Here is a 108845-nt window from a genome sequence, read left to right on the forward strand (position 1 = left end):
ACCATTACATCGAGGGTGTTGCAGGAAGCAAAAAATAGGAAGTCAACATGATCATTACATATATATATCCTAGGATATTATATTTGAGTATGAGACACATTGAGTGTGTATCACGTCTCCATTCATTCCATTTGTAATTATTCCCCACACACTTTAAGTCCAATCTATTGTTTCTAACTTTGTCCTCATCTTCTGCAGATGTGCCTAAGGTGTTCAGGTATTATTTTCTTCTTTCCTAGGAAATAAAATGTTGTCCTCTTAAGGAAATCAGCATCCACACATACCTCTAATCATGCCACAAATGCCATTACTTTTAGCAATATTGGAAGTGAAGAGCAGGTACATTATCCATAGCTGAAGTAGGAAACGCTGGTTAAAGTTTATTGCAAACTTGTTATTTTTCTGTTTTCAACATGTCAGTTCCATTTTCTTTGCAATAATAGGAAGAACAGGAATACATATAAAGTAGTTCTACAACAAACAAGCCAAAATAAATGGCATAATGCAAAAGAAGTTTGCACATGGATACAGTTAGAGCATTGGTCCATGCCTCATTGCATATTGAAGAAAACTGGATATCTGAAGTGCCAAGAGACTTCTTAATTTTATATTTATATAGGTTATTGAGAAAGGTTCTTTATTATCAGCTGCAAACAATAATGGTTGATTATCTAAAAAACCAACCAAATTAAAATTATATATCCTAATAAAGGTAAGAAAAAGAAAAAAAATCAGATCCCAGGTACAGAGGTGATGTGGTTAGAAATATGGAAATCTGCCTTGGCAAATCATCATCCTGGAACATGTTAGAGAACTGATTTCTTCATAAGCAGCCTTTTGAATAAATCAATCACTTTTCACCAAATGGATCTGTAGAAAGCTGCTTTTAGTGGGAATGAGTCGCTTGTTTACTGCTTATAGGATCCAGGGCTTCATCATTGCAGGACCTATAGATCACTACATGCAAGGGTTCCTTGAAATGTCGCTGTTTCTGTCTTCCAACAAAAAAGTAAACAATAGGATTGAGGCTGCTGTTGGTTATATTAAGCAAGGAAAAGCTATGAATGATGTCCCAATTTATGTCCACTGTTGGCTGCATATATTCCATCAGAGAAAGGATCTTGTGAGGCACAGCAAAGATAAGAAACAGAATGACTGTGATAATAACAGTACGATAAAAGTGAGCTGGAGATTTTGACTTTGGGTATCTAGATATTTTGATAAACAGACTGAAGCTACAAAAGACCATAACTGGCAAAAATAGCATGAGAACAGTAGCAACGACTATATTTGCAGGATAAATACCTGTGGAATTCTGGTATTCCTTCCAACATATATAATCTAGTCCAATCATGATACAGGAGAGGGCCCACAGGACAGCACACATTATGGTAGAAAGATGCTTTGGCTGTTTAAAATGATAGCACAGGGGGAAAAATGTCCCCACATACCTCTCCACACTAATTGCTGTCAATAGGAAAAAACTGGTATTGTATCCAAAACATGCCAAAATATAAATTGCTAAATAGAAATTCAACTTCCAATCATAGTCCTCCCATGCAACTAGACTGTTAAAAAAAAGTATGGTGTGACTGAAGAGGAGAGTGAAATCAGCAATAGCTAAATTCAGTACATATACTGTGTATTTAGTCTTTTTGATTCTACAGCAGAGAAACCAGAAAACAGCTCCATTGCTGAAAAGTCCAAAAACAAGGAAAGGTAGAGTAATATAAAACAATATTAGCAGAGTCTTCTCTTCTTGGAACGAATCTTGGGTCTCATTTCTCTTGGCTGCAGGGGCAGTAGGAACGGTCTCTGTGATCAAGTCATGTATGGAATGGCCAGTATTATTCTCTTCCCTGTAAAAATAGAAAGAACCCAGCCATTATTAAGACTGTTGCATTTTGTATTGCAGGGGTGTCAAACTCAAGGCCCACAGGCCAGATCTGGCCCGCGGGGTGGTTCTGGAAACAGTGAAGGACCAGCCCACGGTGCCTCTGCCAGAGAAAATGGAGCTGGGGGGGGGGGAATGCCCGGACTACCACAGGTGACCCAAACATAAATGACATTGAGCTGGACAAAGCTCTTGGCCATACCCAACCCCAGCCCACTGATGCAGCCCTAAATGAAATCGAGTTTGGCACACCTGTTGTATAGTAACTAAAAGGATTTGGAAAGAGCCATATAACAAGACAGACTTCTCTCCTTGATTCCCTACAACATTCCTGTCAGCACCACATGAGTAGATATAGTGAAATACTTCCATGCTTTAGCAAATAAATTGTGAAGTTTTTAGTCAAGCAGTCTTTTTTCCTTAATATTTGCAGCATGTGCATTCACTCCATCTATCTGCTCTTTTCTTCTTTTTGCTTTCCAAATTTTAACAAGTTCTGTGAAATGTAATGGTTCAACCATGAGCCAATTTAAAGCTCTGCAGAAAGAAAGATGGCCTTATTTGTATTTCTACCAAACTGTACTACCTCCTCTGTATTTGGATGCAGCTATTTGCAGCGGGCAGCTGAACAAAGGAAGGGTCACTCTGTCAAAACAACCTGCAAGCTGACTAGCCCCACTGTTCCTGGAGTTTGCCTGCCTAGCTAAGTCACTGGCATGGCTCCATCCAGCCTGTGCTGGCTGTGGTCTAGTTAGCTTCCCCCACCCCCATCCCTGGCTTCACCTTGCTGGCTAAGTTACCAGCATGGCTCCATCCCACAAGGTGGTGCTGGCTGTGGCCTCGCTAGCTTCACCCCCCTTGCCTCACCCCCCTTGCCTTGGACTGGTTGGAGAATGCGCCATTCCCCAGCTCCAGCCTTGACCCAGAGCCTCTGCCTGTTCACTGTTCACCTCAGCTGGCTCAGGGAATATGCTGTTCCCCAGCTCCAGCCATGCCTCAGACCTCTGTCTACATGCTGCCCACTCCCCCTCTGCCTCACTCACCTACCCTCCAAAGGACCGCCTTGGTGGGGGGGGGTGGCACTTTCACAAGAGCCTCCAGCTGCTGGTAGTTTTTGGCTGCCTTCTGGGCAGCTCCACTGTGACACCATCCCTCCAGTGCAGCAGGCTATTCTCCTGGCTGGGTCTGGCCGCAAGCAGCACCAGCTGGCAATGGGCAGTGATGGGATGTCAGGCCTCTTTTTTGGCCTGTAGTTATCTGTAGTTTTTGGTGCAATAAATCTGTAGCCACCTCCTCTTTGTTAGCCAGAACCAATCCAGCAGCAGCAGCTGGAGGTGTTTTGCACCAAAAAAGAGGCAGTGGCTGCAGTCTTCTTGCCCCAAACACCACCATAAACGATAGGCTGAAAAAGTGGCCTGAAGTAGTCCTGTGACCGTCACTACTATCCCCGCCCTGTTCTTTGCGCTGGCCATGCACACACATCACATTGCCTGCTAGTGCCGCTTGCAGCCAGACCTGGTGAGGAGAACGTCCGGCCACCGGAGGAACAGTGTCGCAGCGGTGCTGCTCAGAAGGCAGCCACCACAATCTGTTAAGGGGGGAAGGGGGAGACTATAAAGGGATAGCCACAGGAGCTGCCTTCTGAGCAGCTCCGCTGTGAAGGGAGACTGAAAACTTCGGCTTCTCTCTGCCACAGCATTCAACCTGGCTGCTTCTCTCTTCCTTCTTGGCCTCATACCCACAGAGCAAATATGAAAAGGAGGAGAGAAGCATCCAGGCTGAATGCTGTGGCTGCCCCACCTTGCCATGACTGACATCAAGTTGGTCATGCCCACTCAGTCACATGACCCCCCCACCGAACAAAGCTACGTCCACCAATCCACGCTCACAGAACTGGTAGTAAAAAATTTGAATATCACCACTGGCTACAGCACAATACTCTTGTCACCTAAATGTGTGTGTTTCTCTTTCCTCCCTATTCCCTTTTTGTTCTTTCTTACACTGTTAGCCAATGTGTGTGGAATATCTTGTCCTTTGTTTTGTTAACAACTCTCATCTTAGTTGCATTATTTTTTTTTCTGAAATACACATGGGACAGAAAAATTCCCATGCATTTTCTTCTTTGAGATCTCATTCTGTCTTACAGCTAATCTTTCAAGCAAGAAGAAAGTTTCAAACAATTCTCATGAGCACAGTGAGATGTTCTTAAACTGGTTACTTGTGTTTGCAAGACACAACTGCTTCAGCTTGCTGTCAGCTGAAGTAAATAGACCAAGACCAGGAAGCAGATGGCCTTGGGTGTGCCACTTAAAACAAAGAGTTCTTTGCAGAAAGGTAGATGGTAACCTGAGACTTCCTGTACTACCTGAAACAAAAATCCCATAACCCAACTGGTTCAGAGGCACGTTAAAACTATTGAAGGTGAATCTTCTCTGAAATCTTTGCAGGATCTGCCTGATCATGGAAGGCTAGTTCAGCCCAACACAAATCTAGTGTTGTTTGATGTAACCCTAACACAAATTCCACATCTGGTTGGATGTAGGTGATTCCAGTAGACACTATCCCCCCCCAACTCAGTTGTGACATTCAAATATGGCTAGTTATTATTAAGTAGTCAACAACATGGTTGTATGTCCTGTTTTGCATTGTACATCATCTTTCTAGAAATCTATAGTCTTCCAGATTTACTAGGTTTCAACTAAATGCCAAAAGAAGGCAACATGAAGGAATACATTCTATTTTTTAAAAAAAATTATTGTGCCATTATTGTAACCTGAAAATGTTGTAAAAAATTTCTCCTTCTCTAGAAATCTGATGGCAAGGGCATTTCAGTCCAGCTCTTGCTGAAATATTTGCCTGATCTTCAAGGCCCAAATAGCAATCCCATCTGTTATAACAATTAATGTGGTCTACTGAAACGTACATTATATCTCCCAATAGGGGAGAGCCCTGGGTTTGATGGCAGGCATATGTGCCTTTGCTGTTCAGCCCAAAAAAGGGAAGATTCTTCTATTTTTTTTTCAAAACCTTAACTGAGAAATGTTTTTAAGATGAGAAACCCATGACCCCAAAATGAAGAGCAATAGTCAAAGATTCTGGAGAGATGCTGACAACCCTCAATTTGGGAATCTCCTTATCACAGGGGACTAATCTCTAAATTTGGAGTGACACTGGGAATTTTAATAGAAGGAGTAAAAACATTTGAGGAGGAAAAAAAATGAAGAAAACATATTTAGGGAACATACTTGGTAGAATAATAATGTCTACATCTGCAGCGAACCTATTTCTTTATATTCCTAAACACAGCCTTTTAATTTCTAAACTTAGTATGCAAATCAATATCCATAATTCTAAGGTAATTCTGTTGGTAAATTAGACTAAAATTACATTGAGTCATACAGGTGGGGCAAATCGCCTTTATGCAAATGGTCATCATTTGATTACTTATGGTAACTCTGAAATTCAGAGACAGAGCGTGCCTAGAATCTCTGAACAGGGCTGAGAAAGACCCTCACTAAGTTTCTCAAGAACTGCTGCCAGGAACTTTGGAATATCAAAGGCACTGAAACCAAGACTGGCTGTATCCTGGAGTCAACTCCAGCGGTAATATTCCAAAAATTTTACTACTGGTTCTGTGGGTGTGGCTTGGTGGGCATGGCAGGGGAAGGATACTGTAAAATCTCCATTCCCTCCCCACTCCAGGGAAAGGATATTGCAAAATCTCCATCTCCTCCCGATCAGCTGGAACTGGAGAGGCAGAGAATAGATGGGGGCAGGGCCAGTCAGAGGTGGTATTTACCGGTTTTCCAAACTACTCAAAATTTCCGCTACTGCTTCTCCAGAACTGGTCAGAACCTGCTGAATACCACCTCTGGTCAACTCCAGTTTCTTCCTTGACTGTTTTTACTAGCTAGGTGGGGCAGGTCTCCAATGGTTGGACTTGTGTAATTTCTAATGGCAGAATTGGGGCTGATTTCCATAATAGATATAATGGGTGGAACAATGGGGAAAGGATAGGCATGTAAGCAGACACATACTTGCAACTATTTCTATGAACTAAACTACTTCTACAAACTAAAATTATGATTATAGTTACAGTGTTTTTCATGAAAATAATTAATGCTTAATTATACTATACACTATATTATAATTATACTATATAGTATACATTATACTATATAGTTAAACAAGCCAGTAGATATCTATATAGATACATTTATAAACAGAGGGGTTTTTGAAACAGCTCTTAACCATATTACTTGTTCCCTCTCTTTAATCATTGTTTTGGTATGCTAGCTCTTTATCGAGTGTTCTGACTTTGGCATTGGCTTTTAGGTGACAAAAGAGCAGGGAAAGAGGAAAAAAATAACTTTTTCCTAAGCTTCTTAGAATTCTAGCGTCTTGGTTCAAGCATTTTTCTTGCTGATTCCTGGTGTGGCCTTTCTAAATTAGCTTTCTGTTGAAAAGAATCACCAAACCAGGAATTGGTTGAAGGACTTGGGGGTTTCCGCTTCAAGATTTTCCACTTGTGACTCATTGGAAGCCAGGGGACTAATCTGTCCCTTTCTCAGCCTCACCTCATCTCACAAATAGCTGTGAGAATGAAATGTAGGAAGCCTCATGTATGAGCTGTGATGCTCATAACAAAAGGCAGTACATTTTATATTTGATTTGATTTATTTAGTTTGTCACTCATGTACAAGATAACAGAAATAAGAATAAACATAAGAACACAGGAAATGGGTACAAATAAATGGTGACATTAGGACAGGGACATTAGGCATGCTGGTGCACTTCTGCACACCCCTCCTGCAATAAATAACTAATGCATTTATTTGGGATGCGAATGCATGCACATGCAGATTTCTGAAGTGCAATTTAAGAAAAGTGAAAGAAATGAAATAACATTTTTAAAAAAGGTAAAGGGCTCATGAGATGAGTTTATACATTAACTGTATTTCTTAGGCAATCCTGAAAAGGGAGGTAAAGCCTCCAGAGGACAAATTCATGCCAACATGTATCTTGCATGAAGCACAGCATCACTAGGCAAACACAGTTGCCGGCAGCATGTTAATGGGCATTTCTGAATTTCTCAAAATATATAACTGAAAGTTGGAGGTGCTAGCATTCACTTTCATTTTTATAAGGCATATTTCATTTTTCAGTCATGATTTGCTAAATAAGCCCAAATGTGCTGGGTCCAACATTAGATATCACTAAGCTATAAACAATGGCTAACAAAACAAACAGGCAGCTTATATTCTGTAAGCCGCCTTAAATCGCCATATGCAAATAGACGGCAATATAATTTCCCCAAATAAATTCCCTAAATAAATAAACAATAAGATTCACATTACAATATATTCTAATCCCAAATAAGACATATTATAGCTTCACTCAATATGTGAAGTGAGCTGCTGATTAAATCAGAGTCGCTGGGAGACTGATTATTTTAGTTTGGCCCAATTATTTCCCATTATGGCTTATAGTGATTTTTTTAAAAAATGAGAATCAGTGAAGTAATTATTTTCCCAAAAGATATTCTCAGATGAACTAATTAGCTCCCTTAGGTTCCAATGAGAGAGAGAGAGATCGAGATCTTTCCTTTTAAAAAAAGAAAAAGAAAATATGAGGTAAGACATGCAGAATTCATGTAAAGACTGCTGTGTGCATTTGAATAAGGATAGAGTGAGGTGAGAGAATGTTATTCAGAGTGTAGGTACATAAACCATATACCAACAAGAATGGGGAAATCCTTAACTTATGGATGAAGAATAACTATGAACAAGGTATTGCAAAAAAATACTGGTCTATGGGTCATGATAAAACAAAAATCAAAAATCCATAGAAGCAATGCCTTTATGAAGCCAACTAAAATGTTACATTTTTTTTTTAGAATTTTCAAAAATGTTGTCCTCGGTCAAGACAGTTAAAAGCAGAGGGAGAAAAAGAGCCAGATAACATTTTTTTCCTAATCATGGAGCCATGTCTGCACCAATGCACATTCTTTGTGGGGCAAGATACTAATTGGATATTACCAGATACTGAATCTATTACACAAGGGTATTTCCTATATTACCCAGGTAGGAATAAACCAGTAATATTTTTTAAATCATCAGGTTTTTGAAATAAATAAAACTACCCCCAATATAGAGAGTTCTCGATCACATCTTGGAACCTTCAATCAATTCTAGATTTTCTCATATCACCAAAGCGGCAGAACAATATTGAACAAGACTGAACAATGAAACACAATGAAAAGAAACAATTTTGCACAATTGTCTCCCTCCTTATATTCTTGTCCTTTTATAACATGTTTTGAAGGACTCACATTATCTGATGGTATGTGAATCTTTCCTGTCAGAAAAGAAACAGATCTTTATAAATATAAGTTGTCTGAAATGCTGTACTATTTTGTTAATGCACACACCAATGTAAAAGATAAGGAAAAAATCATAGGTAAATATCTGTAATAGCAGAAATAGTACATGAACATTGTGCAAGAATAGAAAAATGTGTAAGAAGGTGTAGTACAAGAACAGAGCAAAAAAGAGCATTTTCCGGCAGGGATAAGTCAGGCTATACTTTGGATCCTAAATCACTTCATCAAATGAATACAGCATTACTTACCCTTCATTATCCAGTGTAAAGTTCTGAAACATTTTTGTCCAGACAGTCAAGTAATCTTACCAAATAGTGACAGCAGAAAAATAAAGTTTAGCTAGCAGCAGAATGAAGACATTACTCACACATCTTTATCTGCTCACAATTTGACAAATGGCCAGTGCTGCTCTTTATTTGTCAGTGTTCAGCAGAGCCAGTTTGGCAATGAAGAAAACTCATGAACTCTTATGGGAAGAGGAAGAAACATAACTCTATCCCCGCCCCCTCCCAAGCTAGGTCACATCTGACACTTGCTGACACACCCATGATAGCTTTTATGTGAACACACTGCAGGTACCAGAAATATTATGCATCTATACTACTTACGTATGTTTTGCATTGAGAATAATGGGCTAACACAGGGAAAGGGCTAATAATTGGAATAACACAGAGAAAGAATTGAGAGCTTAAATCTGAGTAAGATTCATAGATCTAACTATTTCTCTACATGATATACTATAGAGCAGTGATGGCGAACCCTTTTGGCACCAAGTGGCCAAACCAGAGTGTGTGCCACAGCCCTGGAAACCTGAAGACCAATTGGCCAGTATGCATGTGCGCGCCGCCCACCTGGTCTTTGGGTGCACGCCAGCCAGCTGGTCTTGGGTTTCTGGGGCTCTGGCACATGTGAAGATCAGCTGGTGTGCTAGAAACCAGAAAAGCAGCTGGCGATTGGGTGCTGCTCACAGAGAGGGCTCCATGTGCCACCTTTGCCATGCGTGCCATAAGTTCGCCATCACAGCTATAGAGAATCACTTGAAGGAGTAGAGTAGGGATAGGGATACTGATAGAATATAGAACTCTTTATCGGCCAAGTGTGATTGGACACAATTTGTCTCCAGTACTATTAATGGCCCCTTGAACTTGCAAATTAGCTCACTGCTACAGCATTTACAGAGGACCAACCATGGTTATTCACAGGGAGGGGTCATAAAAAAACTCAAGATGGCAACCTTGACTGTGAAATTAAATACTGACATTTTTTTACATGCATCATGTGATACACATAAAAAAGAACAGTTATAATTTTGCAGCTATGGCCACCACCTCAAAATTTTGACTAGCTCCACATATGGATGCTCTTGGGACCTGCTATTCTGATCCATGGTAAAATGTACCTAAAATTGATCAAACTTTCTGAGTGAGAATGGGACATAAATCTATATCAGTCAGTGGAAGAATGGGGTCTCCTCCATTTTCTTTTTTCCACAGAAAAGAGAAAATAGAGAAAAGTGAGACAAAGAATTCCTTATCAATTTCAATCATTTTCAGTGACTTTTTTTTGAGCATGTCTCTTATCATAGTTCATCTTTTTCGTTCCCCATATTTAAAAATTCTACCGGAATGGACTGGGAAAGAGAATGGCACTTTGTACAATATTACAGGTTCAGAACTTCTGCACATTCCTCCTTTATAAGGGAAATGAGTAGTTACGACCTGCCAAGGACCAGGATTCTGATGAAGCTGCTCCAGCTGAACCAGAGAAATGTCAGCCTCAGAAGACACCAACAGAGGAATACCCTGAGGCTCATCAAATATAAGAACCATCAGAACAGCTGGAGAAGTCAGAAGGCGGTGTACAGTCTTCAAGTCTTTAGGCTCCATGAGTAGGGCAGGAGAGTGCAGCAAAGGTACTTAATGTGACACTTTGCCAAGCAAGGAACTGACCACCTAAACTGAAGTTAACTGGTTGCAGCATCATTTAAGAGGCAGTCCTGGGCCATATTTCTCTGTTGGAAACAGCCAACGGATTGCTTTCGTTTGGTGTATTGTTCCTGTATATTCTGTTTGCACAATAAATCTTTAAACTCTGACCTTTCAAAAGGTTGATTAATGTGGTTTGATTCTTTCAATTTTGGATTGTATTTTAACTACTCTTCTGCATATTCCTGTGGAAGGTGAAACTATTTGGGTAAGCTTTATCTCAAGAGATTCTGACTTTGTGCTCTTCTGCTTGTCTGTCATTTATCTACTTAGCTTTGAGTAAACTGCTATTATCACCTGCCAAACTATATGAAACCTGAAAGGAGACACACCACTCACCATTGCATCAACAGGGGTTTAGCAAAAGAATCAAGGCACCCTGCTTCTAAAGAACGTAGAAATAAATGGTTAAGATAAATGTATAGTATCCAGCTGCCAAGAATTCTGCAACCTAGTCTCCTTTCCCCCTTTTAATCAATTTGTTTAATGAGGTTGTAAAATGTAGTTTTGTTGGCTGTAAGAGACTCCAGAGCACTTGTCATTTATCTTGGCAATTCTTCCTTGACAACAGAAACTAGTTTTTCTGTGTTCCGGCTCACCCACTGGAAATAGCTAAATCACTTTGTGCATGTGTGTCTTTCAAGTAGTTTTTGACTCCTGGGGACTGTTTGCACTAGTCTCTGTAGATTTATTTACAAGGTGATTCAGAAGTGGTTTGTCATTCATTGTCTCATTGATAAAACTGAAAGAGACTGACTGGCCCAAGGTCATCTAGCTAGCATCATGCCTAGATTGGAACTCTCTCTCCTTGTTTCTCACCTGATGCCAAACAATTGGCAATACGTTATTTCTTTCCCATCAACTAATAAATGGGCAGATAAATGAATTTACAAATATTATTCAAATGATGCTCAATTTGGTCAAAAAAAGCAACTGACATGATTCATATTTTTTTTGTTCCTACTTCACTGACCATGCTATTTTGCTCCCTGGTTCATTATCAAACAGGTAGAGCTGTTGGCGCCTCCACATGTGTGCTGGACCCGTGCCCCTCCTGGCTGGTTGTAAACAGCAGAGAGGTGACATGAGGCTGGATCCAGGTGGTTGTTACCGCCTCCCTTTGGGAGGGGGTCTTTCTCCCCGCTTTAAAGGCGGTGGTGGTGAGACCCCTCCTGAAGAAACCATCCTTGGATCCAGCCATTTTAAACAACTATCGTCCAGTCTCCAACCTCCCCTTTGTGGGGAAGGTTGTTGAGAAGGTGGTGGCCTTTCAGCTCCAGCGATCCTTGGAGGAAGCCAGTTATCTCGATCCATTCCAGTCCGGCTTCAGACCTGGCTACTGCACAGAAACCGCTTTGGTCGCATTGACCGATGATCTCTGGAGAGCCAGGGATGGAGGCCATGCCTCCATCCTGGTGCTCCTTGACCTCTCGGCGGCTTTCGATACCATCAACCATGGTATCCTTCTGCGACGGCTGCAGGAGGTGGGGGTGGGAGGCACTGTTTTACAGTGGTTCTCCTCCTACCTCTCGGACAGGTTGCAGTCAGTGTTAGTCGGAGGGCAGAGATTGACCCCTAGGCCCCTAACACATGGGGTGCCGCAGGGTTCGGTCCTGTCCCCACTTCTTTTCAACATCTACATGAAACCGCTGGGTGAGATCATTCGACAGCACGGGATAAAATACCATCAATATACGGACGATACACAGTTGTATCTGTCCGCCCCGTGCCAACTCAATGAAGCGATGGACGTGATGAGCCAGGGTCTTGAGGCTGTTAGAGACTGGATGGGGGTTAACAAGCTTGTGCTCAATCCCGAAAAGACCGAGTGGCTGTTGTGCTTCCCTCCCACGAATTGGCCAAGCGTTCCATCTCTCAGGCTGGGGGGTCAAATTGTACGCCCCTCAGATAGGGTTTGCAACTTGGGAGTCCTCCTGGACCCTCAGCTGACTTTTGAACACCATTTGTCAGCTGTAACCAGGGGGGCATTTGCCCAGGTTCGCCTGGTGCACCAGTTGCGTCCCTACCTGAACCAGGAGGCCCTCACAACAGTCACTCGTGCCCTTGTGACCTCTAGGCTGGAGTACTGCAATGTGCTCTACATGGGGCTGCCCTTGAAGAGTATTCGGCAACTTCAGCTGGTCCAGAATGCAGCCGCGTGAGCGATCGTGGGTGCACCTCGATTCACCCACGTAACACCTATCCTCCGCGAGCTGCACTGGCTGCCTGTTAATCTCCGGGTGCGCTTCAAGGTGCTACTTGTCACCTACAAAGCCCTTCATGGTATTGGATCTGGGTACTTGACAGACCGCCTACTGCCAATCACCTCCACTAGACCGATAAGATCGCATAGATTAGGCCTCCTCCGAATTCCATCAGCCAGCCAGTGTAGACTGGCAACTACTCAGAGGAGAGCCTTCTCGGTGGCTGCTCCAACCCTCTGGAATGAACTCCCCATGGAGATCCGGACCCTCACCACCCTCCAGACCTTCCACGCCGCGCTTAAAATCTGGCTATCCCGGCTGGCCTGGGGTTAAAGATTCTAACCCCTACTCGAATTGTATGACTGTTGAGTTCTTAAATGATGTAATGCTTTTATGTTGTAAATTGTTTGTCCTTCCCCCACCCCTTTTGAACTGTGAGCCGCCCTGAGTCCCCCCAGGGAAAAGGGCGGCATACAAATAAAGTGGGGGAAAAAAGGTAGGATGGCTGTCCAGATCTTTTTAAGCCTTCCAACATTCATTGTGAACTATACTTTTTGTTGAAACCAACTGAGTTTTTCACAGGCTGCATTTGAGTGACATTTATTCTTGGATTCTTCATACTTATAAGCAGTTCCTATCATAGCACCAATGAACCCATGACTGAAGTATCCAAAACTACACCTATTTTATGTAGAGGTTTAAGCAATGCTTTTGAAGACTGCCAGAATATCTGATAATTAGAAAATTTACAGATTGTACCAAGGAACAGGCATGAGCTCATTATAGTTTCAACTGTATTTAGGAATGGATTTATCTTTAGATTAGTTCTCAGGTGTCAAACTTGTGGCGTCATGTTGCTGTCACATGACATATCACAATGTTTTCCCCCTTTGCTGGGTTGGGCTGGGCATGGCCTGTGTGTGACACATCTGGCCTGTGAGCTGCCAGTTTGACACCCCTAGATTAGATTATCATTTCTGTGTTTAATGAACTGAGAGATGGCATTATTCAAGGCATCACAGATAATTTAGCTGAATTACTTTAGTACTGTATCTGTAGAAAATTGAAACAGCTGAGATGCATGGGGATGAGAAGAGATTTTATACCTCTTCTATGCTCATTCCCTGGAGCTAATAAGATCTTTTTTTAGTTATAAAATAACACAGCTGTTCCCTTGGTTAATTTGAGTTTTAAAGTGCTTTAGATATATAATTCTTGCAGATTATTTTATAGAAATAAAAACATTCACAATATAACAAAATGACAAAAAATGTGAATGCCATGCATAACTGCAATTTATGTTTGTATTGCAGAGATTTAAGGTACCTTGTACTATCCTACTCTGCTAAACTTTGGCGCACAAATCAGCTACAAAGTTTCATACATACCAGGGGTGGGTTGTTGGCAGGTACTACTGCTGGATTGCTAGTGGGCGCGCTGCGCATGTGCTTGATATGCACTGTGCGTGCATGCACAATACAGTAAAAATGTTCTGTGTATGAGCAGAAGCAAACAACAACAACAACAACAACAACAACAAGATGGCACCATCCGGAGAACCAGTTTGGGGGTGTAGCTGGCCTGGGTCTCTGCTGTTCCAGTGACTCAGGCCACCAAACCACTACCGGTTTGGCCGAACCGGTCCGAAACCCATCACTGATACATACAAAATCAAGAATCTTGTAGACTTCTGCTATCTCCTGCATCTGCATTTTCTTGCTTTTTGTCAAGAAAAAATAATGGTTCTTAGAAAGTGGTTCATTAATTAAGATAGTTAAACTCTGTAACGTTTACAGATCCCTACTCACTCTGATCTGGGAAAACTAAAAAAAAGTTGTTTTTAAAAATTAAAATTGGATTTATTAATTTGGATTTGAGGAGGGACCTTACAATTTAACTTGGAGAAAGGACACATATTAATATTTAATAGCCTTTGACATAAGTTGGGGAGATTTGAACATATAGCAAAGATTTTGCATTTTTCAAATTGATATTTCATGAATGAGGTATTATGGGCATTCTAAACTCCTGCACATTAGACAACATTTTGATTTCTTTCTAGACATAGGGACAGAAATAAGAGCTACTACCAGTGCAATGGCCAGTTAAAGGGAGCCTGAGACAAGAATATATGTGTAAATGTCTTAGGTCCCTCCCTAGTTCATACAAAGATGGAGGGAGGAAGGGAGGGAGTGGGGAAGCACATTAAGTCTTGTAAGATTCTGTTACTATTACTTTACAGTAAAAGTAGTACTGATTTATGTGGCATTGACTCCCAAGCCTGATTTACATTGAAGAGCTGATACAGTGAGCTAACTGCCCACTTGTGTCAGGAATGTTTGGAAAAAAACTATGAAAATATGACCTATATGCTTTTTTTTTTTTTAAAGTGCTTTTGACCTCCCAGTTATTTAGGCAAAATGATTTCTTAAGAAGGAATTAAGACAGACTCTGCTGAAATAAATTCCATCTTATGCTATAGTCTTCAAGAAATGTCAAAGATGAACAGCATTTTTGGATATTTTTTTTAACTTTCTCATGGTTGTTTTTTTTTTTTTTTACAAAAGTTTGTTATTTTTTCTTTAGTACAAACATTTCATCATTCATTAATCAGTGTGTCATCTAAGTATAAATTTTTGTGTCATAATAATTAAAATTTACCACCATATCCTTATATATACCTATTCTTATCTTAACATTACAACTTAACATATCTCCTGGTATAGCATTTCTCTTCCTAATTTATTTTATTTTATAATATTTTTTATCCATATTCATTTTCCAGCCAATGATAAAATAACCTCCATATATTGTAATAATCAGATTCTTCCTTTCCTTTAATTGCTAGTGTTAATCTGCTCATTTCTGCACATTCTAATATTTTCTTAATCACATTTTCCTGTGTAGGGATTACTTCAGCTTTCCAATTTTGTGCAAATACAATTCTAGCCATAGTTATTACATAAATAATCAAATACACATTTTTTTTACTATATTTCCCTGGGTGGATACCCAACAAAAACAATTCAGGTTTTAACTCTCTCATGTGTTTTGTACTGGAGTTTGCAGGACTTCATTAGAAGTTAAGTTACAAAGAAAGGGGCTCTGTTTAAGTAATCTTTTGAGGTTTAAGAAGTGTTCCAGAATTTGAAACATTGTCCCTTCCACAATGAATTATCATTTCATTGTGCAAACTGATGGTTTAGACTTTGCACCAAGTGCTATTCTCCCTACAATTTTTGCATTGCACTTTTAATTTCAGCTGCTTTTACCTGCTGAATGGAAGTGTTTTTAATAAGATATTTTGAATAAGGTAGCATTGCCCATGCACATTGCTTTCCCATTCTGCAAACATTTTTGGAAAGTTCAGTACACCCCATTCAATTCCAGACTGATTGTAAAAACTCAGAACAGCATTTTTAATGGATTTATTAAATAGAATGACAGCAGCTCTGGTAAATAATGGTGTATATGTGCATGCGTGTGCACTCATGAGTGCATTTAGTTTACAAAAGATTTTCCAGTCTATAGTTTGCTATTTTTCTCACTAGGCTTTTCATCTTAGGAAACAGTTTTGAATCATGGAACTGTATGTCAATTTTTGACAATGATTTAATTATTAATTTAGATAGCCTCTTTGTTTATTTTGGGAAGATTGTGTTGATCAGCTATTTATACCTTTAATAAGTTGGGCTGAGAAATGTATTAAAGAAACAACTGTGTTGAAATTCCAAATCAATACATCTATGCAATTCTTATACTGCTTTCTGTAATGGCTGCATTCACTGGGGATAACATTCCAAGAAGCAGGAAACAAAATTTGTACATTTTCTTGCTTACAACATATCCAGTTTTCAAGGGTTTTTTTGTAATCTAAGTTCCCCCTTTACTGTTTCAGTACATATGGTTAATAAACTGAGTGAGAATCTAGCAGTTCCTATGACTTGAGACCTATAACCAACAGAGTAAAAAAAAAAAAAACACTGTCACCCCCACGACAGTGGGGGTCAAGTTGCAAAACAAGTATTAGAAGGAAAAGTGAATAGGTTGAAGAAGGGAAGACTGAAAATGTCTTGATTGGATGGAGTTGATGAGATCCTCAAAAAGAAAGATGTGAGAAGTTTATAGAACAAAAGGCAATGTTCAAAGCAATATATGGTAATCAGGGGTGGTTTCAACCGGTTCGTGGCGGTCCCCACGAACCGGTTGGTCAGCGAACCCGGAAGTAAGCAACTTCCGGGAACAGCGAAGGGCCCACTCACTCACCCACGTTCCTCACCCGGTTTTGATGAGTTCTGCGCTTCCACGCACGTGCAGGACGCATACAGCACCTGGGCGATCCTCCAGGTAAAAGGCGATGGAGAGAGATATAGTGATTGGTGTCTGTATGAACAAGATTTCACCCTTTTGCTTATTTCAAAGGAATGTTGTTGCCATTTATTCTCCCCTTTGTGTACTATAGTTGACTATAATGGATAACAAAATGAATAAGATCTCCAATAGAATATCAGTAATGTGAAGGAGGAGGTCTAGCTAATATTCTTCACAAAGAAATAAAAGAGAATAATTTGAAGGGATATATCTATAAGACAAAACCTTCTAGAAGCTAGAAACTCTTAAAAGCTAGAATAAATCCACACATTTTATCATTAACTTAATACATGGGTGTCAAACTTGTGGCATCACATTGCCATCACGTGACATATCCCAACATTTTTCCCAACTGTATCCGGTGCTCTGGGCTGGCTCTGGTACACCTGTAATTTATGTTTGTATAAACAGCTAACTAGAAGCCATCACTAAAAGGCATTATAGGGCACCCAAATGATTCTAGGAAACAAAATACATTCTAACAATTTGTGTGTAATCTTGATATCCTGCCCAATCCCCTACCCAGAAATGCTAAACCCATCAGCATCTTCATGAATTTTTCTTTGAACTTCCAGGCAGTTAGATCTACTATTTTATCTTTGCTTCATCTTCTTGGAAGCCAATATTGTATGGGTATACATGTTTTCCACAATATTCAGACAAGAGGCAAAAAAGGACACAGAATAGATCTGTACAAATGTTGCTTGCCCAATTGTTTCCTATAAGGCACAGAATGCTGTTGCTAAAATGTAATCATCAAGAAACAGCATCACGTTGCTTGCATCATAATACACTAGACTTAATCAAAGAAATGTACTGGCAAGGATCCAAAGATAAGAAATGCAACCCCCCCAACTTATTAAGTATACCGTAATTGAGCACATTGTGAGGATATTTATATAAACTGTATGCCTTTTGTTTATACACTTCAAAGGTCACAAAGAAGCAAATCTCATTACAGCTTAGCATGTTATGCAAACAAATAATAGATTTATACATCACAAGTATTATGCAAAAGGTACCTAATCACCGTATTCTATTCAATGCATAATGCCTAGTTTGGGTGTAGGAAAAACAATATCAATTTGTGATCACATGAACAAAGCCACGAGGAAGGTGACTGGTTGGACCACTTCACACAACACATAATTATTATATTTGTTAAATTTACTTGCTGCCTATCTCCCTTTGGGGCTACAATTCAGCTAACTCAAATCAATGATGGCCACTAACTTGGATGGTATTACTTTGTAAAGGATAGTTTAAACAAACAATAATTTTGAAGCATCTATTTGTACCCAATATTTCTTCAAATACCAATTGGGGGGGGGGATTATGTTTGCATCTCCCTCTGGGACATTCCAGAAGCATCTGACCACCCACCCACCCTAAAAAACAAAATACCCACCTACTAAGATGGGGCTAGCAATAATCCAGCAGCACTCCTAATTTTAAAGTATGTTCAACCTGCACCATCCTTTTAATTATCAACAGAACCGAGGTAAAGGACACCGCTCTCTGGAGCAATGGCTTCCCCAGAGCTGAATCTCTCTTTAAGCCTGCGGCTCGCTCCTTCATGCATCTTTTGTGCAAACATCTGCACTTCCTGTGTCTGATGAGGCGAGCACATCTTTCTCCTTCTGTCATGGCCACCTTTTATAGACGCACAATTGAGAGCGTTTTAACAAATCGCAATCAGTTTGGTTTGATGGCAGCAGTGCCTCAGGTAGAAAGTCCATACAAAGAATGGGAAGGACAGTCAAAAAGATGATAGGAAGCTCGCTTCCCATTATTGGAGATACAGCTTATAAGTGCTAAGTGCTTAGAGCTCAAAGCATTAATAGAGATCCCACACACCAACTTTATGGTTTGTTTTTATTGCTCCCCCCTTGGGAGGAGGTTTCAAAGTATTTCTGCCAGGTATATATCGAAATTTCATTTTAATGCATGCCAACTGGTGTACATTTAAAGAGACAGTAAAGTTATTCTAAGTAAGGTCTAAGTCTAGGTCTTTCTCGTTTCCCCTGTCAAGAGACATCCGTCTTACAGGCATCAACAAGCCCTTCCCAGGCGAGGCAACCGGGCGGGAGACTTTCCCTTCTAACCCGCGCCAACCAAAACCACGCCCAGGGGAGGGAGCCCGAGGGCACATTCGAGAAGCACGAACAGGCGTCCCTTCCCTGATTGCGCCACCTGTCTCCATTCCCGCCCCCGCTTCCGTCACCCTCACGCCTCATCTCACATGACTACCAGCACGTGACAGGCTCCGGGTCTGTCAGGTGACTGGCGCTGCGCGGAGGGAGGGCGAGGGAGAGAGGGAGTCACATGACTCTTCCGCCAGTGCGCTTTCTTGCTTTTCTGCTCGCTCATGTTAGCCGAGTAACCTTCGCGGAGCTTTCCCTCGGCCTGCCATGGGACGCGTCGTCGCGTTCGCCGCAGCGTGCGGAGCTGCTGCCCTCCGGCTCCGCTGGCTGGCTGCCCTCTTCTTGCTTCTCCTCCCGGCCCAGAAGGGATTCCCCTCCACCACCTTAGCGGCCCAGGACGCCTTCAGTTACCAGATTCTATGCAAGTAAGCGCCCAGCCCTCCCGGAACTCCGCTCGTTGCTTTGGGACAGCTGCAGTTCCGCGAGACCTTTGTGGGAAGGGATGGTTTGCGAAGGAATTTATCCCGGGTTGTGGCCGGGTTCTCCAATCGTTTTCTCTTTGGCAGGCAGTGTGAACATGTTGAACCTTAAATACGCATTTGCATGACTTCCTTAAGAGTGCTTTCGTATTTTAGGTTCCCAAGTGCCTTTTTACGCTTCCTCCTATTTACCCATGATTAAATTAAGAGGAACTGCGATTGAAACAGCGACCTTTTACATTAACCAAACAAAGTTGGTATTTCATCATCACCTTGTTCAACTTGGTTTCTCCGAAAAGCTTGCTGTATGTCATTTGCTATATTAAAATACTAGTTCTGGAGGCAGTAATTTTAATGACCTTCACTGAAGGGGTAACAGCTGCTGTCATTTGTTTAAATTGTGCCGTCTCCTAAACTTTCCCTGCACAAAATTCCTAAGCTTAACCCATGTTTGTGTATTAAACGCTACTGCAGAATGTAATTAATTTCTTTGTTCAGGTTTCCTCTGTAAGCATACTGACAAACAGGACCTAAACTTTTTGTACTGGTTGTTGAAAAGCCTTTAAATATAGGGGTTGTTGTGAACCTAAACAGCAAGAAAAACCTGTTCCTTTCCCAAGTTAGGCAAAAGAAAAGAAATTGGGGTGAAAGAAAGTACCTTTTGCACAGGAGAATGAACTGGCTCTAAAAACCTTCTGTTGGGACTTCTTGGGTTGCTGATGAATGGCCCCTAGTTCAGTGTGTTTTGCTGAGTTTATGCAATACTGTATGTTCAGTTATAGTTAGTTTAACCAATTTAATACATAGGTCAGCTGGGTTTTTGTAACATGCTAAATAAACCATGTGATAAACATTAAAAACCACATAATTCAGCATGATATGTGAACCAGGTGTATGTAAGTAGGGGACCATTATCTGTTATATTAAGGTGAAAGGTTATCTGAAGCTACTTTGTACTACAGTACACCATATTTTGACTATATAGCTTAAATAGTCCATTAAAAGGAGCAACAGTTCTTCAGAGTGACAGGCAGGAAATTTTCTCAACTTTTCCTGATGATGCTAAGAATCTATTACATGCACTCTCCTACTGAGCCACAATTTTTTTCTGGAAGGCACAATTCCAGACTCTGGTTAGTTTAGAATATACCTACTTTACACGCTGCATACTAGTACATTCAGCAGACATAACCTTAGCATTTGTTTGTCACCTCTGTCTGCTATTTTGATATGCTATGTAAGCTTGAAGAACAAATAATAGCAATAGCTATTTTAATAGCTAGCTTATATACAACCTCACAGTGCTTTTATAGCCCTCTCTGAGTGGTTTACAGAGTCAGCATATTGCCCCCCAACAATCTTGGTCCTCAGATTAATATTAAATCTCTGCTTCCTTAGTAGTATAGTCCAAAGGAATTATACCCATTGTATAGAAGAACACTGGAAATGTATGTTGTGTTTGATTTATTTCATATATGAGGAGGTGTAAATGAAGCACTTAATTTATCACAGTTAAAAACTTATAAAGACTGCACCACTAGTAAATGCAACCTGGACTTTTGGGTTTCTTCATTTTCACTTTCTCTGAATGCAGCATTTAATTGTGAATTATTTCTCCCCTCAGAGCAATATCTTAAGGCACCAATGTCAGCAGACGAATTGTTTTTTTTATAAGTGATATAAGATTTTGTATGATTCCTTTCATGACTAAAATGAAATATATATTTCAATTTTTTACAAAAATATTTGGGACTCCTTTATAACAAGTTCATGTAAGCCACCTGGAATCTCCAACTTTGAAGAACCTAACTATTGCCTTTCCAGTGAAGTTATTTCAGCTAATCAGTTATTAGCATTAGAAACTAATTAGCTCATTGTTTTATTTATCACTTTCAATTGGTTCTGAATAGCATATAATCTACCGTGTTTTCCCGAAAATAAGACAGGGTCTTATTTTCTTTTTACCCACAAAATATGGCTTGGGCCTTATTATGAAGGGAGGGTTTATTGTTTTGGGGTTGCCGGGTGGCTGCTCTCTTGCAAGCGGGCTCCCAAAGAGCTGGGCACAGCCTCATGGGTGAATGGCTGTGTTGTGCTGTCGCAGCAGTGCAACACAACAGCCATGAAGTGACTATGCTCACGAGCAGCTACGCGGCAAAGCGCCATTCACTGACTTGGGGTATCACCAAGCCGTGGGAGCGCCTGTTCTCCGGTGCCCGGCTCCCATTGCTTGACGCCTTCGAAATGCTAGTGAATGGCGCTCTGGACGACTGGAGAGGGAGGTTGCGCGAGTGGCTGTTCTGCTCCCGCTTGCGCTCCTCCCAGCCTCACGATGCCCTGGTCCAGCTCTCCCTACAGAGCGAGAGCACCTCTGCTGCCTCCACCGCTGCCATCCCAGCATGGCTTTTTCGGCGGCTTCCAAATCGAGTCTTCTGGCAGTGGCTGCTCTGAGTGTATGCTCTATGGTTGTCGACCAACTGCCTGCAGAGCGTACAACCATAGAGTGTACGCCCAGAGCAGCCACTGCCGAAAGACTCAGTTTGGAAGCTGCTGAAAAAGCCTTGCTGGGGTGGCGGCGGCAGCGGAGGTGCTCTGGTTCTGCGAAGAGAGCTGGGCCAGGATATTGTGAGGCTGGGAGGCGCTTGAGCGAGAGTGGAACATCTGCTTGCGCAACCCCCCTCTCCAGCTGTGCAGAGCTCCATTCACTGGCATTTTGAAGGCGCCAAGCCTGGAGCTATGCCCAGCTGGAAAGGGGTTTTTCCGGGTGGCTACTCGTGAGCATGGTCACTTCATGGCTGTTGTGTTGCACTGCTGCGACAGCGTAACACAGCCATTCGCCCATGAGGCTGTGCCTGGCTCATTGGGAGCCCACTCGCAAGAGAGCAGCCTCCTGGCAACCCCCCTCTTCAGCTTGGCACAGTGCTGCTCACCAGGCTAGCAGTATCCTGAAGGCGCCAAGCAATGCGATCACCTTTGCCTGCCCCCCAGTTCCCGCGGCTTGGCATCTTCGGGATACCGCTAGATTGGTGAGTGGCACTTTGCCTGGCCGGAGGTGGGGGGTTGTCCAGGGGGCTTATTTGCGGGGGAGGAGTTATATTTTTGCCCACCAGAAAAATGTGGCATGACCTTATTATCCGGCCATGTCTTATTTTCAGGGAAACACGGTAAGCAGAATTAAAAACAGCAAAAATCCTATCCAATTCTCTTTTACCATAATCTCTCTACAATTATTATTTTTAAATTAAAGGTTACATTAATCTAATGCAAATTAAGTTCATGCAAAATGATATCCTGTTAGCTGTGTATTATTTTGTCATGATTCGTAAGTGTTTCAGTGGGGGAAAAGCCTAGTTTTGTTGGTTTGTCATTATTAGACATCGGCAGTGTTTATATTTCACAGAGCAATTGCCCAATGTCTTAATTTGCTCATAAAAACAGAAGCCTATTTTCTGAACTATTCTTAAGTTAGAATTTCCTGACAATTTTTTCTCATTTTATCACTATTTGTCGCAGAATTATACTTATTATTTATTAATCAAGTTAAGATCTGAGCAGTGTGGTAACCTAGTGGTAAAGATGTTCACCTCCCATTCACAAGGTTGAGAGTTCATTCCTAGGTAACAGCAGATGTTTCTCTCTTGGGGTGCAAAGAGAAAACGTCTACTGCAAACTCCATGTAGGTGTCAGGAAGGGCATCCAGCTAGTGAATACTCAGCAGCATTCAGTTGCCCAACTTTTACAGAGTTGTAAAAAGAACAAATAATGATCTACATACTACAGAGTTTTGTGAGATTTATATTCCAAATACATTATATGCAATTTCTTTATAGAGATGGAAAGGGAAAACAAAGATCTTCAGGTTGATTTCAAGTCTTAGTGAAGTTTTCATGGAAGTATCCATTAATATTCTTAGCAGCACTACAGAGGTTTGCCTTTTTCTGGGATATTTTTCTAACTTTCCAGGCTAAACTAAAGTACTGGTATTACTTGAAGGCTTGAATGTGGTTAATTTTCAAGCACAGAAAATAAGTTTCAGATGTTGTAGCTGTTGGAGTATATATATGAATACGTATATATAGGATAACCTGTTTCCTAAAGTATATAGAATTGCATTAAGAACAGGGAGAGTAAGAGCTCAATTAATCCTGCTTAGTATCTTTTTGCTGTGAGTGGCTCCACCAGCATAACGAGGGTCATCATGCCAGTGGAGCCACTTGCGGCAGAACGTCGCAAGGCTCATCTTGCTGGTGCTGCTGCTCATGCATGCAATGGCACAACACACAATGCATCGTCCAGCTGTGAGCGGCTCCACCAGCACCACCAGCCTTCTGGCATTCTAACACAAATGGCTCCATCAGCCCAATGAACCTTGCAGCGTTTTGATGTGAGCGGCTCCACTGTACAACAAGCCTTGTGGCGTTGTGCCACAAGCGGCTCCACCAGTGAGAGGATGAGTCACATAATTGCCTGTAATTAAAAGGCCATTATACTTACACTAATAACCAATTTTTCCCATCGTAATTACAGCATGTAAATTTCAACATATATTTGATTATCAAATTTAATTTTTTGAAATGAAATTTACAATGAAATGAAACTCAGCCAGTGTGACAAAAATTTGACAAATGTCACATTTAAATCTTAGTTCAATTAAGCATGCCTTATTTGACTGAATAATAATAAGACCTCCCCAAAAATAAGACCAAGTGCTTATTTCAGGGGTCAAAAGAAAATAAGACCCTGTCTATTGATGCCTCAATAATAGATTGGCTCAACTACCTTGGAAGGCTGTGTAATAACTGAATAATTGCTTAATTAATACATGTAATGATTTTTCAAGATGGTAATTATGACTTTAAAATTGATAATTTTATGTTCTGTATTTGTATAACATTAATGGGGGGGCAATCAATCTTCCTGGTACTATTACCCCCCAGAATAGCAAAATGAATTTCTGCAACCTTCCATCATCAAGCAATTGATTGGATTTGGCAAGAAATAAATATACCACTTTAAAAAAATTAAGATTTCATCTGTTGACTTCATTACAGTAGTGATATAACTTGTTTGTGGTTGGTGAAAATATGCTATTAAAGTATGATTTCAAAATCTCAGCTTCTGGTTTCATGCACAATGCTAAGCCTGATTCACACCAACTACTGTATATTCTGCTGTAAAAGACAACTGGGTTTATAAGATGACCCCCTACTTTCAGGTGCTCGCGAGCCGGCTGAAGGCCTCCATGCTGCCGGGCTTTCGTAGTTTGTGCTCAGCACCTTCCTCCTCCATACCGCCAGCCAGACCTTACTAAGCCGTCCCAGCGCTCATCCATCCACGTGCCAAGGCGAGGAGTGCCGAGGTTATCGATTGAAAGGCCGGCGTCTGCGCTGGTGGTGGCGCGGCTTTTTGCTTGGTGGTGTTGCCAAAGTGAATACTTTATGTTTCTTTCATAAACTTGACAAACCTATCTTTGTTCTGAGCAGGAAGGGAAGTTAAAAAATCTTTATAGTTTTGAGAACTTTTAAAAGTGTTTTAGTACCTTGTAAACATTGCATGGCAAACTCAAGGAAAGCATTCTCCTGAGATTAGAACTACAGAGCGGACAGGGGGTCTATGCATACCCTGAAAAGGCATTCCGAGCTCAGGATAACAGTTACAGGCAAGCAGTATGAGATCAGAGATTAAAATCTACCCTTGGAAGATACAAGAGTTTACTTAGTCACTTCTCATTCACAGAATACCTGTTTTTATGTAACACAATGATCAAAATGGGGTAATTAAATATCTGTTCCAATACAGTTAAATATGTTTAATATTTTTGTTAAAGCGCCATAGAAGCACTGCAAATAAATAAGCAAACAGTAATACTTAATTACAGGTAGTCCTTGACTTACCTGATCAGTCATTTAATTACTGTTTGAAGTTACAACAACTTGGAAAGAAAGGCTTTATTGTATGTAAAGCACTTTCAGTCATTGTAAAGTATCTTGCCACTCCTCCCAGTCATGTGATTATGATCTGGCTGCTTGGCAACCTGTTCATGCTTAAGACCAGTTGCCAAGCACCTCATAATTATTTGATCACCACTCGCAAACTTCTCTACTGGCTTCCCAAGAAAGTCAGCCCAGAAAAGGAGTTCCAATTCCCTCCCTGCACTTTGTTTTTGCAGCCCGACAAATGGGGAGGTTGGCAGGGGAAGCTGAAAGATGCCACCACCTACCAATGGATTTCCCCTCCCTTTAATGCCTGGGGAATATATGGACAATGTGTAAAGGGAGGGGAAATCCTTTGGTAGGTATTGGCAGCTTTCAATTTCCCATGCCAACCTCCCCATTGACTTTGTCTGGCTGCAGAAACAAAACGCAGGGAGAGAATGGGAAACTCCTTGTCCCCACAAAAAACCCCTTTTTACTGTGAATGCTGCTCATTCACATCCAATGATGTGAATCATCTTTCAAGGGAGGATTTACAGTCACAGACCTTATCTGGCTTGGAGAGCTGAAAGGCCAATGTCTGCAAAACCTGGCAAGGAGTCTTGGAGAGTCACAAGCCAATTAAGTGAACTAATTATCTCCTGCAAATGCCACCCCCTCCCTATGCTCCTCTTTTATTTCCTTTGGGAGGGGCCATTCATCGTCCACCTGTGGCCTTATTCCCAAGTCGACCCCTGTTCTTTAGCTATTCCCTTTGTCTGGCAACTCAGCATGTGCACACTGGGAATAGGCTCTCAGCTGTTCGTCTGCCTCACTGATGTTTGACTCCAAAGGCAACTGATAACTGACATACGGCCCTGGCCCTCTGTCTGCCTCCGACACAGAGCCCTCACCCGAGCCTTCCCCAGACTCCAGGACTGGTCCATGTTCCTCCCCAATCTCGTCCTTTGGCAGGCAGTTCTTTTATTCCATCTACTTAAGGATGGAAAGAGCTGAGATTGCAGTTATTAAACAAAGTGGTCATGTAGGCATCTTATTTAACGACTGCTTCGCTCAACAACCAAGATTCTAGTCCCAATCTTGGTCATGTTGGCTACCTGTAAAAAAGCCCCATTTGTCTGACCATGTCCTTAGCTTTTATGGATAGGTTATAATCTTGTCATGCTATAAAAATAGAATAATTTGTGTTAAAAGGGTAATCTCAGTGAGGACAGAAAGACCATATTTTGTGATATTAAACAATTGCTTCTGTCTGCCTTTGTGTACTTTAAGACATCCTGGTTGACTGACAGTCACATGACTGGGAACAAAACTCAGAAAAGTTTTATATACAGTATAGTACACAGCAGTTAGCTCAAATGTTTGAATCACTTTTTGTGGTTGTGATTCATCTAGTTAGCTGTCTAGGCCTATAGCTGAATCATTTGCAGATATTATGGAAAGTTCATGCCTAACCACATGACAGCTAAATCAATATTAAAGAAATATATTTTGAGAAGACATTTCAATAAATATTTGCAGTGAAAAAACATTCTTGAAAACACGCTTAATTAGCATTTTAAAATAAAGGCATGTAATAGTTTCTTAGTTAATGATTATACCTAGGTTTGTTGACACTTCCCCCCCCCCCCAGTTCACTATCATCTGATACTTCTATATATATTTAGGAGTCAGACATAATTGTAAGTTAGCTTAGTAATAAAAGTTTTTTAAAATATAAAAAATTAGTGAAAAGTCTACTCAAGGAATCATAGACAAATGTCTTTAAAATGAAACTTGTGTTTTATGATCTTTGCATGTTTAATATCTAGTGTCTTCAGATGATGCATTTTTTTCTAAAATGCTAAATTAGGATGTTCAATTTTTAGGTTTGCAGGATCTATGTAGCTTTTTCATTGCAATTACTAATATTCACCAAGCATAAAATTTATGTTCTGAAAAGTAAACAAGGAATTGAAGAAAAAGAGCACATGACCAGCACTAAAATTAGTTTTCACTGGTGCTTTCGTGCAAATTATTTGCTTCCTTTTTCCTCTTGAGTTTGGTAGCTGTTTCTATGAAGGTAATAAAGGGATACCTCTTTTTTTGTCAAGCACTTGGAACTTAAAAATCTTTGTTGATTAATTAGAAATTAGGTGAAGATTTACGTAGATCTCCTTTCCGGATTCTACCCTTGCTGTAGATGGAAAATGATGTGTTGCAATGGCATGGTGTGTACCTTGTGGTGAATCAAAATGCAGTTTGTATCTGTATGGCTTTCTTGCTATATGTGAACTCAGTTACTCTAGTTTTTAAACCATTATTAAACAATCATAATTAATGCATGATGTGAATTTAGCCAAATGACATCAATTTACTGTGTTCCTCTGTTTTAAATTCTAATTTTGTCTGATTTGCACTTCATAATTAAGATGCTTTTTTCAGTAATAGATAACTAATCATTGAGAAGGGAAAATGAATTCTTACCTTTGTTTTCATTGGCTCAAAACTTGAAATGTGTGTTTTTTAAAAAAAGATCACTTTTACCAAGCTGTATTTCCTTTATTAAGTATTTAATTCTAGGAATGCCTTTCAAGGCATTCTCAGTTCTTTAAAATTGTTTATATTTTAAAACTTCATAAAACTAAAATGTTTTATTTACTACCTTGGCAATTTATGCAGTTTAAATATTTGTTATGTAAATTATCTAGTTCAAATGCTGTAACTTCTTCTAATCCTATCACTAACAGTTTGGAAGAATTAACTCTGATTTCTTAGTCACTAACTTTTAAAGATGCTGAAGATACTCCACTTTTATGCAAATTTAAGAATCTTAAATGTCTTCTTGTAAAAGAATAGAAAATTGCTGTCAACTCTATGACATTAGTTTTGTATGACTATAAAATTAAAAATAAAATATTTTGCCTTGTATATATGACACCTCAGAATGTTTAAGCTTCAAACTATCAATTGCAGTGGCTTTGGAGGATTTAGCTTCATAACATAATTTTCCAGATTCCTCCTTTTTGTTTTTATCATTAGGATGATTATGAATAATAAAATTATATTATTTCATTAATACTTTTAAAGTGTACATAGACTTTATGTTAATTAAAACACTAACAGAATTAATACATTAACATGGTATTAACAAGGAGCAGATCAGTACGGATGAAAAAATGGATGGATGAAGATATATTTGAGCATAGTAATTTGGGTTAAAACAGTTATTTATGGAGTTTGTTGAAACATAACAATAATATTTTCTCTCCTTTTTTTCCCAGTTATACATGGGAAGCTGTTGATCTTGATAAAGTGCATTATAAAATAAATCCCTGTGGTGGTGTAAGAGATTGTGCGGGATCCAGTGCCATTTGTGCCCATGACCTAAAAAATAATTTATATTTCTCAGTAGGTAAGTCTAAAAGCTTTTCTGCTCCGTGGATTAAAAATGTTAAATGCCATCTGTTCAGCTTCTGGTTTTTTTAAAAATAAAAATGCAGAAGTCTTGTTTTAAATCAGTTTAAAATGTATACATATAAATATTCTTCACATTTTCTTTTGGGTTAAGTGGCATGACATGAAATGCCCTAAAGTAGTAAGTAATAAAGAAATGAAAGGCAGGATACGAGAAAAGGAAAGGACTATAGGTCCTTATGACCACAACTGGGATAGGAATTTTGGTTGTTGAGTGAAACGGTTGTTAAGCAAGATGCCAAAATGGCCACTTCATTCAACTACCATAATTCTGGCACTCCCTTTTGTGGTTGTTAAGTTACGGTATATCCCAGGTTGTTATGTAGCCAGAACAAAGCAGCTGCCTGCCTACTAGCAGGCTTTTTTTGAGAGAGAGAGTGAAAAGGCTGCTTGCTGGAGGATTTGAGTTCCTCGTAGAACTGAAACCTTCCAGCTTGCAGTTCTTTGAGAGTGGGGGTTTGAACTCCGCACGGAGCTGAAATCCATCAGCAAGCCACTCTTCCAACCAGCCTGCAGAGATGAGATGGAGTCCTTTTGGCAGGTAGCAACAACTTTCAAACTTCCTTGCTGGCTTTTCCATTTTGGGGACTCTGGCAGAGAAGATTGCCAGTGGTGATCATATGAACATGTGGCAGTGGGGAACTGGTTGTAAGCAGTGATGAAATTCAACAATTTCCCCTATTGATTCTGTGGGTGTGACTTGGCGGTCATGTGACCGGTGGGCGTGGCTGCACAACTGACTCACAATGTAAAAGCAGCTAGACTTCACACAAAATGGCCCCTGCAACAATCAGGAATCTCACAGAGTCACAGAGAGCTCAAAAACCAACTATCACACTTTACACAGAAATAACCCAAAAGCTGCACAATTGACTCACACACAATGTAAAAATGAACTGGCCCAAACCGGTAGCATTTCACCCTTAGTTGTAAGTGCAAATTGATTGTCAAACACCCTGATCTCAATCACATGACCCGGGGGGGGGGGTGGAGTTGCAATATTTTGTGATTGTCAGTTTTGCTATACGGGAGGTAAAGCATTATTTCATAAATAATTTATATGTGCAGCCCATCATGACTTCAGTAAATTTGGATTTCCAAATAATATTTTTAATAAGTTAGGGAAAGTATAACCTGTGTTGCCTGTCTTTGTAGTACTTGTGCCATACACAACATTCTCTCTTAATGATAAGAACACCACTAGTTTGGCCCATACATCATAAGTACAATCACAATCCAATTTTTACCCTAAGCTCTTGTGCTTTGTTATGTGCAAGTTATGATTTATAGTTTAGAAATTACCTTATAAGCTACCATTATATGGCTTTTATCCCATCAACTTGGAAGTATGTGAAGTGTACTGACAGATGATTAAAATACAACTTGAGCTATCTTAGTAGGCTCTACTCCATGACTTCAGGTATAGTCCACATATATAGTCATGCCAAATGTATCTAGAGAGTTTCAGGTTAAAAAAGCTGTAATAGATTTCAGAAGTCAATTTTTGTATTTGCCAGGAAGAAACAATTTCTTTACAGTATATTTAATTGGACTCAAACAGGAGCAGGTAGGATATGTAAATAGTCCAAGGCTTTGTGTGATTAGGCTGTGATCTTGATTACTTGTTCTATTAGAGAATCTTATCTCAATTAGCAAAATGTTCTGCTAATATCTCAATCCCCATGATCTGGTTAACTCAAGAATTTGGGTATGTTATTTTCCTTTACTCCTCACAATCAGCAGGATAAAGTGGTGTAGTATGACCTAGACCACATAACAGTTTAATAAATCCTAATTGCTACCATAATCTCATTAAATGGATTGCTACCACCCATTCTTTAAAATGATTAGTTGGTGTTAAGTAAAGACATTATTATTATTTTTTTGTGCTCCTGAGTCAGTGTTGATTCCTGGCAATCACTTGAATTAATCCATGTAGTTTCCTTGGTAAGGTTTTTTTTTAGGTGATTTGCCATTGCCTCCTTTCTAGCGCTGAGAGAGAATAACTGACCCAAGGCAGAAGTAGAATTCATAGTCTCCTGGTTTCTAGCCTGGTGCGTTAACCACTACAGCACTATAAATAAGAAATAACTAAAAACCCTATGTTTGTGTGAAAGAAAGCCAGCAAGGCAAGAAGGAATGTTTTATAATAAAATTATGTATAAATACCATGTTTCCCCAAAAATAAGACAGGGTCTTATTTTCTTTTGACCCTCAAAATAAGTGCTTGGTCTTATTTTTGGGGAGGTCTTATTATTTTTGAGGTGCAGGTGACGGCGAGCATGGTCACCTCATGGCTGCTGCTGTGTTGTAATATTTTCAGGGAGGGCTTATTTAAGTGCATGTGCTCAAAAGCCTGATTGACCTTATTATCCGGGGAAGTCTTATTTTCAGGGAAACAGGGTACTTGAATGAGAGACATAAACTCAATTTTTTTCTTTAATTCAGTCAAGTAAAAGTACAAAGGTGACTCTGCATCTGAATCCCATAGGTTTGTTTGTTTTTTGTATGAGGTCTATGACATTCTTAAAAGAGCTTGGAATTTGAAGCTGGATAGAAATGACTAGCACATTTTCTGACTTAGGTTACAGAGAATAATCTTAGTTCCTGCATGAAGATATTCCAGGATGAGCCTACTAAATGGATAGGTTATTCCTAAAAATTAGTTCAACAGTATATCAACTGAATTGGGTTTTTAAGAAGTAGGAGTAGAGCTGTTCAGCTTGATACTTTTGGTCTGCATGAAATGCTACTCTACATGTGATAGTCTGAACCTTTCCCTATATTGGGATAATGAAATAGTATGTTAAGGTGTGCCAAACTAGTTAAAGACAGATCTGCCCTAGCTGCCCACAGGTTTCCATTCCTCATTACATAATTGCCATTCTGTATGGGAGTTTATAAACATATTTGTTTATAAAATGGGAGTGTAACGTTATATTGACTCTTGTGCTTTTTTCTTAATTGTTGCAACATCTCTTAGAACACATGTTAAGCTTTACAAAAGAAAAAAGTTAACACTCTCATCTGGCACTAAATGCTTGAAGCTTGAACTTCGCTAATTTTACAGATTCTAAAATAAACCCAACAGGATTTTCAGCAACCCAAAGTGAAAAGACTCTGACTTCTTAAGATTTTCCTTCTTAAACTTAAGTCAAATATTCATGGACTCAACAAGCTTTCCTGATCAACAGATAATTAAGTTATTAAATAGGATATCACTTTGTATGGAAATGCTCTGGTCTATGAGATGCAGTTTTGCTACTTTTTAAAAATATCCATATTGAAATTTAATTTTTAAAATGAAATTATTTCCCTTATATTAATACCATACCTAGACTATCTAAAATTTCTGAAAATGTCCTATCAGATCTGATAAGAGGAGTATGCTCTGGATCCCATATATATTAGAGAGTACTATCTTATGGGACCCAGGAACCATGCCTTTTCGTGTTGTCTTCTGCAGTACCATACCACCTGAAATTTAGCTGACCCTGAACTGTGTTGGCTTTTCAGAAAACTGTTAAGACCTGGCTATTTCCCAGCATGGGATTGGGAATTTACTTGAGCCTAGGTAGGTTGGTTGCTGGTTTCCTTGGTTGCTGCAACACGTTGTTTGTTCTTGTCTTCAGTTTTTATTTTACTAGTGGTACGGTTTTAGATTTTCTTATCAGCCCAGAGTCATGTTTGTGAGATGGGCAGCTGGTCCCTGAAAATTTCAGTACCATTATCTGCATCCTGGGAGTGTCAGGCAAGCTGTCCTGCAGCTGCTGAATGCTGGCTCCATTAAAGCCATTGTATTTAGAATGTGAAGGAAAAAAATCCCCTGGAAAACCTGGGTCCATACTATCATCACCACTGCGAGCAAATCTTTCAATTTGAAATAACTGCTGAAACTAGAAAGTGGAAAGCAAGCAGGAATTGGCATGTTAATATCTGTGAGCAGCTTATGGCAGAAGCAATGTGAGCAGCATCATTAATTATGGAAGCATTATTTTGTTGAATGTATCCTCTCAGTCCAGTCTGTAGAGCTGATAGATCCATGAAGGTGAACCTATGGCATATGTGCTATAGGTGGCATGCAGAGCCCTCTCTGTGGGCACGTGCACCATCGCCAGTTCTTCTGGTTTCTGGCTCGCATGCTGGTCTTTAAGGGTGCCAGAGCATCGGACAACGGCTGAAAACGCCCAAAAACTAGGCTATTTTTTTGAGCCATTTCCTGGCCTTTTTTGGGCTGTTTTCAGCCGTTTTCGAAAATGGCCCCAAAACAGTCTAAAAATGGCCAAAAAACAGGCATGTGCCCGCCGGCCAGCTGGTCTTTGGGTTTCCCCTGCTCCAGCATGCGCACATGCACACACATGCACACGTGTTCTGGTTTGTGCACTCAGTGACGAAAAGGTTTGCCATCATCATGATAGATAGTAGGCTCAGAAAAGGAATGAGTTGCTTCACTACTAAGACGTAGTACAAGCCCTCTGTCCATCACAGCCCATGTTGGATGGAATTTATTCTAAACCATTCCAAAAGTTTATCTGATAAGCATGAGGGATTTCTTGTCAAGGCTGTAATTACAGTAATTGTGCACATTTACTCTATTCTGAGATTTGGCATTTATTCCTATATTGGCAAATATTTCTGTATATAAGGCTGGCTACCTCTCTAAGTATGCCAAAAAGGATGTGTGTAAAGGTTGGTGCTTGTTTGTCAAAGAGACAGCTGCTGAAATATTATTGGAGAAATGTGTATTTTGTTAAACAGGTATTTTGCCCCTCTCAAAAATTACTGACTTCAGGGAATAATTTCCTCATGATTTTCTGCAAAGCTTTTGGGGATCTTGTCAGACAAATAATACTTGATGTTGATGTAGTCTCACATTGCGTTAGGCTTCTCATCTGAAATTAGAAGTAGAAACTTTATAGAGACAATTTGTTGATAAGTATGTTTACTGCAAGAACAAAGGATGCAACTAAGAATTATTCTAGCGATAGCTAAATATAAAATATCATCATATTTATAGCACAAACAATATCATGTTCTTGTGCCTCTTTTTCCTACCTGCACAGGTGCAGTTATCTGGAGGTGTTATAATTTTGAACAGAAGACATAATTGGCAGATATTTTTTATTGTAACAGACTACATTGATCTAAAGATATTTACTTGTAATTTTGTCAAAATACGATCTTAAACCAGTCCCCTCTATTTCCTTATTTGCTCCATCCCTTATTTAAGGAAAACAATCTTTTTCCTTTCCCTTTTCCTTGGCTATTCAACAATTGAAGGATATTGTTGTTCTTCCACTGTCCAGGGGAACTTTGTCATAATTTCTATCCTTATCGAAACAATAAAGACCTGAATTTCAGGTTTTCACATTTTGCTTTTCACTGAGATAATGAAAATAGATGGTTGAATAAATGTATATCTTGACATACATACATATGTGGGGTGGGTGGCATATAGATTTAATTGCTTAATTAAACATTCATGTACTTAAACTGCATTGAACTACAATCTCCACTTATGAGCACAATGGGGCCCAGAATCTTGGTCATTGAGCAAGACACCACATGACTTTTTTACTCAATGACAGCAATCCTGGCTCTTCCAGCTTGGTTGTTAAATGACTGCATGGGTTGTTAAGCAGAGGGCCTGGAACTTCTATCATGTCTGGGATGCCTAGGGCATCTCCCTGACCCCCTAAGGGGAATGAACCCCAAAACAGTGGCAATTGGTAGCATCTTTGCCAGATTTGTGGTTTGTTCCTTCATGGTGCCGAGGGATTTCTCTGGAAAGGCTTAGAACACTGGAAGGAAAAATTCTAGCAAAGGCTTTCATTCTGAGTCTTTCAGAATGATGATTTTTGGAGGGAGAAATGCTAGTATCCTTTTGGGATAGTATATTAATATATATATATATAGGTTTATGGCAGTGATGGCTAACATTTTCCGGACTGAGTGCCCAAAGCACGCATCTGAACCCCCAAAATGCAATGTGCATGCAGGCCCCATGCATGGGTCCCCCCATGAATGCACACACTACCCCCTGCATACGTCCCACCCCCGCCCATGCACACGCGAAACCCCTGTGTGCACCCTGCCCCGTGCCCTGCACATGCGTGACAGAGATCCAAAGACTAGCTGGGAGGTGCACATGCATGCACGGCAAAGCTGAGCTAGGGCAACAGCTTGTGTGCCCACAAATAGGGTGCTGCGTGCTATAGGTTCGCCATCATGGGTTTATGGGTTGGTAGGATGGGGATTTAAAATTACAGTTCGTCAATGCTCAGGTGATTTTCCTTAAATAGATTATGTGCCATCCATGACAGTCTGTCCCTAATCTGGTCTTTAGGTCTTCCAACAGTGCACCCTTCATAATAGTCCATTAATTTTGCTACTGGCTTTCTCGTCTTCTTTTTCTTTCCACCTTTCCCAGCATTAGAGCCTTTTCTAGAGAACTAAGTCTTCACATAATTAATACATTCAAAGTAGGATAATTTGAGCCAGACCATTTGTGCCTTGAGTGGATTGATTTGTTTAATCATACATTTGTTGGTTTCCTTGGCTGCTTATGGCATTCACAAGAATCTTTTCCAAAACCAACGTTCAAAAGGCTCTATGGTCTTTCTGTCCAGCTTTTCTGCGATCTATTCCAAAGTTTAGTTACTGTACTTTTTGGAGTATGACACACTTTTCCACTCAAAAAAGAGGGTGAAAATCTGGATGCATCTTATACACTGAATACAGCATTTTTGATCTCCCGAAACCCCTCTCCCTTTTCAAAAATGGCCATGCATAGCCTTTAGGAGGCTTCCAGAGTGCTCGTTAGGGCTGGGGAGGGCAAAAATGAGCTAAAAGCGGGCCGTATTTTGCGCCTTTCCCCACCAGCTCCCAAGAGCACTCGATAAGCCTCATAAAGGCTATGCATGCCCTCCCTTTTTTTTTTGACAAAAAATGGACATGTTTTCGCGAAAAACAGGCTGTTTTTGGGAGGTGTGCAGAGTGCAAAACCTTTTTTTTTAAATTTGCCTCTTCAAAATCTTGGTAATATTACACTTCTTTATTTCTTAATTTAAAGTGGGGGGGGGGGTAGTCTACCGTAGGTGAATTTAACCTGAGGATAAGCTAAATTGAAACTCAATCACCATGATTTAATGTGGACCTGCATAAGATTGTAATGTAATTCTTTGACACTTTCCTGGCAAGTGTCCTTGGCCTGTGTTTATGTGTGCTTCAGATGTTTCTTTGGACTAATAGCTATTAGTCACATTGCTTTGCCACCCTGCTTAGAACATCTGTATATTTATCTCTGTAAGGTTTTGTACCCCACATCATTTGTTTGACTGATGTCTATTATCCAGATTCATGGCAAATGTTGCATTTCTACTACAATGTTGCATCTTTTCTTAATAGCTAATAGTTCATATTATTTAAAATCACCTTTTGAGATTAATGTACAATATATGCTCTTTTTATTTTAGGGGAATCCTCACAGATAAGAAGTTCCAATTTACTCTTGGAATTCAGCACTAAAATTGTTTGTTCTAAGGGAAGTCCACATACATGGCAAAGTAGCATCAATTTCTATTGTGGGAAGACTTTGGTTAGTATGTTACTGCTGACAATTTTATTTCTAAATGGGCAATAATTATTTTTAATTATTAAGTGTTGATAAGCTGTTCCAGTCCTGACAGAAGAATTATGTTTGTCCTAGAAAGTATTTGCATGTTCATGCAGTACACATTGCTTATCTGTTTTCCCAAATGAATGTATTTAAAAGTATTTAATTAATGTACCAACATTACCAAAGAGAAATATCAAATTGATCAGATTACATAAAACTAGTGCTTCTTAAAATTTGATTAAAAAATCTGCCACTCAACTTATGTGCTTGGTATCAGGTAAAATAAGCATACTTTATTTTAGGCATTTCATTATATATCTGTTTTCATTCAAGTTTCTTTTCCAGAACGTTGTTAAAATCATTTATTTATTAAATTTTCATGCCACCCATCTGCCTGATAAAGGGACTCTGGGTGGCTTACAAAACAATATAGTGTTAGGTCTTGGCATTTGATTTTGTACTGTCTAGGTTCTGAAATGTTAATCAATTGATACATATCTGGGTAAAAGTAGTTTTTTGCTTGGAAATGTAAACTGTACTAACCAGTAACATTTATTTTAAACTTTATTATTATTATTATTGTTGTTGTTGTACAATTGTATCACAGCGGCCAGTTGTTTCGCCGGATTTGGCATTGGTTACTAGTCGGGCCCCACCCAGGGGCCTAGGACGTCGTAACGTATTTTCGTAATATGCGTGCAGATCCAAGCAGTGCGGCTTTTTGCATTTGACTGATGGTGATTTTGTCAATTTTTAACTGTTTTAAATGTAATTCCAGTGCTTTTGGAATAGCACCCAGTGTGCCAATTACCACTGGAATTACCACTGCTGGTTTGTGCCATAGTCGTTGAATTTCGATTTTTAAGTCCTGGTATCTTGCGATTTTTTCATGTTCCTTCTCGGCGACCCTGCTATCACCTGGTATTGCGATGTCTATGATTGTGACCTTATTTTTCTCAACCAGTGTGATGTCTGGTGTATTATGCGCCAGTATTTTGTCGGTTTGTATACGGAAATCCCACAAGATCTTGACCATCTGATTTTCGGTGACTTTTTCAGGCTGATGTTCCCACCAGTTTGTTGCTGTTTTAATATTATAATTTTTGCACAAATTCCAATGGATCATTTGTGCTACTGAATTGTGCCGCAATTTATAATCAGTCTGCGTGATTTTTTTACAGCAGCTGAGTTGTTATTATTATTATTATTATTATTATTATTATTATTATTATTATTATTATTATTATTATTTAGGTTTTAATTGTAATTACAAATACAAATTGATCAGTATGGTGCATCACTTTTTTTAATCAGGGTTCCCCAGAATTTGTGACTTCATTTGAGTGTGTTCATTATTTTGAATGGAGAACATTCCTTGCATGCAAGAAGGACTTATTTACATCAACTGACGAGGTAACACAAGTTCTGTTTGAACATAAACTAAAAAAATCATCATATGCATGTTGATTGAGAAGTCAGTCCATTAGATTCACTGGGCCTAATAGGTTAACTAAACAATGTATCCTCAGTTTATTATTTTCTTATCAATTCAGGGCTCCAAAAATTATAATCTCATATTGTTTACAACAAGTGATATTAAATGCCATTTATTGTTAGATTTCTGGTAATGTCATGAAAATTTTAAAATAATAGTAAAAGATTATCTCTTTTTAGTTTGAACAATCTATCAGTTTTTGGATCTAGCTATAAAGATGTGATATTCAACACCAGGCATTAAGTTTAGGGCCTCCCTTCTGCACTACAGATTAAGTAACGTGCTATGAGTTTCATTGAGGTGAGGCATTGGTTAGTTACTCTAGGTGCAGTTTTGCTTTTGGGTATTAGAGTATGATTCAGTACAGCTAAATTCAAGCAACTAAGTTAGTCTTCATTTTTGTGAAATCCCAATTAAAACAAAAAAGAGGTGAAGATAATTTGTTATTCTCTTCTTGTGCTGCTAATAAAATTTGTATTGTTTGTTAAATATTCTTCAGTATGTGAAAGAAATTGATATTTTGTATACTCTGAGAATTCATTTTTATTTTTTGACTATGGTTTTGTCTCAGTAGACTGTGTATTGAATTGTGTACATTCTTTCTTTCATATACTTATGTCACCATTTCATCCTTGCTGTTGTTTGCTTAGTCTTCTAGAACAGAGTTCCCTCCACTCTCCGTCTTTGCAAACTGGGGGGGGAGGAAGAGGGGATGGTTTTACATGAGTGTTGGGCAAGTAAGCATGTACACTTAGCTCCACTTGTGAGAGCGGTGGGCATATGTGCCGGCCCCTCGTGCAAATGGAGCACATGTACTTGCCCACTGCTTGTGGAACATTTGTGGCCTGGTTTCAAAAGGCTCAAGGCCCAGTAGTGGACCCCTGTCCTAGAAAACTGCCAGGCAAACAGGCAATCAATTACATGGTAGGAGTAAAATAACAACAGCTCAGATATGAATATAGCACATGCTTTTTAACAATTGACCATGTATCAAATAATAGTTACAGAAAATTATGGATTCTGATGATCCTTCCAGAATACTAGAGGTTTGATTAGGCTGTTCAGTATAAACTTATTAAATACTCTGGTTTTGATTTGCTCAAGATGTGAGTAATAAATTGTAGCTTTTTTGAGATTTAACTTTTTATTAATTTATCAAAGTATAAAATACAAAGAAAAAATAGTATAATAGTAATTTTGAATGAGTGCACACTCTCATCAGTGCCACAAGATGGAAGCATAATATTTTTATTGGTTCTGCATGTTAAAAAATAAGACCAGATTAAAGTACTTCTGTTTGAAACCTAGAATCACAGATAGAATGCCAGTAATGACCCTATATTATGTATGAACTTACTTGCAAGATACAGTGCTTACGTTTTAAATTTCTAGGTACCTTGCTACATATTTGATGAAAACCTGAAAAAACATGATTTAAATCCATTGATTAAGACATCTGGTGGATACTTGATAGAAGACTCAGATGATGATTCACAGTTATACATCAACATATGTAGAAACATAGGTATGAAATTCAACTAAAAAATAATGAGTAGTTTTCTTTAATTTCCATAAGGCAAGACCTTTATACATCTAAAATTTTACCATGCTTCCCTTTAGGATGAAAGGCATAAAATATTAGTGCTTTTATTTGAGTGACACTGATTCCTCAGTGTTTCCCAGTTCTCCATTTCATTAAATACCTCTATTTTATTCAAGATATTTATTTATCATTAATATTTATGAGACTTCCAATTTTTAAAATATATACTCTAAATTTCCTCTTGTATCTATGGTTTTGCAGAACCTGCTGATCAATTCTTTCCCACTTTTCTGACATTTTCCCCATAACTTTTTGTCCAGATATTAGATAATGTTTATGCCTATTTATCTTCAATATTTTGGTTGTTGAATAATCTATAGTTCAATATATATCATTGGTGCTGCTACCTTGTTCCATTTTAGTCATCAATAATAGTGAGATGTTCCTTAAATGTGTGGAAAAACAATGTCTGAGCTCAATATTTTCTCAAACTGTTATTTGTACAATTATTACACTGCCTTATGGAAAGCAGTTCTTGGGCAATAGTTTAAATATAATATAATTTTGGGAGGAAAATTATATTTTTGGTTATATAAAATATTTTAGAACATAATATTAATAGATATATAGTTGGTTTATAGCTTCCTTTAAAAATGCCATTTCTATGACTAATATATAACTTTGGTGCATGAAGTTATTCTTAAAGCTGTGAAAACCATTTTGGGGCACTAAAAATGAGTGTAATCTTGCATCATGCTTAATGCAAATAACTTGATAAATATATTTGCCTTATTTCTGGAACTTCTGATCAAGGTATTTCTGTAAGACGATATCTCTTCAGTCATATAAATTTCTAATCTGCTCTTGCCCACTTTGCCATGTTAGTGTCTATTGTATATAAAATAAAATTTTGATTGCCACAATTCTGATTTATAACTTGGCTAAATAGCTTGTCCTTTCTATTTTTTATTGTTTTGGATGACGTGGCCAAAGAGCGTATCTTTGATTTGATTTAAGCAAACTTTTGGAAACTTTTAACTAAGGAACATACTTATACATGTAATACATAGGTTGTTATTAATCATTGCTTTAACAGGAAAGTCCTCAGGAGAAACTAGCAGTTGTCCAGAGCACAGTGCAGCTTGCTTGGTGAAGGATGGTCGTGCGTTTGATCTGGGCCATACTAAAGAATTACTAAAACGGCTTGATAAAGACAGGTATGGCTGAAGTCTTTGTGTGATCTTTGAAAGTCATCAGCATGTCAGCGCTGTTTATAGTGAATAAGGTTGGAAGAAGATAGCTGTAAAGTTCAAATTTTAATGCAAAGTTTAATTCTTACATGTTTCTGCTATTACTAGGAATTTGTATTGAGAGTTGAATTAGATGTCCTTTGTTTAGCATATTTTTCGGAGCATAAGACGCACCTTTTCCCACCAAAAAAGAGGGTGAAAATCTGGATCCACTGAATACAGCATTTGTGGCCTCCTGAAACCTTGCCCCTTCACGAAAATGGATGTGCAGAGGATTGGAAAACCTGCAAAGTGTTCCTGGGGGCTGGGGAGGGCAAAAACAAGCAAAAAATGGGCAGGTTTTTTTGCTTGTTTTTGCCCCCCCTCCCAGCCCGCAGGAGCACTCTACAAGCCTCCCAAAACCTATGCATGCCCTTTTTTGGACAAAAAATGAGCCCATTTTCACAAAAGGCAGGCCCGATTTTTTGCTCGGTCCCTCCCCCCCCCCCCCCGTCCCTAGGAGAACTTTGCAGGCCTCTCAAACCCTCTGCATGCCCCATTTTTCACAAAAGAGGCATGCAGAGGGTTTGGGAGAGCTGCAAAGTGCAAAAACTTTTTTTTTAATTTACCTCTTCAAAAACTTGGTGCGTCTTATATTCCAGTGTGTCTTATACTCTAAAAGTACAGTAATTTACAACGGTTTTAAAATTAGCCTATTTTTGTATGTTTTTGGAGCACAAAAAATAACTTTTTATTAGAGGAGGGCCTAGAATCTCTAGAAAACCACAAGCATTGCTTTCATGGGTACTGCATTCTTAATTTTGTTCCTAATTGTATATTATATTATTCTGTTGAATTCACTGAATTTGTAGCTGTTCTTCCCACCACTATCCCTTTATTTATTTACTTGTGCTAATTTCGACAAATATTTCTTCTGTAGTGCCAGCATCTCCCTAGAAGTATCTTACTTGCTATTTTATTTTTGTGACTATATATTGCCTTCGGGTGGGCTAACTGATTATGCAAGAGTACTGATAGAATTAGTGTAGTATGGGAGAACAATATAAAATGATTTGAGTCAACTTGTAATTTAAACAACAATTTGAAATTAGTATGACACCATTGTTCTAGATTCTGCTTGTGTAATTGTTCACTCCCCAGTTTGATATCTTGCAGAGAAGTTTGAATTCCAGTTTCTTATATTTCCTAGCCCTCTTGTTTTTTAACTGTTACACTTCAACTATACTTTGGAGGGTTTTTCATTGGGAACTTTGCTTTGTGTGAATCTCCTGGTAGTTTATTTTTTATGTTTATGTTTCTTATTTTTTCAGGTTTCAGCTGAGATACAGCAATGTAGCAGAGAAACCAGACTTTTGTGGTAGCCATGACCCAGCAGTTACAATTACTTTCGTATGTCCAGAGGGAAGGCAAAGAGAGGTAATCAACAATTTCCTATGATGGATGTTGAGCACTGTTATTTGACTGGGAAGAGCAATGGATATAGCATTAACGCAAAATAAGTGTATCAGCATATTTTAATTTTACAGGGCCATGTCAAGATAATATATTGTTTGAAAGATAAATATCATGATCATTCTTCCTCATACCTTTCCTCATTGCCCAAACAGAGTTCAGTATGAAGGTTGTTAAAATTATTTTTGGGGCAGAATATCCGACAAGTCTTTCTTCTTCCTGACAGCAAAGATACTGTCATAATGAATTAAATGATGACAATTTCGGGACATGCAAAATCACCCGTGTTGACCCTTTCATTAAGGCATTAAGATCTTTGTTGTAATTCATAATTAACTAAACTGCAAACAATTTTTTTACAGTCACTGCCATGATTTTCCAATGGTTGTGAATTTTACTGGATAAGGATGTTTATAGGTTTAGGGAGTTTTTATGATATTCGTTCATGTCGGATAATTGATTATTTGGATTTTTAAAATCCAAAGGCAACTGTTTTTGAGCAGGTGTTGCATTTCAGTTTTGTTTTGTTTTTCATTTACATTCAGTTTCTAAAGACTGCTAGAGGCCTGGTGGTAAAGTCACAGAAGTGATAGGCTTAAATGTTTAGCCATTTTTTTTTAATTTTGAGTGGCTGTATGCTTTAGTTAAAAACAGAAAAAAAGGATATAAATCATATCAAAGCTTTAATCATTTATTTTAGGGTGATATTTACTGGATGGGAAAACATTACATTTTACTGCTGAAAATTGAGGCTTTGCTAGTAGGTTTTGGTGGTATGGTACTCCAAGTTGCTAGAAACAGTAAAAATGGTTCATAAGAGGGCATACGCAGAAACATAAAACAGTTTGTCATCTTACACCCTTGCCCCTCCCCTCCCCAGTTTAGGCTATTGAAAATTAAGATTAAGATTAGATTAAAATTTAATTTATTTGTATGCCGCCCTTCTCCAGGAGGGACTCAGGGCGGCGAACAACTCAAAAGGGGAAAGGGGATACAAACACAATACACGTAATTAAAATACACAAGAGTCATACAGCCATACAAGTCGAGAGGGGAGGGGAACTCATCAACCCCAGGCCTGCCGGCACAGCCAGGTTTTGACGGCTTTCCGGAAGGCCTGGAGAGGGGTGAGGGTCCGAATCTCCATGGGGAGTTCATTCCAAAGGGCCGGAGCTGCAATAGAGAAGGCCCTCCCCCGGGTGGTAGCCAGATGGCATTGGCTGGTAAACGGAACCCGGAGGAGGCCGACCCTGTGCGATCTAACGGGTCTGTGGGAGGTAATTGGCAGCAGGCGGTCTCTCAAGTACCCAGGTCCAATACCATGAAGGGCTTTATAAGTTACGACTAGCACTTTGAAGCGTATCCGGAGACCGATCGGTAACCAGTGCAGCTCGCGGAGGATAGGTGTAACGTGGGTGTACCGAGGTGCACCCACAATCGCTCGCGCGGCTGCATTCTGGACGAGTTGTAGTCTCCGAATACTCTTCAAAGGCTGCCCCATGTAGAGCGCATTGCAGTAGTCCAGTCTTGAGGTCACGAGGGCATGAGTGACTGTCGCGAGTGCCTCCCGGTTCAGGTAGGGGCACAACTGGTGCACCAGGCGAACCTGGGCAAATGCCCCCCTGGTCACAGCTGACAGGTGATGTTCTAAGGTCAGCTGTGGGTCCAGGAGGACTCCCAAGTTGCGCGCCCTGTCTGAGGGGCGTAAATTTTCACCCCCCGGCCTGAGTGATGGAATACTGGCCAAATTCTTGGGAGGGAAACACAACAGCCACTCGGTCTTGTCTGGATTGAGTACAAGATTGTTAACTCCCATCCAGACTCTGACAGCCTCCAGGCACCGGCACATCATGTCAACCACTTCACTGAGTTGGCACGGGGCGGACAGATACAACTGAGTATCGTCCGCATATTGATGGTATTTTATCCCGTGCCGTCGAATGATCTCACCCAGTGGCTTCATGTAGATATTGAACAGAAGGGGGGATAGGACCGAACCCTGAGGAACCCCATATTTCAGGGGCCTAGGGGTCGACCTCTCTCTCCCCCAACTAACACTGAGAGCTAGAAGGACAAAGCAGTATATAGCAAGCAAGCAGCCATTACAAAATTACTGTATTTTATAATAAATAGTTCATATACGTTCTGCTGGAAAAATTCAGAATCCAAATTTGATTTTGTATCGGAAAACTATACCTAGTTCCTGCTATAGCACACCTTTGCTTTCCCTGTCAGCTAGCAGCTATTATTAATTATGCATGAAGGATTATTTGAAATGGGGAACAAAGATAGCTGTATGACATTACTTTTAACTTTTTTTAATTGATAAACAGAAAAAGCTTTTACCGAGCAGGTAGGCTAAAATGGAATGGAGGGAACAAAATAAAACTGTATAGCCAGTTGTTCTATCACCTTAGTAGGATCCAGACACTGAAGTGGCATTTCTGTGACTCAATTTTGGTAAATGTTAAATAACATGTTTTAGCAACATTTATGTAGGGCAGTATTAAAATGAGAGATTATGTTACTATTCCTTAATTCTGGAGACTTGTTCTGGACTTGTGAGCTTATGTTTGTGGATTGATAAATCAAAGTTCTCTGATCTGACTAGCTATTTTTTTAAATATAGGATACAAATCCTACGCTCACTGCTCAAAGCAATTGCCGCTATGAGATTGAATGGGTTACTGAGTCTGTCTGTGCCAGGGACTACCTGGAGAGTCATAATTGTACTCTTAGCAGTGAACAACATGGTATTTATGTGGATCTGACACCTCTTATGCAATCTCCAGGTAACTATCCTATTTCCGTTAGAATGTGTGCAACATGATATTTTATACAAGTAAAACCAGAAGCTGTAGCAAAAAAGACAGATTTCAAATTCTGGTATAGGTGTATGGTACAAAGTGTTACATAAGCAGTGTTTTCGTCTTTAAAATGACCCAAATGGATGGATATATAAATGGAGTCACCATAGATGGGATTGTACTATTTTTAAGATTATCTGTTTTAAATGTATTTTTATGCATGGGAACAGTTAACTTGCTTTTTGACAAAAATGCAGTATTTATTAAAGCATTAAAACAAAAGCAACAAGTAAATCAACAGATTGAATTTGCAGATTGCTGATTAATCAAGTCATTGCAATAAGTGCTCTAAAATTTAATGAGCTAGCAGTTTAAAAATCAGAGTAATGAACAAATATGATAACACACAGTGGAAGTAGCATTATATATCTGCTCTAGAAATCACAAAATTATGGTTTCCTTTTTGGTTATGTCAGATAAGGATGAAGATTACATAAACATAAAAGATACTAAAACAAAAATAAAAATGGCAGAATGAAAACAAAAATAAACAAAAACAAAATAAAAACATAAAGAGAAAAATTAGTGACCCGGTTTACAGATATTTTCACTGATTTATCAGCTTTATATATGCATGGGATTTCATAATGCTAATATGTATTTCATAATGCAGTATGTAATTCAGTTTAATCCCTCCAGAACTGGGGTATGGAGAAAAAAAACTAGAAAATTTGTTACGAGACTCTTATTTTGAATCTGAGGATGAAATGGAAAAAATTATAAATATCTAGTATGTAGTTTTCATGAAATTAAAATCTGTCTTGCAAAATCCTACTCCTGAATCATAGGATAAGTTTAGAAAATGGCTAAAAAGAGCATCACTTGTGGCACACAGGCAGATTGTATCAATGCAATACAATGATCATATAAGTATTTTGGTGTCATAAATATACATTTCCATTTGTATGATCATTTTAGTATTTCAGCAGTGGATTTTAATCATATTTTCTTTAGGTGATGTGTCACCATATCTTTCAAAAGACAAAGAGTATAACTATTATCTGAATGTATGTGGGAAAGCAGCTGGTGGTTTTTGTATGGACAAGGATGTGTCTTCATGCCAAGTTAAAGCTGAAAAAAGTCAGCCGAAAGTGGCAGGAAGATTTACCAATCAAACTCTCAGGTTAGTACTAGTCCAGAAATGTAAATATGTTTCTTTGGGAAACAATATGTGATGTTACCCAAAAATATTTTGTTTGATATTAGAGAAAAATAGTTTTTGTTTCTGAAAAAAAATATTTTTCACAACATAAAACACTGTGCAGGTAGTCTTCAAGTTATTATTACTCATTCAGCAATTGTCATAGTTTTGCTGGTACTGTGATGCTTACAACTAGTTCTTGAAATTCTGGCTGCTGCAGCATCCAATAAAACTAATTAAGTAGAATTGTATTGGTTTTTTTAAAATCAGGTATGCTGATGGAGACCTTATTCTGACGTATCCAGGAGGAGATAGTTGTAGCTCGGGTTTTCAGAGAATGACAGTCATAAATTTTGAATGCAATCAAACTGCAGGTAATGTACCATTCTGGATGTTAATGGATTAATTGGTACAGTATTGTTCTGTTGGAGAAACTGCTGATACTTTAAAAAACATATAGAAAAATGTTATATAGAAAACTAGATATTTCATTTCATTACCACCCATGTCATTCAAACAGACACGTTCAATAAAATAAGTTGTGGTTTATTCGGTAAATGAATGCACTAAACAAATTATAAAATTATAGGTAAGTGTGGTATGTGAACTCTAATATTAATTGCAATGTTAAAGCCTTTTTATTTCAACATGTGATAGATTGGCTCATGCCAATTCTGCTATGGAAATGGATGCCCAGTTAAATTATATTTGACTTCAAGTTTTTAATTGTTAATTTTGGTCTGGACTCTGTTATTCTTATGTTTGATTATGTGTCATAAGCCTAAATGTGAATATTTAATGGATAGTATCAGTATTTTAATCTGTATCTTTTTATATGTTTCATGTTATATGTTAACATTTTATAATATGAATGTTTCCTTATTTTTGTGAATTTATTAAAAGATAATAATGGCAAAGGACATCCAGAATTTAATGGTGAAACAGACTGTTCATATTTTTTCACTTGGCAAACCAAATATGCTTGTGTTGGAGAAGAAGAAGGTTTGCCTTGCATGGTTTCAGATAAGAAGAAAAAGTATGACTTGACAAGACTGATTCGTCATTCTGGTATGAAACTTATAAAAATCTATTGTCTGCTTATTTGTTTTAAAAGCTCTAGTTGATATATAACTGGTTGTCAGAAATGCTGTCCTAAACCTAACATATTGTTGCCAAATATACTGGGTAAATAGTAGAATATTGATGATTTTCCAAGATAAAAAGATTTATGTTTAGAGATATTACTAGAAAAGCTTTGTTTTACTTTTGAACATAATGCACATTACTCAATGAACTTTGTGGTCGTAGAGGTGCAATGCAGGAGGCGATACTCCCAACACATTGATGTCACCATGTTGTTTACATTGCTAGCTTAACATTTTATGAAAAACCTAAGGCATATTCAATCCAGCCTCTGTGTCAGATGTTGACCAACCAGATCCATTGGACATGAGGCAGTTATCCTCTTCCAATGTTCCAGGGCATGTTGCTTGGAAATTTATGTAATCCTGCAGATCACAGCAAGTACTGGGCTTGGTTTTTGTGTTAACCCTACAAACACTGCAAATTAAGAGTGCTCCCAATTTGACCTCCTGGAAGAAGAACTTTACTCCCTTTATGATATGTGGCATGGTTATCATTAAATTGTTGTACGGTTTTATATTATATACTAAATGACAGTTTTGTGGTGGCTTCTAAATAGTCCATAGGTGATAGCTACAGGCTCTGGTTTATTAGTATTTTCACCTGACCACATTTGTACATTTCTCCTTTGCATTCCTTTTTTGAACCTTGTTCTTGAGTTTAAGAAAAAGTCTTACAATAACTGAACTTAATTGTCATTTTGGGTAGGGAATTAAGTGTGGAATGTTAGATAATGTGGCATTAGAAAGCAAGCAGGCAGTGTATAGCTATAGTAGAAACTAGGAAAGAAAAGTACTGAGAGTTACCATGAGTTGTAAATTAGTTAATTATGGTAAATTAGATATATTGTATTTTCTTATCTCTTACTTTTTATTTCTTCGTTTTACAATTGCTTACTCCCTTTCTGCAATGTTTATAACTGCTTACTCCAAAGGGAAATAACATGATGGATAGGTTGCATCTAAATATGTCATCTTAATTCTAGAATCAGAGGAGAATTGGGAAGCTGTAGATATCAACCCCGTAGAAGCAAAAAGGAAACGTTTCTTTATAAATATCTGTCACAAGGTCCTCCAGAAAGGAGAAGCCATGTACTGTGCCAAAGATGCATCTGTTTGCTCTGTTGGTGAGTAGGGGTGTAAACCCAGCCTCTCTCTTAAAAAGAGCTAAGTTGCTTTTCTTCTCATAGAACAACAATAATAATTTATTTTAAGTCTTCAGGACAAAGTGTATGCTCTAGAATTTGCACTTCCACTTCTTCTGTTTTGCATGTTTCTTTCAATTTTCATGTCTTAAATTTTAAGATGGTATCTGTATTAAAATTACAATTTACCTTACATTTAGGAAACTTGCTTAACATTCTAGAAGGTTTGATAAATCCTTAAGTTCTAAGACTGATTATTAAAATGGTAGCTATCCACATCGTAAGAATTGAGAAAATAAGGAGAGAAGATTTAGAAGTATAGGTTTGGGAAATAAGGCATATGTTCTTGCTACACTTCATATATAAAATTCCCTAAAGAGCATATGTTGTAGGAAGCTATGCTATGAACCTTAATAATAATCATTTTCCCTCTTCCTTCGTTGTTTGTTTTGATCACTTGTATTTTCAATAATTGTACTTATTTTACATTATTTCTATGCACAAAGCTCTGGCAAGCATACAATTACACAAATGAAACCATCAAATATATAATTGCAATAGAATGAAATAAAAAATGAAGTAAGACTAGTACGTATGAGATACTAAATTCAAAAGCCAGGCGGAAGAGAACACTTTTAATTTATGTTCTAAATGTCCATAGAAAGGGGTAATTTATAGATGGTAGCTGTTCCCTAGGATTGGGAAGAGGAAGAGGAGTCATATTTTCTGGTTCCACTCCTGAATTTTATGTTGCATAGAAATATATATGTCAGATGCAAGCTAAAAATCTTGGTATTTTTAGTTATGATTTAGCTTTTGATTTAAATGGATATATGCACCTTATAATGCCCTTGGTCATTTGGTGAATCCACAGCATAAATAGAGCAATCTTTAGTGGTTTATTATAACAGCATTTTAAAACAATTCTTCAATCCCTTTATTTTCAGGATAAAATAATTTTTTCCATCTGACACCTATATTGAAGATTTTATTTTGGTATATAATCCTTCATTTAATTTGTGCTAACCCTGCAGTTTAAGGGTGAAAGCCTTTTCCTTGAAAGGAAGGATTTATAGTTTTCATATTGTGTTGCTTTTTAGATAAAAACAATAATACAAGAAATCTTGGGACCTTCATGTCTACTCCCAAAAAGGTTGGAGAAAATATTGAGCTTCACTATTCAGATGGAGACGATTGTGCACCCAATAAAAAAATTGAAACAAATATAATTCTTATATGTAAACCAGGTGAGTGATTCATTATTAAACCTTAAATATCTGACCTTTATAGAGAATAGTAAAATTTTGAATGCAATGGCAGTGAGACCTTAAAGTCTGCCAGGACATCTTTTTTATTCTTTCAATTTGATCATTAATAATTAAACCATTCTCAAGCTACTTCTGAAGCCTTAGAGCCTTTTATATTTAGCCTTTTATATTTACACATGCAAGAAAATTTGATATCTTGGAAAGGTTTGTTTGTTTCAAATGGAAATGGTGTGATAGTTCCTAGTGTGGTTGAGGACCTCAAAACATGGACTGATTTATTGGGGATTTTTATTTTTACCTTATAGAATTACCAATATCTTCTTATGGCTAAACAGATTGCTATTTGATGAGATTGTTTTGCAGATTAACTTTGTCCTCACCCTGTGATGGTAAACTTATGGCACATGCGCCACAGGTGGGACACAGAGCCATATTTGGAGGCATGCCAGCCGTCAGCTCCAGCGCGCATGTGCACACCGACCAGTTGATTTTTCGCTCTTTCAGAGGGCAATAGAAGGCCGCTTTCGCCCTCCCCAGGATTCAGGAAAGCCTCCGGAGGTTGGGGAGGGCGAAAAACAGCCCCAACAGCCAAACTGGAAGTTCGTTCCCAAACCCCAAACCAACAGGTTGGCTGTTGGGACCATTTTTTGCCCAGGCTTCAGAAAAGCCTCCGGAGGCTGGGGAGGCAAAAAACGGCATACACAGTGGTACTTAAAAGTGAATACTTTTGAATCTTCAATATTTCTGTATACATACAAACTAAAATGTGGTTTGTTTTCCACACAAATAGTAAAACCAGTTAGAAAACACAAATATCTAAAAAAAAAAATCACCATTATACTTGTTTGTGTATTTATTGAGGAAAATTATCCAAAGCATATGTGGAAAAGAGTCAAAAGGGAGTTTATGCAAAAATGTTTTGATTTGAACCATTTTGAACTAAAACCTCCCTGGCTTGAGTGTGAAACAGCTGCTTTGGCAATGGAACAATTATTTTTAGTTATTCCAAAAGTTATCTGAGCTCAGAATGCACCTAAGATGCTTGAAATAGCCAATTTTTTGTTTGAGAATGGTTTGAATAAAAAAGATTACACATGTCTAGTCCATAAATCAGAATTTTACGCCTGAAAGAAAATCAGGAAAAAATGTGGCATTTGTCACTCTTTATATTTTATTGGTGATGGAAAATACTCTCTGATGGAAGAAATATAAACTGATTAAATAATTGATCATATATCTGATCGGTTAATCTGGTAAATTCTGTTACTATGTTCTTGAAGATGAGTAATTATTCAGATCGATATTTTTCTATTCATAGGTGATCTGGAAAGTGCTCCTGTTTTGATTAATTATGATGGATGCTTGTTTGAGTTTGAATGGCATACTGCTGCTGCCTGTGTCCTGTCTAAAACAAAAGGAGACCACTGCAAAGTTTCAAATCTTCAAGCTGGTATGTAGGTAAAAAAAACAAAACAAATGGGGAATTGAGATTTCCCGTCTGCTTTTAACATTTTGTGTCAGCTAGCAGCACTGTTTTTCATCTTCATTCCAAGATTAAGTTTAGGATTATACATACTTAAAATGGTTATTACATATCTTTCCTCTTAAGATGACTGTTTTACGTACATTCACAACTTTTTATTAAATAAGATTTTTTTAAATTTCTACTTAGGAGTTTCCTTCGACTTATCGCCACTAATGAATGAATCTTTCTCAATAAACACAACTGACTATACCTTTCACATTAGTATTTGTGGCTCTTTGTCAAATAAGTATTGTGGATCAGAGTCTGCAGTTTGTCAAGTAAAGAAAAAGTAAGTATGTGTATGCCTCCTGAATCTCCATTTTATGAGACACTTGATGATCTTTACATACTTTTTGTCCTTACTGTAAATTGTGAAATTATCTAGGGCGGGGCTCAAAGTATGAAATAAACCAAAAATTGTGAATAAGGCTGTTGCTTTACCTGCTCTATGTTTATTGTGTCCTGTAAAATCACTGCTCCACATCTCAAGTTGGCCTTTCAAACTCAAGTGAATTCAGTCTTTTCATCAGGTGAAGTGATGTTCCATTTTCCCCCAATCCCATGGCCAAATTAGGGAAATTTGATCCAGGATTACTGATGACATACAAATAAAAGTATGTTGTATCTTCAAAATGAGTTAGTTCCTTTAGCTGAGTGATTGTGAGGTGCTGAATAAGATTAATTACATTTTGAAATATTATTTTGTGTTTTGTGTTAGGTTGTTTACATTACAGTTTTTATTTATATTTCTGTCACGTATGCTTTATTTATATACTTACTGAATGGATTATGACAATAATAATACTGAATGAATGCTTCCTCTAAAACTGTCTTGGAATCAAAAACTTTCTAGGATATCTCTTCCAATCCCAACTGATCAATCTGAAGGAGCTGTTCCACTACATGAATTGCCCAATGGCATGAACTCCTGATTAATACTTGACCTGAGCACCTAATTTTATCGAGTGGCTATAAATTTGTGCTAGGATGTGGCCCTAGCAATTTGCCTTGTAAATAAAATATGAATTATTGTTGATTATGATAGGAAAACATGTTCCAAACATGAGTGTATCTTGGATTAGTGATAACTCATTGGACAAACCACATTACAGACAGTTGATTCATAAGATTGAAGTTATCAGTCAAGAAACATGTATGTGACAGTTACATATACTTTTGTAATGCAGCTTAATTTTTGGAAATGTGACATTATGCTGGAACATTTAAAGCAAACGTACATGAAATTGCATTAATGTATAATTCTAGTGGCCTGGATTCTTGGAATCTTGGGATGCCCAGTTCTCAGCTGTCCTATTATAATGGAATTATTCAGCTAAACTATCAGAATGGCACACCCTACAACAATGCGCAGCATACAACACGGTCTACCCATATAACATTCCTGTGTGATCGTGATGCAAACAAGAGTGTACTGGAGTATCAGGTAGGAGCTGAATAAGAAAAAAATACTTTAATTCTGTTCTTGCACTGCATCTTTAAGTCAACTTTTGAAGGGCTAACAAAATGGGTAATTAACTCACCAGACTTACTTTTTCAGTGGTATCGAAGGGGATTGTGTGGCTGTTGATAAAAATAGGATTGCCAGCATGATCGCCAATGTCCGATGACGAATATGGCACAAGAAGGAGGGGAAATTCTAATTCCATATAAACCTTATATGCCTTGGAGATGTATCTTTATAGATTGCCTAGAAAGCATCAAGAAAACAGCTTTGATGTTAATTTTAGATATTTTCATATAATTCTTACACTTTGGGATGAAGTACACATACATCTCAGCTTTAAAGTAGCCTGCTCAGGTTCTGCAAACCCAGGTTCTGCAAACCCATTCATAAAATTGGCCCATGGGGCATCTCCAGTTACCCATTGCCAATTTACCAGAATGCTGTCTACCAACCTCTGTAATCACTCCTGATATAGAACATTTCATCCTCTCCCAACTTATTCCCCCGCCTCGCCACCTCTTTATGTAGGCAAGTTATATATTTAGGCAAAGTGCTTCTACATTTTTTTAATTTTTCAATGAACCCTATATGGCTTATTGGGGGCTCTGAGAACCTTTTAGAAGTAGAAATAATGTTGGAATCTGGCACTTTACTATACATCAGTTTTCTTATGTAATTTTACAGTTAGAAAAGTTTAGTAGAATTTTTTAACTTTAATTTTTTAAACATTAACAGTTTCACTTATCTGAAATGAGAAGCTTAGTTAATTAAAAGAAGATGCCTTCATTGTTGTTCTGGACACCGCATTGAAGGAATTTGCAGTTAAGCACATATATATTGAAAGTTTTTATTTGGTGTCTGCTGCTTCTAATTGCAAGTATAAATATAGATTCTACTAAACCTTCTGGCGGAAAAGCCTGAATCTATAAAGACAAAATCTGTCTCTAAGCTGAAACTTCTCATTTGGTACTGTCATAATATTGAGGTGTTCTATTTCAAATCTTAATTTTTTGCTTTTTGTATTTTTGATCATGATAACTTAGGAGGAAGACAATTTCACATACAACTTCAAGTTGTATACTCAGTATGCTTGCCCAGAAATAGCCACAGAATGTGTCGTAACAGATCCTCAAACCATGAAGCAATATGATCTGTCAAGGTAAACAAGAAAACCAAAGTTCTGAATGTAAATTCTAAATATGTGGAAGAATTCTCAGCTAGCAATTTTCCCAAGTCAAAAAACAACTTTATATTTTAATCTTAACGCACTACCTTGCATTGATCGGCAGTGCTGTCATTATTCTTAATTATCAGACAATCAGTTTGTTATGGAAAAATTAGCTTGTTACCTTACAATTTGTAAAGGCTGTCCATGTATAATTTTAATTGTTCATCCATCAGTATTGCTACTATTTCTGATGTGGATAAGTTGTATTAAATCTTATTTTCTTAATAGTGTGTTTTAAATCAACAGTGGATAATTTCTAGTGTATTTCTATGCTTATCTCAGTAGGGAAATATAGGAATACAATTACTTCTGACTTATTTCTGAATACATTATTATTGCCAACAGTAACCTTTGTTTTTTATTTTTAAAAACTGATGTATGTTTAAAAGCTTAATAATGTTTGGTCTATTTTTAGTTTATCATTATTTCGCAATGTAAAAAAAAATTGGTTTGCAATGGACAACTCTGGAGAGAATGTTCACAAAAAATACTACATAAATGTCTGCCGACCATTGAACTCTATCCCAGGATGTGACAGAAGAGCATCCATCTGTGAAATGACATTCAAAAGGGGCGAGAGTGTAAGTATGTCCATTGTATAGAGAGACAGAATCAAAACTAAAGAAAAGATCTCCTTTTCTTTGTATTCTTGGGTATTTATACAATATATGGGTAAGACTTGGAGAATTTTTATAATCTTTACAGAAAGAATGTGTGCATTTCTTATTGCATTATTTTAAATATTTTTTCTTATTATAAATGCCTTTACTTCAAAAAGATTTCATTCCTCTCCTTTCAGGCTGGCTCTTCTAAAATTTCCAATAGTAACCTTGGGATTGCCCAGAAAAGTCCCATTTTTGAAGGACCTGGTAGAATCCTTCTTAATTACACTGGTGGCTCTCTATGCATAAGGGCAGATGATGACAAGCCAGAACCTTTCTCAAGCCTCATCCATCTGATTTGTGCCAAGGGCCTTCTTGTAAGTTTCTGAATTGTTTGTTTGTTTGTTTATTTAAAAACAATTTAGCTTCATAGTGTTATGGAATCTGACCGCCACTATATAAGAGTGGAAATTATAGATTTTGCCTTTTAGATGAATTATTTGATTCCTCTTGTCATATTTTATGTATTTATTAATTTTAAAATTTTATATGGCTACCCATCTCACAAAGCAAGTGACTCTGGGTAGCATACAATACATTTAAATAACAATAAAGCACAAATGCCATCTATTATTATTAAAAAAACATTAAAAAACTATAAAAGCCCAACTAAAAAAATGGGTGAAGAGGTGTCATTAATAATGGAGCCATCTTACTAGTTTGCCAGTTCTATGGGATCTCGAGACTTGATGCCAACCTGGCTTCTGGAAGGATATTCCACAATGCGTATGCCACACCCTAGAAAGCCTGCCACCCAGGGCCCTCCAAATGTAGCTGAGTGATGGAGCCCATAGCATGTCTTTTTACTGCACAGTGGCACAGAAAAATATAATTGGGGAGAGAGACTCCTGAAATGACCCAATCCCATGGCATGTAAGGATTTAAAGGTCAAAACCAACAGCTTGAATTGGACCTGGAAAAAAAACTGGCAACCAATGAAGCTCATGGAGCAGAGGTGTAGCAGGTGTTCTTATGAGGAACACATGTAACCATCTGTGCTGCTGCATTTTGCACTAGGTGAAGTTTCCAGATACTTTTCAAGGACAACCTGGTGTAGAGTGCATTACAATAGTCCCAACAGGGAGGTGACTAGGGATGTGGGACTTTGAATAGAACTCCTTGATCTAGGAATGAGCGCAACTGATGCACAATGCAAGATTGTGTGAAGGCCTTCTAACCACGACTGCCACCTGCTTGTTGGTAAGAGTTGTGAGTCCAAGAAGATCCCCAGATTGCACATGTGATCTACCTCATGCAGTATAATTCCTTTGAGTAGCAAAGATGGCATAGTGATGAAATGTAAATGGATTTTACACCTGTTCAGTTAAAAGTGGAATAAATAACCTTTATATCATAATATTCCAACGAATGCTTTGAAGCCTTTGTGATTCATTTCATCTTCATCCAGCTGAAGTATCATTCAAAAATGGAAATAAAGCACAACCAAATAAAGCCCTAGAATTTTCAGAAATATAAAGAACTGGAACATTTTCAAAGCACCTTAAGAAGGACCACATATATGTAGTTATTATAATATGCTAAATAATTCCCAATGTTGGGAAATCAGAACAGAGGGGGAATAGGATAGAGCAGGGGTGTCATACTAGCAGCCCATAGGCCGGATGTGTCACGTGCTGGCCATGGCCACCCCCATTTTACCAAAGGGGGGGAAAGTTGAGATATGTCACGTAATGACAACGTGTTGTCGCAAGTTTGACACCCCTGGAATAGAGCACCCAGTTAATTAACCAGGACTAATTTAGCTTTTCTATCACAGATTTGTATTATTCAAAGTGATATAACTGCAGGATGAACTAGTCTATGTTTTCAATTTTTGCATTACTAAGTGATGATGGCTAAGCAAGTTCTGTGTTATAGAGGACATATATTTCACTTAGTCTATAGGCATGCTATTTTCTAGTTGCCTTGAGTACTAACCAAGTCCAACTCTGCTTAGTTTTTCAATATTGCCCAGATTGGAACAATGATCCATTTCAGATTCACTTGTTTCTCTTCCAGAGCAATTTCAAAATTGACCTGTTACCCTTCCAAAGTTTTCTTCCAAAATTGGCAAAAAATATGTGTGTGTCTTTTAATATATTCCTTAACTTTTGGACCTGTTATATTTTCAGAATAGCACCCCAAGATTTGTAGAGATGAAAGACTGTGTTGCAACTTTTCTGTGGGAAACTGAAGCTGCCTGTCCAATCACCACTACGCAAGGCGAGTCTCAGGTAGGAGCAGAGCAGAACAGGCTTATATTTGCATGTTATATGTAAAGGTGGGTTATAAGGATCCATATATAATAAATAGGAATCCTCATATCCAACTTTTGCTTGTTGATCTGAAATTCAGTCTGAGAATGCTTGCATGCATGCTATAGGTGAAATCTTGTTTCATCTGCCTCTTCTTTCTTCGCCTCGGCAAAGACCAAATAATTCTAGTTTTACATTTTTACCTAGCAACTCATTATTAATTATCAGTATGTAGAAAGGCTTCTGGGAGATGACTAAGACAGTAGAGGCAAGCGCTTGAAGCAAGCAAATTTACAAAGAGCTTCAAATAGGATACTTTTTGATGTTAGAATTCACTTTTATTCAACTTCTTACAATATCTTTTTTTTTTAATTAGATTTTCCTAGATCATTCCCTTAAAATTTTTATTGGGACAAACTTTAAAGTCTGTTTTTTTAAAAAAAATTCCAAGGAAGATTTGAGACAAGAATGGCATAGCCCTTAAACCTTGTATGTGATTCACCAAACAAGGTTTGGTACTAACACTGCTGTAGATAGAGGGCAGTTTGTAAATATTTCTAACCTTACTTTACTTGATATCATTTGACTTTCAACAAGATAAATATTCTGAATATAAATAGTTTTGAACTTACTATGTTTCCCTGAAAATAAGGCAGGGTCTTATTCCCATTCCCCCCCCCCTGAAATAAGCACTTGGCTTTATTTTCGGGGAGGTCTTATTATTTTTGAGGTGTAGGAGGTGGTGAGCATGGTCACCTCATGGCTGCTGCTGCTGCTGTGTTGCAATATTTTCGTGGAGGGCTTATTTTAGTGCATGCGCTCAAAAGGCCGATTGGGTTTATTATCTGGGGAGGGCTTATTTTCAGGGAAACATGGTACCTCTACATAATCATAACCATATGGTAGATACTCCTTCCTTGACTTTTTATTTTTAAGGATGCAAATGTTTTGAATTTATGAATTATGTCTTTTCTTCCAGAGCTGCTCTGTAAAAGACCCAAACACTGGATTTCTATATAACATGGAACCATTAGCTTTGGAAAAAGCATACGTTGTCGAAGGAATTAGAAAGAGCTTCATGGTAATAATTTCTAATTCTTATGATTTTTCTGAAGTGAGTTAATAAATTGGCATGCTTTCTTGAAGAAAGTATAGAAAACACTCAAAATCATATCTTGTGCATTGTAAAACGAATTCCTTTTAATAGTAATGTTAATAAACAGCAAATTTTTAAATATACTGTGAGCTACACACTGGGAAAAGTTCTAGCCCAAGAACTGAACAAATGATTTATATGCAGGATTTAGTAGTTAAAGGTAAAAGACAGGTCATTTAAATCCTGCAGAGCTGCTATGAAACAGAACAGAAAATACTGAGTTATGAGTTAGATGAGTTATATGGGTTAGTTAGTTGGGTAAAAGGCAATTTGCAAAGTTGTTAATGTGGAATTAGAGTTTTTCATGTGAAACTCAGAGCACACTTTTATATTCTGTATCACTTTGGTTAAGCTAAAAACCTTGTAAACATAACATGAATAAAACGGGAGGCTGCAATTACTAAGTGTAGTCTTGATAATCATGTCCATCAAATAGTAGAAAATTAACATTGTTGTGTTCAATCTTTTAGATAAGTATCTGTAGACCAGCCAAGGAATGTGGGCCTATTCATGGTATCGAAGTTGATGATTCAATTGGTGGATGTGAAACAGAAGATCTGGAACACATTCGCTTGGTGAAATTGAACAAAACTCTTCAATTTTCTACAGAAGGATATCTGTCACTTACTTATACAGGTAAAGGGAATGTGGCTTACTTTGTAAATGTTTGCTTTCAAATATAGTCATTACATGTTTTTGAAAGATAATATTTAGTCATTATACAGTGCTCATCCCCATAGACTTTATTCTGCAGTCTGTGGTTCCTAGAGCTCATATCTAGAGAAACACCTGTTATTGTTAATTCAAAGGAAAGTAAATAGTCAATGCTCAGTGTACAGCTTGTTGGCTATTGCCTTAGAAATTGTATATGCTTGCCCAGCTTCTGAATTCACAGACATAAAGATTTAATGCTTCTCCACATTCCTGTAAAAAAAAAGAGTTTGAAGCTTGAAAATCTGGAGATGTGGAAGTCAAGATATATAAGAAAGCCCAGTAAGAGAGATTGTAGAAAATGTTCTTTGCTTACAGGGTATAATTTATCTCCAGCATACTTCAATATTTGCTCTTCCTTTAACCTATATTAATGAATATATCCTGACTCAGTCATGGAAACTAGATTTTATTTTTTTAAAGTACATGCTGAACTTTGGGTGAAAGTCTTTCCCTTGCCATCCCTGAAAACCATCATATTTCTCCTTTCATTTAACTGTACTATTCTTGTGGGTTGTTTCCCCCCCACCCTTCTGTTACTGTCTGATGTTCCAATGTGTGCCGATTTAAAGGAACAAGATATACAGTAGTCCTTGCTCAGCAATCACTTGTTCAGCGTCTGAAGTTATGATGATGCTGAACAATGACACTTATGGCTAACCCTTGCTGTTGTGGCTATTGTAGTGTCCTCAAAGTCATGTGATAGCAAGGTGAATGTTTGGCAACTGGCTCACAACTACAACCTTGCAGTGTCCCTCACATTTATTGCTGCCTTTATTACTATTTTCTGAGAAGCAAAACTAATAGGAAAATCAGCAGGGGGTTGCAAATGACAATCATGTGATGTTATGCCTAAGTGGGATTTGCCTAACAATAGCACTTAGACTTATATACTGCTTCATAGTGTTTTTGCAGCCCTCTCTAAGCAGTTTACAGAGTCAGCATATGGCCCCTAACAATCTGGGTCCTCATTTTACCCACTTTGGAAGGATGGAAGGCTGAGTCAACCTTGAGCCGATGAGAATTGAATTGCTGAATTGCAGCCAGCAGTCAGCAGAAGTAGCTTGCAGTACTGTATTCTAACCACTGCGCCACCACAACAGCAACTCAGACTTGACAATGGAATTCCCAGCTCCAAGTACTGTAGTTTACCACTACCTGAAAAGAGTTGAATACTTTGTCTTGACATTTTATTTTCATTCTTCAGGACCCAATGACAGTTTCATCATCACTTTTACTTGCAATCGGTCCTATCCTGGAGAACTCAAATTTGTACATGAAGAAATGAATTCCGCACGAAATATTCATAATACTTATTTTAACTTCTACACTGCATTAGCCTGTCCACCTGTTCCAGTTGATTGCCAAGTCACTGGTAAGTAAACTAGAAAAGGTAGCTTTTCCATGTCAGGCACTACATGCTTTTATATATGTTTTCCCTCCTACATTCAAATAGTAGATAATGGAATTTCAGAGTTATGGGGATCTGTCTTATTATTTTCTAGATTCCAAAGATCCTTAAAGTGGAACCTGGTCTTATAGATTAGAATTTAAGAAATTTTGAGCTCACATGTAGAGTAACTTCATCACCCATCCATAGAAGGCATGAATTGCTTTTAAACGTATTAGCAGTATAATCTTTGATTTTTTTTGAGCTGCTAGTCATTTTGTTCTTGTTCTGTTTAGTAATTATTTTTTATTATACTACAAATAGTCTCTCTTGCCTAAGGTACTTTAATGATTTTTCTTGTAAATTATGTTTAAAAAGAAAGAAGAAACATTTAAGAGGTTTTTGTTGACTTAATGCTGCAAAGGTATTTTTAGGTAAAAATTTCTTGAGATGTGTTTGAATATTTCATATAAAGATACTGGGAAGTTATGTATAGAGAAACACCCAACATTTATTTATAGACTCTTCTGATTTCATAATGCATATTATGAATAATATTTTATTACTTTGCTCTTCAAATGTCAGGCTTGGATGACTAACCTCTTGGAAATTGGGGTCTGACTTGGATAAGGAGGATTTGATTTAATCAAGCATTTCCAGTTCCTGCTTGTGTTTTCAGATTCTGATGGCAATGAATACGATCTGAGTGACTTGAGCAGAGATCATGAACCCTGGATTGCCCTGGATACGACAGCAGATGCCAAAAAAAGAACTTTCTTTCTCAATGTTTGCAGGCCACTTCCCTATATACCTGGATGTCCAGGTAAGTATTTTAGGTTAACTAATGATGTAGGTTTGAGCTCCCAGTGCTTAGAATCCAAATGAGCAGACATAGTTGAACAGACTACAGTGATAGGTTCAGGAAATAGATTAATCAGGAATCTGCATCCTGTTACTCATGAGCTGCAAGCTTCTCCCTAGTTGTAATTTTTGTTACTCTTTATTGATTTGAATTGAATTGAATTGATTGATTATGTACTATCAAGTCATGGCGATTCTTAAGTGACTGGAATGTCATCACTTTGCTTAATAACTAATTTCCACAACACTGTCAAATAATTTACTAAGACTGTATTATACTATTTTTCTCTTCCTTACTAGTATCTATCTCTTCCAACTTATTACTATAACCATGTTGCTTGTATCTTTCAATTTATATTGTTTTTATTTGCTTCCTAATACAATTTGATAGCTTATTAGTAACCTTGACTATCACTAAGTGTTGTATCTTTTTGTTCTTGACCAATGTTTTGTTTTGTTCTTATGTACACTGAGAGCATATACACCACAGACAAATTCCTTGTGTGTCCAATCACACTTGGCCAATAAAGAATTATATTCTATTCTATACTCTACCCTATTCTACATTGATAATTTTTTCCCATGATGATCTATCCCTAACCTGGTCTTTCATGTCATCATCACTTAAACTCAGGGCTGTCAAACTCTTGGCCCATGGGCCAGATGCATCATGCACTGGCCATATCCATGCCCGGTTTAGAGAAGGGAGAAAAAGTCCCAGTAGGTCATGTGTTGCTGCCATGACACTGTGAGTTTGACACCCCTGCTTTAACTGAATTCATTCACCGTGCTGCTGGTCGATCTGTTTCTCTCTTTTCTTTCACTTTTCCCAGCATTGTGGTGACTTCATTTGCTGATCATATAAATCAAAGCTAAGCAAACAGTTTTGCCACATCTCTTATGTAAACCTGTCAATAGTTTATTTGTTTAATGACATTTGAATGATTTAAAAAATTGACTGAATTGTAAAAGCCTTTTAAGCTGCCTTTTATTCTTCCATCTTTGTCAGATTAAATTGTAATGTTAGAATGTATATTATAGTAGGGAGAATAGCAATTATCAGTTCGATGTTTGGGTAATTTAAAGATAGAAATAATAGTTTTAAAGCAGGTTTTTTATTATTTTACAGAAACACAACTGTAAAAATAAAGGATGTAAAGAAAAATCCTTGTATATCGGCAATGTCATATTGAGTTTATATTTAACTAGCACATCATCAGTCCAGATATGATTACCTTAAGAAAAGGAGAAAATAATGTTAAATTACCTTTGAGCCCCTCTTAAAAAGAATGAATGCAACCCTTTTTGGAAAACATAAACATCTATTTTGAAATGTGTCTTTTTTTGGCTACAGCTGGCATACTAGGAGCTTGTGTGAAATATGTTGATAAAAGCCAGAATCTTGGTGTCATTCAAATAAGTCCTCAGGCTGCCACCGATGGATCTCTTTCTATTTTGTATTTAAGTGGAGACATATGCAAAGATAAACAACAATACTCAACCCGGATAATTTTCCAGTGTGATCAAGCTATGGTAGGTTCATGTGTAGCAGTTTTTTTTTTCCAAACTTGGGGAGTTTTTACCCTCCCCAGGCTCCGAAGACTTTCCTGAAGCCAGGGGAGGGTGAAAAACGGACACAACAGGCCAACCGGAAGTTCGGGAATAAACTTCCGTTTGGCCTGTTGGACCTGTTTTTCGCCCTCCCCAGGCTCTGGAGGCTTTTCTGAAGCCTGGGGAGGGCGAAAATGATCTCCCCCGGCACTCTGGAATGCTGAAAATCAGCTGGTGTGTCATAGGTTCGCTATCACGGGATTAGCAACCTGTAGGACTTCCCCCCTCTTTTTAACTTTTATTATTTTATTCCTGTTTTCACTGCCCCCCTATGGGACCAAAATATTTATATGGTTTTTATGTTTTAATTGTATATCACCCAGAATTACTGTGTGAGTGAGATGGGCAATCTTCAAATTTGATAACTAAATACACTCTCTCACTTCTCTAAAGAAGCCAGTTTATTACGAGAACAAAGGCTGCTTCCATAGGTTACAAAAACAGCCAGTATGTGATGAAATGTCTGCAAATCGGGAATCACATTATCTCCCTCACAATCATTACTGTGATTCTGCTGCAAATATATTTAAAATGTGGGGATACAGCTAAACACATTGTCCCACAATATAGATTGTGTCTGTTGTGTAACAGTACTGATTAGTTCTCCTGTTGGGTTGTGAAATGATAGGTCAGAAATGAAATTCTCATGTTCCCAGGTTTTTTGGGTTTATTTGACAAGTGAAATTTGAATAGAATAATTGCCAATGAATCAGAAAATGTTATTTAGTAGCATATAGGAGAATCAGAAGTTCATTCATGAATGCATGAAACCTGTCAACCCATTCATCTTTATGTTTAGGGATCACCTGTGTTTCAATATGAAAAGGACTGTGAGTTTGTGTTTCTTTGGAGAACACTAGCTGCTTGCCCTGTGCACAGAGCAGTAGGTAAGTATGAACACTTAAAAGAGTTTTGTTCTTCAACCTGTATATCTAAAACTCGTGAATAAGTTTGTATTTAATATGCCAGTTGAAAGGCAGGTATTATCTTGAACTTAAATGCCCCGTCAGTTCTTTTCTAATTCGTGTATATGGCAGAAGTCTTAACTTCCAAATATTTCATATAGGAACAATATGATTATGCATATGCATCCCATCTCGAAAATTGTTATCAAGTTACAGCTGCTAATATTAACTATTTTTTAATTTAATGCAAATTAAATTAAAAAATGTTATTGACCTAATTCTACCTTTTACTTTTTGGAATTGGAGCCCTTCAGTATTTTTATAGGCCAGAGATGTGTTTTGAAGAAGAGATGGCCTCACTTTTTGTATGTGTGTGTGATGCATGTAATATATTCAGAAAACAAGTGATTCAGATGTTTTTGGAACAGAAGTATTGTGTAACTAAACAATTGTCTTTACTGTTAGAGATGTAACATTTTCATATTTTTTATTATATATTGTATATATAATATACAATATATAATAATATATATATGCTATATTGCCAAAAGTATTTGCTCACCCATCCAAATAATCAGAACCAGGTGTTCCAATCACTTCCATGGCCACAGGTGTATAAAATCAAGTACCTAGGCATGCAGACTGTTTTTACAAACATTTGTGAAAGAATGGGTCGCTCTCAGGAGCTTAGTGAATTCCAATGTGGAACTGTGATAGGATGCCACCTGTGCAACAAACACAGTCAACTGTCAGCTGTATTATAAGAATGTGGAAGTGTTTGGGAATGACAGCAACTCAGCCACGAAGTGGTAGGCCCTGTAAACTGACGGACCAGGGTCAGAGGATGCTGAGGCGCATAGTGTGAAGAGGTCGCCAACTTTCTGCAGAGACAATCGCTACAGACCTCCAAAGGTCATGTGGCCTTCAGATTAGCTCAAGAACAGTGCGCAGAGGGCTTCATGGAATGGGTTTCCATGGCCGAGCAGCTGCATCCAAGCCATACATCACCAAGTATAATGCAAAGCATCGGATGCAGTGGTGTAAAGCACACCGCCACTGGACTCTAGAGCAGTGGAGACGTGTTCTCTGGAGTGATGAATCGCGCTTCTCCATCTGGCAATCTGATGGACGAGTCTGAGTTTGGCGGGTACCAGGAGAACGGTACTTGTCTGACTGCATTGTGCCAAGTGTAAAGTTTGTTGGAGGGGGGATTATGGTGTGGGATTATTTTTCAGGAGCTGGGCTTGGCTCTTTAATTCCAGTGAAAAAAACTCTGAATGCTTCAGCATACCAACACATTTTGGACAATTCCATGCTCCCAACTTTGTAGGAACAGTTTGTAGCTGGCCCCTTTCTCCTCCAACATGACTGTGCACCACTGCACAAAGCAAGGTCCATAAAGACATGGATGACAAGAGTCTGGTGTGGATGAGCTTGACTGGCCTGCACAGAGTCATGACCTCAACCCGATAGAACACCTTTGGGATGAATTAGAGTGGAGACAGAGAGCCAGGCCTTCTCGTCCAACATCAATGTGTGACCTCACAAATGCGCTTCTGGAAGAATGGTCAAAAATTCCCATAAACACACTCCTGAACCTTGTGGACAGCCTTCCCAGAAGAGTTGAAGCTGTTATAGCTGCAAAGCGTGGACCAACGTCATATTGAACCTTATGGATTAGGAATGGGATGTCACTTAGAGTAAGTTCATATGCGAGTAAAGGCAGGTGAGTGAATGCTTTTGGCAATATAGTGTACATAGGAAAAAGGGAGGATTTATGAAGAAAAATGAAATATGTAAAATATTTAATTTTTAATTCTCTTTAGAAGTGGGGAGTCATTTGTTACATCTTATATATTATTTAGTTTGCTTTTTAGTGATATGCTTTGCCCATATAGTTTGAGAATGAGGAGATGAAGAAAAAAAACAAGAGTAGTCATTAAGGGAAAGTGATGGAAAGGAAGTTAATGGTGCATGCAAATGTGAAATGGAGAAAGTGAGCCTTGCACTACTTGCCCCATAAGACCTGGCTGTTTCAATTTTTTTGTAGTCAAAACCTGGAACAATCAAGCTGTTCCAACTTTAATTCAGACAACCTGCATCATATCTAGAATGGTTCAGCTATTTAGGAATAGCACTTAAATCTATATCTCTAAGTGGTTTGCAATAGTCACCATATTGCCCCCAACAATCTGTGTCCTCATTCTACTAATATTGGAAGAATGGAGGGCTGAGTCAACCTTAAGCCCATCAGGATCGAACTCCAGGCTGTGGGCAGAGACAGCCTGCAATATTGCATTCAAACCAGTGCGCCCTCAGGGCTACATATTTCTTTGTGGCTTGACACAGAACAGATTTTGCTTTTGATACTTGCATTGGATAATCTATTACTGTGAAAGTAGTTTTAATGATAGTCAATTTACTTTACAAAAAATTGTACATTGGAATTTCTATTTAAAGGAATAATTTGCTGAAAGACAGTTAAGTGATTGCCTTAAATAAATAACTGTATGTCATTCTACAGCATTAGATCATAATTTTTTCACTTGTGGCTTTGGTTTTTTTAAAGGTGAGAACTGTCAAGTGAAAGATCCAAGATATAGTTATGTATATAATTTGTCACCACTTCGTGGGAATGACATTAAAGTCAGCACCGACGAATATGACTACTACTTTAGAATTTGTGATGGATTAGCCACAGGCCTTTGCAAACAATCAAGCAACAGTGAACATATCGTGTCGTCATGTCAAATTAAAAAACAAGATCCACATGCTAAAAGAATAGCAGGTAAGGTCATTCTCATATTGTTGCCTAGACTTGTTATCCAAGCAAATGTCTTCATGGTACTTTTCTTGAATTCCCACATTTGACATTACTCTAGCTAATGTGAGATTTATTCATAGTGGCTGTTCAGTTCTGCTTCCACAGCCAGCAGTCCTCTGGGTATGCTAATGATTCCGTGTGATTACAATAGGCCAAATAAGATGAAACTCTTTGCTGTTGATTGTTAATGTCCTTTTCCCCTGTACCTTCACAGAATTTTAAATTCATCTGAAAGCACTGTGGAATTCTTAATTTCTGTACATTTTTATAAATGTGCAAAGACTGTGCCTCCAGGTTACAGAGTAGTGGGAAACTGGTAGAGGAAGCTTTGGAAAAGAGGAAAGATAAAGGTCTAGAGAACGCTTTATGTGTATGTATGTATGTATGTATGTATGTGTGTGTATGTGTATGTATGTATGTATGTGTGTGTATATATATATATGTCTATATGTTGTCTATGTCTATAATGGATATGTTTTTGGCTTATCTTGAACAAATAATATGCAGGAATTAGTTTGTGTGATTGCTCAACTTAATGTAAAGATTAGCATTGGAAGTTTTGGTAGGGTAATGTATGATAGTGATTAAAACTGGATTGTTGAACTTCCATTCTCTTCTCCCAGAAACATAACTATGTTAGTTTGTTTGATACAACTCTAAGAATCTTCTTCCAGCTAAGGATAGCTCATTCTCTCTCCATGCACATATGCTTAGAAACTTTAAATTCTCAATAAGTTTCTCTTAATATTTTGTCATATACATTTCTGTAACTAGGTTTGCAGACTGAAAAACTGACATATGAAAATGGATTACTTAAGATAAACTACACTGGTGGGGACATATGTCACAAGGTGTATAACAGATCAACAGCAATATTTTTCTACTGTGATCCGAATCCTAATTTGCAGGTAAGGAGTCTTGGGGATTTTAGTCTGTTCCAGAGTAATTAAATGTGCCTTGGCAGCAGCATTCCCTCTAAGCTGTGCACATGAGCGGCCGCACAGGTAACAAAGAAACACCGCGCACAAGTTTCAAACTGCAGCGCAGTGTTTTTTAATGTCTTTAAATGTGACTGAAAATATTCCCCTTCCCTCCCTTCTGAACTCTGATTTCTGATTGGTGAAATCAAGGAAGATTCTGCCCGGAGACCGATGACGCTGCAGAAAGGAGAATTCCCATTGGTCCTCTGGGGCTTCGTCAGTTCCTGGGAAAATGGGATTTGCTGGTTGTAGCCTGCGTTTCTCTGCACATCCGGGGTTTCTCAGGCATTGCCTCGTCTGAAGCCCCGTTCTGGGCTCAGCATTTTTTCTGCGATCCCTTCACTTTGGGGAGAGAGAGAAGCAGCGTGGGATTGGACTGCCTGAGCCTTTTCTTTCTCCTTTCCTTTCCTTTTTTCCTTTCCTTTCTCTTTTCCTTTCCTTCTTTTCCTTTTCCTTTCCTTTTCCATTTCCTTTCTCTTTTCCTTTCCTTTTTCCTTTCCTTTCTCTTTTCCTTACCTTCTTTTCCTTTCCTTCTTTTTCCAGTTCCTTTTTCTTTCTCCTTTCCTTTTTTCCTTCCTTTCTCTTTTCGTTTCTTTTTATTTTCCTTTGATTCTTTTCCTTTTCCTTTTATTTCTCCTTTCCTTTTTCCTTTCCTTTCTCTTTTCCTTTCCTTCTTTTCCTTTTCCTTTCCTTCTTTTCTATTTCCTTTTCTTTCTCCTTTCCTTTCCTTTTTCCTTTCCTTTCTCTTTTCCTTTCCTTCTTTTCCTTTCCTTCTTTTCCGTTTCCTTTCTCTTTTCCTTTCATTTCTCCTTTCCTTTCCTTCTTTTCCTTTTCCTTTCCTTCTTTTCCATTTCCTTTCCTTTTTTTTTTTTTTTTTCCTTTCCTTTCTCTTTTCCTTGTCCTTTCGTCTTCCCATTCCTTTCCTTTTTTCCTTTCCTTCTTTCTATTCCTTCTCTTTTTCTTTCCTTTTCTCCTTTCCTCCTTTCCTTTCCTTCCTTCTTTTTCCTTTTTCCTTCCTTCTTTTCCATTTCTTTTTCCTTTCCTTTCTCTTTTCCTTTCCTTTCTTCTTTCCCATTTCCTTTCCATTTTCCTTTCCTTCTTTTCCATTTCCTTTCTCTTTTCCTTTCATTTCTCCTTTCCTTTCTTTTCCTTTCCTTCTTTTCCATTTCCTTTCCTTTTTCCTTTCCTTTCTCTTTCCTTTCCTTTCTTCTTTCTTTTCTTTCTCCTTTCCTTTCCTTTTTTTTCCTTTCCTTCTTTTCCATTTCCTTTTCTTTTTTCCTTTCCTTTCCTTTTTCCTTTCTCTTTTTCCTTTCCTTCTTCTTTTCCTTTTCCTTTCCTTCTTTTTTTTCCTTTTTTTTTTCCTTTTTCTTTCTTCTCCTTTTCCTTTTCCTTTTTTTCCTTTCCTTTCCTTTTTTCCTTTCCTTTTCCTTTTTCCTTTCCTTTCTTTTTTTTTTTTTTTTTTTTTTTTTTTTTCTTTTTTCCTTTCTTTTCTTTCCTTTTTCTCCCCCCCTCTTCCTCCTTCTTTCTCCTTTCCTTTCCTTTTCCTTTCCTTCCCCTTCCCTTCCTTTCCTTTCATTTCCTTTCCTTTTTCCTTTCCTTTCTCTTTTCCTTTCCTTTTTTTTCCTTTCCTTCTTTTCCTTTCCTTTCTCTTTTCCTTTCTTTCTCCTTTCCTTCTTTTTCCTTCCTTCTTTTCCATTTTTCCTTTTTCCTTTTCCTTTCTCTTTTCTTTCCTTTCCTTCTTTTTTTTCTCCTTTTCCTTTCCTTTTTTCCTTTCCTTTCTCTTTTTTCCCTTTTTTTCTTTTCCTTCCTTTCTTTTTTTTTTTTTCCTTTCCTTTCCTTTTTTTTTTTTTTCTTTTTCCTTTTTTTTTTTTTTCCTTTCCTTTCTTCTTTCCCATTTCCTTTCCATTTTCCTTTCCTTCTTTTCTATTTCCTTTCTCTTTTCCTTTCCTTTCTCCTTTCCTTTCGTTTTTCCTTTCCTTCTTTCCCATTTCCTTTCCTTTTTCCTTTCCTTCTTTTCTATTTCCTTTCCTTTTTCCTTTCCTTTTCTTGTTTCCCATTTTCTTTCCTTTCCTCCCCCTCCCCTCCCTTCCTTCCTGGGGGTCTGAGGGAGAGGGAGGGGACCCTTTTCATCCTTGCCCCCCTCCCAACATCTGCTCTGATGGCAATTATGGCTAAAAAAAATTCAGGTGCTCAGGCATGAAAATGTGTTTCTTGAACACTATACTTTTCCGCACACACGGAAAAAAAAATTAGAGGGAACATTGCTTGGCAGTTGTCTAAACTTGAAAAGAGAAAGAAGCTCGGTATAGATCAACCATTCAAAAATTAAATGCAGTGAGAGATTAGAGTTGCATAATCCTGAGAGCTGCCTGTTAGATAATATGCTTATTAAGGCAAAGGTATATACTGAGTCCTCAAATACAAATGAAGCTGCTAATGAACAAGGAGACTTGGGGATTTTAGTCTGTTCCAGAGTAATTAAATGTGCCTTGGCAGTTGTCTAAACTTGAAAAGAGAAGGAAGCTCGGTATAGATCAACCATTCAAAAATTAAATGCAGTGAGAGATTAGAGTTGCATAATCCCGAGAGCTGCCTATTAGATAACATGTTTATTAAGGCAAAGGTGTATACTGAGTCCTCAAATACAAATGAAGCTGCTAATGAACACGGGGAATCCCTTTTTTTGCATTGTATCAGAAGGCAAAAAATTAAATGTGTAATTTTACCATTTAATTAATTCAAATGTAATTTTAACTAAGTTAAAGAAAATCGTATGTAGCTTTTGTCCAGGCCTAACCCTAACCCTGTCCATTGCTTTGTCCTGTGCAGTGCTTGTCTTAAAGAATTACCCTGCTTGAAGGACATATATAAATTCTTGCCATGTCATTGTCATTTCATTTACATTAATTTTGTGCTGCGGTGACTCTCACTTATTTATATATGCTCTGATTATTTTGAAGCAAGCCTAATAAATGGCATGGAAATAGAAAAAATGTTGAAACTGCAATAGTTTAAAGCAGGCATCTCCAACCTGAAGTCCTCGGGCCAAGTGTGATACTGGACAGCTAGCAATGCAGCCCCATAAGATCATAAACTTTTAACCTTGTGTGTGTGTGTGTGTGTGTGTGTGTGTGTGTGTGTGTGTGTGTTTGTGTTTGTATACATATACATATATACCTATACCTATACCTGTACCTATTTGTCCCATATATATTTATATGTGACCCAATTTAATTCCTCTTCACTCAATATGGCCCAGGCAAGCCAAAACGTTAGACATGCCTGGTTTAAAGGAAAAGGCTGTTGTGGCCTGTTGGCTGCCGGTCCCTCCAGCAGCCAAATCAGGAGGAGAAGGTGGTGTGGGAGTCAGGGACAGCATCAAGGCAACCTCAGAGTTCTGAGGGGGAAGAGGGAATGGAGCTGACACAGAGAGAGAGACAGAGGCAGAGCCTGGGCTGTCCTTCAGCCCCCAGATGGAGAGTCAACAGCCCCCAGGTCTGGAGGTGGCTGATGACCAAGAGGAGGAACTGCTGGGTCCAGTGCCTGATGCGCAGAAAGCAGAGAAGAGGAGAGTAGTGGAAATCCATGGGCCGATCCTTGGGAAGGAAGAGCCCCCGCTGCTAATGAAGCCCCACCCTAGCTCTGGGGATAAAAGGCAAGGGATGGAGATGAATAGATGTGGCAGACAGCTATTCATCTTCCGGCTGGACGGACCTGTTAGCCTTTGTTGAGAGAGAAACTTTTTGCCAGGGCTGCTGGCGCTCCTAATAAAGGAATCTTTGAGTTTACTTCAGAAGGTTTGTCCTGTTTGGGGAGCTAGGTGAGAACAGAGGCTCTGTCAAAGGATTGGTCAGTTTGATGAATAGATTGCTAAGACTTTCTATGTTTACAGTGGAAAGAGTCCAGCCCACGTTTCTGGCCTTGATTCATTTCTTCCACTCCAATAGACTTCAGTTTTGGAACTACTCCTTTGTGCAAAAGTGCTTGAGGATGCATTTCCAAATGCCCATCCATGATTTAATATTTTTAGCTCTGATGCTGATGTGGTCTAGAACATGCAACAGGTTTTTTTTATCTGTTTCCATAGCCAGTATTTCTGAAGGAAACCGAGGATTGCACCTATATGTTTGAATGGCACACTCCTTTTGCCTGCCCACCTGCCAAATCTATTGAATGCTCCTATAAGTAAGTTGTCTTTCCCCAGAGTGTTTTTAGCATTTTCTGTTTTATTGATCTACTATTGCTTAATCCATATCAGATATAAGATTTGCTGTAACATTCTGGAAACATTAGTTTTTCTCTTCTGTAGCTGTAGCCTTACTTGTCCATGAGCAGCATTTGAGTGCTGTTGAGGTAAAATTGTGTGATCTAACTCAAACAAAAGAGGAATTAATTAGAGTAATAATTGTCAGGTTTCCAAAAGATGCCCTAATTAATTCATTAGCCTCGAGCTAATAAAGTTGTCAGTAATATTAAAAAATAGAGACCAAATGCTAGTATACGTTTAAGTCTTTTCTTGCAATATTCCAATATGCCTATCAGGGCTGTAGGCTAAGATTAATAGCAATAGTAATAGCACTTAGACTTATATACCACTTTACAGGGCTTTTACAGTCCTCTCTAAGCAGTTTACAGAGTCAGCATATTGCCCCCAACAATCTGGGTCCTCATTTTACCCACCTCGGAAGGATGGAAGGCTGAGTCAACCTTCAGCCTGGTGAGATTTGAACTGCCAAATTACAGGCAGCCAGCAGTCAGCACAAGTAGCCTGCAGTACTACATTCTAGCCGCTGTGCCACCACAGCTCAATTTTCCAAATTTCCCAATTTTCTTCTGCAGGCAGCTGTGCTTGCCAAGAAACGGGGGACAAAACTTGGGCTTGGGATCACAGTCATTTTTAGCCCTAGTGCTCCAGTGTTCAGTTTGAATAATAGAGAACGTTGGATGTCAGTAGTGCATTAGAATTATTTATGTAGTTAGAGAAGAATTCAAAAAAATTGTGCATACATTCAAAATTTATGTAAATGGGATTGTTTTGAATGTTTGACTTGGATTTTTGTAATAGAAGTTGTCTACATCTTGAATATATTTACTCCGTTCATTTATCATTAATTTTTTTTCTTGTTTTGTAGAGATAGTGCTGGCAATTCCTATGATCTCTCTCCTCTGATCCAACAAAAGAAAAACTGGGAGGCTATTTCAAAGACTAGCTCTTCACAAAAATACTATATCAATGTTTGTAGATCATTAGTACCTCATCTGGGAGCTGGTAAGAATTGAGGGAAGTCTATGCTATTTACTCAGATGTTTTATAGGAGGTTTGGGGGGAAAGTTTGAATGTGCCACCAGATTCTGAACAAAATAATTCAGTATCTTTGTGGTGAGTTATTTTGCTCAAGTTAAATCTAGCCTTTTATGCCTGATTTGCCATCTATCTTCTGGTAAATTCTCATCTGTGTAAATTGAATAAAATGTTATCAGTTTTATAAATCTGGACAATGAAACAATGGCCAGCAGATTGTAAGCTTGATGCCATGCTATAGGGTCAAGCTAGGATTTACTGAGGCAGTTGAGACTGGGATGGGATGGATGCAGTTTTCTCCTATGACTACATCTTTGTGCCATGTTGCTGGGGCAGCTGATGCTCCCAGAGCCATGACGTCCCAAGAAGCCCCTGAATTTAGTGGCTCTGGGCTCTTTGCTGCACCACAAGGCAGAGTGCAAGGAAGCCAGAAGGTCAAAGGTGGGAGAAATAGGTATAGTTGAAGGAAGTCATTCCCTTACCTTGGAAAAATTGAGGGCCGGGAGGGACTAAGCCTAGAATGGCTTGGATATGGTGGGTGCTTGGCTAATGATGGCAATGGCATAGCAGGTTTGCTGTTGCTATTTGATGTAGTTATGTGATATTGCATTTTATGACTGCACCAGTGGTGGGTTCCATGTGCTTGCATGTGAAGTACAAAGAAAATTGTTCTGCGCATGTGCAAAAGCAAAAAACAATATGGTGGCGCCTATGGCGCCACTGGGAGAACCAGTTTGGGGACATGGCAGGCCTGGGTCGCTGTTGGTTCCAGAAACCCACGCCGCCAAGCTACTATCGGTTCATCCGAACCGGTAAGAACCCACCACTGAACTGCACCACTTAGCGATTTAAATTCTTGTCCAAATTACTGGTGGAACCCGAGGATTACCTATATGCCTAGTATGTATTAAAGAAAGTTGGAATGGAAAAAGAAGAACATGGTTTTAAAAGTGGACAAAGAAACATCACTAGCTTGTACTATGCTGATGACATTATCATTTCATGATAACTGAAAATGGAAAGGGTTTGTAAACTTTAGAAATAAAAATTAAAAAGCAAAGAGAAAAAAGTGATTAAATTAAACATAAAGATAGAACAATAAATGCTAACAGGTAGAACGATCAGCTTTAAAATTAGTAATAAAGATACTGATGTGGTGGATAGCTTCTGCCTTTTAGATTCACAAGCAGTCAAAAAATGCATCACAGACTAGCTTTTGGTACAGTAGCCATGAAGATTCTGGAAAAGACATTCCTTTGTTTAAATTTACTGGCCACTCAAGTACTTACTATTCAAATGTGATGATATCTCAGATCAGAAATGTGCAAGCCAGGGAGATAGATGGGTGGGTGGGTGGGGAAAGCTGCAGTGTCCCTACAGTTGCTTTTAAGGGCAAATGACCACCAGGACGCTGCAATGGAAGCAAGTCATAACTAGATTTTGAAGGCTTCTCTGTTACTGCAAACAGTGCCTGAGCAATAATTTCATCTATTTAATATCTTATCTATAAAAAGGATTATCTCATCTTGAAGTAACCTTTATTATTTGCCAAATCCAGATTTTTTTTTAAAGCTATTAATGTACCCTTTCTGTGTGTATATTTATCCACGCTAAATTATTTTTGTTTTCTTACTGGTTTTTTATTTTTAATTTTGTTCCATATTTAGATTTTTGTCCCCCAGATGCTGCAGCCTGCCTAATGAATGGTTCTAAGTATATAAGCTTAGGTGAAGTAGCTGAGGGGCTGAGATGGGAAAATGGTATTTTTGTTCTTAAATATATAAATGGTGAGAAGTGTGAAGACCAAATCCGGAAAAAATCTGCAACCATCCATTTCAAATGTGATGAGAAGAAAGATGTAAGTATGTTTCATTTATTGAGAGCTTGATAAAAACATTTCATAGGCTTCTATGAAAATAATGGTCATAGAATTAGAATCCTAATTCTTATTTTCATCTCATTTTCATAAATTTGCCTCTACATGGAATAAAATTCATATTTTCAGTTCTTAGGAGGAAGCAGTTATTTATCTACAACTATTTGGGTATGGTAGCAAGATAGCAGATAACTAGTATTGACTATAAGGGGAAAAAAAACAGTTTTCTGCTTCATAAATTTCTCATAAGTAATAATAGGCAAACTGATATTTCCAGAAATGTAGACCAGTCTTTCCAGAATTCCTGACTATTGATAACCATGCTATTGATATAATGATGCTTCAAAGTATGTGGAGATCATCTCCATACCTGTTTTAAAATGTAAATTCATTAGCATTACCCATTTAATCAATATTAGTCACAATTTTTATGTGACCACTGAAAAAAAGATGAACTGATCCCAGCTTGCCATGTTTTCATTATTTTTCAAAGTGGAATAGTTGTTTCTTGAATACTGGGGAAACCATTATGTATCAGCTTTGCATGTACTCATATTCTCCTTTTTTTTTATCCGCCAGAATTCCAATCCAGAATTGGTAACAGCCCATATGGATTGTGAATATAACTTTATGTGGTATACAGCTGCTGCATGTCCTCTGAAAAGCAATATGCACAATAATTGCACTGTGTCTAACCCTCGTACAGGTAATATTTTTCTCTAAATGCGGGTTGACTAAATGTAACAAGTAAGTAGAAAAGAGGACTAGAGTTGACATAATGCTATAGAAATGCCTCAGAGTACGGAACTGAGAGAATAAGGATAATTGGGTTATTTGGGTAAAAGCAGTTCATAGTAGAAAATCCTCAGTGTTTCTTCAAATGTTAACTGTACTGAAGCAGTTTGCCCTGAGGGAATGGGCCGTAATTCCCATATAGTAACACAAAATCCTGATCACTAAGTACCAAAAGTGTTTGGTTGCAGTTATTACAGCCAAAGATAGAACAACTAGTTACTGTATCTAATGAGGTGTATTGCATGTCGGTTGCATTAATAAATTTGGGAGAGGTTCATTGAGACCCATAGAAAGCTCTGACAACACTTATTAACAAAGATAGACAAAAGGAGGTTAAGAAATCCAAAAAGAAGCAAGTGCTTTTTCACAGAACTAGACTGAATTACCTTCCCATCTAGAAAAATTATGCTTTTTTCCATTCTGTAATTCTGTTAGCATAATCCCCATATTCCTCATTTTTACCAGCAAGGAAGTTGCGGTCTGGTCTCCATACCCGTACACCTCTTGGTATTTCTTAGCTCCACTTTCTCTCTGTATTTGGTAAATGCGGCTTTCCTTTCTCTATATATTTTGTTCTGTAGTTTTTAGTTGAGAATAATTAGAACTAGTGTATGACTGACTTATGATAACAATACACATATTAATCAATATTCTCTTTTAATGAAGTGGATTATAGCCTTGTTATTATTTATATGTTATAAAGCATAAATATGTTATGTATTCTATATAATTTATGTATTATAATAAGAATTCTTTTTATGATAATGGTACTCATTTTTTTCTTCAAGTAATGAATTGATTATAGCTGTGCAAAATCTTCAGATGTGTGCTTTATAAATTAAAGTACTTACTTGAAGCTACTTGCACTGCATTACAGCTACTGCTGTCTCAAAGTGAAGCAAAGGGATTGGAATTCCAGCAGTTACACATTTAATATCCATTGTTATATCTCTCGTTCTTACTTTTTTAAAAAAAACAAACCTTGGAAATATTTGCTATTGTATCTGATTGCAGGAAAAAATCCACACCACATAATTTGAAAGGAAGCTTGCATAGACGAAAAGGGCAATACAGTCACTCACAACTGCAACATTTGCAGCATCCTGTGGCTATGTCAGGGCTGTCAAACTTGTGGCCCATGGCCGGATGCGTCACTCTGGCCACACCCATGCCCGGTTTAGTGAACAGGGAAAAAGTCCTGATACGTCACATGGTGATGCAAGTTTGATACCCCTGGACTATATGACCACCATTTGTAATTTTCCCACAAGCAAAGAGAATGGGGAAGCTGGCAGTAGGTTGCAAGTCACTATAGCAAATTGTTCCCACTCTTGCCATTTTTCCCTGACATCTGCCCACTTAATACTCCATAATGCTTGCTCATACTTCTTAGTGCCCATCCATGATGTCCACCTACTTGCATACATATCACCTGGCCCATCATAGGTCTTGACCTGCTTGCCTTGTTTTCTGCCTCTTTCCACTGGCCCTTGTTTAACCACAGCAGTGGGGACTGCTGGGATTACTGTCACTAAGTGATGCAGTCATGGGACATCACGCTTTAAAACTGCATCACTTTGTGATGGAAATTTCAGTCCTAACTGTCATCATGACCTTCTATATCCACCGGTACAGAATAAAATCCATAACCATTATTTTGAAATTTTTATCTATTGTTTGATCACAGTAACAAGAAGGTTTTGGGTCTCATTCTATGGACCGTATGCTTATAGTGAAATGAAAACCATTACACCATATGCACTTAAGTTTATGGCTCATGTTAAAATTCTGTGGGTATATATTTATATACCATCTTTATTATTTTTATAAATAGTCAAAGGTCCTGAATGAATGACTTTTATACTAGTTTTGAATTTTTGATGTCCTCCTACTGGAGACAGCTTATTCAGCATCTTGATTTTTTTAAAAATAAAAGCGTGTTTTTCATAGTAATATTTCTTTCTTTCTCCCTCCTCTGTTTTCTTTCAGGTCATCTCTTTGACCTTAATCCTTTAAAGAGACAGTCTGGCTACACACTCTATGATTTTGTGAACCAGAGAATGCTCCAGTTGAGTGTATGTGATGAACCCAAAACTTCATGCGGTGGAGACATTGGTAAGTTTTGACTTGCTGAGATGCTGATATTGAACCCAGGTTCATAGGATGGAAATAGATTATTGTGATACTTTCTTTTCCTAAACCTATGTTATTGATATGTGACCTAGCAGTAGTAATGTAACAAAGTACATTTCAGTAACAATGTTGGACAGTATCTGGATAACGATCTGTGCTCTTCTCCTGGGATAAGCTTTTCCTTCCTTCCCACTATATCCAGTTTATCAGCTATTCATACAATCTGTGCAAGTAGGGCTCGATTAGTGCATTAATGAATCCCACAGAATGGTCACATTATTTGAATGTACACTATTCAAAGAGATTTTTCTATGGGAAGTAGGGTAATTGGTTCCAGCTCAATGGAAATAGGCAGTTTTAAAACTTAACGTAATGTTTATATGTTTATTAATGGAATACTGTATAACAGTAAAAAAGGATAAACCAACATCCAAGGTATATATGATATCTTCTGTATTCTGCTGCAGTTCTTCAACCTGAACTTTCCTTTTCTCCATTTTGCACAAAAGACCATTAGCTTCTAAAACCCCAACTGTGGCTGTGCATGCACAAGCCTCAACTGCATATATGCAGCCTTGAACTAATTGAATGCTGACTTAGATTAAAGAAGGCTTGGTATCTGTTTATAAATTATGGTAAATCAATCTACCTGTAACTTAAAAAACATTTTTTTTAAAAAAAATCTTAAAAAAACCCTGTAAAACCTGCTACACGGCTCAGATTTCTTAGTTTCCAAAATTTACCTGGGATAGCAGTAAAATGCTTATTGGAGTGCATATGCATGCTATATTTTACAAGCATGCTCTGAAGTCCATTATGCCATATTTAAACAGCCACTTGCTATATTATTAACAGGATGAGATACAAGATATGTGGAGGAAAAAGGTGCATGTTCACTGCATATCATGCTATGGAGTGAATATGATGAAGACACTATCCCATCTATCTGATGTTAAGGAACCTGTTGGGCATTGTAAGCCTTAATTGCCCACTTTATATTGAAGAAATAAGTTTGAAAGAACAAAACTAGATTAGGGTATTCAGTGAATCATTGAGCAACTTGATCCCAGCACTGAACAATAGATAATAATCCTTTTAACCAAAATAGTAAACACACATATTTTTCTTGATGTATTAATAAAGTGGCATTTCCCCTACCATGTTTTCCCGAAAATAAGACATGCCCTGCTAATACACCCAATCGGGCTTTTCAGAGCATGCGCCATAATAAGCCCGCCCCCAACTATTTAAGTGCATGTGTAACTGGTCCCTGCCATTACAACACTGTACCACCTACCAGTACAGCCTGTGGGGCAAAAAAAGGGCCCACCGCAAAAAGAGCGGCAGGCCAAGCAAAGTGCTTCGCGCACCGTTCCCTCCCTTGCAAAGAGCCTACTGCAAAAAGAGTGGCAGACCAGCAATGCGATTACCCCGTCCCGCCTGTTCCCTCTTGCGCAAAAAAACACCGCCCACCCCACCCCAATGGTAAAGGCAGCCTGCCTGGTTCCCTTCCCCGCCACCCCTTTAGCGAAGGGAAAGGATTTATTAGATTTTCTAGCTCGGACGCAAGGCAACTGGAAACTTGGCACAAAACATTTTCTCCCTCCGTGCCTCTCTCTTTCTCTCTCCCCTTCCTCTGATTGGCTGGCAGCTAACTGTCTCTTGAGCCCAAAAGGCCGGGGTGAAGAGTATCTCTCCCAAAGGCCCGTGAGGAAGTGCTGAGGATGAAAGATAAGGAGTCCCATTACCCAGGACGAACAGCCACGTCCCTAACAGCGGAGGCGAAGTGATAGAGGTGGATGACTGGGGGAGAAACCTTGGGGGCGAAATAGGCGGGCGAAGGGCAGGAGGAGAACAGTCCCATTCCACGCTAGGTCTTGCGTCTCACTTCTCCCCCCCCCCCCCCCCCGCTAAAGGGACACCGAGGAAGAGAAGAAGCCAGGCAGTTGTTACATTGGGGGTGGGGTGGGAGGTGGCAGGCCAGCAATGCACCTCACACCCCATTCCCTGCCACGCAAAAAGAACACCTCCCACCAAGCTCCAATGATAACGGCTGCCTGGCTGCTTCCCTTCCCCAACGCCCCTTTAGTGAGGTAGCAGTGGGGGGAGAAGCGAGACACTTGTCCTAGTATTACCAGAGATTGACAGCTCCACTGCGTTCCTTGCCCTTTCGTCGTAAAAGTTCAACTTGCGAGGTTTTTTTTTACAAGGGGCTTCACTGGACAAAAGGGCGAGGAATGCAGCGGGGCTGAACAGGTAAGAGGCACGCCTCGCTTTTCTCCCCCTCACCTACCACGCCTCGCTAAAGGGGCGGTGGGGAAGGGAACCAGGGAGGCTGCCTTTACCATTGGTGTGGGGTGGGCGGTGTTGGTCTGCGAGGCGCGCCTCTTACCTTTCCAGGTCCGCCACGTCCTCGCTATTGTGTCCAGCGAAGCCCCTGGTAAAAAAAAAGAAAAAGAAAGAAACCCTTCTCACAACTTCAAGAAGTTTGATAGAACTTGCGAGAAGGTTTTTTTTTTACCAGCGGCTTCCCTGGACACAGTGGCGAGGAACGTGATGGAGCTGGAAAGGTAAAAGACATGCCTCGCTTCTTGCCTGCCCCAGAAAATAATAAGCCCTCCCACTATAATAAGCCCAAGGCCATATTTCGTGGGTCAAAAAAAAAAGACCCTGTCTTATTTTGGGGGAAACGTACTAATTGTGTCAAACTTAAAATTTCTTCTGTCAAAAAACAAGGAAAAAGAAAAAATGCATTAGCATTGCTCTATTAATTCTGTCAATAGGAGTTTGCATCACGGGTGGCCATCAGCCATTAATTAATGCTGGACAACTAAGCAAAGCATTAACCTATGAAGATGGAGTTTTGAAACTTGTCTACAAAGAAGGCGAGTCCTGTCCTGCAGATCCTGCTTTGAAGTACATGAGCTATTTCACCTTTGTGTGCAGGTTGGATGCTGGGCCTGGCAGTCAGCCAGCTCTCATTTCTTTTGATGAGAAAACATGCACTTATTTTTTCTCTTGGCATACTGTTTTAGCCTGTGAAGAAGAAAGAGTGGTAAGCAAATTGACTGTTTTATCAACTTAATTTTATCAAAAATGACCTGGTGTTATTTAAGATTTTAAAAAAGTTTAAATCCTCTAGGTTTTTTTTTGGGGGGGGGAGGAGTTGCAACATAATACATTTACACTCATTTGTGCTATTTTGCAGGGCAATTGTTGAAGTAGAATAAGCTATTCTTATTAAGCATAATAGAGGCAATATAGTGTATATTAATTAGATCGCTTGAAATCACTCTGTCAAAAAGGCATTCAACTCACAATGCAGACATAATACAACTAATGATTAACAGAACTGAAGCAAGCCATTGTAATTTTGAAAGACAATTAAAATTCATCTTAGCCAGAGGAATTGGAGGAGGAGGAGATAGAACAAATCCATTTACGAGATGTCAGGCTGAAGAAGAGAGCCCAGAATCTCACAGCTAAGTCCCTGAATAGCATCATGTCTGCATTTAGTCTCTCTGTTGTAATTATTATGTGCAGAACATTCCAGGCATAACACAGTTGGTTTGTGTACTTCATGTCCAAACCAAAATACTCACATATGGGTATTGTTTGCTTCCACAATCAGGCTACTTTATCCTGGGCAGATGGAAGTAAGGTGGGAAAAAAATAAAGGAAATGGTGGCTGAAGGGAGGAAGGAAAGGTGTTGGGAAGAATGGGGAGTCTAGAGGTATGAGATATGCTGGGATAACAGCAACAGATGAAGGGAGAGGGAGGAAGGAGATGAGGGGTAGATGAACTGGTTTATATGCCATGCTGGAACATAAATAAGAGAATGGTAGGAAATTAGGGGTTTATGCCGTGGTTGGCCTGTGGTTAGAATGCAGTATTGCAGGCTAACCCTGTCCACAGCCAGAAATTTAGTTTTGACCGGCTCAAGGTTGACTCAGCCCTCCACCCTTCCAAGATTGTTAAAATGATATGCTGGCATTGTAAACTGCTCTGAGAGTGCTATAAAACATTATGCAGTGGATTATAATTGTTATGCCACGCTGAAAGTAAGTGGTGACATACATCCATTTTCCCCTTATTCACGCAATGCAGATTTATCTGTAAATGTTAACAATCAAAACATTCTGGATTTTTTTCTCTCTTAATAATTTTATTAAAAGTTTGTAAAAAAAAGACAAAAGCTAATACAATAATAAAAGAAAAAGTCAAGGGGAAAGCTAAAAGTATAAGAAATTTTAAAAAGTTTAAGGAAAGATTGCAAAGAAATGATTTCTAATCTTAGCAGTTATGTTTATAAGTTGGCTCTCTGTAGTTTTTGTGCAGATATTTCCTTACTTGGCTAGGCAACATCTTCAGTGTTGGCAAACAACAGGGTTTGCTCTCTGTTTATATATAGTAGCCTGCCCTGTTCAGTATTAGTGATGTTTTCTCCTTTACAGTTCCCTGATAATAAGAGTAATAAAACAAGACAACTCTTTCTTTTTTTAACTTCCTATTGTAATAAATTCTTTCCCTCCAATCTATATAAATGAAATGTTTATGTTCTTTTTTCCAATATATATCTATTACACAGTTGATAATGATTGTTTCTACTGATTTATGAATCTTCTCTCCCCTGCCCACAGGTAGACTGCTCAGTTACCAATGGCAGCAGAGTAATTGACCTTTCCCCTTTAATCCATTGGACAAGTGCTTATGAGATATTTGATGACTTTTCTGACCAGAATCCAGATTTCTATATAAATATTTGCCAACCATTAAATTCCATCAAGGATGTCAGTTGTCCACCTGGAGTAGCTGTCTGTATGATCCCCCTTAATGGCTCTCCTGTAGTAAGTAATATTATCAGCATGTATCAAATTGTTGTCTTTTTCACAACAAGATATTAGAATGAATGCCTAATTATTATACCTAATAAGCTGGTTTAATAGAGTATTACTTAAGAGCCCAGTTCTTTGGTGACTTCACATTCTCCAAACAATTATTTGGAAAAGCAATTTCAGCATTTCACACAGTATAAAAAAATTGAAAGGAGAAGAGAAAAATATTACCTGTTCCTGTTTCATTTAGGGACATATCCACTGCTAAAAAGTCATGGCCCAAATTTCAGGAAACTCTTCAATTATTTTCAAAGGATTTTTGAATTTTGAACAATATGTGTTCATATATCATGGCAAATCTCTTTAAAAATTGAGAAGATCTACAACCTTGGGGCAAGTAAATATTATGCTTATTATTCATTCAAGTAGTCCAACTTCATTCAGTCTTCTATACAAACAGGAAGAAACATTTTGACTGCTTTAAGCAGCTGACATATTTAAAACCAATACAATTGTGGAAGCAAAACAATTCACACCAGGCCAGACTACTTGAAATATATAGCTTCTGATTCTTGGGACAATTTAAGATAGTGGATCATATTGATTTTGCCTATGTTTTTAGCAGTACTAATGTAAAGATTTTGAGTACATCAGAACAAAATGTAGTTGAAATTATATCTCTCATCATATGAGAAATACATTGATCATAAAAATGGTTGGATTCCTTCTAACTCATTCCTTCATTCTGTTCCTCAATGTAACATATGTGATTACAACGTATATAAATAGAAGTAATTTATTTCCCAGTTGATGCTGAAGCTTCAGTTTCATTTTGTGGTCAATCATATTTACATTTACATTTAATTAGGATATTGGTCGAATCACAGCACCTCCTCAACTCAACAGTGCAACAAATGAAGTTAATATTGCCTTCAACAGTACCACTCCCTGTCCAGAAGATAAAAATCTCAACTATTCTTCACTTATTGTGTTTCATTGCAACAGAGGAACAAATATGGTAATCATAGTTTTATTTTGTTTGTTTACCAAAACTTAGAAATATTTACAAATTAAGAAAAAAGTTGAAAAAAAACCCCCTTCCAGCCATAGTATACAACCAAACAGCTGGTTTAACCTTGACCAGTTTGTGAGTTGGCAGAAAGAATGAGGATAAAAGGGCTAGGCTCTGTTTGCATAGCCAATTCCTACTCTGCTTCACTAATGAGATTCACTAATGATTTCCTGCTGCCAGGAAAGTTAATGTGCAGTAATTGGTGGGTTTTCTAGTGGCAGAGAAGACATTGTTCAATTGCTTTCTTGGTGGAGTGAGATTGGGATCCTTGAAAATGGAGAGTTTTGGCAGATGATTAGAAAAGTAGGTTTATCAAAACTGGTCTGTGGAGTAGATGGAGGGGGGGTTGCTTTCTTGTCATGCTTTACCAGGAAGCCCATAACTTTCTTGTGCATCACCTATGGTGCCAGATAGGGTACATTAGGCACATAGATAGTGGATGGTTAAGATGGGTACAGATGGAGAGGAGAGTCTCTTTTGCTTCATTGGAAGCCTCTAATCAATCAACAAATCACTTGTATCTACTTGGAGAGGTTAGTACATATCCTTTCCTCTCAAATTCCCCCATGCTACAAGAAGTCTCTGAGAAAAACCACTACCCATACATAGGTAACCACACCAGACAAAACCAAACAATGGGTGCTGGACAGATCCCTACCCTCCTGCATCCATTAACTAATCGAATGGATGGCATCGCTTGTGTTGGGAGAAGATTGAAAACACTATTTCCCCATTGGATCGATACATTTCAAAATTGGCTGACCTCATCTTTGATTTGGAGATGCATTATATTGATTTGGAGATGCATCTTTGATTTGGATGCAGACCTTGTCGAGCAGAAAGGTCAGTAGTTCGGCGGTTTGAATTCCTAGCACGCGTAATGGAGTGAGCTCCCGTTACTTGTCCCAGCTTCTGCCAACTTAGCAGTTTGAAAGCATGTAAAAATGCAAGTAAAAAAATAAGGGCCACTTTGGTGGGAAGTTAATAGCGTTCTGTGCGCCTTCAGCGTTTAGTCATGCTGGCCACATGACCACGGAGAAGGTCTTCGGACAGCGCTGGCTCTTCGGCTTTGAAACAGAGATGAGCACCACCCTCTAGAGTCAGGAACGACTAGCACATACATGCGAGGGGAATCTTTACCTCTACCTTTATGTTGATATGTCCTTGCAGAATGCTTAGTGAGGCATGATATTATAATGATATTAAATGTGCTAATAGATATGTAATGTTCTTTAACTACAAATTGAATAATTTTACCCATCACAAAAGTTCAACTTTTTGATTAGTAAAATAGATATTTTGCCAACAGAGTCCATGATGATGAGGGAAAAATGTATTTAATTTTCTGCTTTTGCTAGTTATCAAGCACTTGTTCATTCATTTTTTTAACTAAATAAGGAGAAGTGGAGAAAAAATGAATTTTGAGGGCTCAAAGGGAATATTCAAGTTGTGTACATAACTTGATATCATAACCTTCTCTGGTACAGGCAGATTATTTTTTTGAAATTGTCTTAGATTTGGATATAAGCATGTGATCTGCACTTCTCTCCAGAAAGTTAGCATAAAGCAACAGAAGTTGGGACATGATCTTCTTATTTTGTTGTTGTAGACATTTTTGAAGCTTGATTATTTCCAGTGTCATCAACATCAGTCACAGCAAGCAAAACCAAAATAATATAAATAAAAGCAGATGGATTTATTTAACCTCAGCATGTGTTTAATTTTCAGTCATTTAGCTTTCTTACTGAGACATCTGACTCTCAAAGCTTAACCATTTTATTCTCTTCTTTGTTGTGTTGGCAACAGGGGAAGCCCAGAATGATAGAAAAGTCTGGCTGTGAATATATATTTGAATGGAGCACCCCAGTGGTATGCCCTGATGAAGAGAATGTTTTGGGCTGCTCTGTCATGGATGAACAATTACACTATGCTTTCAACCTGTCAAGCCTTGCAGGAAAACCCTATAAGGTGATTGTATTGATGTGGTTAGTAAGGGGAATTGTTGATGCTGTTCTGACATGAATCCGCTTAGCTGTAAAATATATGCTTTTAGCTCCATCACAAATCTCATATGCTGGGCTAAAGTAAGAGGGGAATCAGGTTGCAGCACAGTGGCAGATTTTATGTATATCAAATTATATTGTCAATGAAAATGTCTCTCAGGGGACTCAGCTGCATTTCTCATATTTTCTCTATAAAACATGAGCAGTTGAGAGTAGTAGCTAAGGTGTTGGGAGTGGAATCCAAAAACAGCATTTGGGTTAGTCATTATTGTTCAGGCCAAAATATGTCAAACCCTGTGGACACAAATTTGAGTTTCTCTAGGAAAATAGGATGTACATATTATAATAAAATGTGCTCATCATACAAAGATTTCTTTTTCTGTAAGACATGGGCCTAAAAATCATGCAAATAATATAGATGCATTGATCATCAATAGATGAATAAATACCATCACAGTCATTCCTAGAACTCTCTCCCCCCTATAAGTGTGAGATGAAATTCTGGAAACAACTTTTGAAAATTTTATGAGCATCATATTCACGGGTATTTTAGAAAATGAGCAAAGGACCCCTCTGAACTGGAAGATTCATTCTGAGACCCTTCATACATTGTCTTGCATAATCTGGAGAAGTCCTTGGTATGACCATATTGAGCGTTTAAAAATATTTAGCATTTTCTCTGATTCCATTTGCAGTTCTTTAATGGTACAGTTTTGGCTCTCAAAACAGGTTCCTTCTGGACGCAGGAGCTACCATCTTGGGGTATGTTCAGAAGCAGCAGATATTCCTCAAGGAAAATGCAAAGACGCTGCAGTTTGTCTTATCTCTGGCAATAGTGCCATCTCATTTGGCAACAAAAAAGAAATAAAATTGGACTACAGGCATCAAGATGAAGCTGTTTTCTTGCAGTATAAGGGTGGCGATAAATGTCCCCCAGGTACGAGATTTGCAAGGAATTTACTTTGAAAATTACACCATTGCTTGCTTAGTATCTTAATTCATCAGTTTTTAAGTTTAAGATAAACTAACCATATTTCCTTAATTTATTTACCTTAAGAATAATCCCATTGAGAATTTAAGGAAGGTACGGTAACGTTTAAGGCTGAATTCACCCATAGAATTTTCACTGAGTGATTTTGGCATTGAACTTTGTCCAGTGATCATATACATTAACTTATGTACCATTCTGCACTATTAAATTTTAAGATATGAAAAGGGGGAATTGATGGATGCATGCATCTTGAACATTTCTCTTGTAAGATGCTATTTTTGGGCTTGCATGTCATTTTGAAAGGAGAGCTGGCAGGCAGAAGCATTCCAGGTGAAAGTGGTCGAGAGCGATGATCTTTGAGACCATATCAGTTTGTTCTAAAATAAACTTTATGTAAAAAAATGATGGCCAATAACTGTAGTTACATAAATTGTTATTTAAAATATGCCCTTTCTTAATTCTGGCTGCCACTGACAACCCACTTCTCTGCTACGTTTGTGGTTAAGAAATATTTATATTTTACTCTTTATATTTCATAGGTATTGCCCATTAAATACTTTATTGTCTTTTTTTTACTTCCAGTGACTGAAAAGGGTGAGCTTTGTGTCTTCCCTTTCCAGTATAACGGTAAAAGTTATGACAGGTGCATAGCGGAGGGACAAGCACATCCATGGTGTGCCACAACTGATAACTTAGGGAGAGACCAAAATGGGGATTTTGTGTAAATGGTAAGTAAGGAGGGTTAAGATGCACAGCTGTACTGTATAGTGATGGAATATCTGGTGGCTTGAAATAAAACAACAGCTGCTGAAAGAGAATCCAATCATGATACAGCTAGTTCTCAACTTGCAACCACAATTGAGTTCAAAATTTTTGTTGCTAAACGATACAATTATGAGTGAGTTTTGCCCCATTTTATGACCTTTCTTGCCATGGTGGTTAAGTAAATCACTGCAGTTGTTAAATTATTAACAAGGTTGTAAAGTGGATCTGACTTCCCCATTGGCTTTGTCAGAAGGTTGCGAAAGGTGGTCACACGACCCCAGGATACTGCAACGGTTGCCAAGTGTCCAAATTTTGATGTAGCCATGGGGATGCTGCAATGGTTGTGAGTGTGAAAAATGGTCATAAGTCACTTTTTTCATTGCTGTTGTAACTTGAAATGGTCACTAAACAAATGGTTGTAAGTCAAGGACCGCCTGTAATTTGTATTGCTGCACTTTAGAAGTTGTTATGTAAGAGCACTAAAATCAGTCTTGTGCTCTAAATACAGACAATAAATACCACAATGTTTGTATTTGGATAGCATATGTTTATCCACATTTGGGAGTGTCATTGAGATAGAACCGGCCATTAACCCGGGCTATTGATGAATTACAGGTAGTCCTTGATCTACGACTGCAATTCAGCCCAGAATTATGGTCTTATTCATGCTTGTTGTTAAGTGGGCCATCACATGACCAATTCAGTTTTTTGGCTGCCTGATCCTTTGAATCATCAGAGTCATAAGTACCTTTCTTGGAGTCTTTCGTAACTTTGTAACAGTTGTTAAGTGACCGGTCGTAAGTCAAGGACTACTTGTACTATTGGTTTCCTGGCTAAGGTCATGAAAAATAGAAACTTCATGCAGGTTAATTAACACTCTTATCATGTTTTGTTGAAGAAGAAGAAAATGTGACTGAATGTTAAGATTGGGGATTCCGAGTATACTTGAATATTAATACCGTTCAAATCAATAAGACTCAGCTTATTTTAAATACATTTTAAAATGAGAATTTTGTAGGAAATATATAAGATTGCTTTGCATTCTGAAAACTACCTTGTTCCCAAATTCACTATGTCCCTTTTGAGATTGTAATAGATGACCTTATTACTTTGAATTGGAGTATAATCTCTGATCACTAACAGATAGCAGATATGCCTAGACTTACACAAGTTTGCCCAAATATAACACTACTGAAGCATTGTACCCAGCCTGGACCATATGAACATTACAAGGCAAAGATACATAAATTTATTTATTGTTAACAACTTTCCTACAGATTTAATCCATGGATTTACAGTCTTGTTTATATCCTTTTGTTCATATCTTGCAGAAGCTGGGCAGCGTGAATCTACAATTATTTTTAAGTGTGATGAAAATGCTAACAACGGAAGCCCTCAGCTGTTGAGCGAGACCCTTGGCTGCTCTGTCACATTTGAATGGAGGACACAGCTTCTATGTCCTCCAAGGAAAATGGAATGCAAGTTTATTCAGAAGCACAAAACTTACGATTTGAGAATACTTTCTTCGCTCACAGGCTCATGGGTCTTCGCAGACAAGGGCAGCTCGTGAGTGTGCTTTGGAACTCTAATGGAAATCAACTTACCAAGTTTGTTATTCATTGCTAGTATAGCTAATCATTCTTCCAAGTGTGCATCTTGCAATTCAGGCAAGGTTGCCTGAGTCTAAGGAAAGTGACTAAGATTAGGCAGTGCTTAAATCAAGTTTTGTAGTCCTGTTTTTTTTTAAGTCAAGGGATTGATTGAAGGGAAATATACATCAAAGAGAAATGCAGGGTGGTTACTAATTAAAAGAGGATACATCTTAACTAGAAATATTTGATCACTCAGCTTTGCTCTGTTGAATAACCTAGAATCATTGGAATACTATGTTTAGATTGACTATCAGTTAAGATGGTAAAAAAATTCTAAAAAGATATTTGAAGTTTATAGAAGAACATTTTGGAAAAGTCTTCCAGTTGAGTTACCTTACATAAATTGGTTGTCATAGATAGACAACGTTCCATTTCATGTTCTTGGAAATTTTAAAAAAAAAAGTAAGATGGTCCTTATTGAGGTCCTATATTGATTGTGTTTTTTAAAAAAACTTTGAGTGAAAAGTAGAATATTAATGCTTTAATAATTATTAAGTGTCTGCTGAAATGATTGTCTTTCCCTTCTTGGATTTAGTATTACATGAACCTTTGTCAGAGAGTTCATGAAGGACCCTCAGGCTGTCCTGACAGGGCAAGTGTTTGCCGACGAAATCAGAATGGTGCTGTCCAAGTTCTGGGATTAGTTCATACACAAAAACTTAATGTTACAGGTATGTCTCTTTGGTGTCCCCTACTATTTTATGCAGGGGAAAGTGAAAATAGGCTTAATTTGCTAATGTTTATTTATCACTTACCTTGTACAATTTTGTACTCCTATGCAAACAGATCTCTGATAAAATCGTGATAACAATTATGTTGGTCCTACATTATTAATAAATACTTAAAACATAACTAAAAGCAGAATTGTTAGCTTTGCAGGTTAAAGTGTCCCAATGTTCATTTGCTAGGAGCTAAATGTTCCATAAAAAATGCTAAGGTTTTTAGTGTCATCCAGGATGCCAGAATGAAGATGCTGAGTGTACTTTTGTTTCACCAAGTGGAAAAAAATCATAGAGAAAGTCTGTTTTCTAGCCTGTGTCTTTATCCTTTGCAGGGAAAGGAACTTAAACAGAAAGTCTGTAGATATTTGTAGATGATGAGTGGGTAAGGAGGTCCTTAATAGTCTTATGGTGATAACCAGCACTTAAAATGGGCCAGGAAGCCTGTTGGTGGTAGCTGCAAGCTATGAGTTGATCTGCAACAGTGGGTTCCACTCTGAGTTATCCTTAGTTTTAATTTTGTTTTCTAATTTCATTAGGGTTACATGAGCTCATTTGCATATAGATGCATGAAAAAACCCTAATAACTAATATCCATTACATCCATGTAATTCCCCTTAAATAAAGTGATGTTCTTCTAGAAAGAGTCTGTAGATGTGGAAATAGAAAGAAACTTCTTGGTACTTGGTGCTTATGTGGGTCAGCTATTGTTTAAAATTGAAACAATTGTTGGAACAAAATATTTTTTAATTTTGCAAAAGTATTGATATCAATCTATGAAATCAAAATATGGACATATATGTCACAGCTATAAAATATTAGCCTTTGAGGATATAACCAATCATTTTTGATGAGGAAATATTACTAAAGCCAAGTCATAAAGAAAGAATGTTAATTTTTAAAAAAACCCTCACAAATAGCAGCTACCGTATTTTTCGGAGTATAAGACACACCTTTTTTCCTCAAAAAGGCTGAAAGTCTGGGTGCGTCTTATACATCAAATACAGCATTTTTTGTCTCCTGAAGCCCTGCCCCTTCACAAAAATGGCCGTGCAGAGCTCCTGGGGGCTGGGGAGGGCAGAAATGAGCAAGAAATGGGCCGTTTTTTGCCTCTCCAGCCCCCCAGCAGCACTCTGTAAGCCTCCATAAGGCTATGCATGCATTTTTTTGTCAATTTTTTTTTTCACGAAATGGGCCGTTTTTTACTTGTTTTTGGCACCCCTCGCCCCGCAGGAGCACTCTGCAACCCCCCCCCCCCCAGGCTATTCATGCCTTTTATTGAAAAGAAACAGACCCGTTTTGTTGAAAAACTGGGCATTTTTGGGAGGTTTGCAGAGTGCCAACAACTTTTTTTCCCTTTCGGAAAGCTCTTTAGTTGGAGTGGTTGATGACAATTACATTGATTAAGTGCTGTGCCAGCAAAATAAGTCTTAGGTGTTGCAGGTTGTCAGCGATCTTCCTTCTCCTTCCATGGATAAATACACCTAGAAACATCTACCCTACCTACCTACTTACCTACCTACCTACCTACCTACTTACCCTCTCTCTCTCCCTACCTACCTACTGTATTCTCTCTCTCTATCCCTCTATCTATCTAATTACCTACCTTCTCCCTACCTACCTACTGTATTTCTCTCTCTCCTCTCTCCCTCTATCAACCTACCTATTTTTTAAAAAATTGCCTCTTCAAAACCTTGGTGTGTCTTATACTCCAAAAATACAGTAGTTAATTCATTTGGGGGGAGGGCTTCACAGCATTGTTTAGATTCAGAATCTCATTTTGCTTTTAATAAAACCTGGTGCTTTGTTTCAGGTGACAAAGTTCTTGTCAGCTACTCCAATGGTCATGAATGTCCACAGAGGAACAAAAAGGCAACAACGGTCATAGAGTTGAAATGTGGAAAAACTGTTGGGTTGCCAAGATTCAACAGGTAAGGAGGTACATGGATGATTTGTTTTTCATGTCATAACAAAGGCCACCTCAGCTTTTATCGGTATCTATTATGCACATGGCATCATTTAGGCTTTGGGGGAGCTTTCTTTGATCTAGTGCAGGGGTGTTAAACTCTCATCGTCTTGGCATCATCATGTGACATCTCATGACTTTATCCCCTTTGCTAAACCACGCATGGGCGTGCCCAGCACGTGAGGCATCTGGCTCGCAGGCCGTGAGTTTGACAGTCCTGATCTAGTGTGTTCTGTATATTTCAGTAACTCCTAATCAGTCACAATATGGCCATATAAAGTCAATAAAATGAATGAATGAGTGAATGTTGAGAAAGACCAATATGTTGTGTGGAAGAGTGATCTACACTAATCACCAAATTAAATAGTAGAAATAAAATAATTGTTATGCTAACAGTACCAGTGAAAATAAAATCTATGTTCCAGTCTAGTTTTGGTTCTGATTCTTCCATTTTTTGAGCATGAATGTCTGTATCTGCTGAAAACCAGCTGCAGACCTTGAGCTGATTGATGTAACATACTGTATGTACATGTGCATTAACGCACATACATATCCTCTTTATGCAAAGTATAATTATGTTTTAAACTCTAAACCAGTGTTTCTCAACCTTGGCGACTTTAAGTCCTGAGGACTTCAACTTCCAGAGTTCCCCAGCCAGCTGTGCTGGCTGGGGGATTCTGGGAGTTGAAGTCCCCAGGACTTAAAGTCACCAAGGTTGAGAAACACTGCTCTAAACCATTCTCAGATATTTATGAGACAGTGTGGAAGAAATAAAAAAGATGGGGTTTCCCCCCTTTTTCTTGACAGCATGCCTATTTTAAGGTCAAATTCTCTAAAGGTTTACATTGGATTACTAAATAGAACCATCTGTTCCAAATGGGTGATTTATAAACCTTTGCCTCTTATGGCTATAGAGAAGTGTAAATAATTGCATTCTGGTTTACACAGCAGAAAAGGGAGGCTTTTTTGTTTAAACTTTATTGAATAAACCCAATTGGCTAGATTCACAAAGAACATTAAATTATGAACTAGAATGACCACAATGGAAGTCGGGAAAATGTGTGCTTGATTTAAATTCAGTGAAAAGTGTAAATCCAACTATCACATCCACACAATAGTAAAGATAAATAGCAACTTTTATTCTCTTAAGTCTTTACTGTCATGCCATTTCTGTCTCTACTGTGAAGTGTTAATTTCCTAAATGCTTCCTCTTAGGATTGATGAAGAAAATTGTGCCTATTATATTACCTGGGAAACTCGGGCTGCTTGTGCTGTGAAACCTCAAGAAGTAAAGATAGAGAATGGCACGGTTATAAATCCAGAGACGGGAAAGAATTTCAGTTTGGGTAATATTTATTACAAGTAAGTTATTTTTTTTAATACAAGAGACCAGGAGAAGACTCTTAATGATCTGCTTTTCAGTTGCCAATTGGTTTAGTGAAAAACTGGTAGATGAACTGAACCGAACAAAATGTCTATATAACACTTCTAGAAATATGAAGTTTCAGGTCATAACCATTAGTCTGGATTTTTTCTTTTAAGCGATGCAATAACTTTTAAATCTGGATGTGTGTATTGACAACTTTATAAGAAGGGTCATTTAAGAACTAGAGTTTGGTATATGGAGTATGGGTTAATACATTTCTTAAGGAATTAACTAATTTTGCATCTGTATGGCTATTTATGTAAGTTAAATAGATAATTAAACGGTTACATAGTTAGTGTGTAATATAGTGGTGGGATTCAGCAGGTGTAACAACCGGTTCACTGAGCATGCTCTGCATGTGTGCTCCCACGCATTATCCGTTTGAAAACTTCCCTTCTACTGCAGCCCCAGTGCAAAACAGCTGAGGCAGGCTGAGCTGAAAGTCTGAGTGAACCTGTTCACTCCCAGCTGATAGTCAGAGTTACCAGTTTGCCCAAACCAGTCCAAACCAGTCGAATCCCACTCCTGTGTGTACATATTGATAAGCAAACTCCGTTTTCTCACAGAGACAGATTCATCTTAATCTGTTGGATTTTTAAAAAAATTTCTCTTGGTGCAACCTAAATCCATAGACTAGTGAGTAAATCCATAGAACAGAAGTAAATTCTCCGCCAGCAGGCACAGTAGCAAATTTGTGTATATGTGGTAGATTGATGCAAGAGATATATAGATTTTTCAATCTTTAGGAAAGTACTTATTGTAGATATATTATAAAGCTATGATAAATATATAACTTTAAATTTACCCTTATTATATAAATGTTTCCCTATGCCTATTATTAAATGTAAAAACTAGTTCTAAAATGAAGGACATTTGAGCAAAATATTTTCTCCAACCCAACCGTGTATTCTTGCGCATTATAGCTTATGGTTTTCATAAATAATAGTGAAGATGGGTACAGGTATATATACTCCTCGACTTACGAACACAATTGAGCCCCAAATTTCCATTGCTATACAAAACAGTTGGTAAGTGTGTTTTGCCCCATTTTACAAGCTTTCTTGCCACAGTTGTTAAATGAACCACTGAAATTGTTAAGCTAATACCATTGTTAGGTTAATTTGCCTTCCCCATTGATATTGCTCATCAGAAGATTTGTCTTAGCTCTGGTTATTTCTGTATCATTACTCTGTATATGTGTGCGGATTATGTATTTTAATGTAATTTTTGTTTCAGATTATACAATGCATCAGGAGATTTCAGAACAAATGGTGACAGATACATTTATGAGATTCAGCTTTCTTCTATCACTGATTCAAAGAATCCAAAGTGTATGGGAGCTAACATCTGTCAAGTTAAAATATCAGATACACGTACTCGTAGAGTTGGATCATCAAAAAATGCTCACTATTATATTCAAGGCAAGTAGTGACTTGCTAGGGATGATGACAACCTGGGTTATGTGCAAAATAGAAACCCAAACTAAACAAATTGCACTAGAAGTTCTGTTGAACTATTCCAGTGTTCACTAAAAATAAAATCTAGAATGTTTTTGGTTATTCCTAGTTTCTTCTCAATCTTCTGTTGAAATCCAGAGTGATTCCAAAGTGATTTTTACCCAGCAAGTAGGGCAAGTCTGCTGTTGTGTCTCTTCACCACCATTACCACCCCCCCCATGTCTGCTAAGGCATCATCCCCAGAAAGTAACCAGGTCCCATAATCAGATATCTCACCCGCATGCCCATCCTCAATCTTCCCAGTGTATTTTCTTCTTCAAGTAAAAAACAAGGGGGCCCTACCTAATAAATCCAAGGCAGGTGCTCTGATCCTTTAGGGCCTTCTTAAAAAGCCAAGTTTTTATGGCTCTCCTAAATTCTGATTTTGGGGGAAGGTTTTTCCCCCCATTCTCACCTTCTCTCCTAACAATTCTATTCATGAGGACGTATTTCAATATGTAGGAAGAATATAATCATATTTCATTCCATGTAATTGAGGAAAAGAACTAGCCAGCACTACCTGTTTTATGGCTAGAATTCTTTGGGCATAAATGTACCCAGTAACTTTTGTGTGACGGGCAGCCATATAAATTTGATAAAAGATAGTATACAAATAAATAATTTTGCACATCCACATCATCTACTTATTTGTTATAATTATACCGATGCCTCACTGTCAGTGTATTTTCTTTTTTTAGTCTCTCCCTTTTTATTTCCTAATATCTCCAAATCTACCTTCTTGGTTTTCACTCCTGTGAGCAGAACTGAATAATGCTATTAATAACTCTTGGTCATTCCCAACTCTCAAGGATATTAATTTATCCTCTTGTCCCTCCAGATGTTAGCATATGCCCTTTCTTGGCTGCTTAAGCAGATTGAGAGGCATTGAGAATTTGTGAAAAGTCCTATTGTTTGGACATGGGGATTCTTGGATTTTGACTGCGTATGGAAATTCTCAATCATCCAGGTCATGGTTGTCCCAAAGATGCTTTTTCAAGAGGCAACTGGACTTTCTAGTTTTTCTTTGAAAAACATTTCGTTTCTCAAGAAAGCTTGGATGAGAAGCAAAATGTCTTCAAAGAAAAACCAGAAAGTCCAGTTGCCTCTTGGAAAAGCACATTTGGCATTTTTATTCTGACCTTTTCCTGTCCCAGGGAGTGAAGATAAAGTGGGTCCTTATAGAACATTTCCCCCTGCTCCTCTATCATCCCTCTTTTGCCTTTCCAAGTTAAAGAACAACTGAAACGGCAATACTCAATAACAGAAGAGCAGGGTGAAGGGTAATTTGTTGGATATACATTATAATTCTTTTGCTTTCTGAGAGTAGAATAGTTGAAAAAAATATATATTTTTTTACACATATAGATCCCATTTTTCATTTTCTTAAACTGGGTAGCTAGAGAGAAAATGTGGGAAAACTCACCTCTTTTCCTTCCAGACATTACACGAATGGAAATTTAAATGTGTAAACTTGCCAGCTCACCTCCATGAGAGGCAAGCAGGAAACTAAAGTAAGAACATTATTTACTGAGAATTTAGCACCTTTTCTATACAAATGAGAACAAGCACTCCTTACTTAGTAACTGCTAAGTGAGCAGTTAGGATGGCGCTGAAAAAAGTAACTTTAAGACCAATGCCTACATTTACAACCTTCACAGTGTCCCTCAGTCATGCGATTGCCTTTACAGTTTTAGTATGCCTTGTTCTGTACTTTTCTCCCCTTCTCCTTGCAGAACAGAGAACCTGGAGAAGAAGGGAATAAGGCACACAATGGGGAATGTACATAGAAAGAAATACAAGGGAGGAGTTGTTGAAAAATAATAGGCACAGAAGAGATTGTCCACAGAAATTGATTGGCTTTCCTCCCCTCCCCCCAGTTGCTGCTCTGTGGCAGGGAAAAGTGATTTTTTAAAATAGGCAATTGCTCCTCGGCTTGGCCCCATTTTTTACTCTCGTCTCTGGCAGAGAAAGAGATTGGAGAGGAAGGATTTACAACACAATAAGAAGACACATAGTGGGGAAGTAGACCAGCTGTTGTATCTTGTGGAAACCCGCAAGACTGAAAGTACTTTTCTTCCCTGCCACTTTAACAGCCCAAGAAACTAGGGAATGTCTCTTCTGAGATGTCCACAAAATATCCACAACCAACAATTGGTTGTGAATTTTTCTTTTTCTTTCTTCCTTTGCAGATGATGTTTGGATCTTGTGTTCTTCTCTGACTCCACATGTGGCAGAGATTCCAAAAAATCTGCCTCCTCAACTATTGTCTTCCACTGTGATAAAGATGCTAAAGAAGGCATCCCAAAATTTCTTCATGAATCAACGGACTGCCAGTACTTATTCACCTGGTACACTTCAGCGGTTTGCCAGTTAGTGTAAGTAAATTTCATGAGAATAATTCTTGTTAATTCTTATTTCCATGTTTTTTCTGTTTTTTAATTGTAAGCTACCCAAAGTCATTCTGGAGTCTGGCAGTCTCTAAAATTGAGTAAATAAATAGATCATGAAAGTTCCATACAGCACATATTGTCTCAAACTAGATTCTTAAAACTAACTGGAGCTAAACCAGGAAATTAATTTTCCTCTTCTCAAATTATGTGTGTGTGATATAGCTATCACCGTTTTAGTTTTAGGAGTTTTAAAGTGTAAAAAAGTACAAAAGTATTAGTGGGATCTGAGCAGATCATCAATCATCTTTATTAGATTAAATTTGTCCAAATGTTACCTTCAAGCTACAGCTTCTTCTGGACAAACTTGGTCTAGATCAGAGATTATATTACAAATCCGTTGAGAGAAATAGAATCCCATGAAAAGAGATTGAATCCTCTTCCCCAAACCGCAGTATTACTTGAATTGAATTTCAGTTTTTTCATCCTAAACCCATTGCTGAGTAGATCATTTCTATTTTTCGTTATTAAACCTGAAGGATTGATGTAATGGATGTTGCCTTTTCCAGGTGTTTGACCCAAATGTGACCATCATGAAGAATAAAGTGAAATATAACATACCTAACATGAATTCAAATAGTACTCACTCCAGAGTTACGTATATGACAATAACCGTAGCACCCTTTTGAACTTGGAGAATTGAGTAGATAACTGACTGTAGCTATATTGGGGGGGGGGACGGGACCAGTGCTGGGAAATTTTGCTTGTTTGGTTGGAAGTTGATTAATCTGCTCTGAAATGGAAGGATTAAAATAATTATTTTTAAGTACTTATAATTATAGTTTATTCTATTTCCAGGAATGTATTTGAACATGGGTCTTAATCATTTCGAAATACAACCATCACCTCTTGTTTCAGAATTTAGTTTTTGGTTATTATTGAATTTAATTAAAAGTTTGCAAGGGTGATTTATGAACTGTGTCCTGGGAAATACAATAGAAATGTGTACTCAGAGTGAGGCTAACTTGTCTCCTCTTCTCTGCACCAAATCTTTCCAAGGGTCAAAGAGACCCATTCTAGTGGGCAGGAAGAGCTGCAACAGAATAGAGAGAACAAGTTATATGTGGAGGGCTGCTTTTGCAGAATAGATGATACCTTTTGAATTCAAATTCCCATTTCTTTTATTGTTTGCAGTAGCTCTGAAACAACAAATGATGGAAAGTATGTGGAAGATTTTTCTAAAGGCCTTTCAGGAAGAAGCCAAGCAGTTGGCGCACTGTTGAGTTTACTCCTTGTGATTCTCACAGCATGCCTTGTGATCCTGTTACTTTACAAAAAAGAAAGAAGGTAGGTCAAAAGAAAATGCTCAGATTTTTGCTTTTGCAATAACTCCCCAATATAACATTTTGGAAACGTTTTAAAACCAGAAAGCTTGAAGTATTGAAAACAACATATCCAACACCCATAAAACTCTGCTAGAACTGTTTCTTCATTAAACATATTACTATTCTTATAGGATAGTTGCAATAGCAATAGCACTTAGAGTTAAATATCACTTCACAGTGCTTTACAGCCCTAAGGGTTTACAGAATCAGTATATTGCCCTCAATAACCTGGGCCTTCATTTTACAAAACCTGGAAAATTGGAAGGCTGAGTCAACCTTGAGCCATTGAGATTCAAACAGCTGAACTGCTGGCAGTGAACAGAATTAGCCTGCAACACTGCATTCTAACCACCGTGACACCACGGCTTTAATAGTAGCACACAACAAATAGTACTGGTCAATATTCTGATATCAGACAACGCCTCATTTTTAAATCAAGCACAAGTGTTTTTGAAAGAGCTAATGTCTACAGGCATCTTTAGAAATGGGTGTTGATGTCAAAACTTGGCTACTAATAGCATCTCATTCCCTCTTTTGTCATCCACTGTAACCAAACTGCCTCCTGCCTCTAGTCTGCCATCAGGATCCTCTTCAAAGCCCACCGTACTTTGACTTGTGGGCTTTCTTTCTTCTTTATTTGTCAAACATGGCATCCCCCATTCCCATTTTCATTTGCAACTTGATAATGACTTGTTTTATTGAGCAGACACCTAAACCTGTAGATAGGTTACCTCAGAATATAAAGTGTGTAACATTAATATTTTTTATTTCATAGAGAATCTATGAAGCAGAAGATAGTCAACTGCTGTCGGAGATCATCAAATGTTTCTTATAAATATACTAAGGTATTTTATTATAAGTGCATCAAATATTCTGTTTATAGCTCTGTATGTAGTCATAACTATACTTTATGCAGAGCTATATTGGGTTTAAAATCAGTGCTACTTAATTATACATAAGCATGAAGTATAAATAACAGGATGATTTTTACAAACTAAAAAATAATAATAATCTGCCCTACATTCACTAAGCATTATTTATTGATAGCTTTCAGTTTGAGATTTTCAGCTATTGTTCAGTATTTGGAAGAACTGTATAAAATATTTCCATTCCTCCAGAGCTTCATATTTGAAAACTTGGGGGGAAGTATTGAAACAATGGTTGTGTATCAATTCAAAGGAATAAGGGCCAAAGGGAGAAGCAGCCAGACTTTTGCAAGAAAAGTTGTAAGGGCAAAGATTTTCCCATTGTTTATTCCTGATTCTTGCTAGTAAAAGAATTGAACCTGCAAAATTTTAGTTCTCCAAAATCAGACGTACCTTGCTTTTCAGTAAACTAAATGATCATGTTTTTACTGTCTGTCCTTGGAATTAACAGATAAATACTGAAGAGGTAAATGAGAATGAAACAGAATGGCTCATGGAAGAAGTAGCTACACCAAATCACAGTTTAGGAAACAAAGCTCACATAAATGGCCATGTAGCACGAAAGGCAGCCATGTCAGATACCCTCATGTCCCTTCCGGTGGATGACATGGACAGTGAGGATGAAGTATTGACAATACCAGAGGTGAAGATTCATTCAGCAAGAGATGTGGATTCAAGAGGCTTGAGCAGCATTAGAAGGCCTTATCATAACAAAGCTCATAAGCCTTCAGGCAGTGGGAAAACTGCTCTGCCTAACGGAAGGAAGAACAGCAAAACCATCCCCGCTTTTGGTCAAGAAGAAATGCAGAACTCCATGAACATTGCATCATACCATGATGACAGCGACGAGGACTTGTTGAACGTTTAACCTGCACTTGTGCCTAATGAAAATTCCATATGTGTATATGTATATTAAATATATTAAGGTGAGACAGCAAAACACTTCCAACCAAAAATGAAGACTTAAGTTGCAGATGCCTTTAGCAAGGGATTATTTCAAGGGAAGTGGGAGGAAGGGTCAGTCCTGGCTGTTTACAATGATTGGTGATGGTTGGGTTTCTAGCATTCAATGAATGAAATAAAGATCATTCTCCTGAGCTAGAACACTCACACATATCCCTTGGGAAGGTTTTAGAAACTCTTACCATATTTTACAATGATGGGCTCAAATATAAATGAAGCCCTTTCCGCTTCATTGTGAGACTTGCATTTTAACACTCTTTATATTTATTGCTCTCACTACTCAGGTTCACTGGGGGGAAAAGAAAGATAGGCAATGTGTTCTTCCTGCAGGCAGGGTATTTTCTTCTGTAGATTCACCCATCTCATTAGGTTGGGTTTCTTTGGTGTACATCTTGGAGCTGGTCTGTATCTTGAATTTGCCTGTATATTTGATTTCTGTAATCTTATTCAATTAAAATAATTTTGATTTGATTTGAAAAATGTTTTAGCTGGAAGGTATAAATCCTATAGCTTTAGCCTTGAGCAGTGACTGTCCTTTGCATGTTAAGTCTGTTTTTCGGTACCAGTCATATAATGTCGTTCATCAGTGTTTACAAGATTGTTGGTATAGCAACCCAGTGCTATCCTTCAAAATAATCTGGGCAAAAAATTAATAGAGTATGCCCTTTCCCAATGACCCTTTCAGGTTAGATATACTAATGCTTGTTGCTTTTCCTCTGCAACTGTTGTTGTGATGAAAAAACATATGTACCTTTTTCCTAATGCTGTTTCTCTTCAGAAGCTTAAATGATTTTTTTTCCTTCTTGGGAAATTGCCAACTAATTCCAGATCAAACTAGAGTATCCACTTCATTGCCCTACACATTTTTATGGCTGCTTTAAAGACACAGGCTTGCAGAACAGGGGCACACAGGTTTTGGTACTAGGTGCATTTCCTTTGAAAGGTAAAACTCTTTGGATATTGTCACCGAACTCCTTCATCATTGTTATATGCTGCAACAATTAACCTTAAGGGAAAGATGAAACAAGTTCTTCTTGCAGTATTTAGCATCTTAGTGCTTTTTAAGAGGCTCATAGCCAGCACATGCATTTCTAAGAACTGTGCACCAGTATTTCGGCTGGCCAGAGGCTCTTCCTTCATTCCTCCTTTCTATCTTGTCCTGTTCGCGTTGGAGTACTTAAGATTGGCTTCCACTTGGTACCTGGATTTGATGTAACAAAGTGTTTAAAGAATTTCAATAAATAAAATTAAATTATGTTTCTCTACGAATCTGTGTAGTGCGTTTTTCCCCATGCCTTTGCATGTCTATTTTGAGTTTTCAAACAAGCAAGGGCCAAATCTTTGCAAAGTCCTTAATGCAGAATGCAATAACTTACAAAATAGTGATGAACCATGATGATGTTAAAAAGGGGGAAAGAAGGATGTATGAAAAGGTTCATTTCAAATATGGCAGATTTGTCAGGAGGTGGCCAGCATAAAAGTTTAGTAAATAAAATGCTGACTTCTCCAGTTATATGAAGGGCACTATGGTAGATCTTAGAAAATAGCCTTGCAAAGGCAGAACTACAATTCTAAGGGGCTACTGAAACTAGTACAGAATTAGAAACTTGCAGGTCTGCATACTGTCGTGCAATATTCACCATACTATTACATTTAAAACTGCAAAGTTGCCTTTAAATGTAAGTACTGTTTAGAGTCACCATAGGTCTAATACAGAGATGGGTTGTTTAAAAAGGCATGCTTCTGGCATGCATTGAAGTAATAGCAATAGCACTTAGACTTATTTACCGCTTCCCAATGCTTTACAGCCCTCTCTAAGTGGTTTACAGAGTCAGCTTATTGCTCCCAACCATCTGGGTCCTCCTTTTACCTACCCCGGAAGGCGTCAACCTTGAGCCTAGTGAGATTGCAGATAGCTGGCAGGCAGCATAAATAGCCTGCAGTACTGCATTCTAACCACTACGCCATCATTTAAGCTCCCCCCACCCTTAAGCGCAGTGCTTGAGTAGGTAGAAGCCTCAAGGACGACCAATTGATCCCCATTTTAATGTGTATCGTACCTATTTTTTCTACAGTAAGTTATAGTTGCACCACATTATCTTAGGTTTACTCATCCTAACAGTGTTCGTGCAACCTACGTCCCAAACTGTAAACTTAATCACACATGCTTGGTTTGCCCAATCCACTGAACTACAGATTGACCAATTGGACCACGCAGTATTAGATACTGAATTCCAGAAATTTCTTTGGGAGAGTTGTGGGTATGCATGTAGCATACAGGTAGTCCTTGACTTACAACATTTCGTTTAGTAAGCATTCAAAATTACAATGATACTGAAAGGGTCACAGTTAACGACCTTTGCAGCATCCCCATGGTCATGTGATCAAAATCCAGAAGTTTGACAAATGATTCCTATTTATGACGGTTGCTGTGTTCCAAGGTCACCTTTTGCGACCTGAGAAGCAAAGTCAATGGGCAAGCCAGTTTCACTTAACAAATGGGTTACTAACTTACCAACTGCAGTGATTCACTTAACAACTGTGGCAAGAAAGGTGATAAAATAAGACAAATACCTCACTTATCAACATAAATTTTGGGCTCAATTCTGGTCGTACGTCAAGGACTGCCTGTATATCTTTTTCTGGGATTGTTCTGTAGCCACGGAGAGAGGAAATTTAGCTGCTTTTTAAGGAGTTGCAAATGGATACTATATTTGTTCTCCTGCATGTTCCAAGCCTTCGTTTTTGAAGTGAATCCACAATTTTTCTAACCAAACCTCACAAAACACACTAAATACAAAAGTAGCATTTAGTAACTACAGCCCATGTCTATACTCTGTGATACTGTCAAGATTGCTGATTTCAAACAACAACAAGGTACCAGGTTTGGAATTAGGAATATGGTGAGGCTTCAAGACAGACCAGGCCAGAAAACACTGCAAGGACTTGTGGAATTTATTTTTAGAGAATCCCTTCCCTCCCCCATCCCCACTCCATTACACCAAAGAGAATCTAGATGGGACAATATTGGATTTCTCTCTATCCTTAAGGTGACCAGATTTTCAGATTGGTAAAGAGGGACACCATTGATGGGGGGGAGGGGGGGCTTAATTAAAAATTTTATATTTTGTCAAAAGGTCACACAAGGCGATTATATGACCCCAGGACACTGAAACTATCATAAATAAGAATCTGTTGCCAAACATCAAAATTTTGATCACGTGACCATGAGGATGCTGCAATGGTCGCTAAGTGTCAAAATGGTTCGCTAAGTGAAAAATGGTCGCTAAGTATGAAAAATGGTAATCAGTCACTTTTTTCAATGCCATTGTAAATGAACTGTTTGAAAACTAAAGCTAGCTTGCATTATAATGCCTTATGCTAGCTTACATTTTCAAGAGAGAGAAGCTAAACTCCTTATTAGAATTGAAATAGAAATGAATAGAGTAGAGTAGAATAATAGAATAGAATAGAATAGAATAGAGTAGAATAGAATAGTTTATTAGCCAAGTGTGATTGGACACACAAGGAATTTGGTGAATATGCTCTCAGTATACATAAAGAAAAATAAAATAGAATACATTCATCAAGAATCAGAAGCTACAACACTTAGTGATAGTCTCTCTCTCTCTCACACACACACACACACACAAACACACACACAAACACACACAAACACACCAAACACACACACACACACAATCCTCGGGATTCACTGGGCCGTTTATAAATTCCCCCTCCTGTGCAATCACTCCTTCAGCCTCTTTCTCCCCTCTTTCTGGATTCGCTCTGAAGTTTTTAAAATTACCTCTTCTGTATAGCAGTGTTTTTCAACCTTTTTTGTGCAAAGGCACACTTTTTTCATGAAAAAAATCACGAGGCACACCACCATTAGAAAATGTTAAAAAAAGTTAACTCTGTACCTATATTGACTATATATAAAGTAATTCTCCCACGGCACACCTTACACTATGTCACGGCACACTAGTGTGCCGCGGCACAGTGGTTGAAAAACACTGCTGTATAGAGACCATGTTATCAGCCACGTGAGACATACGCTGTGTTTCTATGGCACAGTAATCCCCTCCCCAAACAACACGCAATGCCAATTTAGAAGCCCCGAGCAGCCGAGGCGAAGCAGCAGTCTGGGGGGAGGGGGAGGGGAGGGGCTGAGCTTGGACAGCCTCGGAGGCAGCCGCTAACTCTGAGAGAGAGAGAAAGAGGGGGGGAGGGAGGGGCTGCTCAAAGCAACAGAAGAAGAAAAAATCCGTGAGGGAAGCCCACCGTCTCCACATGGAGTAAAGTGTTCTCCTCCCTCAGCCATTAGCAACAGCTCCCAAGGACACACGGGCAGGAATGCGCTCGGCCTGAAGAATATACGCTCCCAGTTGCTAGGAGAGCCTCAAGGCGGCTGGAGGCTTTTTCGTAACTTAAAAAAATTGGGACTTTAAAAAAAAATGGGACGTGGAACAAATTGTTCAAAATAGGGACTGTCCCGCTGAAATCGGGACATCTGGTCACCTTATCTATCCTCCCTCTCAGGGTTAAGCTGAGGTTTATGGAACTGATCTTGCATTTCTTTTTTCACACTATTACTATACTCCTCTATGGATGCTTAAGTACATCTGCGTTGAGTGCTTGCTTGTCTGAAGTGATTACAGTACATAAGTGCTTATCCTTGCTTGGAAAAAGCATTGTTGCAACAATAGACAAATAGAGGACAATAGTTCTCAGTGAGGGAGGTGGAGTTTCTAATGGCCTTCTGAGAACAATAAGAAGAGGTCTATAGGGGCAAATCTGATGGGAGCTGAGCAATAGTCAGTTCACCCAATGTGAGTTTCTTTCTTCCACACACCCCCACCCACTTCACAGTCACCATATGATCTCAAATAGAAACAACTTGCAAATGGAAAACATAATACAAGCAATTCTTCCAGCCAAAGAAAAGCTAGAATTTTCAGCATTGGCTCTCCAGCTTCACCACCACTTACAAAATTAGGAGAGCATACAATCTTTCTTAAACCTGTGAGTACATTTCTACTTTAAAAGAGGTGCTTGAAAAACCAAGCAGCTCTGTAGCAAATATCAGAGATTATATACAAGAGAGATTGTCCTTGCCTTTCCCAATGTCCTTGCAAAAATAATGGTTTAATTTTTAACCACAGCAGTCTGTCAATATACCTTCCAGTTCTCAGTTCTCATTTCTCATTAGCAGATGAAGAAGAAGAGCAAGTCCCTTACTCTTTTTAATGTGGAGGCCCCACTCATTGCTTTGAGCCAAATTTATTGTAACTGCACAGAAGGAAAACACATTGTTGTGCTTATTGGGCAAAGAAGGAGAAACAACTTTCAGAACTTGGTCAGATAATGATATCCCATTGCAACAGCACCCTTCCTTGGCACCCAGAACCATCTTTGTCCTATCTAAATAACAGACAAAATGCCCATAAGTGTTCTCACAACTCTTACTAGATGTTCCCCTTCTGCTTTATCAAACTGTATAACCTGTTGCTTTGCATCAGCTAGTTCTTTTTGGCAAGCTGAAGCCATTTTTACTAGGCCAAGTTACCTCTTCCATCAGCTTTTCTCCTTCAGAGGAAGCCTGAGAAATGTAACACTTTGCAGTATCTCAGTTCTAATGCATCCTCCTCCCTCAGCAGAGATGGGCAATGTCTTATGGGCTGTGCCTCTTCTTGATCTTGGAAATGGGTGAAAGTTCAAGAGATGGAGCAATGACCAAGAAATTGAGGGAACTGTATCAGGCATATAGTTTTTTCTTTGTCCTTTTGAGCAAAAAAATTTTTTTTGGGGGGGTGAAGGTTTTTTTTGCCAGGGGGGCATGGTGGACCCTGTTCTTTTTAAAAAATAAACTTTAAAATCAGGTACGTCTATTTTAAAGCTTATGCTATTTGTTTTAAGTCTCTTGTCTAATCTATGTCAGCATTTTTTTTTTTTTGGCAATCATAAAGAAGAGCCTTACGCCTGGGTCTATGTTGTGTAATGCATATTTTCAAACTGACTGGTTGTCTAAATATAAAGTACCTTGCACAGTGTTTGTGCAGGGATTTCATTGCGAATGAAAAGATTTCCTGTATTAAAAAGCCTTCTTCATTAATTCTGATATACTACCCAGGCTCGTAAAATTCATTGTCACAACAATACTCTAGTCAGAGGAGAATAGTTCTCAGTGATGGAGGCAAAGTCTCTACTCGCCTTATGAGGACAGTAAAAGAAATCTATAGGACTAAATTTGCTAGAGTTGAGTAGTGTTTAGCTTATGCAATGGAAGCTTCTTCCTCTCTCTTCCCTCTTACAGACTGATCTCAAATAAAACAACAATAGCAACTTGCAATTGCAAAACATAACACAAGAAGTTCTCCCAGCCAAAGAAAACCTAGAATAGTCAGCATTGGCGTTCCAGCTTAGGAGAGCACATATCTATCCTAAATCAGTGAATAAATTTCCATTTAAAAAATGGTACCTGAAAAAGCTGGTAGCCTGGCCCTATAGCAGGGACCCTGTTTCCTTGAAAATAAGACCTTCCCAGATAATAAGCCCAATCGGGTTTTTGAGCGCATGCACTAAAATAAGCCCCTCTAAAAATAACCCCTTCCTGAAAATATTGCAACATAGCAGCAGCCATGAGGTAACCACACTCGCCGCCTCCTGAACCTCAAAAATAATAAGATCTCCCCAAAAATAAGGCCAAGTGCTTATTTTGGGGGTCAAAAGAAAATAAGACCCTGTCTTGTTTTTGGGGAAACACAGTAAGTATCCATTTTGAACAGGGATTATCTTGGGGCTATGTTATGAGATATACATTTCTCCATTTCTTTTCCACATTCCTTTGCAAAAATCCTTAAAAGAATTCCCATTTGAAAAACCGTTCTTGATTAATTCCTATGTGTTCATCCAATGATTGACCTTGTGGATGCTTCATCACTGGAGGTTTTTAAGAAGAGACTGGACAGTCACCTGTCTGAAATGATAGAGGATCTCCTGCTTGAGCAGGGGCTGGACTAGAAGACTAGACCTGCAAGATCCCTTCCAACTCTATTCTCATATTTGATTTGATGCGGAAAATAGAAACATGAGGCTGTCATCATCTAGGAAATGGCAGGTCCGTGTTATTAGTACATTGGAGACTTTTGAGGTTGAAAGGCTATAAGTTAAAAGATTTGCTACTGTAGAACATCCCTGTACCCATATTTATGAGATAACTTTGTTATCATTGTGGTTATACAGTAGTGAATTCCTACATTTGTTTAGATCACTAAGGTGCCCTATAATTGTTACATTCTATAGGTCTATTATGAGTTATATCATGATTGGTGATGCTATAAATTATTAGTATGGAGGATTTTTTTTAATGCAATAATGATTCTTTACATAATTTTGTGGGAGATCTGGATGATGTCAATGTCCACATATAACCGTTTCATATCTTACTGTTGTTTCTTTTTTATTTTTACTGAAAAAAGGGAAAAATTGAAGAAAGATTAGAGGCAGTAACATTACGAAGGTCATACATTCACCCAAATGTAAAATTAGCAAATAATGTATAGCTTTACATATTTGCAAGCAATAGGGGCAAGTATTGGAAACAGAGCTAATAGATAGCCCTCAGAAGTGTACACTACAAGGTAGTAATCTAAAATTGTGGGTTTGGCTAGATGACATAAGGAACAATGATAAATGAAAGACAACACCTAATTGCTTGTGAATCTGATGGCTATATGAGCCAATCTGCTATTTACTGATCTTCAGTTTATATTTATGTTGTACCCTATTACACTTTAGTAGTTATATATTTTAAAACACAGTTTTTAGAATAGAAAGTACTTGCAATAGTGTCAAGGGTCTTTAACGAATTTCTATGGTGAACCTGATAATCCAACTAAATATTCCACGCAAATAACTTGACCTCTTTTCCAACAGATTGTCCAGTTTTGCTGACCAACAGAATGCGGTGGCAAAAATGCATTTGCCATTTTTCCACGAAACCCTTATAGATAAGAGTAAAACGTGGACTGGGTAATGCTACCATTGTGTTCGTGTGTATGTCTTCAAGTTAGTGTTTACTCTTGACAACTGCCAGGTCCAATACCTGCAATTTTGTTGACACAATTTCAGAAGTGGCTTGCCATAGTCTCCTTCCTAGGGCTGAGAGTGACTCGCCCAAAGTCATCCAGCTGGTGTTGTGTCCAAGGCAGGACCAGAAATGACGGGCTCCTAGCATGGTCCCTTAACCTTTGTACCAAAATGACTCTAAACTGCTATTAGTTGGGTATAAAACTACTTGAACTCCCAGTACATCAACGACTCAACTTCAGAAATAAGAATTGAATTGAACACCAGTTCAGTTCCATCCTAGGCTTGATTATAATCATAAATAATTTGGATGAGGGTTAGAAAGCACAATTATCAAATTTGCAGATGACACCAAAGTAGCATGGCCAACAACACAGAATAATATCAAGATTCAGCAGGACCTTGAAAATGGGCAAAAAAACAAGATGTATTTCAAGGGACAAATGCATGTGTGAAAGAAAAATCAGATGGCAGAAATGGAGAAAACCATAATGGGCAGCAGTACATGAATAATGGTTCTGGGTATTTTAATAACTTGCAAGTTAATATAATATTCAGGGTTTTCTTTTGAAAGATGCAATTCTAAGCTGCAACATCATAAGCACAGGATCAAAATCAAGAGATGTATAGTTGCTTTCTATTTTGGGTTGGTCAGGCAATGTCTAAAACATGGCATCCAATTCTAGGGAGTTGAACTTTAGGAAAGTCATTGATACAAC

General features: G+C 38.2%; 1 protein-coding gene across 1 annotated transcript; it reads left to right on the forward strand.

Annotated features, from left to right (window-relative positions):
• Positions 1–19073: 19073 nt before the first annotated feature.
• Positions 19074–101300, forward strand: IGF2R (insulin like growth factor 2 receptor). Its single transcript, XM_032214893.1, is given in 49 exon segments — positions 19074–19405; positions 28656–28786; positions 36324–36445; positions 37781–37879; positions 39354–39486; positions 40601–40721; positions 42065–42170; positions 44836–44998; positions 46028–46196; positions 46485–46588; positions 47118–47282; positions 48343–48483; positions 49602–49748; positions 51088–51219; positions 51442–51583; positions 52561–52738; positions 53803–53918; positions 54403–54568; positions 54787–54966; positions 56782–56883; positions 57884–57985; positions 58531–58696; positions 59979–60146; positions 60841–60984; positions 62377–62555; positions 63433–63520; positions 66108–66326; positions 67137–67270; positions 71430–71527; positions 72475–72611; positions 74312–74502; positions 75100–75226; positions 77305–77430; positions 80232–80503; positions 82090–82296; positions 83153–83302; positions 85163–85324; positions 86089–86296; positions 86933–87052; positions 87055–87078; positions 88447–88683; positions 89304–89438; positions 91300–91417; positions 92668–92814; positions 94115–94303; positions 96564–96749; positions 97956–98108; positions 98922–98991; positions 99524–101300. Coding segments are annotated over 49 exon segments (7449 nt in total). The 5' UTR covers positions 19074–19247; the 3' UTR covers positions 99941–101300.
• The last annotated feature ends 7545 nt before the right edge of the window (positions 101301–108845 follow it).

The sequence above is a fragment of the Thamnophis elegans genome, chromosome 4, assembly GCF_009769535.1.
Source record: "Thamnophis elegans isolate rThaEle1 chromosome 4, rThaEle1.pri, whole genome shotgun sequence".
NCBI lineage: Eukaryota > Metazoa > Chordata > Lepidosauria > Squamata > Colubridae > Thamnophis > Thamnophis elegans.